The sequence below is a fragment of the Ranitomeya variabilis genome, chromosome 1 (genome assembly GCF_051348905.1).
Source record: "Ranitomeya variabilis isolate aRanVar5 chromosome 1, aRanVar5.hap1, whole genome shotgun sequence".
Classification (NCBI taxonomy): Eukaryota; Metazoa; Chordata; class Amphibia; order Anura; family Dendrobatidae; genus Ranitomeya; species Ranitomeya variabilis.
In genome coordinates, this window is record NC_135232.1 from 127,013,118 (window position 1) to 127,157,296 (window position 144,179).

Genomic DNA, 144,179 nt, shown 5'->3' on the forward strand with positions numbered 1-144,179 from the left:
TTCTTGAATCTCCAATTAAAGTATCCCCATCAGTTAACAACAGGATGACCCAGCTATATATAATACACCAAGCATATTTAACCCCAGTACGGCTTTTTAAAATGGGTCGTTTCCAAACATCAGAATGTTTGTGATGTCATTCACCAGATGCAGATTTCATTCACATGATATGGGGCTGTCCTGTCATTTCTCGTTATTGGAGGGATGTGACTTCCTTGTTGACGTCGCTACTATCAACCCCTGTTCCCCTTGACCCACTAACTTGTATATTCGGTGTGGGAGGAGGAGAATTGGGATCACCACACTGGGATTCTCTTGCGGGAAACTCTCTTTATGGCACGGAAAATATTGGTGCTGCGGTGGATGGGAGGCTCACAACCCTCCCTGAGATCTTGGATTGACCTGGTAAACTCGATCATTCCATATGAACGCACACAATATCAAAACAGGGGGTGTCCGGGAAAATTTGAAAAAATTTGGGGTAGATGGAATTCTTCCCATCTTACTCTGTAGTTACAACATGACTGCTTTTGGTACTGGGTAGAGATATCACATGGGCGGCAGATACGAGGTAACGCGGCGTATTAGTAGTTAGAGTAGAGATAGGTATAATTCCCGATTGACTTCTTTATTTGTTACAAATAATTTGGTATCCTTACTTCATAGCTTCATAAGAATGTTTGCTATAATTAAGACAATATTCTATTATAGGTTTGCCAAATGCATAATTTAGTTGTATTGATCATTACGTTCAAATGTTTGAAAGCAAATATGAATGTAACGTAATTTCATTTTGTTCTTAATAAACGAATTAAAAAAAAAGAATGGTAAAAGAAGGCTTTTGCCACTTCTTGAGTAAAGTAAAATATAGTTATCACTAAAATCCTTAAATCACATGTGCCCACATATTTCCAAATAGAACCTATTTATTGTAGCAAAGGTAATTCCTTTTCCAACTCACATCACCACTATCTTATTAATCAGAATTAGGGAAGAGCAAACACTGAACATGAACATTTTACTGTATGTCGGGTTTCCTGTTCTGGTTCGCCAGTCTAATAAACTGTAATTAGACTGCGGGTACTTCCAGAGCCATAGCAGCCATGCAGAGTATTGTCATGGTTATGACTGGCCAACGAAGCCCATTACCTGGCCTGTATAAAGGTCGTATCATGACTTCTGCCACAACTATGCTCTTGTTAGTGTAGGGATAGGATGCATCTGGAGTGAAGGACAGACTCTGACTGAGCACTCTGCAAAAACAAAGCTATGTGTACTTTGCAAACCCTATATGTGCTATTTCTGTGGTAAAAGCCACTGTGTGTACTTTGCAAACCTGTCTGTGAGAGTACTTTGCTAAAAGTCCCTGTGTGTACCCTGCACCCCCTTGCCTGTGTGAGCACTACTATAGGCTGCTTTGAGTACTCTGCACCCCCCAGCTGTGGGAGTACTGTTCTTCAAGCCACTGTGTGTACTCTTCACCCCCACACCTGTTGGAGTACTGTCCCTGAAGTCGCTGTGTGTACTCTGCACCCCCACCTGTGAGAGTACTGTCCTTGAAGTCGCTGTATGTACTCTGTACCCCCCACCTGTTGGAGTACTGTCCTTGAAGCCGCTGTGTGTACTCTGCATCCCTTGCCTGTTGGAGTATAGTTCTTGAAGTCACTGTGTGCACTCTGCACCTCCATCTGTGGAAGTACTATACTTGAAGCCACTGTGTGTGTACTCTCCTCCCCCCTGCCTGTGGGAGTACTGTCCTAGAAGCTGCTGTGCATACTCTGCACCTCCCTGTCTGTGGGAGTATTGTCCTAGTAACCGCTGTGTGTACTCTGCACCCCCAATTGTAGGAGTATGTCCTTGAAACCGCTGTGTGTACTCTGCACACCCCATTTATGGGAGTGCTGTCTCAGAAATAAATAATTTGCATCAGTTTTCTCATTGCTATTAGTAGGCCCCCAAAAAAACCTTTTTCAGGCTTGATGTGTGATTTCTATTACTTTTGCAAAGCAATATATCACATCAGCAGTCTCATTGCCATTTTTATAGTATTTTTTGTAAATCAATATATTGGATCAGCTTTCTTGTTGCTATTTCTAGTCCACAAAAATACTTTTTCAGGCCTGGTGTGTGTTGTGTAGTACTTTGGCAAATTTACATATCGCATCAGCTGTGTTGTTGCCATTTCTAGATACTCCAAAATCCTTTTTCAGGCCTTGCGTCTGTTTTCTAGTAGTCTTGCAAATCAATATATTGCATCAGCCATGTTGTTGCAATTTCTAGGTCCCAAAACTAATTTTTCAGAGCTGTTGTGTGGTATTTATTAGTCTTGGAAATAAATAATTGTCATTAGACCGCTGTGTTTTTTCATGTACTGTTGAAAATAAATAAATCTAAACTTCTGCCATCTCTTTGCGAGCAGTGTTTACAACATCAACTACCAAAAATTTGGAGAGCATCAAATAAGGGATGTGGACCTGGCGGTGCTGGTGTGGCTGCTGATGGAGGTAGTGGACCCATAGAAGTGCTTTGACAGCGTGAAACAGCCATTGTGCTGCACTACCTCCCTGCCTGCTATCTTATTTGTATTCCTAACGGATTAAAGAATACAAATGTTGCAGTATTTGGTGAGTACCATTTTCTATTTGCTATCTGAATGCTACTGAAATTTGTAAGCTGCTAATGTAGGGGTACTGTGCCCCATGCCCTGTGAGTGAAATTCTTAACTGGACTAGAAGAAGCCTCAGTCTCTGTGAGTGCACTGTTAACATTTTTACGTTATTCATTTAATTTCTATTTTTCAAATGATTTCTATGGTGACAGAATCCTTAGCCCTAACTATGACCATTTTACAACCATTTTAAAGCACCTAAGTTCAGGTCCCCATCAACTTTGGGTTTTGGTCCAGTGTAAAGTTCAGACCTGAACCAAATTTTTTACTGTATGTTCATCGAACCTGGTGCACCCAAACCTCCATGGGTTTGCTCATCTCTAATCAGAATGCTATCTGTATAACACCTAGTTTGATTGAAGGTTTGCTAGGTATAAATATATGGTGGGGGATCTTTGTCGTTTTTGTACCTTTCCAAATGCAATGATGGACAGGCTTGAACATTCAGCTTCTCTAACTTTACTGTGCAGCTACTTTTGAGGTATATAGCTCTTCTGTTCTAATAAGTGGGGTTCTGGATTAACAAATCTACTTTACAGCTGTTATGATCCTTAGTGGCGGAGGATCACAGAACTGACTAGCTAAGTTACTGAACATAGAACGAGCTCTAGGGAGGTGGTAACTGGACTGACCGCAATCCTGATCCTAACCAATCACACTAAAGGTAGCCGGTGAACGTGCCTGAATTCCTAGACGTCTCGACGCACCCTGAGAAACTAGCTACCCCTAGAGAGAAAGAAAGTAAGACCTCACTTGCCTCAGAGAAATAACCCCAGAGATATAGAAAGCCCCCAACAAATAATAACGGTGAGGTAAGGGGAAAATACAAACGTAGAAATGAAACAGATTTAGCAAATGAGGCCCGCTAATACTAGATAGCAGAAGACAGATAGGAAACTGTGCGGTCAGTAGAAAACCCTATACAAAATATCCACGCTGAGAATTCAAGAACCCCCACACCAACTAACGGTGTGAGGGGAGAAACTCAGCCCCCTAGAGCTACCAGCAAGCGAGGAAATCACATATTAGCAAGCTGGACCAGGACAGATAATAAACCAAGAAACATATTGAACACTGATGATCAAAAAATGAACAAACAGAAACTTAGCTTCTCTTGGAGAGACTGATAAGGAAGGTAGGCAGGAGAGATCAAAATAGCACTGAATACATTGACAGCAGGCAACAACTGAAAGTCCAGGTGAGCTAAATAGGAAACCAACCAGCAGATAACGAGACAGCTGATCCCAGCCACAGACCTGCAGAATGACAAAAAGAGCCACCAGAGGGAGCCCAAAGATAGCACTCACACAGTACCACTTGTGACCACAAGAGGGAGCCCAAAAACAGAGTTCACAACAGTACCTTCCCCTTGAGGAGGGGTCACCGAACCCTCATCAAAACCCCCAGGGCGATCAGGATGAGCAACATGGAAGGCATGAACCAAATCGGCCGCATGAACATCAGAGGCGACAACCCAGGAATTATCCTCCTGACCATAGCCCTTCCACTTAACCAAATACTGAAGCCTCCATCTAGAAATACGAGAATCCAAGATCTTCACCACGTACTCCAACTCGCCCTCAACCAGCACCGGAGCAGGGGGCTCAACAGAAGGAACCACAGGCACCACATACCTCCGCAACAAAGACCTATGGAACACATTATGAATGGCAAACGACGCTGGGAGGTCCAAACGAAATGACACAGGGTTAAGGATTTCCAAAATCTTATAAGGACCGATGAAGCGAGGCTTGAACTTAGGAGAGGAGACCTTCATAGGAACATACCGAGAAGACAGCCATACCAAATCCCCAACACGAAGTCGGGGACCCACACCGCGACAGCGGTTGGCAAAGCGCTGAGCCTTCTCCTGTGACAACTTCAAATTGTCCACCACATGGTTCGAAATCTGCTGCAACCTATCCTCCACAGAATCCACCCCAGGACAGTCAGACGGCTCCACCTGACCCGAGGAAAAACGAGGATGAAAGCCAGAATTACAAAAAAAAGGCGAAACCAAAGTAGCAGAACTAGCCCGATTATTAAGGGCAAACTCAGCCAATGGTAAAAAAGTAACCCAATCATCCTGATCAGAAACAAAACATCTTAAATAAGTTTCCAAGGTCTGATTAGTTCGCTCGGTTTGGCCATTCGTCTGAGGATGGAAGGCAGACGAAAAAGACAAATCAATGCCCATCTTAGCACAAAAGATCCGCCAAAATCTGGACACAAACTGGGATCCTCTGTCAGACACAATATTTTCAGGGATGCCGTGCAAGCGAACCACATTCTGAAAAAATAGAGGAACCAAATCGGAGGAGGAAGGCAACTTAGGCAAGGGCACCAAATGGACCATCTTAGAAAAACGATCACACACCACCCAGATGACAGACATTCTCTGAGAGACAGGGAGATCTGAAATAAAATCCATGGAAATGTGCGTCCAAGGCCTTTTCGGGACAGGCAAAGGCAAAAGTAAACCGCTGGCACGAGAACAGCAAGGCTTAGCCTGAGCACAAATCCCACAATACTGCACAAAGGAACGCACATCCCGCGACAAGGAAGGCCACCAGAAGGACCTAGCCACCAAATCTCTGGTACCAAAAATCCCAGGATGACGCGCCAACACCGAAGAATGAACCTCGGAAACAACTCTGCTGGTCCATCTATCCGGAACAAACAGTCTCTCTGGTGGACAACGGTCAGGTCTATCCGCCTGAAATTCCTGCAGCACTCGTTGCAAATCTGGGGAAATGGCAGACAAAATCACTCCCTCTCTGAGGATACCAGCCGGCTCTGAAACTCCCAGAGAGTCAGGCACAAAACTCCTAGAAAGAGCATCAGCCTTCACGTTCTTCGAACCAGGCAGGTACGAGACCACGAAATCGAAACGGGAGAAAAACAACGACCAACGAGCCTGTCTAGGATTCAGCCGCTTGGCAGACTCGAGATAAATCAGAGTTTTGTGATCAGTCAAGACCACCACACGATGCTTAGCTCCCTCGAGCCAATGTCGCCACTCCTCAAATGCCCACTTCACAGACAACAACTCCCGATTACCAACATCATAATTCCGCTCGGCAGACGAAAACTTTCTTGAAAAGAAAGCACAAGGCTTCATCACAGAGCAATCAGAGCTTCTCTGCAACAAAACAGCCCCTGCTCCAATCTCAGAAGCATCAACCTCGACCTGAAAAGGAAGAGAGATATCAGGCTGACATAAAACTGGAGCCGAAGAAAACCGGCGCTTCAGCTCCTGAAAGGCTTCCACGGCCGCAGGAGACCAATTAGTCACATCAGAACCCTTCTTGGTCAAATCCGTCAAGGGTTTAACCACGCCAGAAAAATTAGCAATGAAGCGACGGTAAAAATTAGCAAAACCCAAGAACTTCTGAAGACTCTTAACAGATGTAGGCCGAGTCCAGTCATGAATAGCCTGGACCTTGACTGGGTCCATCTCAATAGTAGAAGGAGAAAAAATAAAACCCAAAAAGGAAACCTTCTGTACTCCGAAGAGACATTTTGAGCCCTTCACAAATAAGGCATTAGCACGCAGGACCTGAAACACCATCCTGACCTGCTTCACATGGGACTCCCAATCCTCAGAAAAGACCAAAATGTCATCCAGATACACAATCATAAATTTATCCAGATATTCTTGGAAGATGTCATGCATGAAGGACTGGAACACAGAAGGAGCATTAGAGAGTCCAAAAGGCATCACCAAGTACTCAAAATGGCCTTTGGGCGTATTAAATGCTGTTTTCCATTCATCCCCCTGCTTAATACGCACAATGTTATACGCACCACGAAGATCTATCTTGGTGAACCAACTGGACCCCTTAATCCGAGCAAACAGATCAGACAATAATGGCAAAGGATACTGAAATTTGACCGTGATTTTATTTAGAAGATGATAATCTATACAAGGTCTCAGAGAACCATCCTTCTTGGCCACAAAAAAGAATCCTGCACCAAGAGGGGATGAGGATGGCCGAATATGTCCCTTCTCCAAAGACTCCTTTATATAACTCCGCATAGCGGCATGTTCTGGTACAGACAAATTAAAAAGTCGTCCCTTAGGGAACTTACTACCAGGAATCAAATTTATAGCACAATCACAATCCCTATGAGGAGGTAGGACACCGGATCTGGGCTCATCAAATACATCCTGGTAGTCCGACAAAAACTCAGGGACCTCAGAAGGAGTGGAAGAAGCAATTGACACCAAAGGAGCATCGCCATGAATCCCCTGGCAACCCCAACTTGACACAGACATAGCTTTCCAATCCAGAACTGGATTATGGGCCTGCAGCCATGGCAGACCCAAAACTACAACATCATGCAAATTATGCAGCACAAGAAAGTGAATCACCTCCTGATGTACAGGAGTCATGCACATGGTCACTTGAGTCCAATACTGAGGCCTATTCTCAGCCAATGGTGTAGCATCAATTCCCCTCAGTGGAATAGGGAATTTTAAAGGCTCCAGGACCAAACCACAGCGCCTGGCAAACGACAAATCTATCAGATTCAGGGCAGCACCTGAATCCACAAAAGCCATAACCGAGTAGGATGACAAAGAACAAATTAAAGTAACAGACAAAATGAATTTAGGCTGTATAGTACCAACGGTGACAGGTTTAGCGATTTTTTTTAAGCACTTAGAGCATGCTGAGAAAACATGAGTAGATTCACCACAGTAAAAGCACAACCCATTTTGACGTCTATGACTTTGCCGCTCAATTCTGGTCAGAATTCTGTCACATTGCATAGACTCAGGTCTCTGTTCAGAAAACACCGCCAGATGGTGCGCAGGTTTGCGCTCCCGCAAATGCCGATCAATCTATCAATCTGAATGGCCAAAGCCATTGAGTCATTCAGACTAACAGGCGTGGGGAACCCCACCATAACATTCTTAATGGCTTCAGAAAGACCTTCTCTGAAATTTGCAGCCAGGGCACACTCATTCCATTGAGTAAGCACCGACCATTTCCTAAATTTTTGACAATACACCTCTGCTTCATCCTGTCCCTGACAGAGGGGCAGCAAAGCTTTTTCTGCCTGGTTCTCAAGATTAGGTTCCTGATAAAGCAGTCCAAGCGCCAGAAAAAACGCATCCACATTCAGCAATGCAGGATCTCCTGGCGCCAGGGAGAAAGCCCAATCTTGAGGGTCGCCACGTAACAAGGAGATAACAATTTTAACTTGCTGAGCGGAATCACCAGAGGAACGAGGTCTCAAGGAAAGAAATAATTTACAATTATTCTTAAAATTCAGAAACCTAGATCTATCTCCAGAAAACAACTCAGGAATAGGTATTTTTGGCTCTGACATAGGACTGTGAACAACAAAATCCTGAATGCTTTGCACCCTTGCAGCAAGATGATCCACACTAGAAGTCAGACTCTGAATATCCATGTCTGCAGCTGAACTCAAAGCCACCCAGAGATTAAGGGGATGAGAGAAGCTGGACAGACTGCAGCAAAGGGAGGAGAAAAAAAAATTGCACTCAGGACTTCTCTTATCCCACTTCTGCGATGCATTAAACACTTTTTGGCCTGCTGTACTGTTATGATCCTTAGTGGCGGAGGATCACAGAACTGACTAGCTAAGTTACTGAACATAGAACGAGCTCTAGGGAGGTGGTAACTGGACTGACCACAATCCTGATCCAAACCGATCACACTAAAGGTAGCCGGTGAACGTGCCTGAATTCCTAGACGTCTCGACGCAGCCTGAGAAACTAGCTACCCCTAGAGAGAAAGAAAGTAAGACCTCACTTGCCTCATAGAAATAACCCCAAAGATATAGAAAGCCCCCAACAAATAATAACGGTGAGGTAAGGGGAAAATACAAACGTAGAAATGAAACAGATTAAGCAAATGAGGCCCGCTAATACTAGATAGCAGAAGACAGATAGGAAACTGTGCGGTCAGTAGAAAACCCTATACAAAATATCCACGCTGAGAATTCAAGAACCCCCACACCAACTAACGGTGTGAGGGGAGAAACTCAGCCCCCTAGAGCTACCAGCAAGCGAGGAAATCACATATTAGCAAGCTGGACCAGGACAGATAATAAACCAAGAAACATATTGAACACTGATGATCAAAAAATGAACAAACAGAAACTTAGCTTCTCTTGGAGAGACTGATAACGAAGGTAGGCAGGAGAGATCAAAATAGCACTGAATACATTGACAGCAGGCAACAACTGAAAGTCCAGGTGAGCTAAATAGGAAACCAACCAGCCGATAACGAGACAGTTGATCCCAGCCACAGACCTGCAGAATGACAAAAAGAGCCACCAGAGGGAGCCCAAAGATAGCACTCACACAGTACCACTTGTGACCACAAGAGGGAGCCCAAAAACAGAGTTAACAACATACAGCAAACCAGATATATCTGTAACATATATTTTGTCAGAGGTACCATGAAAGTCTATTCTGTTATATTCGACTTCATTAATTATCTACCAGAATACTAGTTGGAAGCACTACTTGCAAATTCAGTTACTTTGATGGTCTATTGGAAGATATTATTTTACAATAGTCATGCCATAGCATCACTTAATAGGAATTGGATCGTTTACACTTATTTGATCAAACCTACGCTTCAAAACCAAGGCATATTTATGTTATAGCCCTCATGAATATGTTATATGGCCAATTACTTTCAATAAAAACATCTAATTAAGTTCCAACTAATTTTCAAATTGAAAGAGAACATTTTCTGCTCCTGTAATTACTAAGCAGTGCTCAGTCATTGCAAAAAAAGATCCATTGAGACTTGATTTCGTAGCTAATGATAATTCATTTGGATTGTCTTTAATTGCACAGCATATGAGGTGGAATTCAATGTGTTTATTTAAATGTAAATAAAGGTGTAGTGCTACTTATCTGTATCCTGGTGAGATGACAGACACATTATACCAAATATCACAGACTCAGATGGTTCATATTGTAAAGTGCTTTCTACTTATATATAATTGCAAGAAAAGTTAGTTTTTGATGGTTAGAGGACAGCAAACTCAAACACGTCTCTCATAGTAATGTGCAGCATGAAAAAAATCTATGCCCTGTCTTCAGTCAAATTTATCTATCTATCTCTACGTATATCTATTTATACATAAAAAATAATTTAGCATTAAAAAGAGAATAAATTCAGTATTTTTTATCTTTTTAGCATTTTTATTTATTCAGTTTTTTTACATGAAGCCAAAAGCTAATTCAAAAGATAAGGGAAAAATGAAGCGATGACTTCTAGTTCTCACTCTTTTTCAATCCAATGATTCAGCAATTTAACCCATTCACCACCCACGCATATTTTCACCTTTGTGACTAGGCCAAATTTTACAATTCTGACCAGTGTCAATTTCTGTGGTAATAACTCTGGAAAGCTTCAACAGATCCCACTGATTGTAAGATTGTTTTTTCGTGACATACTGTACTTCAGAATAGTGGTAAAATATGATATGACTTTTATTTGTGAAAAAAATGGAATTATTACAATGTGGAAGGAAAAATGAACATTTTAATTTTTTTCACAAAAATTTAACTTTAGACCCATTTTTTTATTTCACAAGGGTAACGAAAGAACATGGAGCCCAAAATTAGTTTTTCTTCTAAATACATCGATACCCCAAATGTGGGGGAAAACTACTGTTTTAGCGCACAGCAGGAATTGGAAGCGAAGGAGCACCATTTGACTTTTTGAATGCAAGATTGGCTGGAATTGAGAGCAGACGCCATGTAGCGTTTGAAGAGTCCTTGATGTACTAAAACAGCGGAAACACCCGCACAAGTGACCCCATTTTGGAAGCTAGACCCCTCAAGGACTGTATCTAGATGTGTGCTAAGTACCTTGAGCCCCAAGGTGATTCACAGAAGTTTATAATGTAGAGCCTCGAAAATAAAAAGTCCGATTCTTCCCACAAAAATGTTCTTTTAGCCCCAAATTTTGCATATTCAAAAGGGTAACAGGAGGATATGCACCATACAATTTGTTGAGGAATACTACTGTTTGGGTGCACGGCAGGGCTTGGAAGGGAAGGAGCACTATTTGACTTTTTGAATGCAAAATTTGATGGAATCCTTAGCAGATACAATGTCACATTTGGAGACCCCCTTATGTGCATAAACAGTGGAAACCCCCCACAATTGACCCCATTTTGTAAACTAGACACCCCAAGGAACTTATATAGAAGTTTATAACATAGAGCCGTAAAAATAAAAAATCATATTTTTTTCAAAAATTATCTTTTAGCCCCATTTTTTTATTTTCACAATGGTAACAGGAGAAATTGCACCATACAACTTGTTGTGCAATTTCTTCTGAGCATGCTGATACCACATATGGAGCGGACTACTGTTTGGGCACATGGCACAGTTCAGAAGGAAAAGAGCGCCATTTAACTTTTTGAACATAACATGTGCTGGAATTGTTAGTAGATGCCATATCAGGTTTGGAGAGCCCCTGTAGTCCCTAAACAGTGTAAGCCCCCTACAAGTGATGCATTTTGGAAACTAGACCCCTCAAGAAATTTATCTAGATATGTTGTGATCACCATGAACCCTTATAACGTTGAATTATGACAATGAAAAAACATGTATTTAGATGCATGGTGAGCACCTTGAACTCCCAGGTGCTTCACAAAGGTTTATAACATTGAGCCATGAAAATAATAAAATCACATTTTCCTCACAAAAATGTTATTTTAGCTCGAAATTTTGCATTTCCATAAGGAAAACAGGAGAAATTGCTTTATATAATTAGTAGTGCAATTTCTCCTGAGTACGACGATACCCCATATGAGGGAGAAAACTACTGTTTAGGCGCACAGCAGAGCTCAGAAGGGATGCAGCGTCATTTAACTTTTTGAATGTAAAATTTCCTGGAATCATTAGCGGACAACATATCCCATTTAGAGAGCCCCTGATGTGCCTAAACAGTGAAAAAACCCTCAAGGAATGTATTTAGATGTGTGGTGAGCACATTGATCTCCCAGGTGCTTCACAGAAGTTTATAAGGTTGAGCCGTGAAAATGAAAGAATCACATTTTCGCAACAAAAATTTTATTTTGGTCCCAAATTTTGCATTTTCATAAGGGGAACAGGAAAAATGGCACCATACTATTTGTTGTGCAATTTCTCCTGAGTATGCCGATACCCCATATGTGGGGGAATACTACTTTTGAGGCACAGTGCAAAGCTCAGAAGGGATGAGGCACCATACCGGAGTTCAGGTTTTGCTATAATGGTTTGAGGGTGCCATGTCACATTCACAGAGCCCCTGAGGTGCCAGAACAAGAGACACCCCTAAATGTGAGCTCGTTTTGCAAACTACACTCCTCAATAAATTCATCTAGTGGTACAGTGATCATATGTGCCTCACAGAATTTTATACCATTGAGCGGTGAAGAAAGAATAAGTTACATTTTTAATATTAGCCAATTTTTTTTTTTAAGTCAGACATGCTGGGTGGGGTGGAGTTGTGGCCAAGCTTGCCCTACAAATTTATGCCAGGAATGTACACCTGTCTCCCAATGGAGTACAATTCTTCTGGGGGTGCACGGCATCTGAAAGAGGCTCCAAAACCACCAACAGGTACGCTTCTTATTGAATTTGGTCTTTCTTACTTCAGCAGATCCTTCCTCGAGAATTGCATACAAAAACGCCAGCCCTGATGAAAAAGGGCGCCAATGTCCTTCATGTTTTGCTACAATTCTTGGACTGCTATAAAAAATAAAGTATTCTCACCTAAAGAAAATAAAAGTCTCATATAGACAGCGCTACATATAATATACAGGTCCTTCTCAAAAAATTAGCATATAGTGTTAAATTTCATTATTTACCATAATGTAATGATTACAATTAAACTTTCATATATTATAGATTCATTATCCACCAACTGAAATTTGTCAGGTCTTTTATTGTTTTAATACTGATGATTTTGGCATACAACTCCTGATAACCCAAAAAACCTGTCTCAATAAATTAGCATATCAAGAAAAGGTTCTCTAAACGACCTATTACCCTAATCTTCTGAATCAACTAATTAACTCTAAACACATGCAAAAGATACCTGAGGCTTTTAAAAACTCCCTGCCTGGTTCATTACTCAAAACCCCCATCATGGGTAAGACTAGCGACCTGACAGATGTCAAGAAGGCCATCATTGACACCCTCAAGCAAGAGGGTAAGACCCAGAAAGAAATTTCTCAACAAATAGGCTGTTCCCAGAGTGCTGTATCAAGGCACCTCAATGGTAAGTCTGTTGGAAGGAAACAATGTGGCAGAAAACGCTGTACAACGAGAAGAGGTGACAGGACCCTGAGGAAGATTGTGGAGAAGGACCGATTCCAGACCTTGGGGAACCTGAGGAAGCAGTGGACTGAGTCTGGTGTGGCTACAGGTGCCGCATTCCCCAGGTAAAGCCACTTTTGAACCATAAACAGCGGCAGAAGCGCCTGACCTGGGCTACAGAGAAGCAGCACTGGACTGTTGCTAAGTGGTCCCAAGTACTTTTTTCTGATGAAAGCAAATTTTGCATGTCATTCGGAAATCAAGGTGCCAGAGTCTGGAGGAAGACTGGGGAGAAGGAAATGCCAAAATGCCTGAAGTCCAGTGTCAAGTACCCACAGTCAGTGATGGTGTGGGGTGCCATGTCAGCTGCTGGTGTTGGTCCACTGTGTTTCATCAAGGGCAGGGTCAATGCAGCTAGCTATCAGGAGATTTTGGAGCACTTCATGCTTCCATCGGCTGAAATGCTTTATGGAGATGAAGATTTCATTTTTCAGCACGACCTGGCACCTGCTCACAGTGCCAAAACCACTGGTAAATGGTTTACTGACCATGGTATTACTGTGCTCAATTGGCCTGCCAACTCTCCTGACCTGAACCCCATAGAGAATATGTGGGATATTGTGAAGAGAAAGTTGAGAGACGCAAGACCCAACACTCTGGATGAGCTTAAGGCCGCTATTGAAGCATCCTGGGCCTCCATAACATCTCAGCAGTGTCACAGGCTGATTGCCTCCATGCCACGCCGCATTGAAGCAGTCATTTCTGCCAAAGGATTCCCGACCAAGTATTGAGTGCATAACTGAACATTATTATTTGATGTTTTTTTTGTTTGTTATTAAAAAACACTTTTATTTGATTGGACGGGTGAAATATGCTAATTTATTGAGACAGGTTTTTTGGGTTATCAGGAGTTGTATGCCAAAATCATCAGTATTAAAACAATAAAAGACCTGACAAATTTCAGTTGGTGGATAATGAATCTATAATATATGAAAGTTTAATTGTAATCATTACATTATGGTAAATAATGAAATTTAACACTATATGCTAATTTTTTGAGAAGGACCTGTATGAATGTTAGAATACATCAACCAACAGCAACAGCTTCATTGTTGAGAATGATTTTCAGAAAAGTGATTAAATAAGGAAAAACTGTTTACAAGAGAATAATTATAAGAAAAGGCAATTAAAGGGTATAATATTGGCTGTAATTTCAAAGCATTTTAAAATGGGAATTCAACATTTCTCCCAGGCACCCAGATGGGTAGTATAACATCTAATGTATATGCAGAAAAAAATGTGCTTTGCACATCAGCTTAAAAAACAAATATTGCCTTCCAGACAGGAATGCTAGAAACATTTGTAAGCTAAAATCTTTTTACGTGAGGTGCATATTTCTAAGCTACAAGTAAAAGAAATAAGAAAACAATTTTTTTTGAGGATCTGAAACCAGAAAATATCTTATGGACCATTAATTACAATGTTCAAAATTATATATATACATATATATATATATATATATATATATATATATATATATATATATATATATATATATATATATATATATATATATATATATATATATATATATACACAGTACAGACCAAAAGTTTGGACACAACTTCTCATTTAAAGATTTTTCAGTATTTTCATGACTATGAAAATTGTACATTCACACTGAAGGCATCAAAACTATGAATTAACACATGTGGAATTATATACTTAACAAAAAAGTGTGAAACAATTGAAAATATGTCTTATATTCTAGGTTCTTCAAAATAGCCACCTTTTGCTTTGATGACTGCTTTGCACACTCTTGGCATTCTCTTGATGAGCTTCAAGAGGTAGTCACCAGGAATGGTCTTCCAACAATCTTGAAGGAGTTCTCAGAGATACTTAGCACTTGTTGGCCCTTTTGCCTTCACTATGCGGTCCAGCTCACCCCAAACATCTCGATTGGGTTCAGGTCTGGTGACTGTGGAGGTCAGGTCATCTGGCGTAGCACCCCATCACTCTCCATCTTGGTCAAATAGCCCTTACAAAGCCTGGAGGTGTGTCTGGGGTCATTGTCCTGTTGAAAAATAAATGATGGTCCAACTAAACACAAATCGGATGGAATATCATGCCGCTCCAAGATGCTGTGGTAGCCATGCTGGTTCAGTATGCCTTCAATTTTGAATAAATCCCCAACAGTGTCACCAGCAAAGCACCTCCACACCATCACACCTCCTCCTCAATGCTTCACGGTGGGAACAAGGCATGTAGAGTCCATCCATTCACCTTTTCTGCGTCGCAGAAAGACACGGTGGTTGGAACCAAAGATCTCACATTTGGACTCATCAGACCAAAGCACAGTTTTCCACTGGTCTAATGTCCTTTCCTTGTGTTCCTTAGCCCAAACAAGTCTCTTCTGCTTGTTGCCTGCCCTTAGCAGTGGTTTCCTAGCAGATATTTTACCATGAAGGCCTGCTGCACAAAGTCTCCTCTTAACAGTTGTTGTAGAGATGTGTCTGCAGCTAGAACTCTGTGTGGCATTGACCTGGTCTCTAATCTGAGCTACTGTTAACCTGCAAATTCTGAGGCTGGTGACTCAGATAAACTTATCCTCAGAAGCAGAGGTGACTCTTGGTCTTCCTTTCCTGGGGCAGTCCTCATGTGAGCCAGTTTCTTTGTAGCGCTTGATGGTTTTTGCCACTGCTCTTGGGGACACTTTCAAAGTTTTCTCAATTTTTCGGACTGACCTTCATTTCTTAAAGTAATGATGGCCACTCGTTTTTCTTTACTTAGCTGCTTTTTTCTTGCCATAATACAAATTCTAACAGTCTATTCAGTAGAACTATCAGCTGTGTATCCACCAGACTTCTGCACAACACAACTGATGGTGCCAACCCCATTTATAAGGCAAGAAATCCCACTTATTAAACCTGACAGGGCACACTTGCGAATTGAAAACCATTCCCGGTGACTACCTCTTGAAGCTCATCAAGTGAATGCCAAGAGTGTGCAAAGCAGTCATCAAAGCAAAAGGTGGCTACTTTGAAGAACCTAGAATACAAGATATAATTTCAGTTGTTTCACACTTTTTTGTTAAGTATATAATTCCACATGTGTTAATTCATAGTTTTGATGCCTTCAGTGTGAATGTTCAATTTTCATAGTCATGAAAAATCTTTAAATGAGGTGTGTCCAAACTTTTGGTCTGTACTCTGTATATATATACACATATATATATATATATATATATATATATATATATATATATATATATATATATATATATATATATATATATATATATTAGACTATTCCATACTTGTCATATGATACAAAAGAAAACAACAGTGCTGCTGGTAATGAAAGCCAGACTTTGATACAGTAAATTACAGTCACTGATGTGAATAATCTAAGATTCCAGTGCAGTAAGCAGCATTAGATAAATCTTCCATGTAAAAGGATTTCCCAAGATGGCTATTTGAAGATATTCTGTGATGACTAATAAGCAAAATGAATCCATCGGTATAGAATACTCATCAATGTAGCGGCGGTAATTTGGCTTTTGAAAATATATCCAATGACAATAGTTTAACGTTTTAAATGTTCAAGCCATATCTTAGGAATCATTGTATGTGTTTCTATTTATTCTGTATTATTAAGATATCAATGCATTAAAGTATTAGATATTAAATACAGCAGTTCTTATTAGAAACAAAGTATAACGGATTTGACTTAAGGTATGTTCCCACGGTCAGGAATGGCTATTTGATCAGGATTTGACGCAGGTGAAATCTGCACCAAATATGCATGTGAGGTCACCTGCGTTTTTGATACATTTTTTCCGCATGTGTTTTTTATGTTTTTTTTCATTGCTTGCGTTTTTTTGTAACTTGAAATAAAGCTAATTGAAACTTGGCTTCTGGGAAGGAAAAAAAAGTGATTTCCTGTTTGCAGATATATTGGGGTATGTTCCTATGGTCAATAGACTGTGTACATCCGCAGCATCCAACCCGCAGTGGCCAGATGTTACAGCATAGTTGATGGGATTTCAAGAAATCCCATGCCTACTATGCGTGCACCGACGCTGACGGATCACTTGCGGAGACGGACTATTTATGTAGTAGAGACCCATTCACTATCATTAGATGCAGTAAAACCGTATTATCTTCCTAATCACATGCGTATTAAGTGTGGGAACTCAGCTTACTACACATGTGAACTAATTTACATAATGATGAATCTTGTGACACAGCTGGACGTACACGACACAGGAAGTGGAGGAAAGCACGGAGGCCCCCTGTTTAATAAATAAACAATAGATCAAGGGAATAGCCGTCCAAAAAGTGCCTTTAGGAAAAATAGTATATATAAGATTGATAAACGTGAGGCATAATTATGTGTCAATAGATCAACTTTTATTGCGACCAATCATACAGAACCAAAAATGACGTTTCAGCCGTCTGGCCTTTGTCAAAGTTATTATTTTAATCATGTAGCAGGGTTTGTACCGCTGTGGGACTGGTGTCATAATAAAAGTTGATCTCTTGACACTTATGCCTCAGGTTTGTCAATCTTATGTTTAATAAATAAATAATAATTTTTTGTAAAAAAACGGTGTGGGGTCTCCCTGTATTTGTTAACCAGCCAGAGTAAAGTGACTACTGGGACTGATATTTCAGGCTGGTAAGGATCCAATATCCATGAACCTTACCAGCCTGATAATACTAGGCCACAGCAGTCTGCTTACTTTGGATGGTTAGCAAAAATAGTGGGATCCCCTCCAATAAAAAACAGTGTGGGGTCCCCCTATAATTGTTAACCAGCCAAGGTAAAAGACAGCTGTGGCCCTCTATTCTCAGGCTGGCAAGGCCCATGGATTTTGGCCCTCACGAGCCTAAACATAGCAGCCATCCCACAATTGGAACATCCAAAGATGTGCCAATTGTGGCACTTTACCCGGATCTTCCCACTTGCCCTGTAGCGGTGGCAAGCGGGGTAATATTTGTGAGGTTGATGTCACCTTTGTATTGTCTGGTGACATAAGAAACCTATCCATTACTAATCCTATAGTTATAGGGTAAATAAAGACATGGACTGAATAAAGTCCTTTAATTAAAATAAAGACACAGACTCCTTTAATATTCTAAATCAAACCATGCTTACTGCAACGCCTAATTCCCAGAAGCCCTCGATCTCCTGTAAAAAAAAGTAAAATAAAAAAGCAACAATATACCATACCTGTCCACTTAGAAGATAATCCATAATGTCCCACGACGAGTTCAGCTCTGCTACATCTGGATGCCTTTGGCTGAACAGTGGCATTATGCCACCATCCAGCCTGACATCTAGACACAGGGGACCTTATAGATGACCACCGGAGATAACTTGGTCTCCGACGGTCACCTGCACTGCAGTTCTCACGATCAGCTGAACTTGGCAAGTGACCGGAGATAACCCCGGTGGTCACATGCACGGCGGTTCCTGCGGTCAGCTCAGCTCATCGCGAGAACTGCAGTGGATGTGAAGTTCTGGTTGTGTCACAAGGTAAGACATTATTTAAATTAGTTCTCATGCATAGTAAGCTATGTTTTCGCACTTAATACACATGTGGCTATAAAGATAATGCGGTTTTACCGCATGTAACGATAGTCTATGGGTAATTTATGCTGCAAAGACTGAGCATCTCCACAACATTAATTGACATGCTGCAGTCTGGAAAGACGTGCCCCATATCCGTTTACACTTGGATGCCGCGGGCATCTCTGAATGCATAGTGGTGACGGGATTTCTTGAGATCCCATCCACTATGCTATAACATCTGGCCACTGTGGATTGGACGCAGCATTTACTGACCGTGGGAACATACCCTTAAGCATTGCCAAAGGTAATCAGTTTCCAAAATAATTCTAAATGTCTGTGCTGATAAATTTCCATCATCATAGTGACCTAGACAATAAAAAAAGATAATATTCTAGATTCCTGCATCCCTCACTAGAGAAAACCTTGGAACTTAATATATACTGTTATACATCCTCCTTAAAGGGAATGTCTAAATTTAGTATATATTGTTTAATAATTAAAACTATATCTAATAATAATTTAATAATTAAAACTAAATTTTTTTCTATTCTCTATACATGGTTATGGGAATAGCCATCTTCTTGCAGCTGTTTACAGCATTTGGAGATATAACCCAAAGATTAATTTAATCTCTTCACCCAGAAGCCTGTTTTCACCTTCCTGACCTGGCCAATTTTTTCTATTCTGATCACTTTCATTTTATGGCATCATAACTCTGGAATGCTAAAATGGTTCCCACTGATTCCGAGACTGTTTTTTTGATAAATATTGTACTTCATTATAGTGGTAAAATTTCTTTGATATGACTTATGTTTATTTGTGGAAAAATCAAAGTATTGTTGATCATTTTAAAAATTTTGCAATTTTCAAACTTTGGTTGCCATTGAAGTAAACATGAATGCGGCCAAGTATAGAGATATCCTGGATGAAAACCTCTTCCAGAGTGCTCTGGACCTCAGACTTGGCCGAAGGTTCACCTTCCAACAAGACAATGACCCTAAGCACATAGCTAAAATAACAAAGGAGTGGCTTCAGAACGACTCTGTGACCATTCTTGACTAGCCTAGCCAGAGCCCTGACCTAAACCCAATTGAGCATCTCTGGAGAGACCTGAAAATGGCTGTCCACCAACATTCACCATCCATCCTGATTGAACTGGAGAGGATCTGCAAGGAAAAATGGTAGAGGATTCCCAAATCCAGGTGTGAAAACTTGCTGCATCATTGCCAACTTTCAACTTCCTCCAAAGGTTTTCTACGGGGTTGAGATCTGGAGACTGGCTAGGCCACTCCAGGACCTTCATATGCTTCTTACGAAGCTACTCCTTCATTGCCCTGGTGGTGTGTTTGGGATCATTATCATGCTGAAAGGCCCATCCACATTTCATCTTCAATGCCCTTGCTGATGGAAGGAGGTTTGCACTCAAAATCTCATGACACATGGCCCCATTCATTCTTTCATGTACATGGATCAGTCCTCCTGGTCACTTAGCAGAGAAACAGACCCAGGGCATGATGTTGCCACCCCCATGCTTAACAGTAGGTATGGTGTTCTTTGGTTGCAACGAAGCATTCTGTCTCCTCCAAACATGATGAGTTTTTATTCTATCAAACAGTTCTACCTTGGTTTCATCAGACCATATGACATTCCCCCAATACTCTTCTGGATAATCCAAATGCTCTCTAGCCAACTTCAGATGGGCCCAGACCAGTACTGGCTTAAGCAGGGGACCACATCTGGCACTGCTTGATCTGAGTCCCTGGCAGTGTAGTGTGTTACTGATGATAGCTTTTGTTACAGTGGTCCCAGTTCTATGCAGGTCATTTACTAGGTCCCCCAATGTGGTTATGGGATTTTTGCTCACCGTTCTTGTGATCATTTTGACCCCACGGGGTGAGATCTTGCATGGAGCCCCAGATCGAGGGAGATTATCAGTGGTCTTGTATGTCTTCAATTTTCTTATCATTGCTCCAACAGTTGATTTCATCACACGAAGATGCTTGCCTATTGCAGTTTCAGTCTTCCCAGCCTGATGCAGGGCTACAATTTTTGTTTCTGGTGTCTTTCAACAGCTGTTTGGTCTTCACCAGTTTGGAGTGTGACTGTTTGAGGTTGTGGACAGGTGTCTTTTATACTGATAACAAGTTCAAACAGGTGCCATTACTACAGTTAATGAATGGAGGACAGAGGAGTCTCTTAAAGAAGAAGTTACAGGTCTGTGAGGGCCAGAAAACTTGCATGTTTTTTTACTTTGCTAAATAAATCTTGCCAAATCAGAAAAGTTGATTTTCTGGATTTGTTTTCTCATTTTGATTATCATTGTTGTGGTCTACCTATGAAGTCAATTACAGACCTCGCTCATCTTTTTAAATGGGAGAAGTTGCAGAATTGGTGGCTGACTAAACACCTTTTTTCCCATATATATATATATATATATATATATATATATATATATATATATATATATATATATATATATATATATATATATATATATACACTCACTGGCCACTTTATTAGGTACACCATGCTAGTAACGGGTTGGACCCCTTTTGCCTTCAGAACTGCCTCAATTCTTCGTGGCATAGATTCAACAAGGTGCTGGAAGCATTCCTCAGAGATTTTGGTCCATATTGACATGATGGCATCACACAGTTGCCGCAGATTTGTCGGCTGCACATCCCTGATGCGAATCTCCCGTTCCACCACATCCCAAAGATTTCATGTTGTTTACGCCAAATTCTGACCCTACCATCCGAATGTCGCAGCAGAAATCGAGACTCATCAGACCAAGCAACGTTTTTCCAATCTTCTACTGTCCAATTTCGATGAGCTTGTGCAAATTGTAGCCTCAGTTTCCTGTTCTTAGCTGAAAGGAGTGGTACCCGGTGTGGTCTTCTGCTGCTGTAGCCCATCTGCCTCAAAGTTCGACGCACTGTGCGTTCAGAGATGCTCTTAGGCCTACCTTGGTTGTAACGGGTGGCGATTTGAGTCACTGTTGCCTTTCTATCAGCTCGAACCAATCTGCCCATTCTCCTCTGACCTCTGGCATCAACAAGGCATTTCCGCCCACAGAACTGCCGCTCACTGGATTTTTTTTCTTTTTCGGACCATTCTCTGTAAACCCTAGAGATGGTTGTGCGTGAAAATCCCAGTAGATCAGCAGTTTCTGAAATACTCAGACCAGCCCTTCTGGCACCAACAACCATGCCACGTTCAAAGGCACTCAAATCACCTTTCTTCCCCATACTGATGCTCGGTTTGAACTGCAGGAGATTGTCTTGACCATGTCTACATGCCTAAATGCACTGAGTTGCCGCCATGTGATTGGCTGATTAGAAATTAAGTGTTAACAAGAAGTTGGACAGGTGTACCTAATAAAGTGGCCAGTGAGTGTATATATATATATATATATATATATATATATATATATATATATATATATATACAGCTCTGGCAAAAGTTAATATACCACCACATTAAAACCCTCTCATGGGCAGCCCAATCTCCCGACCTGAATCCCATTGAAAACCTCTGGAATGTAATCAAGAGGATGATGGATACAGGCCATCAAACAAAGAAGAACTGATTAAATATTTGTGCCAGAAGCAGTGTGAAAGACTGGTGGAAAGCATGCCAAGACGCATGAAAGCTGTGATTAAAAATCATGGTTATTCCACAAAATATTGATTTCTGAACTCTTCCTGAGTTAAAACATTAGTATTGTTGTTTCTAAATGATTATGAACTTGTTTTCTTTTTGCATTATTTGAGATCTGAAAGCACTGTTTTTTGTTTTGTTTTTTTGACTCTTTCTCCTTTTCAGAAAAAAAATAAAAAATGTATTGCTTGGATATTTGGAGACATAGTAACCTAGTAACATAGTTTTTAGGTTTGAAGGAAGACTTTAAGTTGATCTAATTCAACCCATAGCCTAACCTAACATGCCCTAACATGTTGATCCGGAGGAAGGAAAGAAAACCCATGTGGCAAAGAGTAAGCTCGACATTGGGGAAAAAATTACTTCCCGACTCCACATACGGCAATCAGACTAGTTCCCTGGATCAATGCCCTATTAAGGAATCTAGTGTAAATATTCTGTTACATTATACTTTTCAAGAAAGGCATCCAGTCCCCTCTTAAACTTTAGTAATGAATCACTCATTACAACATCATACGGCAGAGAGTTCCATAGTCTCACTGCTCTTACAGTAAAGAATCCGTCTGCTATTGTGATTAAACCTTCTTTCCTCCAGATGTAGAGGATGCCCCCTTGTCCCCGTCTCAGGTCTATGAGTAAAAAGATCATTAGAAAGGTCTTCGTACTGTCCGCTCATGTCTTATACATTGTAATAAGATCACCCCTTAGCCTTCTTTTTCCAAACAAAATAGCCCCAAGTCCTCTAATAACTAGAGATGAGCCACCTCCCTAGTGTTAGGGTTCGGTTCGTCGAACAGGGTCGTGTTCGACAAACTGTTCGTCGAACGTTCAACGAACACCGTCGAACCCCATTGAAACCAATGGCAGGCAAACACAAACATATACAAACACATGGAAAACACATAGAAAACACCTTAAAAGGTGTCCAAAAGCTGACAAACTGCTCAGAAGACACAACAAACACATGGAAAAGTCACAACTACATATAGTCATGCGAAAAGAAAAGAATTGGAGGAGTAAAAGGAGGAGACACAGATATAGGCATGTCATGCCCTTCTAAAATCAAGAAAGGCTGGAGTAAAAATGTAAACTCACTCTACCAACACCCAGACGTCTTGACAAAAAAATAAAAAAAGAAATATCTTTAGGTAGAATGGCGGCGGGTCCATTCAGAACACTTTCCTTAGAAGACGTAGTGGTACCCCCATTGGGAGTTGTGCCAAAAAATGAACCCAATACATTCAGACTAATCCACCATTTGTCATATCCAAGGGGCAGGTCAGTAAACGACAACATCGACGTGGAACCAAGTACAGTACTATGTACTGTACCTCCTTTGACTAGGCAATCAGGTGGGTCAAGAAGTTGGTAAGGTGCACCGTAATGGCCAAAACAGACATTGAGGGGGCGTTCCGGTTACTACCTGGGCCTCCGAATAGTGTCCTCCCATTGGGCTGCTTCTGTAAAGGAGCATACTACATAGATCGCTGTTTGCCCATGGGGTGCTCCATATCCTGCTCACTATTTGAGGCGTTTAGTTCCTTCCCCGAATGTGTCGTCATGGACGTTTGTAAGGCGGCACATATTATCCATTACTTGGATGACTTCTTATGCCTGGGGCCAAAAGATTCGCCACAGTGTGAAAACACGCGGTAGTCCACCTGTGAGAAGGAGAGAGCTGGAGGGAGAGTGGACACCCCAGAGCCAAGGGGTTAGATTGAGAAAGAAAGAAGGCGGTGTAGCTTGCTTCATGGTTGGGGTACGCTGCTGAGTAGCACTAAATTCTACTAGGCCCAAAAGGATTTCCCGGGCTAGATGCCGTTACACAATAGTAGTTAGGTAAACAGGTGGTGTAGCTTGCTTCATGGGTGAAGTACGCTGCTAAGTAGCACCAAATTCTACTAGGCCCAAAAGGATTTCCTGGGCCAGATGCCGTTATAAATAGTATTTAGGTAAACAGGCAGTGTAGCTTGCTTTATGGGTGGGGTACGCTGCTGAGTAGCACTAAATTCTACTAGGCCCAAAAGGATTTCCTGGGCCAGATGCCGTTAAAAATAGTACTTAGGTAAACAGGTAGTAAGTGGCTGGGCTACTCTTCTGACTAGCAGACACTGAAGCTTTGGAGCATACCTCTGAATCCCAGGCCATAGTATGAGTAAACAACTCTGCAGATGACCCCACCCACCTGGAATTGACCATGGCAACGTCATGTAAAACTCAGCAAGGGAACTAAATAAAAGAGTCTCCATTTTTTCAAAAAATGTGGCCACAGACACCACTTAAGTGGCATCAATTTCTACAGTTTTTTAAAACGGTTGGGGAGGTGATTTTCAAAAATCATCAAGCTTTTAGTTCCCCAAGATGACACAGGGGTAGAAAAGTCCTTGCGGATCCAGGATTTGTTCATCTTGATGAACGTTAATCTGTCTACATTGTCACTGGACAGCCGCGTGCGCTTATCTGTCAGCACACCACCAGCAGTGCTGAACACACGTTCAGAGAGAACGCTGGCTGCGGGGCAAAACAAGATTTCCAAGGTGTGAGTGGCAAGCTCAGGCCATTATTTAAGATTGGAAGCCCAAAATGAGCAAGGGTCCAGTTCCACAGTCATGGCATCGATGTTAACTTGGAGATACTCTTGTACCATCCTCTCTAGGCGTTGGCTGTGCGTCAGACTTCTTGTCTCCTGTGGCCTTGCAAAGGATGGTCTAAAAAAATCTTGAAACGATTGGAAAAAATTGCTGTTACCACCAGATACGATGTTACTGTTATGATTAGAGTGATGACTTGATAGTCCCACGGTTGGCAAGTTAGAACTCAGAGATTGACTACGTGCACCACTGGTGTTTTGTGGAAAAGCAGATGTTAGATTCTGTAACAGTCTCTGCTGATACTCCTGCATGCGTGAATCCCTTTCTATGGCAGGAATTATTTCGCCAAATTTGCTTTTGTACCGGGGATCTAAGAGTGTGGCAACCCAGTAGTCGACATTACTTCGGATTCTGACAATCCGAGGGTTATGTTGCAGGTAGTGCAGCAAGAAGGCACTCATGTGTCTTGCGCATCCAGGAGGACCAAGTCCTTGTTGTCTTGGTGGTGGCGAGGTGAGAATCATGCTTCCTTCGTCTGCCCTCTCCCCACAACCTTACACAACAGAAATTTGATCAAGGTCTCCCTCATCTGATGAGTCTTCCATGCCCAGTGCCAGTTCGTCCTCCACTTATTCCTCGCCTCCTGCACCTTCCTCAACAGTTTGGCTGCTACCATGCGCCCTCGGTAATCCCTCTCCCCCAGCCTCCAATGCCAGCCGTCTTGGTGCTGCCAACCTTCTTGACCTTGGAGATATGATCCCTTCCGCATACGACTCCTCCTGTTCCTCCTCCTCCTCTTGTTCCACCACCTGACTCCGAACACTGTGTAAGGTGTGCTCCAGCATGTAAATCACCGGAATGGTCATGCTGATAATGGCATCGTCAGCACTAAACATCTTCGTTGCTATTTCAAAACTGTGCAGAAGGGTGCATAGGTCCCTGATCTGAGAACACTCCTGCAGTGTGATTTGCCCCACCTCTTGAGCTCGTTGGCCCAGTCTATACCTCATACCGTATTGCACCAGGGCTCGTCGGACAGTGCAGACACTGCTCCTAGGCCCAAAACTATTAACTGGATTAGATTCAGTAAAAATTGAGATACACAGGCGGTATAATTTGTTTCACAGGCTGGCTACTCTGCTGACATGCAGACACTGCTCCTAGGCCCTAAACTATTAACTGGATTAGATGCAGTGAGAATACAGATACGCAGGCGGTGTGATTATTTTCACATGTGGGCTACTCTGCTGACGTGCAGACACTGCTCCTAGGCCCAAAACTGTTAACTGGATTAGATGCAGTGAAAATAGAGATACGCAGGCAGTGTAGTTAGTTTCACAGGCAGGCTACTCTGCTGACGTGCAGGCTACTCTGCTGACGTGCAGACACTGCTCCTAGGCCCAAAACTATTAACTGGTTTAGATGCAGTGAAAATTGAGATACACAGGCGGTGTAGTTAGTTTCACAGGTGGGCTACTCTGCTGACATGCAGACACTGCTCCTAGGCCCAAAACAATTAACTGGATTAGATGCAGTGAAAATTGAGATACACAGGCGGCATAGTTTGTTTCACAGGCGGGCTACTCTGCTGACGTGCAGATCCTGCTCCTAGGCCCAAAACTGTTAACTGGATTAGATGCAGTGAAAATAGAGATACACAGGCGGTGTAGTTAGTTTCACAGCCGGGCTACTCTGCTGACGTGCAAACACTGATACTAAGCCCAAAACCCCAAAACGATTTACTGGGTTAGATGCAGTAAAAATTGAGATACACAGGCGGAGTAGCTAGCTTCACAGGCGGGCTAATCTGCTGACGTGCAGACATTTCTACCAAGCCCTAAACCCCAAAATGATTTACTGGGTTAGATGCAGTAAAAATTGAGATACACAGGCGGTGTAGCTAGCTTCACAGGCGGGTTACTCTGCTGACGTGCAGACACTTCTACCAAGCCCAAAACCCCAAAACGATTTACTGGGTTAGATGCAGTAAAAATTGAGATACACAGGCGGTGTAGCTAGCTTTACAGGCGGGCTACTCCGCTGACGTGCAGACACTGCTACTAAGCCCAAAACCCCAAAACGATTTACTGGGTTAAATGCAGTAAAAATTGAGATACACAGGAGGTGTAGCTAGCTTCACAGGCGGGCTACTCAGATGACTATCAGACAATGCTACTAGCCCAAAAGGATTGGCTGAGCTAGATTACACCAAATGCTGTGACTAACACTTGCACAGCACTGGCTCAGACATGCCTGGCAAACAGTGCTATGAACTGCTGTAACCTACCCTGAAAAGGGCTGATATTACAACTAGTCTCGACTCCTCCTGACTCCCTAAACCTATCTCTCTGATAATTCGCACCAAAAAACACTCTTAGTCTGTATAGCGCCCACAGCAGCAGTGGTGCCGTCTAACACTAAGCTGCAGCAGTGAGGAAATGGTGGCAACGGGGTAAATGGCTGGTTCTTATAGGGCAAGGACATGTGACATACACAGCTAATGACACATGCCCTTGCTTGTGTGCATCACATGCACATTGCTGTGTGTGTGCACTGCTGATAGGCTGAGAGACTGCACCGCCCCTCTGTAAATGCGGGAAAGAAAAAAAAATGAAGATCGGCGTTATCTCAGCACAGATCTATCCCCCGCCCCCCCACCCGCCCACTATGCACTGAAACAGTCCATTAACAAAGATAAACAGTTGTAATGTGCAAATCAAGCTAGGCTTTTGGTGAACGAACAGTTATCAAACAGAAACTCGAACAAGCAAATTGTTTGGGTTCGTCGAACGACTCGAACACTGCCCAAAACAGCTTGAATTTGAAATTGGCGAACAGTTTGACTCGAACACCGCTCATCTCTACTAATAACCTTGGTCTCTCTTCTCTGCACCCGCTCCAGTTCAGCTATGTCTTTCTTATACACCGGAGACCAGAACTGTGCACAGTATTCTAAGTGTGGTCGAACTAGTGACTTGTATAGAGGTAAAATTATGTTCTCTCTCCTGAGCATCTATGCCTCTTTTAATGCATCCCATTATTTTATTTGCCTTTGCAGCAGCTGTCTGACACTGGCCACTAAATGTGAGTTTGTTGTCCACCCATATCCCCAGGTCTTTTTCATGGACAGTTTTGCCCAGTGTTTTACAATTAAGCACATAATTATACATCGTATTTCTTCTGCCCAAGTGCATGACCTTACATTTGCCCCCATTAAAGCTCATTTGCCATTTATCAGCCCAAGCTTCTAGTTTACATAAATCCTCCTGTAATATTTAATTGTCCTCCTCTGTATTGATTACTCTGCAGAGTTTAGTGTTGTCTGCAAAAATTGAAATTCCACTTTGTATGCCCCCTGCAAGGTCATTAATAAATATGTTAAAAAGAAGCAGGCCCAATACTGACCCCTGTGATACCCCACTGTTAATTGTGACCCAGTCCGAGTGTGCTCCATTAATAACCATCCTTTGTTTCTTATCCCTTCTGACATGTTGTCAGAAGATTATAGAATAAATGAACAATTTACATTTTACTCCAAAATATACCTATACAGAGAAAAATCAGACAAACTGAACATTCTGCAGTGGTCTCTTAATTTTTGCTAGAGTTCTCTCTTTCTCTCTCTCTCTCTCTCTCTCTCTCTCTCTATATATATATATATATATATATAAAGTACAATAGAAAGAAAAAAATGAGCGGCACAGTCCACTCTATTGGAAAAACGGACAATCACTTCTGTGGGGAAACCCAGATCGGGAACCCCTTAATGCAAAAACTAGTGCGACCACGGTGCTCCTCATAGGAAAACAGAGTCTATGTGAAAATGCTGAGAATGAGATGAAGCAGAGAGGGCACTCACCGGTCTTCTTTTAAAAACACTTCTTTATTAGAAACTAGACATCCAGAGTAAAGGCAGCGGCCGGGGGAGAGAGAGGGAGCAGGGGTGGACGACGGCCGTTTCACGCTTGTCCTGCGCTTCTACGGGTCGATTAGTGTTCAGGACCGGCAGCAGTATATAGTGTGCCAGACTGGACACCTCCCACCGCTCAATCCCTCCCACCAACCGGAAACTACACCAAGCACTTTATAAAAAACTTAAAAAGACAATTTAAAAACAAATAGTATCGGAGTACAAGCATTTACAGGAAGTGCATTACAACAAGGCATTAGTATATTACACAGTAGAATTTCGAAACCGCCGCGCTCAGCGGCGAACCAATCCTATTAGTTTTATAGAGCAGACACTCCTACGCCACCTATAGAAAAATGGACATATCGACCCTGTCGTTAAAGCCAAGCGGACCCATGGCGCCACTGCGCAGGATCCACCTGGCCTCACACCTCAGGAGCAGATTGTCCAGATCGCCACCTTGAATGGGCAAAACCACCTTCTCAATACCAGCAAAGGTAAGGCACTCAGTCCTACCTCCATGTTTCTCCCTCATATGATTGATCAATCGCGGGACTCCCTTCCCGGACACCACAGACTTACAATGCTCCCGAAATCGAATATACATCGGCCGAATGGTTTTGCCGATGTAAAAGTACCTACAAGGGCAAAACACAATATATACCACATGATCGGTCTTACATGTGATAAAATCTTTAACCACATGCCTTATGGATCCTATCTGAAGGCATCGATCTAAGAGATGTTGCTGACAACATGGACAGTGGCCGCACCTGAAATTCCCTTTGAGAGATCCTCCTAATAGCCAATTATTACTCGGCTTAACCACCCGATTTTTTACTATTTTGTCTCGCAATCTGACACTCCTCCTGTTCGCTATAAGGGGGCCTCTGGCAGCTATTTCAATTAAATCCTTATCTCTCTCTAACAGGTGCCAATTCTTTTTGACTGCCAATCTAATTTGTTGGTCCATGTTACTGAATTTGAAACAAAAGTTGAATCTCCTGTTAATCTCCTTTTTATGTATTTGGTGTGGGGGCAGCTTTTTATCAGTCTTTGTTGCTGCTCTCTCATTTTTAACTCTCGCTAGGGCTGGTGATAAAACACTCTCCGGGTATCCTCTGTTCCTGAATCTTACTCTCGTTTCCTCTACTTGACGAGTATAACCTTCTTCCGTATTATTTACTCTACTAGTCCTCAGAAATTGGCTATATGGCACTGCTCGTTTTGTGTGTGGGGGGTGATAACTGTTGTAATGCATAAGTGTGTTCACTGCCACCGGTTTACGGAAAAGGGAAGTACATACCCTGCCATCTGTGACTTCTACTAAAACGTCTAGAAACTCCAACCGTTCACCCCCAAAGACCGAAGTGAAGGTCATGTTGAGATCATTTATACCATTTAGATATGCCACGAAATTATCAAATGTTCCCTTAGGGCCATCCCAAATTATTACAATATCATCGACATATCTCCGGAAATATTTGATATGCCGTAGGAATGTATTGTCATTGGAGTATACATATTTTTCCTCCAGAAAACCAAGGAACAAATTCGCGAAGGTGCATGCTACCGGGGTCCCCATCGCCGTGCCCTCCTGCTGTAAATACCAATTACCAAGAAAAGTGAAAACGTTGTGGGTCAAAATAAATTTTAGTCCTTCACAAACAAAATTAATGAAATTATCACTTTTATCAGTTGTTTTCAAAATAGCGTTAATGGTATTAACCCCAGCTATTTGGGGGATCCTGGTATATAGGCTTTCGACATCAATTGATGCCAAAGCAAAACCATCCTGCCAATCAAATTCTCGCAAACTATCCAAAAACGAATTGGTATCTTTGAGATACGACGGAATATTATTCAGCATGGGGCGTAACAACCAATCCAAGTACTGGGATAGTGGCTCCGTGAGCGAACCTATCCCAGATACTATGGGGCGTCCCGGGGGATTTGTCATGGATTTGTGCACTTTGGCGCAGGACAAGCGCGAAACGGCCGTCGTCCACCCCTGCTCCCTCTCTCTCCCCCGGCCGCTGCCTTTACTCTGGATGTCTAGTTTCTAATAAAGAAGTGTTTTTAAAAGAAGACCGGTGAGTGCCCTCTCTGCTTCATCTCATTCTCAGCATTTTCACATAGACTCTGTTTTCCTATGAGGAGCACCGTGGTCGCACTAGTTTTTGCATTAAGGGGTTCCCGATCTGGGTTTCCCCACAGAAGTGATTGTCCGTTTTTCCAATAGAGTGGACTGTGCCGCTCATTTTTTTGATAATTTCGTGGCATATCTAAATGGTATAAATGATCTCAACATGACCTTCACTTCGGTCTTTGGGGGTGAACGGTTGGAGTTTCTAGACGTTTTAGTAGAAGTCACAGATGGCAGGGTATGTACTTCCCTTTTCCGTAAACCGGTGGCAGTGAACACACTTATGCATTACAACAGTTATCACCCCCCACACACAAAACGAGCAGTGCCATATAGCCAATTTCTGAGGACTAGTAGAGTAAATAATACGGAAGAAGGTTTTACTCGTCAAGTAGAGGAAACGAGAGTAAGATTCAGGAACAGAGGATACCCGGAGAGTGTTTTATCACCAGCCCTAGCGAGAGTTAAAAATGAGAGAGCAGCAACAAAGACTGATAAAAAGCTGCCCCCACACCAAATACATAAAAAGGAGATTAACAGGAGATTCAACTTTTGTTTCAAATTCAGTAACATGGACCAACAAATTAGATTGGCAGTCAAAAAGAATTGGCACCTGTTAGAGAGAGATAAGGATTTAATTGAAATAGCTGCCAGAGGCCCCCTTATAGCGAACAGGAGGAGTGTCAGATTGCGAGACAAAATAGTAAAAAATCGGGTGGTTAAGCCGAGTAATAATTGGCTATTAGGAGGATCTCTCAAAGGGAATTTCAGGTGCGGCCACTGTCCATGTTGTCAGCAACATCTCTTAGATCGATGCCTTCAGATAGGATCCATAAGGCATGTGGTTAAAGATTTTATCACATGTAAGACCGATCATGTGGTATATATTGTGTTTTGCCCTTGTAGGTACTTTTACATCGGCAAAACCATTCGGCCGATGTATATTCGATTTCGGGAGCATTGTAAGTCTGTGGTGTCCGGGAAGGGAGTCCCGCGATTGATCAATCATATGAGGGAGAAACATGGAGGTAGGATTGAGTGCCTTACCTTTGCTGGTATTGAGAAGGTGGTTTTGCCCATTCAAGGTGGCGATCTGGACAATCTGCTCCTGAGGTGTGAGGCCAGGTGGATCCTGCGCAGTGGCGCCATGGGTCCGCTTGGCTTTAACGACAGGGTCGATATGTCCATTTTTCTATAGGTGGCGTAGGAGTGTCTGCTCTATAAAACTAATAGGATTGGTTCGCCGCTGAGCGCGGCGGTTTCGAAATTCTACTGTGTAATATACTAATGCCTTGTTGTAATGCACTTCCTGTAAATGCTTGTACTCCGATACTATTTGTTTTTAAATTGTCTTTTTAAGTTTTTTATAAAGTGCTTGGTGTAGTTTCCGGTTGGTGGGAGGGATTGAGCGGTGGGAGGTGTCCAGTCTGGCACACTATATACTGCTGCCGGTCCTGAACACTAATCGACCCGTAGAAGCGCAGGACAAGCGCGAAACGGCCGTCGTCCACCCCTGCTCCCTCTCTCTCCCCCGGCCGCTGCCTTTACTCTGGATGTCTAGTTTCTAATAAAGAAGTGTTTTTAAAAGAAGACCGGTGAGTGCCCTCTCTGCTTCATCTCATTCTCAGCATTTTCATATATATATATATACCCACTTAGGATGTAAAATATGGTCATAACTAAGCATGCCTTAAATGCTCATCAAAGAAATCCCGAACAATCCATAGTGCTAAATAACATTCAGAAGGAAATTCAATAATTAACTAGCTAAATGTAAGGCAAAGTAACAAATTAGAACCAGAAAATGCCGTGGTTGTAAAAATGACCTGAGGGGATGATGCTGATGTAAATATCATGCAGGTGTAACAGCTACCCCTGATGAGATGAGGCACCTTCTGGTTTCAGAAAACACTTGATTTTTTAGAATAGAACAACATAAATACTTGCGAAAATGTATAAAATTCTTGTTCTGAATGTTGATCCATTTGAACGATACTTGTGAGGAGGAAAGGAAATTTGCTTGTCTCAGTCAGATTGATTTACACTATATGGTTGTACCTAAATCATTTGCTTTCAGTCCATTTCTTTCCAATTCCTAGGTTGGATTTTATAGATATGTCTTTTATCAGTTGTAATATGTAACTTAGGAGTACTGTGACACCCACTTATAAGAATGTAGGGTTAAGTAATACATTTATTTACAGGAATCACTCAAAAGCATAAAAAAGTAATAGGTAAAAATTCTAAATGCACTCTATTTTATATACATCACATTAAAAAGGCATACACATATAAAAGGCAGGACAGAAAAATCTTGAATTTGTTAAACAGTGTAAGTATACCATTGTGTAATACTTATCTGCATTGCCAAACACTCGCAGGAGATTTCTGTTACAGCAATATATAATCTGAAAACTGACAGTCCGAAATGCTTCGCTTTATTCTGTACCATGTCAAGTAAATCCTCTTTACTCAGAGATATCAGTTCAAAAAGCCTGTTAGCCATTTAATGGCAATTTAATGACATGCGTTTTCTTCTACTTTTAAATTTAGTATATTAAACATGAAAAAAAAAAAATTCTTTGATGATTTGACACAAGAAAAGATCATATGTTACACTTCTAGAATGTTTTCTTTAGAGAAATGTAAAGATTAAGCATCATTAGTAGTGTTGAGCATTCCGATACCGCAAGTATCGGGTATCGGCCGATACTTGCGGGTATCGGAATTCCGATACCGAGATCCGATACTTTTGTGGTATCGGGTATCGGTATCGAAACAACATTAATGTGTAAAATAAAGAATTAAAATAAAAAATATTGCTATACTCACCTCTCCGACGCAGCCTGGACCTCACCGAGGGAACCGGCAGCGTTGTTTGCTTAAAATTCGCGCTTTAACTTCCTTACGCGAAGTCCCGGCTTGTGATTGGTCGCGCGCCGCCCATGTGACCGCGACGCAACCAATCACAGCAAGCCGTGACGTAATTTCAGGTCCTTCAGGATTTTAAAATTACGTTCCGGCGTTGTGATTGGTTGCGTCGCAGTCACATGGGCGACGCGACCAATCACAAGCCGTGACGTCACGGGAGGCTGGACACGCGCGCATTTTAAAATGCGCGCGTCTCCTGCCTCCCGTGACGTCACGGCTTGTGATTGGTCGCGTCGCCCATGTGACCGCGACGCAACCAATCACAGCAAGCCGTGACGTAATTTCAGGTCCTTCAGGATTTTAAAATTACGTTCCGGCGTTGTGATTGGTCGCGTCGCAGTCACATGGGCGACGCGACCAATCACAAGCCGTGACATCACGGGAGGCTGGACACACGCGCATTTTAAAATGCGCGCGTGTCCAGCCTCCCGTGACGTCACGGCTTGTGATTGGTCGCGTCGCCCATGTGACTGCGACGCGACCAATCACAACGCCGGAACGTAATTTTAAAATCCTGAAGGACCTGAAATTACGTCACGGCTTGCTGTGATTGGTTGCGTCGCGGTCACATGGGCGGCGCGCGCCCAATCACAAGCCGGGACTTCGCGTAAGGAAGTTAAAGCGCGAATTTTAAGCAAACAACGCTGCCGGTTCCCTCGGTAAGGTGCAGGCTGCGTCGGAGAGGTGAGTATAGCAATATTTTTTATTTTAATTCTTTATTTTACACATTAATATGGTTCCCAGGGCCTGAAGGAGAGTTTCCTCTCCTTCAGACCCTGGGAACCATCAGGAATACCGTCCGATACATGAGTCCCATTGACTTGTATTGGTATCGGGTATCGGTATCGGATTAGATCCGATACTTTGCCGGTATCGGCCGATACTTTCCGATACTTTCAAGTATCGGACGGTATCGCTCAACACTAATCATTAGCAATATAGCATACTGACATTAAAATTCCTATAGAATGTGGCAAAAATGAGCTCTTGAATTTCCTAAACAGCTTAGTTCTTTTGTTTTAAACTTTAACAGACACATTTATAGTCATCTTGTTAGGTTTCTGAAAAAAATACTTATTATTAGTAACAAACTCTGGATATTCATTAAATGCCGGATAGATGCTGTTGTGTCAAGAGTAGTGATGAGCACGAACAGTACTGTATTTGGGCTTTGTGTTACTACGCGAGTAATTAGCTATTTGCCTCAGTATATTCGATTGACTCACTCAGCATGTTTGGCGCCTTATTTGCAGGCAATGACTATGCTGGGCTTGACTGCCAATCACAGTAATTCCTGCATCATGTCTGGCGTGCCATTACTGTGATTGGCTGCACAAATACCGGGTGTTCAGTGGCAAACACCTCTTCTGATCGGTGGTGAAATCATCACCGCTGGTCAGAGAACCGTGGTTCCCACGCTGTTAAAAAACAGTGTGAGTACACAGCTGTGATCAGAGGTATAAAGTTCAACTTCGGTCAATGATGTCAGCTGATGGGACTACAGCTCCCATCAGCCGACACGTGTTGTCGCTAATAACAGTGAGAGCAGAAGCGGCTGATGGGAGTATTCATCAGCCAACTCCTGCGGTGTAAATAAATAACTAAAAACTCAATGTGGGTTCCCCTGTATTTTTGATAACCAGTCAGGCAATACTCACAGCTGGGGCTGCAACCCTCAGCAGTCAGCATCAGCAAGTCTGGTAATCAAGAGTAGAGGGGTTCCACACGTCGTATTTTTAAACTATTTAAATAAATAATTTTAAAAAACGGCATTGGATCCCTCCCATTTTGACAACCAGCCTGGCTAAAACAGACAGCTCGGGACTAGCATTCTCACGCTGGTAAGGGGCCATGAATATTGGCCCCCCAGCCTAAAAATAGCAGCCTGCAGCTGCCCAGAAAAGGTGCATCTATTAGATGCGCAAATTCAGGCACTTTACCAAGCTTTTCCCACTTGCCCTGTAGAGGTGGCAAGTGGGGTTCATATTTGTGGGCTTGATGTCACATTTGTATTGTCAGATGACATCAAGCCCATGGATTAGTAATGGAGAGGCATCTATAAGACACCTATCCATTACTAATCCTTTAGTTATATGGTAAATAAAAACATAGCCTTTATTAGAAATAAAGCAAAACACAGTTTTCCATTTTTATTTAAAAATAACAAACACAGTTATACTCACCTAACACCTAATTTGGCTGAATACCTCGACTCCTGCAATAAAGCAAAAAATAAAAAACAACCATATCCCTCACTGGTCCGTAGTTCTGTCCTACGCCGTAATCCATGTCTGAGGAATAAGCAGTTTTCAACTGAACAATGCCAAGATGCTACCATCCATGCTGAGAACCACAGGTGAATGAGCTGTTGTGAGCGCAGCATCAGTGACTAGCGGTGACATCATCGAGCTTACCTCTGGTCACTGAGGCTGCGTTCCCAGCAGGGCTGAACTGCTGTGACTTCAGCACCGTGGGAAAAATCAGTGATGAGGTCATCGCTGTTCAGAACTAGAGATGAATGAATATTTCAATGTTCAGTTGGATTACGAACAACCAAATTTGCAATATTCGCCGATTAATTTGTTGAGTATTCACTGAGCATAACCGAATGCCTTTCATGTCAATGGGAGGCAAAAACAAACGCATGCACAACACCTTATAGTGGCCCCAAATATTGCCAAAACACATCAAATGAGGGATAGACATCAGGAAAATGGCCTCAATTAAATCACAGTACAAATTGTAGCATGGCACTACAGCAATCAGCCAGGCATGAGGTATCAGGGTTTGGGACAGCATTTACAGCTTTCAACTGAACATCACAGTAAGATGAGATGGGTGAGGGATCGAAACCAGGGAACTGAAACCACATGCAACATCTATACCTGCCTTCATGCTGAGCCACACTCAGGTGGCACAAATATCGGTTTCGTAGACTACCATTGTCTGAAAGGAGGTGGGGGCCTGATGGTCTCGGAGGCCTACTGCTACAGGAGACCCAACCAGGAGTATTCACATTTGCCAAAATTATTGGTAGACTATACCAAAGTGGCATCAATTTCACCACAGTAGAAATAGTATAATAGGGACAACAGGTCTTCCACTATGCCCAATCCCGCAGATGCACACCCAACTAGGAGTGTTCACATTTAAACAAATGAGGGCCTTACACCACAGAAGTGGCATCAATTTCACCACAGTAGAGATAGTATAATAGGAACCAACAGGTCTTCCACTGCGCCCAGAAAATACCAAAGTGACATCAATTTCACCACAGTAGAAGTAGTATAATAGGGACCAACAGATCTTCCACTACGCCTAATCCAGCAGATGAACATCCAACCGGGAGTGTTCATATTTAAACAAATGAGGGCCTTACACCACAGAAGTGGCATCAATTTCACAACAGTAGAAATAGTATAATAGGGACCAACAGGTCTTCCACTATACTCCGTGCAGCAGATGGACACCAAACCAGGAGTGTTCATATTTCCAAAAATTATTGGCAGACATCACCAAAGTGACATCAATTTCACCACCGTATAGACAGAATAATAGGGACCGACAGGTCTTCCACTATGCCCAATCCAGCAGATGCACACCGAACCTGGAGCTTTCAAATTTAAAAAAATGAGGGCCTGACAACACCAAAATGGAATAACTGTCACAAGAATAGAAATAGTATAATTGGGACAGACACATCTTCCTCTTCAGCTAACCCAGCCGATGTAGACCAACCATGACTGTTCACATTTCCACAAATTTGTGTTAACATCAGCAGTAGCAGCCACAGCAGGCACAGAAGCCACACTAAAGATATCACAGAGTGCAGTTATGTGACATTAATGCATCACACTAAAAAATGCAATATCACCTAGTCTGTACAGCCTGCAATTGGGGTGCAATAGTCCTTGGAGATCCATGACTTGTTCATCTTGATGAAAGGTAGGTGGTCTACACTTTCAAGAAACAGCTGACTGTTCTTATCCATCAGAACACCACCAGAAGCGCTAAAGACACATTGTGAGAGAACGCTGGCTGCTGGGCACGATAAAACCTCCAAGGCATGTGAGGCGAGCTCAGGCCACTCATCCATTTTGGAAGACCAAAATGTGAAAAGGTGAAAAGGTCCAAACCATCCCTGATGGTATTGATATTCAGTTCTAGATACTCCTGCACCATCGTCTCCATTCGCTCTCCACGTGTAAGACTTGGTCTAAAAAAAGTGTCAAAGGACTCACACCACTGCTGCTGCTGCTAATGTTTTGGCGATGACAAATTGACGTGATGGAGGTTGGAATTCTACAGCTGTGATGCGAAGTGTGTGATTCACTGCTGTCTTAGGGAAAAGCTCTCTGAAGGTTGTGTAAAAGTGTGTTTCAATACTCCAGCATTCGCAGGTCCCTTTCCAGGGTGAGAACCATCTTGCAAAATTTGGTTTTATAACATGGATCTAATAAAGTGGCAACCCAGTAGTCAGTAGTATTCCTAATCATAACTATAAGGGAATCATGTGCAGCAAAAAGGCACTCATATGTCGGGCTCTACCATGAGGACCACGCCCATGCTGTGTTGATGGCTGGGTAACAATGAGGCTTGTTTCTTCCATCCCCTCCCGCCAACCACTAACAGAGAGGGGAGGATTATCCTCTTCATCTGACAGTTACTTGCCCATCACCTCTTCATTCACCTCTTTGTTCTTTGGATCTTGCACCTTCGATAACAGTTTGTTATCACCAGTCCCACTTGATCGCAGTAATCCACCCTCCCGTGGCACCCGCCTGTGTGACGACAGTCTTGGACTTAGAGACAATGTTATCCCTTCCTCATCCTCCTCTGTTTCCTCCTCTTCTTCTGGGGCCACCACCTCCTCCCGCAGGCTATTCAAAGTCTGCTCCAGCATATATATGACCAGAATAGTGATGCTGATAACGGCGGCGGCAGCGCTCACCATCTTAATAGCCATTTTGAAACTGTGCAGAAGGGTGCAGAGGTCCTTAATCTCTGCCCACTCTATAAACATGATATGTGCCACTTCCAAACTGCTTTGGCACAGGCTATATGACATGACATACTGCTTCAGGGCTCGTTGGTGCTGCCACAGTCGCTGCAACATGTGCAGAGTGGAATTCCACTGTGTCGGCACATCGTATATCAACCTGTTAACTGGCATGGACAAAGACCTCTGTATCAATGCAAGTCGATGACTTGAGGGATGTGAACTGCGGAAATGAGCTCACAACTTGCGTGCTTTCTGCAGCACCTCACACAGGCCAGGATAGCGGCGGAGAAAATGCTGTACCACCAGATTACGAACGTGAGCCATGCAAGGCACTTGTGTAAGCTTGTCTTGCCACCATCATGTTTGCACCATTGTCAGACACGGCCTTCCCTGGATGCAGGTTCAGTGGAGACAGCCATTGATCAAACTCAGCTTGGAGAGCTGTCCACAACTTTTCAGCTGTATGAAAGCGATCTACAAGGTTTATCAATATTAGTACTGCCTGATTGTGGTGAGCCCTGGCTGCGCAGTATGGAGATTGAAGAGACTTGCTCTGCACTGTTAAATTGTATGTCTAATTAAGGCAGAGGTTGATGGCGCAGGTGGAAGCCCTAGAAGTCATAGAGGAGGAGGCAGAAGAGGTAGAGGAAGTATTAAATGTAGAGGTCTGTCCTACAAGCCTTGGGAATTTCAAGACTTGTGGAGCAGCGACAGAGATTCAGTCAAGGAAAGGGTGATGTCTGTGACATGCTGGCATAGCGCAGGCACAGCTTTCTTAGAAATGTATTGGTGATTGAGCAATTGGAACTGGGGGACTGCAACAGCTATCAGCTCTTGGAAACCATCTGTGTCTACCAGGCGGAAAGGCAGCATTTTTGTTTGGAGTTTAACCTCTTAAAGTACCTTCACACTAAACGATATCACTAGCGATCCGTGACGTTGCAGCGTCCTGGATAGCGATATCATTGTGTTTGACACGCAGCAGCGATCTGGATCCTGCTGTGATATCGCTGGTCATTGCTGAAAGTTCAGAACTTTATTTGGTCATCAGATCGGCGTATATCGTCGTATTTGACACCAAAAGCAACGATGCCAGCGATGTTTTACAATGGTAACCAGGGTAAATATCGGGTTACTAAGCGCAGGGCCGCGCTTAGTAACCCGATGTTTACCCTGGTTACCAGTTTAAAATGTAAAAAAAACCAAACAGTACATACTCACCTTCACGTCCCCTGCCGTCCGCTTCCCGCACTGACTGAGTGCCGGCCCTAACAGCAGAGCGGTGATGTCACCGCTCTGCTGTTAGGGCCGGCACTCAGTCTGTGCAGGGAAGCGGATGGCAGGGGACGCGAATGTGAGTATGTACTGTTTGTTTTTTTTACATTTTACACTGGTAACCAGGGTAAACATCGGGTTACTAAGCACGGCCCTGCGCTTAGCAACCCGATGTTTACCCTGGTTACCCGGGGACCTCGGCATCGTTGGTCGCTGGAGAGCTGTCTGTGTGACAGCTCTCCAGCGACCAAACAGCGACGCTGCAGCGATCGGCATCCTTGTCTGTATCGCTGCAGCGTCGCTTAGTGTGAAGGTACCTTTAGCTGCGTAGGAGGAAACAATCTTTTACATGACCACAACTGCGGAATGGTGGGCTGGCTGCAGTGCTGACAGAAGGTGGAGTATGGTGAACCAGACAAACTGCTGGACCATGAGAGAGGTGGAGGCGGAGATGTTATGGTGGATTGAGAATGTTGTGGTGTGCTCGCTCTCTGAGATCGGTCAAAAGTAGCAGGCATGTCTGCTTCCTTCACAGCTGATGCGATGCAGATGTGATTGATGGGCAGCTGACAATGGTTAAAGTCCACTGGTCTGCAATTTTGCACAGTAACGCATGTTGATTGCTCATGTGAAGGTTCATACATGCAGTAGTCAAATTATTGCACCTCTAATCAGTTTTTTTTGCAAAGTTGGCAGATTACGTGAGTTGGTTCATTCATTGCAGTGTCAAAAAAGGCCCAGGCTAGGCAACCCTTGCCACCCCTGCAAGCTGTAGACCCGCGGACGCTGCTGGTAACACCCACAGTTGTGCTTGAAGTTGCATTGCTCTTTGTGGCTGTATCACTGTGTCTGCGATGTTTAGCGCAACGTAACCTCCTCGTCTTCCTCCTCAGATGATGTACTCAGCTGTGTGCCTCTATGTTCATGCCAACTGGGATCTTACACCTCATCATCATCCTCTGTATTATCACATTACTCTCCCTTCGAGTCACCCTCCTCCTCTTCCTGCCATGACAGCACAGTACAGTCCATGTGAGCCTCAGATATCTGAGTCTCATCAGTATCATCTCCCCCCAGGGGTTAACATCTGATGATGAGGGTCAGGATGCTGGTCAGACCCTACATCGTCCTGCCCCAGATCCAAGCTAAAAAAAAAATTGGGCATCGGTGCAGATTTCCTACTCTTGACTCTGTGAAGCTTTTGAGAACACTTCTGAGGAATATGGCATAGAATGTTTGGACAGCTCTTCAGAATCACCCATATGTGGTTCTGTACAGTCATTTATATGGTTAGAGAGTTGGGACTAGGGAGAAGCAAGGGAAATTGGGAGCCACCTCTTGGACTATACTGGGTGTGCTGTTGAGGTGGAGAAAGAGGAGGAGAGGCCACTTGAAGCTATGCTTGCCATCCACTCAAGCACATGCTCTTTCTGGGCCTCATCAACATGGCGTACCGCTGTGCATTTGCCAAAGAAAAGTATCCCTTCCAGTAACAGAACTTGTCAGATCTCTTTGCATAGGACGTGACATTGTTGGTTCACTAGTGCTTTCACTAACCTTATCACTTACCCCACGTACACCTTGAACACCAAGCCTAATTCCCTTTTCCCAGGCATGTTGCTCAGATACTGTGGTAAGAGCACAGTATTTACAACAAAAAAATTAGATTTTAATCTCTGCACCACCTCTGCAAACAGCTGAATTTTGGCAACAGTAAATTCCAAGGTGAAATATGGTATACTGTATCGCGTTCGTCACAGAAGAAAGAATTGTTTGAGTGTGGATGAGACCTGTATGACAAAGAAGATATGCTATAAACAATATGAAAGTCAGATGTGCCCTACTGTATGACGTTTGGAACACAAGAATTTTTTGGTGGCCTCTGGATAAGGCCACTATAATACACTAAATGCTACAAACTATTTTAAAATCAGTAGAAACAAAAACCTCAATAACATATTGTAATAATTACAATAGGGCCTAAAAATAGCCCATTCCAAAACAAAAGAAACAGCAAAGCAAACCAACTCCAATATATATATATATATATATATATATATATATATATATATATATATATATATATATATATATATATATATATATAAAAAAACCCGACGCACGTTTCGCGTGTCTATAACACCGCTTTCTCAAGGGGAAGAAAGCGGTGTTATAGACACGCGAAACGTGCGTCGGGGTATTTTGGGGCATCCACGCCCGGGTTTGGAACCTCACTGCCTTTGGTAAGTATTTTGTTACTCTCTGGCCGATATACTGATAGAGTGATCTTAGAATCCTGGCTGGCTTTATTTTTTTTTTTTTTTGCTTACCTTCTATGTGCAATATATTACTGCACTTGCACCTTATCTAATGCAATTTTTTAACAGAGTGGGCAGGGGTAATCAGCAGGGTTCCTTCTTTTCTGTCTCAATTTCCTGCAGACACTTGTTTTTTGATGTAATGGATTTAGTATGTTAATTTTTTTGAAGTACAAATAAATTTACTATTTTTATACCTAATGACTCCTATTTTCTCCATGTGATATATTTTAAAGTCAGGTGCCCTATTGTATGACACTAGGAACAGAAACATTTCCAGGTGGTCTTTGGATCAGGCCTCTATAACACATTAGATGCTACAAACTATTTTAAAGTCAGGTTCCCTACTGTATGACACTAGGAACAGAATATATTTTGGGTGGCCTCTGGATCAGGCCTCTATAACACACTATATGCTATAAAATATTTTATATTCAGCTCCCGTACTATGTGACACTAGGAACAGAAATGTTTTTTGTGGCCTTTGGATCAGGCCTCTATAACATACTAGATGCTACAAACAATTTTAAAGTCAGGTCACCTACTGTATGACACTAGAAACAAAAGAATTTTTGGGTGGCCTCTGGATCAGGCCTCTATAACACACTAGATGCTACAAACTATTTTAAAGTCAGGTCCCCTACTGTATGACATTAGTATGCTGGCAAATCAAGCACAGTGATACTGTTGTTTTTAAACCATTTTTATTGGTACTTTTGACAGTATGGACAGGTGCCAAGTCCTGCTGGAGAATGAAATTTCCATCTCCATCACTGTGTCAAGCCACTCATGACCAATAGACCATGCTACAAGTGTCTTTCCTGGGCCAAGGAGAAAAAGAACTGGACTGTTGCTCAGTGGTCCAAGGTGTTGTTTTCACATGTATAAGAACCTGAGAAGTGGACCCTCTGGGTCACGGCTTCAGAGCCCCCGAGGGCGAGCGGACCAGATAGTGCCACCCCCTATACAGGGAGTGTTTGGGACAGGCCCAAGGAGGGTGAAGCCGCAACTGCCAGAGCCAAAGGGGTGACTGACGGCTGGACCAAAGATGGTACTGAGGACAGGAGTGAGACGGGACCACAGAGGAGACCAGAACGGAGAAGGCAGCAGACGGGCAGGGACGGCAAGACACTGTACTGACCGGTATAGTGGAGACACACGATAGACAAGGAACAGGAACACAGGACTGGCAGGAATGGCAGGAACATGGGACTGGCAGAGATGGCAGGAACACAAGACTGGCAGAGACGGCAGGAACACAGGACTGGCGGAGATGGCAGGAACACAGGAATGGCAGGGATGGCAGGAACACAGAACTGGCAGGAACACAGGACTGGCAGGGATGGAAGGAACACAGGACTTGGCAGAGATGGCAGGAACACAGGACTGGCGGAGACGGCAGGAACACAGGACTGGCAGGGATGGCAGAAAAATGACAATAAGTAACGAGCCTAATCTGAGTCAAAGCGAGAGGAGCAGAGACTGGAGCCAAAGAACCTAAGGAGACACCAGCAAGAAGGCGGCGAAAGCAATAGACACAAAGGCGTCTTACCTGGAGAGATGCAGGGAAGAAGTACCCGACAAGCGCCGCCATATTGGGGGCAGAGCCACTGGGTCACGACCTCCCAGAAGCCCCAGCAGTGAGAGGAGCACGTCTGCGCATGCACGGACAGTACCAGAGAATCCGGACGGAAAGGAGCAAGGAGGAGCATCAGGAGCGCCTGAGCAGACATAGGGGGCAATTGTGGGAGAGAGGCGACGCTGCTAGGGTCCCGGAAGAACTCCAGGCCTACCCGTCATACGGGTGCGTCCTAGCCATATCATCTGGGGGACGGAGAAGAACATCAGAATAGTTGTGAGGAAGAACATCAGAGAAAGAACATCAGAGAAAGAACATCAGATACAGACACAACAGTTGTGAGGACTATCCCGTGGTGCTCAGCAGGAAAGTACTACAACACACAGGCGCTAGAAGGTAGGCACTGATTTCCACATGCAAAGGGAACTCTGAATGTGCCTTCGGACCGGCCGGTCTCAGCCAGCCCTGTTAGCAGTTCTCCGGATTGTGGATCCCGAAGCCTTCAGTAAAGAGGTAAAGAGACTGCAACCCTGTGTCCTCGTTATTTACTGCGCCTTGCACCACGCACCAAACCACCACCATCTTTCATTGGACGCCCCTTAGCAGGGTCACAGACCGGGTCTATCCACCGTGACAGCCCCAGGACCGAGATAGAGGAGGCCCGGTACCGAGTACCCCACGGCCCTACGTCTGGGGGCGCTTAAACTTGGCGTCACGAACAGGATCTACTTAAGCCTGAAGAATCAGGTCATGTGTGCCTTGGAACTGTGTTGAATTGTGCTTGAACTGTGACTTATTGCAAAGACTGTGTATTGCCACTTGCCGCCAAAAGTTCCCGCCAAAATTGCCGCCATTACCGCGCCAGGAGGAGCACAAAGGAAGAAGGGCGTATCATGGGAGGAGACTACCACAGCGGCGCCAGAAGTAGCAGCCGCCCCCTCCGACTACTGTTGCATGAAGACGACCTGCCCCGAAGCAGAAGAGAACCGCCCCCTAATTTGCAACGGCGGGAACGAGAGGAAGAAGCCTCGCCCTCAGAAAATGGAGGAACAACGTGCATATGCCGCCGAAGATCTGGGAGCCAGGATGGCGATCAGCAAGTCCCTGAATGACGTCTAAGTGAACCGGGCCTATCCTCACCAACCGGAGACGGACCCAGACCCGCCGCAGCTGGAGGACCCAGACTTCCCAGAGCCGCGAGCGGCGGGGCCGAACCAGCCAGGGAATGAGGAAGAGAATGACTGCGAGGACTCTTCACAGCCAGGATATGAGGAAGAGAATGACTGCGAGAACTCTTCACAGCCAAGGATATGAGGAAGAGTATTACTGGGAGGACTCTTCACAGCCAGCGAATGCAGATAGCGCTCGAATGCAGAGTGAGAGTGAATTGACCCAGAAAGATGCCCGCCAGAGTCACATGGGCCTGCATACCTCATCCATGGGAGCAGTCCACCCTCTGACGCACACCCACCGAAGCTCTGACAGAAGCAGATCAGGAAATCGCAAACGGATGTTTGAAGACGATGAGGAAGATGAGGACAGGAGTCCCAAGAGAATTAAATTATTGGAGGATGAGCGCTTTACAGTGGAAGTCTTTGACTTTGAATTTGAAGTAACACCATATGAAAATGAAGAATCAGGAGGAGAGGAAACAAACCAGAACAACATTTCTCACGAAGAGGAGGAGGAAGATGTTGTACCTCGTGAAGTAACACCATACGAAGATGAAGAATCAGGAGAAGAGGAAACAAACCAGAACAACATTTCTTACGAAGAGGAGGAGGAAGATGTTGTACCTCGTGAAGTAACACCATACGAGGATGAAGAATCAGGAGGAGAGGAAACAAACCAGAACAACATTTCTCACGAAGAGAAGGAGGAAGATGTTGTACCTCATGACGTAACACCATACGAAGATGAAGAATCAGGAGGAGAGGAAACAAACCAGAACAACATTTCTTATGAAGAGGAGGAGGAAGATGTACCTCGACAAAGTATGCCTGTGCAGGAGCCGTGGCAGGAAGCAAATAGGTCATTATATGAAGATGGGAGGCGCTGGACGCGAACCGAGACTCCCATCGGACCAGACCGCACCATGACTGCCCCTGGAGCGGAGGAGATATTTCCCAGAAGGAGTGAGCGGCTTAAAACTAAACCGAAACCCTGCTATATATTTAAGAAGTTGTTTCCTGCATTTTACTTTAGGATTGAAGATTCTGTAACACCCAGACGATTAAGGAAAATAAGGATCACAAATTGTCATTTGCACTTAGTAGAACACCCGGCTGGGTAATAGAAAGTATTTAAAGTGTGTTATTTAAAATATTAACGATGTTTTTGTTTGTAACGTTCAAGAGTCCTCACCTCCCATAAAGGGAAGCACTGTTATATTTACTTGCTCTTGCATTCCAAAATTTTGTATGTCTTTTGCTGACATGTATTGTTATTTTCTTCCCCGTCCGGGAGTACTGGATTTAACCGGGGGGGAGTGCAGCGCCCCATAGTCCTGGTCGTTGCAGTACTGACGCTCCGCCACTAAGGGGAGTGATGGTACGTCTGATGGCACTTAAGGAGTTCACCTGACCAGGTATCACAGTCACACATTAAACTTCACACTCTGGCCACCAGGGGGAGCAAAGGGTTCTATGCATTAGGCCACTCCTCACAATCTGGTAAAACTGGGGGCTGGATAGGAAGTTAGTGAGAAGCTGACTGGGTTGGATCCAGGCAACATCCTGTGGCAGAGGGTGTTGCAGGGGAAGATTCAGGGGGGTCTCTGTCAGGGGTGGGATCCTGGCAGTGACCTAGCGAACAGGACAGATCGTTACAGAGCCGCGCCTGCACTTGAATGCAGTGGCATCTTAACAAAGGATACGAAGAGAGGTTTATTGTGGAGAAGTGAGAAACAAGATAGCAGCAAAAAGGAGATAAAGCCAGTAGGAGTCGTGCCTTAAGATCGTGGCAACATCCTACTGAGGCGCGTAGCCGGTGGGCGGAACGCCGAGGAAGTATTAGCTCCAAGCATTTACTTCAAACAGCGGCAGGACAGTTGATTACAGGTTGGCTGTCTCACCTAAATCACCTAAGCGGACATAGGGGGCAATTGTGGGAGAGGGGCGACGCTAGGGTCCCGGAAGAACTCCAGGCCTACCCGTCATACGGGTGCGTCCTAGCCATATCATCTGGGGGACAGAGAAGAACATCAGAATAGTTGTGAGGAAGAACATCAGAGAAAGAACATCAGAGAAAGAACATCAGATACAGACACAACAGTTGTGAGGACTATCCCGTGGTGCTCAGCAGGGAAGTACTACAACACACAGGCGCTAGAAGGTAGGCACTGATTTCCACCTGCAAAGGGAACTCTGGAAGTGCCTTCGGACCGGCCGGTCTCAGCTAGCCCTGTTAGCAGTACTCCGGATAGTAGATCCCGAAGCCTTCAGTAAAGAGGTAAAGAGACTGCAACCCTGTGTCCTCGTTATTTACTGCGCCTTGCACCACGCACCAAACCACCACCATCTTTCATTGGACGCCCCTTAGCAGGGTCACGGATCGGGTCTAGCCACCGTGACAGCCCCAGGACCGAGATAGAGGAGGCCCGGTACCGGGTACCCCGTGGCCCTGCGTCTGGGGGCGCTTCAACTTGGCGTCACGAACAGGATATACTTAAGCCTGAAGAATCGGGTCATGTGTGCCTTGGAACTGTGTTGAATTGTGCTTGAACTGTGACTTATTGCAAAGACTGTGTATTGCCACTTTCCGCCAAAAGTTCCCGCCCAATTCGCCGCCATTACCGCGCCAGGAGGAGCACAAAGGAAGAAGGGCGTATCATGGGAGGAGACTACCACAGCGGCGCCAGAAGTAGCGGCCGCCCCCTCCGACTACTGTTGCATGAAGACGACCTGCCCTGAAGCAGAGGAGAACCGCCCCCTAATTTGCAACAGCGGGAACGAGAGAAAGAAGCCTCGGTCGCCCTCAGAAAATGGAGGAACAACGTGCATATGCCGACGAAGATCCGGGAGCCAGGATGGCGATCAGCGAGTCCCTGAACGACGGCGAAGTGATCCGGGCCTATCCTCACCAACTGGAGATGGACCCAAACCCGCCGCAGCTGGAGGACCCGGACTTCCCGGAGCCGCGAGCGGCGGGGCCGAACCAGCCAGGGAATGAGGAAGAGAATGACTGTGAGGACTCTTCACAGCCAGGATATGAGGAAGAGAATGACTGCGAGAACTCTTCATAGCCAGGATATGAGGAAGAGTATTACTGGGAGGACTCTTCACAGCCAGCGAATGCAGATAGCGCTCGAATGCAGAGCGAGATTGAATTGACCCAGAAAGATGCCCGCCAGAGTCTCATGGGCCTGCATACCTCATCCGTGGGAGCCGTCCACCCTCCGACGCACACCCACCGAAGCTCTGACAGAAGCACATCAGGAAATCGCAAACGGATGTTTGAAGATGATGAGGAAGATGAGGACAGGAGTCCCAAGAGAATTAAATTATTGGAGGATGAGAGCTTTACAGCGGAAGTCTTTGACTTTGAAGTAACACCATATGAATATGAAGAATCAGGAGGAGAGGAAACAAACCAGAACAACATTTCTTACGAAGAGGAGGAGGAAGATGTTGTACCTCGTGAAGTAACACCATACGAAGATGAAGAATCAGGAGGAGAGGAAACAAACCAGAACAACATTTCTTACGAAGAGGAGGAAGATGTTGTACCTCGACAAAGTACGCCTGCGCAGGAGCCGTGGCAGGAAGCAAATAGGTCATTATATGAAGATGGGAGGCGCTGGACGCGAACCGAGACACCCATCGGACCAGACTGCACCATGACCGCCCCTGGAGCGGAGGAGATATTTCCCAGAAGTAATGAGCGGCTTAAAACTAAACCGAAACCCTGCAATATATTTAAGAAGTTGTTTCCTGCATTTTACTTTAGGTGAGAAGTTTCTGTAACACCCAGACGATTAAGGAAAATAAGGATCACAAATTGTCATTTGCACTTAGTAGAACACCCGGCTGGGTAATAGAAGTTATTTAAAGTGTGTTATTTAAAATATTTAACTATGTTTTTGTTTGTAACGTTCAAGAGTCCTCACCTCCCATAAAGGGAAGCACTGTTATATTTACTTGTTCTTGCATTCCAAAATTTTGTATGTCTTTTGCTGACATGTATTGTTGTTTTCTTCCCAGTCCGGGAGTACTGGATTTAACCGGGGGGAGTTGCAGCACTGACGCTCCGCCACTAAGGGGAGTGATGGTACGTCTGATGGCACTTAAGGAGTTCACCTGACCAGGTATCACAGTCACACATTACACTTCACACTCTGGCCACCAGGGGGAGCAAAGGGTTCTATGTATTAGGCCACTCCTCACAATCTGGTAAAACTGGAGGCTGGATAGGAAGTTAGTGAGAAGCTGACTGGGTTGGATCCAGGCAACATCCTGTGGCAGAGGGTGTTGCAGGGGAAGATTCAGGGGGGTCTCTGTCAGGGGTGGGATCCTGGCAGTGACCTAGCGAACAGGACAGATCGTTATGGAGCCGCGCCTGCACTTGAATGCGGCGGCATCTTAACAAAGGATATGAAGAGAGGTTTATTGTGGAGAAGTGAGAAACGAGATCGCAGCAAAAAGGAGATAAAGCCAGTAGGAGTCGTGCCTTAAGATCGTGGCAACATCCTACTGAGGCGCGTAGCCGGTGGGCGGAACGCCGAGGAAGTATTAGCTCCAAGCATTTACTTCAAACAGCGGCAGGACAGTTGATTACAGGTTGGCTGTCTCACCTAAATCACCTAAGCGGACATAGGGGGCAATTGTGGGAGAGGGGCGACGCTAGGGTCCCGGAAGAACTCCAGGCCTACCCGTCATACGGGTGCGTCCTAGCCATATCATCTGGGGGACGGAGAAGAACATCAGAATAGTTGTGAGGAAGAACATCAGAGAAAGAACATCAGAGAAAGAACATCAGATACAGACACAACAGTTGTGAGGACTATCGCGTGGTGCTCAGCAGGAAAGTACTACAACACACAGGCGCTAGAAGGTAGGCACTGATTTCCACCTGCAAAGGGAACTCTGAATGTGCCTTCGGACCGGCCGGTCTCAGCCAGCCCTGTTAGCAGTTCTCCGGATTGTGGATCCCGAAGCCTTCAGTAAAGAGGTAAAGAGACTGCAACCCTGTGTCCTCGTTATTTACTGCGCCTTGCACCACGCACCAAACCACCACCATCTTTCATTGGACGCCCCTTAGCAGGGTCACAGACCGGGTCTATCCACCGTGACAGCCCCAGGACCGAGATAGAGGAGGCCCGGTACCGAGTACCCCACGGCCCTACGTCTGGGGGCGCTTAAACTTGGCGTCACGAACAGGATCTACTTAAGCCTGAAGAATCAGGTCATGTGTGCCTTGGAACTGTGTTGAATTGTGCTTGAACTGTGACTTATTGCAAAGACTGTGTATTGCCACTTGCCGCCAAAAGTTCCCGCCAAAATTGCCGCCATTACCGCGCCAGGAGGAGCACAAAGGAAGAAGGGCGTATCATGGGAGGAGACTACCACAGCGGCGCCAGAAGTAGCAGCCGCCCCCTCCGACTACTGTTGCATGAAGACGACCTGCCCCGAAGCAGAAGAGAACCGCCCCCTAATTTGCAACGGCGGGAACGAGAGGAAGAAGCCTCGCCCTCAGAAAATGGAGGAACAACGTGCATATGCCGCCGAAGATCTGGGAGCCAGTATGGCGATCAGCAAGTCCCTGAATGACGTCTAAGTGAACCGGGCCTATCCTCACCAACCGGAGACGGACCCAGACCCGCCGCAGCTGGAGGACCCAGACTTCCCAGAGCCGCGAGCGGCGGGGCCGAACCAGCCAGGGAATGAGGAAGAGAATGACTGCGAGGACTCTTCACAGCCAGGATATGAGGAAGAGAATGACTGCGAGAACTCTTCACAGCCAGGATATGAGGAAGAGTATTACTGGGAGGACTCTTCACAGCCAGAGAATGCAGATAGCGCTCGAATGCAGAGTGAGAGTGAATTGACCCAGAAAGATGCCCGCCAGAGTCACATGGGCCTGCATACCTCATCCATGGGAGCAGTCCACCCTCTGACGCACACCCACCGAAGCTCTGACAGAAGCAGATCAGGAAATCGCAAACGGATGTTTGAAGACGATGAGGAAGATGAGGACAGGAGTCCCAAGAGAATTAAATTATTGGAGGATGAGCGCTTTACAGTGGAAGTCTTTGACTTTGAATTTGAAGTAACACCATATGAAAATGAAGAATCAGGAGGAGAGGAAACAAACCAGAACAACATTTCTCACGAAGAGGAGGAGGAAGATGTTGTACCTCGTGAAGTAACACCATACGAAGATGAAGAATCAGGAGAAGAGGAAACAAACCAGAACAACATTTCTTACGAAGAGGAGGAGGAAGATGTTGTACCTCGTGAAGTAACACCATACGAGGATGAAGAATCAGGAGGAGAGGAAACAAACCAGAACAACATTTCTCACGAAGAGAAGGAGGAAGATGTACCTCGTGAAGTAACACCATACGAAGATGAAGAATCAGGAGGAGAGGAAACAAACCAGAACAACATTTCTCACGAAGAGGAGGAGGAAGATGTTGTACCTCATGACGTAACACCATACGAAGATGAAGAATCAGGATGAGAGGAAACAAACCAGAACAACATTTCTTATGAAGAGGAGGAGGAAGATGTACCTCGACAAAGTATGCCTGTGCAGGAGCCGTGGCAGGAAGCAAATAGGTCATTATATGAAGATGGGAGGCGCTGGACGCGAACCGAGACTCCCATCGGACCAGACCGCACCATGACTGCCCCTGGAGCGGAGGAGATATTTCCCAGAAGGACTGAGCGGCTTAAAACTAAACCGAAACCCTGCTATATATTTAAGAAGTTGTTTCCTGCATTTTACTTTAGGATTGAAGATTCTGTAACACCCAGACGATTAAGGAAAATAAGGATCACAAATTGTCATTTGCACTTAGTAGAACACCCGGCTGGGTAATAGAAAGTATTTAAAGTGTGTTATTTAAAATATTAACGATGTTTTTGTTTGTAACGTTCAAGAGTCCTCACCTCCCATAAAGGGAAGCACTGTTATATTTACTTGCTCTTGCATTCCAAAATTTTGTATGTCTTTTGCTGACATGTATTGTTATTTTCTTCCCCGTCCGGGAGTACTGGATTTAACCGGGGGGGAGTGCAGCGCCCCATAGTCCTGGTCATTGCAGTACTGACGCTCCGCCACTAAGGGGAGTGATGGTACGTCTGATGGCACTTAAGGAGTTCACCTGACCAGGTATCACAGTCACACATTAAACTTCACACTCTGGCCACCAGGGGGAGCAAAGGGTTCTATGCATTAGGCCACTCCTCACAATCTGGTAAAACTGGGGGCTGGATAGGAAGTTAGTGAGAAGCTGACTGGGTTGGATCCAGGCAACATCCTGTGGCAGAGGGTGTTGCAGGGGAAGATTCAGGGGGGTCTCTGTCAGGGGTGGGATCCTGGCAGTGACCTAGCGAACAGGACAGATCGTTACAGAGCCGCGCCTGCACTTGAATGCAGTGGCATCTTAACAAAGGATACGAAGAGAGGTTTATTGTGGAGAAGTGAGAAACAAGATAGCAGCAAAAAGGAGATAAAGCCAGTAGGAGTCGTGCCTTAAGATCGTGGCAACATCCTACTGAGGCGCGTAGCCGGTGGGCGGAACGCCGAGGAAGTATTAGCTCCAAGCATTTACTTCAAACAGCGGCAGGACAGTTGATTACAGGTTGGCTGTCTCACCTAAATCACCTAAGCGGACATAGGGGGCAATTGTGGGAGAGGGGCGACGCTAGGGTCCCGGAAGAACTCCAGGCCTACCCGTCATACGGGTGCGTCCTAGCCATATCATCTGGGGGACAGAGAAGAACATCAGAATAGTTGTGAGGAAGAACATCAGAGAAAGAACATCAGAGAAAGAACATCAGATACAGACACAACAGTTGTGAGGACTATCCCGTGGTGCTCAGCAGGGAAGTACTACAACACACAGGCGCTAGAAGGTAGGCACTGATTTCCACCTGCAAAGGGAACTCTGGAAGTGCCTTCGGACCGGCCGGTCTCAGCTAGCCCTGTTAGCAGTACTCCGGATAGTAGATCCCGAAGCCTTCAGTAAAGAGGTAAAGAGACTGCAACCCTGTGTCCTCGTTATTTACTGCGCCTTGCACCACACACCAAACCACCACCATCTTTCATTGGACGCCCCTTAGCAGGGTCACGGATCGGGTCTAGCCACCGTGACAGCCCCAGGACCGAGATAGAGGAGGCCCGGTACCGGGTACCCCGTGGCCCTGCGTCTGGGGGCGCTTCAACTTGGCGTCACGAACAGGATATACTTAAGCCTGAAGAATCGGGTCATGTGTGCCTTGGAACTGTGTTGAATTGTGCTTGAACTGTGACTTATTGCAAAGACTGTGTATTGCCACTTTCCGCCAAAAGTTCCCGCCCAATTCGCCGCCATTACCGCGCCAGGAGGAGCACAAAGGAAGAAGGGCGTATCATGGGAGAAGACTACCACAGCGGCGCCAGAAGTAGCGGCCGCCCCCTCCGACTACTGTTGCATGAAGACGACCTGCCCTGAAGCAGAGGAGAACCGCCCCCTAATTTGCAACAGCGGGAACGAGAGAAAGAAGCCTCGGTCGCCCTCAGAAAATGGAGGAACAACGTGCATATGCCGACGAAGATCCGGGAGCCAGGATGGCGATCAGCGAGTCCCTGAACGACGGCGAAGTGATCCGGGCCTATCCTCACCAACTGGAGATGGACCCAAACCCGCCGCAGCTGGAGGACCCGGACTTCCCGGAGCCGCGAGCGGCGGGGCCGAACCAGCCAGGGAATGAGGAAGAGAATGACTGTGAGGACTCTTCACAGCCAGGATATGAGGAAGAGAATGACTGCGAGAACTCTTCATAGCCAGGATATGAGGAAGAGTATTACTGGGAGGACTCTTCACAGCCAGCGAATGCAGATAGCGCTCGAATGCAGAGCGAGATTGAATTGACCCAGAAAGATGCCCGCCAGAGTCTCATGGGCCTGCATACCTCATCCGTGGGAGCCGTCCACCCTCCGACGCACACCCACCGAAGCTCTGACAGAAGCACATCAGGAAATCGCAAACGGATGTTTGAAGATGATGAGGAAGATGAGGACAGGAGTCCCAAGAGAATTAAATTATTGGAGGATGAGAGCTTTACAGCGGAAGTCTTTGACTTTGAAGTAACACCATATGAATATGAAGAATCAGGAGGAGAGGAAACAAACCAGAACAACATTTCTTACGAAGAGGAGGAGGAAGATGTTGTACCTCGTGAAGTAACACCATACGAAGATGAAGAATCAGGAGGAGAGGAAACAAACCAGAACAACATTTCTTACGAAGAGGAGGAAGATGTTGTACCTCGACAAAGTACGCCTGCGCAGGAGCCGTGGCAGGAAGCAAATAGGTCATTATATGAAGATGGGAGGCGCTGGACGCGAACCGAGACACCCATCGGACCAGACTGCACCATGACCGCCCCTGGAGCGGAGGAGATATTTCCCAGAAGTAATGAGCGGCTTAAAACTAAACCGAAACCCTGCAATATATTTAAGAAGTTGTTTCCTGCATTTTACTTTAGGTGAGAAGTTTCTGTAACACCCAGACGATTAAGGAAAATAAGGATCACAAATTGTCATTTGCACTTAGTAGAACACCCGGCTGGGTAATAGAAGTTATTTAAAGTGTGTTATTTAAAATATTTAACTATGTTTTTGTTTGTAACGTTCAAGAGTCCTCACCTCCCATAAAGGGAAGCACTGTTATATTTACTTGTTCTTGCATTCCAAAATTTTGTATGTCTTTTGCTGACATGTATTGTTGTTTTCTTCCCAGTCCGGGAGTACTGGATTTAACCGGGGGGAGTTGCAGCACTGACGCTCCGCCACTAAGGGGAGTGATGGTACGTCTGATGGCACTTAAGGAGTTCACCTGACCAGGTATCACAGTCACACATTACACTTCACACTCTGGCCACCAGGGGGAGCAAAGGGTTCTATGTATTAGGCCACTCCTCACAATCTGGTAAAACTGGAGGCTGGATAGGAAGTTAGTGAGAAGCTGACTGGGTTGGATCCAGGCAACATCCTGTGGCAGAGGGTGTTGCAGGGGAAGATTCAGGGGGGTCTCTGTCAGGGGTGGGATCCTGGCAGTGACCTAGCGAACAGGACAGATCGTTATGGAGCCGCGCCTGCACTTGAATGCGGCGGCATCTTAACAAAGGATATGAAGAGAGGTTTATTGTGGAGAAGTGAGAAACGAGATCGCAGCAAAAAGGAGATAAAGCCAGTAGGAGTCGTGCCTTAAGATCGTGGCAACATCCTACTGAGGCGCGTAGCCGGTGGGCGGAACGCCGAGGAAGTATTAGCTCCAAGCATTTACTTCAAACAGCGGCAGGACAGTTGATTACAGGTTGGCTGTCTCACCTAAATCACCTAAGCGGACATAGGGGGCAATTGTGGGAGAGGGGCGACGCTAGGGTCCCGGAAGAACTCCAGGCCTACCCGTCATACGGGTGCGTCCTAGCCATATCATCTGGGGGACGGAGAAGAACATCAGAATAGTTGTGAGGAAGAACATCAGAGAAAGATCATCAGAGAAAGAACATCAGATACAGACACAACAGTTGTGAGGACTATCCCGTGGTGCTCAGCAGGAAAGTACTACAACACACAGGCGCTAGAAGGTAGGCACTGATTTCAACCTGCAAAGGGAACTCTGAATGTGCCTTCGGACCGGCCGGTCTCAGCCAGCCCTGTTAGCAGTTCTCCGGATTGTGGATCCCGAAGCCTTCAGTAAAGAGGTAAAGAGACTGCAACCCTGTGTCCTCGTTATTTACTGCGCCTTGCACCACGCACCAAACCACCACCATCTTTCATTGGACGCCCCTTAGCAGGGTCACAGACCGGGTCTATCCACCGTGACAGCCCCAGGACCGAGATAGAGGAGGCCCGGTACCGAGTACCCCACGGCCCTACGTCTGGGGGCGCTTAAACTTGGCGTCACGAACAGGATCTACTTAAGCCTGAAGAATCAGGTCATGTGTGCCTTGGAACTGTGTTGAATTGTGCTTGAACTGTGACTTATTGCAAAGACTGTGTATTGCCACTTGCCGCCAAAAGTTGCCGCCAAAAGTTCCCGCCAAAATTGCCGCCATTACCGCGCCAGGAGGAGCACAAAGGAAGAAGGGCGTATCATGGGAGGAGACTACCACAGCGGCGCCAGAAGTAGCAGCCGCCCCCTCCGACTACTGTTGCATGAAGACGACCTGCCCCGAAGCAGAAGAGAACCGCCCCCTAATTTGCAACGGCGGGAACGAGAGGAAGAAGCCTCGCCCTCAGAAAATGGAGGAACAACGTGCATATGCCGCCGAAGATCTGGGAGCCAGGATGGCGATCAGCAAGTCCCTGAATGACGTCTAAGTGAACCGGGCCTATCCTCACCAACCGGAGACGGACCCAGACCTGCCGCAGCTGGAGGACCCAGACTTCCCAGAGCCGCGAGCGGCGGGGCCGAACCAGCCAGGGAATGAGGAAGAGAATGACTGCGAGGACTCTTCACAGCCAGGATATGAGGAAGAGAATGACTGCGAGAACTCTTCACAGCCAGGATATGAGGAAGAGTATTACTGGGAGGACTCTTCACAGCCAGCGAATGCAGATAGCGCTCGAATGCAGAGTGAGAGTGAATTGACCCAGAAAGATGCCAGCCAGAGTCACATGGGCCTGCATACCTCATCCATGGGAGCAGTCCACCCTCTGACGCACACCCACCGAAGCTCTGACAGAAGCAGATCAGGAAATCGCAAACGGATGTTTGAAGACGATGAGGAAGATGAGGACAGGAGTCCCAAGAGAATTAAATTATTGGAGGATGAGCGCTTTACAGTGGAAGTCTTTGACTTTGAATTTGAAGTAACACCATATGAAAATGAAGAATCAGGAGGAGAGGAAACAAACCAGAACAACATTTCTCACGAAGAGGAGGAGGAAGATGTTGTACCTCGTGAAGTAACACCATACGAGGATGAAGAATCAGGAGGAGAGGAAACAAACCAGAACAACATTTCTTACGAAGAGGAGGAGGAAGATGTTGTACCTCGTGAAGTAACACCATACAAAGATGAAGAATCAGGAGGAGAGGAAACAAACCAGAACAACATTTCTCACGAAGAGGAGGAGGAAGATGTTGTACCTCATGACGTAACACCATACGAAGATGAAGAATCAGGAGGAGAGGAAACAAACCAGAACAACATTTCTTATGAAGAGGAGGAGGAAGATGTACCTCGACAAAGTATGCCTGTGCAGGAGCCGTGGCAGGAAGCAAATAGGTCATTATATGAAGATGGGAGGCGCTGGACGCGAACCGAGACTCCCATCGGACCATACCGCACCATGACTGCCCCTGGAGCGGAGGAGATATTTCCCAGAAGGAGTGAGCGGCTTAAAACTAAACCGAAACCCTGCTATATATTTAAGAAGTTGTTTCCTGCATTTTACTTTAGGTGAGAAGATTCTGTAACACCCAGACAATTAAGGAAAATAAGGATCACAAATTGTCATTTGCACTTAGTAGAACACCCGGCTGGGTAATAGAAGTTACTTAAAGTGTGTTATTTAAAATATTTAACTATGTTTTTGTTTGTAACGTTCAAGAGTCCTCACCTCCCATAAAGGGAAGCACTGTTATATTTACTTGTTCTTCCATTCCAAAATTTTGTATGTCTTTTGCTGACATGTATTGTTGTTTTCTTCCCAGTCCGGGAGTACTGGATTTAACCGGGGGCAAATGTAAAAAGAAAAAAGGTAGACCTGACAAAATGGGAGTCACCACCATATATATAAAAAGTAAGATAACAACCTTTATTCAACACTTATGCAAAAGACAGCACATTTAAAAACATTTAAAAAGGGATCACACATATCCCTGTACCAGATAGCCTATAATAAGGCCTAAGCACCGCACCCCCTAATGCAGGGTTAAATACTCATGCCCAATATAGTGAACAAAGAACGACCCTATATACTAGCACAGTTGCTAACAGATCAGCTGTCCCCCGGTCCAAATAGTGGCTGACGGTGCCTGTCTAATAACAAAAGTATCAGCACCCCATAATGGCATGAAACCTGGAAAAAAGCAATAATAGGCACAATCAAAGAAGTTTTTGAGCTATATAAAAATGCTGTGACCCTACCAGGACAAAATACCCACCAAAGCGGAGGAGACCAGTGGCTCAGAGTGTAAGAGCAAGCAATGACCCGTAGACGCTGGTCCTAAGCACAATAGCATAAAAGGGCATGTGTACCCTAGCACAGGTGAGTGCGGGCAGCAGACACCCAACGCGTGTCGCCACACAGCGGTGGCTTCGTCAGGGGTAGTGTCTGATTGTGCTGCCTTCTGCTTAAATAAAGACGCTGCAAACACCTTCCGAGTGGCAGCTGTGTGGGCGGGCGGACCGCATGGATAAGCTAGAACAGATTTCATACCTGCCGGGCCCGGCATATATTTGCTGCGCATGCGCCGGCGTCCTAGAGCGGAAGTGTGCACTCCGCTCATGGTTGCCGTGGCAGCGCATAAACAAAGGAATACAGCGCTTGCGCGGAGTGGAAGTAAGGGGTTGCCATAGCAGCGCTTAAACAAGAACGCGATTGCGCACTGATGACTGTAGGCTTGCTGGAGCTGCAAATGAAACGTAGCAGCGCATACAAAAGGAAATACAGCGCTTGCGCAGAGTGGAAGTAAGGGGTTACCATAGCAGCGCTTAAACAAAGACGCGATCGCGCACAGGTGACTGTCAGCTTGCTAGAGCTGCACATGCAACGTGGTGAGCAGCGCTCACACAAAAATGCAGAGACAGGAGGGGGAAGGAGGAGGGAGGAGGGGAAAAGGGAAGGGTGAAGACATACAAGAAGAATTCAACATGCTAATGAGAACAATGAGCAAAAGCTGCTCCGAGCTGCAGTATGTTATGCTGTGGCCCAAGTGAATACATGGAGGAACTGAATCACTAGCAAGGGACAGTAAAAAACCCTGTCCTACATTACTAGGTAGCTTATGCCTAACTACTGCTACTCCTAGTGATACTAGTATTAAAGCCAAACTCTATAGAGTGGGTAATCTATGGCTTTACAAAAGAAAAGCGTGAGCCCTGTCCTAAGTTTGAAAGGAGTATACAGCCACCAAGGGCATTTATGCTCACAGCACACAATATAGTGGAGTATAGTATAAATTAGCCTTAAAAATAACATCCAAAACGCCAAATGTTGTCCCTGTCCTATAGTTGAGAGGAATTTACTGACTCCTGGGGCATTGATGCTCTAAGCACCCAATATAATGGAGTGTGGTATACGCTAGCCATAGAGATCGCACATCTCCGAATAAATAAAGAAAAAAATTTCAAAAAGAAAAAAATATACAAAAAAATACAAAAAATAAATAAAAAAATAAATAAAATAAAAAAAAAAATAAATAAATAAAAATAAAAATAAAAATAAAATGTACCACTTAACATAGGCTGTTAATCAAACGTCCGTAGATACAAGGCATAATGAAAAAACCAAAGCTGTACATACAGCTAATAGTCCATCCTATTGTTTGTAAAAGCCAGTGAACAAAAGGTCTTCATTGATTCCAAAAGGGACGACACAATTTAAGTCAAAAATCCACTTGGATTCACGTTTTAAAAGTTCAAGGGAAACATTTCCACCTCTCATATTCATATTTATTGCTTCAAGTCCTAGAACCTTCGTGCCAGCCCACTGCGAGTGATGTTCAGCCAGATAATGTGTTGCCACTGACGTAAGGGTTTTCCCCTTGGTCTTGTCTCTTTGCGCTGTGGTTACATTGGATAGATGTTGTTGTATACGCCTCCTGAGCTCCTGTGTAGTTTGGCCCACATAGATTTTTGGGCATGGGCAGACCAGCGCATAAACCAGGTTCCGGGACCTACAATTAAAGTAAGTCTTGGTAGGGGTCTGTGAAGACAAAAAAGGCACCATAATTTTCTCGTTACAACTGGTAAGGGGGCAAATGCTACAGTTACCACATGGGAAAGTACCCCTGAGCCTGACCCCTCTGCCCAGTCTGGTGACTGGTCGCTGGAAATGGCTATGGCTCAACTGGTCCCTAAGGCTCCTGGCCCTCCTGGCCACCAAACTAGGTTGGGGGGCGATATGGGGAATAAGTTTGGACTCACTTTGCAAAATACCCCAATATTTGGATAGAATCCCTCGTAGATCTTGCCACTGATTATTAAAGGCCGTGATTATACCAAGCGGTCTATCATTGGCCCTGTTTCTACCTTGTAATAGACTGTCCCTATCGCTATTGTTGGCCTCCGAAAAAGCCCGGGAAATGACCCGTTTAGGATAGCCCCTTTCACGGAACCGTGTGGTAAGCTCACGGGAATGCCTAGCGAACTCCCCCTGTTCACTGCAGTTCCTCCTGACTCTTAAAAATTGTCCCTTAGGGATACCGGTTTTTAGATGTGTGGGGTGGAAGCTGTCAAAATGGAGGAGGCTATTTGTAGCCGTGGGCTTCCGATAAAGGGTTGTCCGGATTTGCCCACCTCTCACCTGTAATTTCAAATCCAGGAAGTCAATCTCCGTTTGAGAATAGTTAGATGTAAGACGGATATTCCAAGGATTGTCATTAAGGGTATTCACAAAGTCCTCACAGAGTTCCTGTGTACCTGTCCAGACGAAAACAACGTCATCAATATAACGGAACCACTTCATGACATGTTCTGCAAAGTGTTCCGAACAGTAGACCCTTGTGACTTCCCACCAACCCAAGGCGAGGTTGGCATATGCAGGGGCACAGCGTGCCCCCATAGCGGTGCCCCTTACTTGCCTGTAGTAGACACGATCAAAGGTGAAGTAGTTTTGGTCCAGGACAAACAATAATAGGTCCAAGATGAATGAGTCATGTCCTCTGTCTCCCGTGGTCCTCAGGTCCAGAAAATATGATACAGCTCCAACGCCCCAGTCATGTCCAATACAGGTGTACAACGACTCAACATCAAGTGTGACAAGCCATGCCCCTGGTGGAATCTCGAGATCCCGAAGTTGTAGGATGAGGGATGTAGAGTCCTTAACATAGGACTTAAGAGACAAAACTAAAGGCTGAAGGAAAAAATCAATATAAACACACGGCTTTTCAAGTAAACCACCTATCCCAGACACAATTGGCCTACCCGGAGGGGCCTGAATGGATTTGTGTACCTTGGGAAGCATGTAAAAGGTGGGAATCCTGGGATATTGGTTGGTTAAAAAATCCCTTTCACGTTTGTTAATAATACCGCGTGCGTGCGCAGCCTCCAGTAGACGATTCAGTTTGGCCTGAAAAACACAAGTAGGGTCTGAGGGCAATACTTGATAGCATACTGTGTTGCCCAACTGGCGCCTAGCTTCTTGAACATAAAGATCAACTGGCCAGATGACCAGGTTACCCCCCTTATCCGCTTCACGGATAACGAAGTCCCGGTTAGAACCCAACCTAGCCAAAATATCCTGGTCCCGTTGGCTAATGTTCCTCCCCTTGGTAGTATCCAACCTAAGGTCATGTACCTCTCTGCAAACGGCATTGAAGAAACTCTGTACCGCAGGGAACAGAGTAAACGGGGGAGTGGCCTGTGAAGGTAACCTTCCAGTGAATTTTCTTCTGGGCTGGCACTCCTCACCCTCATCCAGGAGGTCCAGAAGATCCCTCAAAACTAGTCTATCCGCCATAGGCAATTCATCCAGAACTGAGGGGCGATGATATAACAATTTAAAAGTAAGCTGTCTGCAGAATAGATAAACATCTTTGATGAAAGTAAATTTATCAAGTCCACTGGTAGGGCAAAATGAAAGCCCTTTTTCCAGTAATATTTTTTCTCGTTCTGAGAGAACATAATCAGACAAATTGATAATTTGTAACTTACCAGTGGAACATGGCGGATCTAATATTGGCGTTTCCTTGTCTGCCGCGTTTCCCTCTTGTGTCTGGGTGACCATACTCTGCGGTTCCGGGCACGTCTCTGTTGGAATGTGTCTCCTCCTCCGACCCCTCCTCCTGCGCCTTCGGCGTCGCTCGGTTCGGATGATAAAAAACCATCACTGGAGGGTATATCCGACACACTGGCTGTGTTACTAACCCCCTGATCCGGCCCATAATTAAACCTCTTGTTTCCCTTGTGTGACCATTTGTATGCACGGCCACTCCTAAAGTCCATCTGATCCCTTTTAAATTTTTGTCTCTTTTTAGTGGTTATCTCCTTTTCAAAACTGTCCAGGGTACTCTTGAGTTGCCCCTGAAACGGTTCTACCAACACTTTCTGGTCAAATCCATTCAATTTAACCTCAGATGACCGTATTTTGTCCTTTAAGGACCTCAGGACCCCCTGATCATGTTCTATTAGCATGTCTAAAATAATATACGAACATTTGGACAGACCCATCTCCCACGTTGTTTGAAAGCCAGCATCAGCCTCCCAGGCGGGAAAAATTTGTACCCTTAGACCCCTGGGAATAATCCCCACACGCTTATATTCTTCCAAAGTTTTCAAATTCCACCAGGTCTTTGTATAAGCCTTGTGAAAGTTAACCAATTCCCTAGTCACCTGTTGGAAGTCATCTGCGCCAGACACGCTAGCGGTGATATCACCAGTGTCCTCTGAGAATAAATTCAAAGCCTGGCTACTCCATGCAGCCTCTCTAGCCGCCAAATCCATGTTGTTACAATAAATATAAGAAATAATAATACCCAGTAGCAATATACCCAAGTCGCTATAGCTGAACCGTGTGCCAACACCCAGAAAATGCGGGTAAAAACCGCATATATACACAGTGTACCAAACAAAGCAGCGGGGGCACCACGATCAGTGGGACTCAACCCAGGTCTAAGACAACTGAGACAAATGTAAAAAGAAAAAAGGTAGACCTGACAAAATGGGAGTCACCACCATATATATAAAAAGTAAGATAACAACCTTTATTCAACACTTATGCAAAAGACAGCACATTTAAAAACATTTAAAAAGGGATCACACATATCCCTGTACCAGATAGCCTATAATAAGGCCTAAGCACCGCACCCCCTAATGCAGGGTTAAATACTCATGCCCAATATAGTGAACAAAGAACGACCCTATATACTAGCACAGTTGCTAACAGATCAGCTGTCCCCCGGTCCAAATAGTGGCTGACGGTGCCTGTCTAATAACAAAAGTATCAGCACCCCATAATGGCATGAAACCTGGAAAAAAGCAATAATAGGCACAATCAAAGAAGTTTTTGAGCTATATAAAAATGCTGTGACCCTACCAGGACAAAATACCCACCAAAGCGGAGGAGACCAGTGGCTCAGAGTGTAAGAGCAAGCAATGACCCGTAGACGCTGGTCCTAAGCACAATAGCATAAAAGGGCATGTGTACCCTAGCACAGGTGAGTGCGGGCAGCAGACACCCAACGCGTGTCGCCACACAGCGGTGGCTTCGTCAGGGGTAGTGTCTGATTGTGCTGCCTTCTGCTTAAATAAAGACGCTGCAAACACCTTCCGAGTGGCAGCTGTGTGGGCGGGCGGACCGCATGGATAAGCTAGAACAGATTTCATACCTGCCGGGCCCGGCATATATTTGCTGCGCATGCGCCGGCGTCCTAGAGCGGAAGTGTGCACTCCGCTCATGGTTGCCGTGGCAGCGCATAAACAAAGGAATACAGCGCTTGCGCGGAGTGGAAGTAAGGGGTTGCCATAGCAGCGCTTAAACAAGAACGCGATTGCGCACTGATGACTGTAGGCTTGCTGGAGCTGCAAATGAAACGTAGCAGCGCATACAAAAGGAAATACAGCGCTTGCGCAGAGTGGAAGTAAGGGGTTACCATAGCAGCGCTTAAACAAAGACGCGATCGCGCACAGGTGACTGTCAGCTTGCTAGAGCTGCACATGCAACGTGGTGAGCAGCGCTCACACAAAAATGCAGAGACAGGAGGGGGAAGGAGGAGGGAGGAGGGGAAAAGGGAAGGGTGAAGACATACAAGAAGAATTCAACATGCTAATGAGAACAATGAGCAAAAGCTGCTCCGAGCTGCAGTATGTTATGCTGTGGCCCAAGTGAATACATGGAGGAACTGAATCACTAGCAAGGGACAGTAAAAAACCCTGTCCTACATTACTAGGTAGCTTATGCCTAACTACTGCTACTCCTAGTGATACTAGTATTAAAGCCAAACTCTATAGAGTGGGTAATCTATGGCTTTACAAAAGAAAAGCGTGAGCCCTGTCCTAAGTTTGAAAGGAGTATACAGCCACCAAGGGCATTTATGCTCACAGCACACAATATAGTGGAGTATAGTATAAATTAGCCTTAAAAATAACATCCAAAACGCCAAATGTTGTCCCTGTCCTATAGTTGAGAGGAATTTACTGACTCCTGGGGCATTGATGCTCTAAGCACCCAATATAATGGAGTGTGGTATACGCTAGCCATAGAGATCGCACATCTCCGAATAAATAAAGAAAAAAATTTCAAAAAGAAAAAAATATACAAAAAAATACAAAAAATAAATAAAAAAATAAATAAAATAAAAAAAAAAAAATAAAAATAAAAATAAAAATAAAAATAAAATGTACCACTTAACATAGGCTGTTAATCAAACGTCCGTAGATACAAGGCATAATGAAAAAACCAAAGCTGTACATACAGCTAATAGTCCATCCTATTGTTTGTAAAAGCCAGTGAACAAAAGGTCTTCATTGATTCCAAAAGGGACGACACAATTTAAGTCAAAAATCCACTTGGATTCACGTTTTAAAAGTTCAAGGGAAACATTTCCACCTCTCATATTCATATTTATTGCTTCAAGTCCTAGAACCTTCGTGCCAGCCCACTGCGAGTGATGTTCAGCCAGATAATGTGTTGCCACTGACGTAAGGGTTTTCCCCTTGGTCTTGTCTCTTTGCGCTGTGGTTACATTGGATAGATGTTGTTGTATACGCCTCCTGAGCTCCTGTGTAGTTTGGCCCACATAGATTTTTGGGCATGGGCAGACCAGCGCATAAACCAGGTTCCGGGACCTACAATTAAAGTAAGTCTTGGTAGGGGTCTGTGAAGACAAAAAAGGCACCATAATTTTCTCGTTACAACTGGTAAGGGGGCAAATGCTACAGTTACCACATGGGAAAGTACCCCTGAGCCTGACCCCTCTGCCCAGTCTGGTGACTGGTCGCTGGAAATGGCTATGGCTCAACTGGTCCCTAAGGCTCCTGGCCCTCCTGGCCACCAAACTAGGTTGGGGGGCGATATGGGGAATAAGTTTGGACTCACTTTGCAAAATACCCCAATATTTGGATAGAATCCCTCGTAGATCTTGCCACTGATTATTAAAGGCCGTGATTATACCAAGCGGTCTATCATTGGCCCTGTTTCTACCTTGTAATAGACTGTCCCTATCGCTATTGTTGGCCTCCGAAAAAGCCCGGGAAATGACCCGTTTAGGATAGCCCCTTTCACGGAACCACACCTCCCCCTGTTCACTGCAGTTCCTCCTGACTCTTAAAAATTGTCCCTTAGGGATACCGGTTTTTAGATGTGTGGGGTGGAAGCTGTCAAAATGGAGGAGGCTATTTGTAGCCGTGGGCTTCCGATAAAGGGTTGTCCGGATTTGCCCACCTCTCACCTGTAATTTCAAATCCAGGAAGTCAATCTCCGTTTGAGAATAGTTAGATGTAAGACGGATATTCCAAGGATTGTCATTAAGGGTATTCACAAAGTCCTCACAGAGTTCCTGTGTACCTGTCCAGACGAAAACAACGTCATCAATATAACGGAACCACTTCATGACATGTTCTGCAAAGTGTTCCGAACAGTAGACCCTTGTGACTTCCCACCAACCCAAGGCGAGGTTGGCATATGCAGGGGCACAGCGTGCCCCCATAGCGGTGCCCCTTACTTGCCTGTAGTAGACACGATCAAAGGTGAAGTAGTTTTGGTCCAGGACAAACAATAATAGGTCCAAGATGAATGAGTCATGTCCTCTGTCTCCCGTGGTCCTCAGGTCCAGAAAATATGATACAGCTCCAACGCCCCAGTCATGTCCAATACAGGTGTACAACGACTCAACATCAAGTGTGACAAGCCATGCCCCTGGTGGAATCTCGAGATCCCGAAGTTGTAGGATGAGGGATGTAGAGTCCTTAACATAGGACTTAAGAGACAAAACTAAAGGCTGAAGGGTTTTTTACTGTCCCTTGCTAGTGATTCAGTTCCTCCATGTATTCACTTGGGCCACAGCATAACATACTGCAGCTCGGAGCAGCTTTTGCTCATTGTTCTCATTAGCATGTTGAATTCTTCTTGTATGTCTTCACCCTTCCCTTTTCCCCTCCTCCCTCCTCCTTCCCCCTCCTGTCTCTGCATTTTTGTGTGAGCGCTGCTCACCACGTTGCATGTGCAGCTCTAGCAAGCTGACAGTCACCTGTGCGCGATCGCGTCTTTGTTTAAGCGCTGCTATGGTAACCCCTTACTTCCACTCTGCGCAAGCGCTGTATTTCCTTTTGTATGCGCTGCTACGTTTCATTTGCAGCTCCAGCAAGCCTACAGTCATCAGTGCGCAATCGCGTTCTTGTTTAAGCGCTGCTATGGCAACCCCTTACTTCCACTCCGCGCAAGCGCTGTATTCCTTTGTTTATGCGCTGCCACGGCAACCATGAGCGGAGTGCACACTTCCGCTCTAGGACGCCGGCGCATGCGCAGCAAATATATGCCGGGCCCGGCAGGTATGAAATCTGTTCTAGCTTATCCATGCGGTCCGCCCGCCCACACAGCTGCCACTCGGAAGGTGTTTGCAGCGTCTTTATTTAAGCAGAAGGCAGCACAATCAGACACTACCCCTGACGAAGCCACCGCTGTGTGGCGACACGCGTTGGGTGTCTGCTGCCCGCACTCACCTGTGCTAGGGTACACATGCCCTTTTATGCTATTGTGCTTAGGACCAGCGTCTACGGGTCATTGCTTGCTCTTACACTCTGAGCCACTGGTCTCCTCCGCTTTGGTGGGTATTTTGTCCTGGTAGGGTCACAGCATTTTTATATAGCTCAAAAACTTCTTTGATTGTGCCTATTATTGCTTTTTTCCAGGTTTCATGCCATTATGGGGTGCTGATACTTTTGTTATTAGACAGGCACCGTCAGCCACTATTTGGACCGGGGGACAGCTGATCTGTTAGCAACTGTGCTAGTATATAGGGTCGTTCTTTGTTCACTATATTGGGCATGAGTATTTAACCCTGCATTAGGGGGTGCGGTGCTTAGGCCTTATTATAGGCTATCTGGTACAGGGATATGTGTGATCCCTTTTTAAATGTTTTTAAATGTGCTGTCTTTTGCATAAGTGTTGAATAAAGGTTGTTATCTTACTTTTTATATATATGGTGGTGACTCCCATTTTGTCAGGTCTACCTTTTTTCTTTTTACATTTGTCTCAGTTGTCTTAGACCTGGGTTGAGTCCCACTGATCGTGGTGCCCCCGCTGCTTTGTTTGGGATTTAACCGGGGGGGGGAGTGCAGTGCCCCAGAGTCCTGGTCGTTGCAGTACTGATGCTCTGCCACTAAGGGGAGTGATGGTACGTCTGATGGCACTTAAGGAGTTCACCTGACCAGGTATCACAGTCACACATTACACTTCACACTCTGGCCACCAGGGGGAGCAAAGGGTTCTATGTATTAGGCCACTCCTCACAATCTGGTAAAACTGGGGGCTGGATAGGAAAATAGTGAGAAGCTGACTGGGTTGGATCCAGGCAACATCCTGTGGCAGAGGGTGTTGCAGGGGAAGATTCAGGGGGGTCTCTGTCAGGGGTGGGATCCTGGCAGTGACCTAGCGAACAGGACAGATCGTTACGGAGCCGCGCCTGCACTTGAATGCGGCGGCATCTTAACAAAGGATATGAAGAGAGGTTTATTGTGGAGAAGTGAGAAACGAGATCGCAGCAAAAAGGAGATAAAGCCAGTAGGAGTCGTGCCTTAAGATCGTGGCAACATCCTACTGAGGCGCGTAGCCGGTGGGCGGAACGCCGAGGAAGTATTAGCTCGAAGCATTTACTTCAAACAGCGGCAGGACAGTTGATTACAGGTTGGCTGTCTCACCTAAATCACCTAAGCAGACATAGGGGGCAATTGTGGGAGAGGGGCGACGCTAGGGTCCTGGAAGAACTCCAGGCCTACCCGTCATACGGGTGCGTCCTAGCCATATCATCTGGGGGACGGAGAAGAACATCAGAATAGTTGTGAGGAAGAACATCAGAGAAAGAACATCAGATACAGACACAACGGTTGTGAGGACTATCCCGTGGTGCTCAGCAGGGAAGTACTACAACACACAGGCGCTAGAAGGTAGGTACTGTTTTCCACCTGCAAAGGGAACTCTGGATGTGCCTTCAGACTGGCCGGTCTCAGCCAGCCCTGTTAGCAGTTCTCCGGATTGTGGATCCCGAAGCCTTCAGTAAAGAGGTAAAGAGACTGCAACCCAGTGTTCTCGTTATTTACTGCGCCTTGCACCACGCACCAAACCACCAACATCTTTCATTGGACGCCCCTTTGCAGGGTCACAGACCGGGTCTATCCACCGTGACAGCCCCAGGACCGAGATAGAGGAGGCCCGGTACCGAGTACCCCACGGCCCTACGTCTGGGGCGCTTCAACTTGGCGTCACGAACAGGATCTACTTAAGCCTGAAGAATCAGGTCATGTGTGCCTTGGAACTGTGTTGAATTGTGCTTGAACTGTGACTTATTGCAAAGACTGTGTATTGCCACGTCCCGGCAAAAGTTCCCGCCAAAATTGCCGCCATTACCGCGCCAGGAGGAGCACAAAGGAAGAAGGGCGTATCATGGGAGGAGACTACCACAGTGGCACCAGAAGTAGTGGCCGCCCCCTCCGACTACTGTTGCAAGAAGACGACCTGCCCCGAAGCAGAAGAGAACCGCCCCCTAATTTGCAACGAGAGGAAGAAGAAGCCTCGCCCTCAGAAAATGGAGGAACAATGTGCATATGCCGTCGAAGATTCGGGAGCCAGGTTGGCGATCAGCGAGTCCCTGAATGACGGCGAAGTGATCCGGGCCTATCCTCACCAACCGGAGACGGACCCAGACCCGCCGCAGCTGGAGGACCCGGACTTCCCGGAGCCGCGAGCGGCGGGGCCGAACCAGCCAGGGAATGAGAAAGAGAATGACTGCGAGAACTCTTCACAGCCAGGATATGAGGAAGAGTATTACTGGGAGGACTCTTCACAGCCAGCGAATGCAGATAGCGCTCGAATGCAGAGTGAGAGTGAATTGACCCAGAAAGATGCCCGCCAGAGTCTCATGGGCCTGAATACCTCATCCGTGGGAGCTGTCCACCCTCCGACGCACACCCACCGAAGCTCTGACATAAGCAGATCAGGAAATCGCAAACGGATGTTTGAAGACGATGAGGAAGATGAGGACAGGAGTCCCAAGAGAATTAAATTATTGGAGGATGAGAGCTTTACAGCGGAAGTCTTTGACTTTGAATTTGAAGTAACACCATATGAATATGAAGAATCAGGAGGAGAGGAAACAAACCAGAACAACATTTCTTACGAAGAGGAGGAAGATGTTGTACCTCGTGAAGTAACACCATACGAAGATGAAGAATCAGGAGGAGAGGAAACAAACCGGAACAATATTTCTTACGAAGAGGAGGAGGAAGATGTTGTACCTCGTGAAGTAACACCATACGAAGATGAAGAGTCAGGAGGAGAGGAAACAAACCAGAACATTTCTTACGAAGAGGAGGAGGAAGATGTTGTACATCGTGAAGTAACACCATACGAAGATGAAGAATCAGGAGGAGAGGAAACAAACCAGAACAACATTTCTTACGAAGAGGAAGAAGAAGATGTTGTACCTCGTGAAGTAACACCATACGAAGATGAAGAATCAGGAGGAGAGGAAACAAACCAGAACAACATTTCTCACGAAGAGGAGGAAGATGTTGTACCTCGTGAAGTAACACCATACGAAGATGAAGAATCAGGAGGAGAGGAAACAAACCAGAACAACATTTCTTATGAAGAGGAGGAGGAAGATGTTGTACCTCGACAAAGTATGCCTGCGCAGGAGCCGTGGCAGGAAGCAAATAGGTCATTATATGAAGATGGGAGGCGCTGGACGCGAACCGAGACTCCCATCGGACCAGACCGCACCATGACTCCCCCTGGAGCGGAGGAGATATTTCCCAGGAGTGAGCGGCTTAAAACTAAACCGAAACCCTGCTATATATTTAAGAAGTTGTTTCCTGCATTTTACTTTAGGCGAGAAGTTTCTGTAACACCCAGACGATAAAGGAAAATAAGGATCACAAATTGTCATTTGCACTTAGTAGAACACCCGGTTGGGTAATAGAAATTATTTAAAGTGTGTTATTTAAAATGTTTAACTGTTTTTGTTTGTAAAGTTCAAGAGTCCTCACCTCCCATAAAGGGAAGCACTGTTATATTTACTTGCTCTTGCATTCCAAAATTTTGTATGTCTTTTGCTGACATGTATTGTTGTTTTCTTCCCAGTCCGGGAGTACTGGATTTAACTGGGGGGGGAGTGCAGCGCCCCAGAGTCCTGGTCGTTGCAGTACTGACGCTCCGCCACTAAGGGGAGTGATGGTACGTCTGATGGCACTTAAGGAGTTCACCTGACCAGGTATCACAGTCACACATTACACTTCACACTCTGGCCACCAGGGGGAGCAAAGGGTTCTATGTATTAGGCCACTCCTCACAATCTGGTAAAACTGGGGGCTAGATAGGAAGTTAGTGAGAAGCTGACTGGGTTGGATCCAGGCAACATCCTGTGGCAGAGGGTGTTGCAGGGGAAGATTCAGGGGGGTCTCTGTCAGGGGTGGGATCCTGGCAGTGACCTAGCGAACAGGACAGATCGTTACAGAGCTGCGCCTGCACTTGAATGCAGTGGCATCTTAACAAAGGATTTGAAGAGAGGTTTATTGTGGAGAAGTGAGAAACAAGATTGCAGCAAAAAGGAGATAAAGCCAGTAGGAGTCGTGCCTTAAGATCGAGGCAACATCCTACTGAGGCGTGTAGCCGGTGGCCGTAACACCGAGGAAGTATTAGCTCCAAGCATTTACTTCAAACAGCGGCAGGACAGTTATTTACAGGTTGGCTGTCTCACCTAAATCACCCAAGCAGACATAGGGGGCAATTGTGGGAGAAGGGCGACACTAGGGTCCTGGAAGAACTCCAGGCCTACCCGTCATAAGGGTGCGTCCTAGCCATATCATCTGTGGGACGGAGAAGAACATCAGAATAGTTGTGAGGAAGAACATCAGAGAAAGAACATCAGAGAAAGAACATCAGATACAGACACAACAGTTGTGAGGACTATCCCGTGGTGCTCAGCAGGGAAGTACTACAACACACAGGCGCTAGAAGGTAGGTACTGATTTCCACCTGCAAAGGGAACTCTGGATGTGCCTTCGGACCGGCCAGTCTCAGCCAGCCCTGTTAGCAGTACTCCGGATTGTGGATCCCGAAGCCTTTAGTAAAGAGGTAAAGAGACTGCAACCCTGTGTCCTCGTTATTTACTGTGCCTTGCACCATGCACCAAACCACCACCATCTTTCATTGGACGCCCATTAGCAGGGTGTTACGGTGCTGGTGGTTAGGAACAAATCCTGAATGCCTTGTACCCTTGCAGTGAGATGATCCAAACTAGAAGACAGACTTTGAATGCTCATATCTGCAGCTGAGTCCTGAACCACCCAGAGATTAAGGGGAGGAGAGAAGCAAAACACACTGCAGAGAAAAAAAAATGAACTCAGGACTTCTCTTATCCCTCTTTTGTGAGGCATTAACACTTTCGGGCCAGCTGTACTGTTATGGTGCTGGTGGTTAGGAACACTTGGAATGACCTGATAGGTAAACCAGAAATATAGGACAAGCTCTGGGGACGTGGGAACTTTACTGACCGCAAACCTGATCCTATCACACACACTATAGGCAGCCGTGGAGCGTACCTAACTCTCCCTAGACGCCTCTTCACAGCCTGAGCGCTAGCTACCCCTAGAGAGAAACAAAAGCCTCACTTGCCTCAGAGAAATTTCCCCAAAGTAAAGTCAGCCCCCCACAAATAATGACGGTGAGTTAAGAGGAAAATACAAACATAGGAATGAAAACAGGTTTTAGCAAAAGAGGCCCACTAGTACTAAATAGTATGAAGATAGCAAGGGAACTGTGCGGTCAGTATAAAATACTACAAAATATCCACGCAGAGAGTACAAAAGACCCTCACACCGACTCACGATGTGAGGGAGTAACTCTGCTCCCCAGAGCTTCCAGCTAGCAAGAAAATAGCATATAAGCAAGCTGGACTGAACTTATCATATACTGAGAAACATTTTCCAAAAGCAATGAGCAAAAATGAACTAGCATGAACTTAGCTTCTCCAGGAGGAGACAGGTCACACATGAAGTCCCAGAGAGAACTGAACCAATAATGAATACAATGACAGCTGGCAACAAGTAAAGATCTAGGTGGAGTTAAATAGGCAACCAGCACTGCAGAAAACGAGGCAGCTGGAGCCCAGCTAAAGACCAGCAGTATCACTCAAAGCCACCAGAGGGAGCCCACGAACAGAACTCAACAAAGTACCATTCACGACCACAGGAGGGAGCCCGAGAACGGAATTCACAACAGCAGGGTCACGGACCGGGTCTAGCCACCGTGACAGCCCAAGGACCGAGAAAGAGGATGCCCGGTACCGGGTACCCCGCGGCCCTGCGTCTGGGGGTGCTTCAACTTGGCGTCACGAACAGGATCTACTTAAGCCTGAAGAATCAGGTCATGTGTGCCTTGGAACTGTGTTGAATTGTGCTTGAACTGTGACTTATTGCAAAGACTGTGTATTGCCACTTTCCGCCAAAAGTTCCCGCCAAAATCGCCGCCATTACAGCACCAGGAGGAGCACAAAGGAAGAAGGGCGTATCATGGGAGGAGACTACCACAGCGGCGCCAGAAGTAGCGGCCGCCCCCTCCGACTACTGTTGCATGAAGACGACCTGCCCTGAAGCAGAGGAGAACCGCCCCCTAATTTGCAACGGCGGGAACGAGAGGAAGAAGAAGCCTCGGTCGCCCTCAGAAAATGGAGGAACGTGCATATGCCGCCCGAAGATCCGGGAGCCAGGATGGCGATCAGTGAGTTCCTGAACGACGGCGAAGTGATCCGGGCCTATCCTCACCAACCGGATACGGACCCAGACCCGCCGGAGCTGGAGGACCCGCACTTCCCGGAGCCGCGAGCGGCGGGGCCGAACCAGCCAGGGAATGAGGAAGAGAATGACTGTGAGGACTCTTCACAGCCAGGATATGAGGAAGAATATTACTGGGAGGACTCTTCACAGCCAGCAAATGCAGATAGCGCTCGAATGCAGAGTGAGAGTGAATTGACCCAGAAAGATGCCCGCCAGAGTCTCATAGGCCTGCATACCTCATCCGTGGGAGCCGTCCACCCTCCGACGCACACCCACCGAAGCTCTGACAGAAGCACATCAGGAAATCGCAAACGGATGTTTGAAGACGATGAGGAAGATGAGGACAGGAGTCCCAAAAGAATTATATTATTGGAGGATGAACGCTTTACAGCGGAAGTCTTTGACTTTGAATTTGAAGTAACATTATATGAATATGAAGAATCAGGAGGAGAGGAAACAAACCAGAACAACATTTCTTACGAAGAGGAGTAAGATGTTGTACTTCGACAAAGTACGCCTGCGCAGGAGCCATGGCAGGAAGCAAACAGGTCATTATATGAAGATGGGAGGTGCTGGACGCGAACCGTGACGCCCATCGGACCAGACTGCACCATGACCGCCCCTGGAGCGGAGGAGATATTTCCCAGAAGGAGTGAGCGGCTTAAAACTAAACCGGAACCCTGCTATATATTTAAGAAGTTGTTTCCTGCATTTTACTTTAGGCGAGAAGTTTCTGTAACACCCAGACGATAGAGGAAAATAAGGATCACAAATTGTCATTTGCACTTAGTAGAATACCCAGCTGGGTAATAGAAGTTATTTACAGTGTTTTATTTAAAATATTTAACTATGTTTTTGTTTGTAACGTTCAAGAGTCCTCACCTACCATAAAGGGAAGCACTGTTATATTTACTTGTTCTTGCATTCCAAAATTTTGTATGTCTTTTGCTGACATGTATTGTTTTCTTCCCAGTCCGGGAGTACTGGATTTAACCGGGGGGAGTGCAGCGCCCCAGAGTCCTGGTTGTTGCAGTACTGACGCTCCGCCACTAAGGGGAGCGATGGTATGTCTGATGGCACTTAAGGAGTTCACCTGACCAGGTATCACAGTCACACATTACACTTCACACTCTGGCCACCAGGGGGAGCAAAGGGTTCTATGTATTAGGCCACTCCTCACAATCTGGTAAAACTGGGGGCTGGATTGGAAGTTAGTGAGAAGCTGACTGGGTTGGATCCATGCAACATCCTGTGGCAGAGGGTGTTGCACGGGAAGATTCAGGGGGGTCTCTGTCAGGGGTGGGATCCTGGCAGTGACCTAGCGAACAGGACAGATCGTTACAGAGCCACGCCTGCACTTGAATGCGGTGGCATCTTAACAAAGGATATGAAGAGAGGTTTATTGTGGAGAAGTGAGAAACGAGATCGCAGCAAAAAGGAGATAAAGCCAGTAGGAGTCGTGCCTTAAGATCGTGGCAACATCCTACTGAGGCGCGTAGCCGGTGGCCGGAACGCCAAGGAAGTATTAGCTCCAAGCTTTTACTTCAAACAGCGGCAGGACAGTTGATTACAGGTTGGCTGTCTCACCTAAATCACCTAAGCAGACATAGGGGGCAATTGTGGGAGAGAGGCGATGCTAGGGTCCCGGAAGAACTCCAGGCCTACCCGTCATACAGGTGCGTCCTAGCCATATCATCTGGGGGACGGAGAACATCAGAATAGTTGTGAGGAAGAACATCAGAGAAAGATCATCAGAGAAAGAACATCAGATACAGACACAACAGTTGTGAGGACTATCCCGTGGTGCTCAGCAGGGAAGTACTACAACACACAGGCGCTAGAAGGTAGGCACTGATTTCCACCTGCAAAGGGAACTCTGGATTTGCTTTCGGACCGGCCGGTCTCAACCAGCCCTGTTAGCAGTTCTCCGGATTGTGGATCCCGAAGCCTTCAGTAAAGAGGTAAAGAGACTGCAACCCTGTGTCCTCGTTATTTACTGCGCCTTGCACCACGCACCAAGCCACCACCATCTTTCATTGGACACCCCTTAGCAGGGTCACGGACCGGGTCTAGCCACCGTGACAGCCCCAGGACCGAGATAGAGGAGGCCCGGTACCGAGTACCCCGTGGCCCTACGTCTGGGGGCGCTTCAACTTGGCGTCACGAACAGGATCTACTTAAGCCTGAAGAATCAGGTCATGTGTACCTTGGAACTGTGTTGAATTGTGCTTGAACTGTGACTTATTGCAAAGACTGTGTATTGCCACTTGCCGCCAAAAGTTCCCGACAAAATCGCCGCCATTACCGCGCCAGGAGGAGCACAATGGAAGAAGAAGGGCATATCATGGAAGGAGACTACCACAGCGGCGCCAGAAGTAGCGGCCGCCCCCTCCGACTATTGTTGCATGAAGATGACCTGCCCCGAAGCAGAGGAGAACCGCCCCCTAATTTGCAACGGCGGGAACGAGAGGAAGAAGAAGCCTCGCCCTCAGAAAATGGAGGAACAACGTGCATATGCCGCCGAAGATCTGGGAGCCAGGATGGTGATCAGCGAGTCCCTGAACGACGGCGAAGTGATCCGGGCCTATCCTCACCAACCGGAGACGGACCCAGACCTGCCGCAGCTGGAGGACCCGGACTTCCCGGAGCCGCGAGCGGCGGGGCCGAACCAGCCAGGGAATGAGGAAGAGAATGACTGTGAGGACTCTTCACAGCCAGGATATGAGGAAGAGAATGACTGCGAGAACTCTTCACAGCCAGGATATGAGGAAGAGTATTACTGGGAGGACTCTTCACAGCCAGCGAATGCAGATAGCGCTCGAATGCAGAGTGAGAGTGAATTGACCCAGAAAGATGCCCGCCAGAGTCTCATGGGCCTGCATACCTCATCCGTGGGAGCCGTCCACCCTCCGACGCACACCCACCGAAGCTCTGACATAAGCAGATCAGGAAATTGCAAATGGATGTTTGAAGACGATGAGGAAGATGAGGACAGGAGTCCCAAGAGAATTAAATTATTGGAGGATGAGAGCTTTACAGCGGAAGTCTTTGACTTTGAATTTGAAGTAACACCATATGAATATGAAGAATCAGGAGGAGAGGAAACAAACCGGAACAACATTTCTTACGAAGAGGAGGAGGAAGATGTTGTACCTCGTGAAGTAACACCATACGAAGATGAAGAATCAGGAGGAGAGGAAACAAACCAGAACAACATTTCTCACGAAGAGGAGGAGGAAGATGTTGTACCTCGTGAAGTAACACCATACGAAGATGAAGAATCAGGAGGAGAGGAAACAAACCAGAACAACATTTCTTACGAAGAGGAGGAGGGAGATGTTGTACCTCGACAAAGTACGCCTGCGCAGGAGCCGTGGCAGGAAGCAAATAGGTCATTATATGAAGATGGGAGGTGCTGGACGCGAACCGAGACACCCATCGGACCAGACCGCACCATGACCGCCCCTGGAGCGGAGGAGATATTTCCCAGAAGGAGTGAGCGGCTTAAAACTAAACCGAAACCCTGCTATATATTTAAGAAGTTGTTTCCTGCATTTTACTTTAGGTGAGAAGTTTCTGTAACACCCAGACAATAGAGGAAAATAAGGATCACAAATTGTCATTTGCACTTAGTAGAATACCCGGCTGGGTAATAGAAGTTATTTAAAGTGTGTTATTTAAAATATTTAACTATGTTTTTGTTTGTAACGTTCAAGAGTCCTCACCTCCCATAAAGGGAAGCACTGTTATATTTACTTGTTCTTGCATTCCAAAATTTTGTATGTCATTTGCTGACATGTATTGTTGTTTTCTTCCCAGTCCGGGAGTACTGGATTTAACCGGGGGGGAGTGCAGCGCCCCAGAGTCCTGGTCGTTGCAGTACTGACGCTCCGCAACTAAGGGGAGTGATGGTACGTCTGATGGCACTCAAGGAGTTCACCTGACCAGGTATCACAGTCACACATTACACTTCACACTCTGGCCACCAGGGGGAGAAAATGGTTCTATGTATTAGGCCACTCCTCACAATCTGGTAAAACTGGGGGCTGGATAGGAAGTTTGTGAGAAGCTGACTGGGTTGGATCCAGGCAACATCCTGTGGCAGAGGGTGTTGCAGGGGAAGATTCAGGGGGGTCTCTGTCAGGGGTGGGATCCTGGCAGTGACCTAGCGAACAGGACAGATCGTTACGGAGCCGCGCCTGCACTTGAATGCGGCAGCATCTTAAGAAAGGATACGAAGAGAGGTTTATTGTGGAGAAGTGAGAAACGAGATCGCAGCAAAAAGAGATAAAGCCAGTAGGAGTCATGCCTTAAGATCGTGGCAACATCCTACTGAGGCGCGTAGCTGGTGGCCGGAACGCCGAGGAAGTATTAGCTCCAAGCATATACTTCAAACAGCGGCAGGACAGTTGATTACAGGTTGGCTGTCTCACCTAAATCACCTAAGCAGACATAGGGGGCAATTGTGGGAGAGGGGTGACGCTAGGGTCCCAGAAGAACTCCAGGCCTACCCATCATACGGGTGCGTCCCAGCCATATCATCTGGGGGATGGAGAAGAACATCAGAATAGTTGTGAGGAAGAACATCAGAGAAAGAACATCAGATACAGACACAACAGTTGTGAGGACTATCTCGTGGTGCTCAGCAGGGAAGTACTATAACACACAGGCGCTAGAAGGTAGGCACTGATTTCCACCTGCAAAGGGAACTCTGGATGTGCCTTCGGACCGGCCGGTCTCAGCCAGCCCTGTTAGCAGTACTCTGGATTGTGGATCCCGAAGCCTTCAATAAAGAGGTAAAGAGACTGCAACCCTGTGTCCTCGTTATTTACTGCGCCTTGCACCACGCATTAAACCACCACCATCTTTCATTGGACGCCCCTTAGCAGGGTCACGGACCGAGTGTAGCCACCGTGACAACCCCAGGACCGAGATAGAGGAGGCCCGGTACCGAGTACCCCGCGGCCCTGCATCTGGGAGCGCTTCATAAACACTTGAAATAGATCACTCTGTCTGTAATGACTCTATGTAATATATGAGTTTGACTTTTTGTATTGAAGAACTGAAATAAATTAACTTGATGATATTCTTATTTTGTGAGAAGCACCTGTATATGGCAGTAGTCTTTTTGTATACAGTATATACGGTAATAAAAATGTCATGACTCCTAGGTATTACTGCTGCAGTGAGAGCTGCACACCGCAGAGCAGAGCAGAGTGGTGGGGAACTCACTGGGTAGAAAACAGGACCTCAACCATGTGACAGGGATGGAGGTGGTTGAGGGTGGAGCCAGACACCAGAGTGCAGAGGAGACGATATATACCGGAGAGAAGTTAAACACGCCAAGATCAAAGCCAGGAGATACCGAGGTAACCAAGGGGTGAGACGGAGGGATAGTCAGAAGTGGAGCCAAAGATCAGAAAACCAGCAGAACAAACAAGCAGAGTAAAGCACGGAGAGCAAAGCAAGCAAATGCAAACCGAGCACACACTCAAGGGGTCAGACACACAGACTAAACAAAAGTATAGCTGACAGGGAATCCTAGTCTGAAGTGTGCATAAATACCCCTCTCAGATCCAAAGAGAGGCCAGCAATATTAACCCTGAGAGAGCAGGACATGAACCATAGATGGTAGGAGTATGTAGGAGAAATACATTCGTACAGCATGTGGCACAATACTGTTGAGTACAGTATGTGCGAGAAATACTTTTGTATACATTATATAGGAGACATACTACTGTAGTTTTGCACTCAGTATATAAGAATAATAATTTTGTGCACAATATATAGGAGCAATAAGTTAGCATATAGTATATAGGAGTAATAATATTGTCTATGATGTATGGGAGAAATACTATTGTCTACAGTATGCAAGAGAAATGCTTTTGTATATAGTATAAAGGAACAATAATTTGGTGTACAATGTATGGGAGAAATACATTATACATAGTATATGTGAACAGTATATATAGGAGAAATAGTTTTCTATACAGTGTAGTAACATGAGCTAATACTTATTATGTGTCTGGCAAGTATGTGTCGGTCTATGTTTGTGTATTATTCGCATGTACATATCGGGATGCAGCGGTAGCACCGTATGCAGTGAAACGGCAGCGACCCAAGAAAGTTCAAAACAAACATTCAAATCAAACTACTAGAGGACAAAAAGGTGTGCTGTGTCTGACCCTGTTAGTGCATTAAACCAAGAGGAATATAAAATAAATAATATTCACTGCGCTACTGTTGTACCAATTGGTCTAGAAGGACAAAAAAGTACAGTGTACTTACTCTTGTGGTGGAGAAGGTTAGCAATTTCTCTTGGTGACGTGAGAGGATGTAATGTCCAAGAGTGCAAGCTAGTAAAATGATGCAGCAATTAGTGATATATTCACAGTAGGTTGTACTAATATGTGTCGATGTAGTATATTTGCTTGTTACTTACTCCGATGACAGGCAAGGATTGAAGAAAAAAAAAACTTGTATAGCACACAAGTCAACGTCAGATCAACTGCTTATTATCAGCAGATATATCAATCAGTAAGTACCATTAATTTATAGTTATTTTTTCCTGCAATACACTGTGGTCCCAATATATTCCCAGTACATCATATCTTTACATTTGTAGCCAGCCAATTTTAAGTCTCTTATCGAGATCCAGCATATATTCACATCAGCAGACAAGTTTTTTTTTCTTCAATCCTTGCCTGTCATCGGAGTAAGTAACAAGCAAATATACTAAACAAACACGTATATTAGTACAATCTACTGTGAATATATCACTAATTGCTGCATCATTTTACTAGTTTGCACTCTTGGACATTACATGCTCTCACGCCACTAAAAGAAATTGCTAACCTTCTCCACCACAAGAGTAAGTACACTCTACTTCTTTGTCCTTTTAGACCAATTGGTACAACAGTAGCGCGGTGAATATTATTTATTTATCAAAAGAAACATTCCTTTAATGTGTTACTTCACACAGTCCATTAGAATACATAGTACACGGCCTTAGTTTGCAGTCCCAAAACAGGCCGGACTTCCCTTTGTCCAGGTTCCCTGGGTGACCGCACACAGGGACCAAGTCTCTTTACTCACGCAGTGCACAGCACTGTATTTACCGGATCACAGCTGGGTAAACAAATGACAGCTCGAGACGCAGGGTGTCAGTCCCTTTGGTTCCCCTTGCCCGTGTGTTGCTTCACATAGGGAGTGCTCTGCAGATAACTGCTCTGTCTGCTTCTAAGACTAACACTGACACACCTCCCCTTTACCATTTGTATTCACAGCTACACCTGTGACTGCAATACACCCTCATGGCCTCACTACGCCTCCGTGCGCTTTCTGGAGAGCACAAACAGCACCCCCTAGCTGTAACAGGGGTCTCTGCCTCACAATATCCATGCTCTTTATTCCCCATTTGACCAAAACCCTTCTGCCCCCAGTTTTTATGGCCAGATTTAGAGGGTTTTCCAATTTTATAAGAAAATAAGGAAAAGGCTGTTTATGGTTAAAAATGTTAAAAAAGAAGCATAAACTTATTGTTCTTGCTAATGCTTCTGCTGCTCCACATCGGTCTATGTTTTGAGGGTTGCATCAGTGCCATCTTGTCTACAACCTGAGAGTGCGGCAGACAATTACTGGGCTTAGAAATCTTGTGCCAACTAGCTTTGCATCACTATGGGCCCAGTTATTGGCTATAGAGGTCACATGTTATGTGCATGACGTCACCACTGCAACCGTGTAAAGAAAAAACAGCAGATGGCAGCGTATAGTTCGCTTAGGAGTGGAAAGAACTTTAGCAGGTACGTTATTCTACTTTTGCTCTTTGAACCATTTCATGATCTTTATATTTTTCATGTTTGCTTTTTCCTCCCATTTTTCAAGAGCAATAACTTTTTTTATACTTCTGTCAACATAACCGTATGTGGGCTGTTTTATTAAGGACAAGTTACAGTTTTGAACGACACCATTCATTTTACCACAGAATGTACACAAAATAATTGAATATGAATTTAAAGTGGGATGAAATGGTGAAAAAACTGCAATTCCACCATTGTTTTTCTTATTTCCTTTTTATGCCTTGGATTTGTTTTTGCTGTTCACATTGCAGTAAAAATAGCCTGGTAATATGTTTCTACAGGACAGTACAAATACAGCAATACCAAACTTATAAGGATTTTTAAAATTTCAGACGTAAAAAAAACAATTCTAAACTTTAAAAAAATGTGTTGCTAGTTTCTGAGACTCGTAACTATTTATTTTTCAATCGAAGGACCTGTATTACATCCCGAGATTTGGGGGCCGAGATCTTAATCTGTGCATGTGTCGCCTTGGCAGCCATTTTCCCAGAGTCCACCACATAGTAAACCATATAAGTGCGGGGGCTCTGGGCTTTCACAAAATGTCGGCAGAACCCCCGCACCACCGAACATCGGCAGCTGCGTACATCCGAACACCCCCTCATCCCAGCATGCGACCTGCAGCAATGCTCCACTCTTGCCTCCTCCATCAGCAACTCTGGGACCCCGCTTCACCGCGGACACCACCCCTGGTAAGCAATAAGGCAAATGGATTATAAAATGCACCACCATTTTATTTAAAAAAGGTTATATTCCTATTTTTCTCCTCAAAATTTGGGACGCGTCTTATAACCTGGTGCATCTTATAATCCACAAAACATGGTGTATATATATATATATATATATATATATATATATATATATATATATATATATATATATATACACTCACCGGCCACTTTATTAGGTACACCATGCTAGTAACGGGTTGGACCCCCTTTTGCCTTCAGAACTGCCTCAATTCTTCGTGGCATAGATTCAACAAGGTGCTGGAAGCATTCCTCAGAGATTTTGGTCCATATTGACATGATGGCATCACACAGTTGCCGCAGATTTGTCGGCTGCACATCCCAAAGATGCTCCATACAAGGCAGGATGGATCCATGCTTTCATGTTGTTTACGCCAAGTTCTCACCCTACCATCCGAATGTCGCAGCAGAAATCGAGACTCATCAGACCAAGCAACATTTTTCCAATCTTCTACTGTCCAATTTCGATGAGCTTGTACAAATTGTAGCCTCAGTTTCCTGTTCTTAGCTGAAAGGAGTGGTACCCGGTGTGGTCTTCTGCTGCTGTAGCCCATCTGCCTCAAAGTTCGACGCACTGTGCGTTCAGAGATGCTCTTAGGCCTACCTTGGTTGTAACGGGTGGCGATTTGAGTCACTGTTGCCTTTCTATCAGCTCGAACCAGTCTGCCCATTCTCCTCTGACCTCTGGCATCAACAAGGCATTTCCGCCCACAGAACTGCCGCTCACTGGATTTTTTTTCTTTTTCGGACCATTCTCTGTAAACCCTAGAGATGGTTGTGCGTGAAAATCCCAGTAGATCAGCAGTTTCTGAAATACTCAGACCAGCCCTTCTGGCACCAACAACCATGCCACGTTCAAAGGCACTCAAATCACCTTTCTTCCCCATACTGATGCTTGGTTTGAACTGCAGGAGATTGTCTTGACCATGTCTACATGCCTAAATGCACTGAGTTGCCGCCATGTGATTGGCTGATTAGAAATTAAGTGTTAACAAGAAGTTGGACAGGTGTACCTAATAAAGTGGCCAGTGAGTGTATATATATATATATATATATATATATATATATATATATATATATATATATATATATATATATAGTACAGACCAAAAGTTTGGACACACCTTCTCATTTAAAGATTTTTCTGTAATTTCTTGACTATGAAAATTGTACATTCACACTGAAGGCATCAAAACTATGAATTAGCACATGTGGAATTATATACTTAACAAAACAGTGGGAAACAACCGAAATTATGTCTTATATTCTAGGTTCTTCAAAGTAGCCACCTTTTGCTTTGATCACTGCTTTGCCCACTCTTGGCATTCTCTTTATGAACTTCAAGAGGTAGTCACCGGGAATGGTCTTCCAACAATCTTGAAGGTGTTCCCAGAGATGTTTAGTACTTGTTGGCCCTTTTGCCTTCACTCTGCGGTCCAGCTCACCCCAAACCATCGCGATTGGGTTCAGGTCTGGTGACAGTGGAGGCCAGGTCATCTCTCTCCTTCTTGGTCAAATAGCCCTTACACAGCCTGGAGGTGTGTTTGGGGTCATTGTCCTGTTGAAAAATAAATGATGGTCCAACTAAACGCAAACCGGGTGGAATAGCATGCCGCTACAAGATGCTGTGGTAGCCATGCTGGTTCAGTATGCCTTCAATTTTGAATAAATCCCCAACAGTGTCACCAGCAAAGCACCCCCACACCATCTCACCTCCTCCTCCATGCTTCCAGGAACCAGGCATGTAGAGTCCATCCGTTCACCTTTTGTGCGTCGCACAAAGACACGGTGGTCGCAACCAAAGATCTCAAATTTGGACTCATCAGACCAAAGCAGATTTCCACTGGTCTAATGTCCATTCTTTGTGTTCTTTAGCCAAAACAAGTCTCTTCTGCTTGCTGCCTATCCTTAGCAGTGGTTTCATAACAGGTATTTTACCATGAAGGCCTGCTGCACAAAATCTCCTCTTAACAGTGTCTGCTGCTAGAACTCTGTGTGGCATTGACCTGGTCTCTAATCTGAGCTGCTGTTAACCTGCGATTTCTGAGGCTGGTGACTCGGATAAACATATCCTCAGAAGCAGAGGTGACTCTTGGTCTTCCTTTCCTGGGGCGATCTTCATGTGAGCCAATTTCTTTGTAGCGCTTGATGGTTTTTGCCACTGCACTTGGGGACACTTTCATAGTTTTTCCAATTTTTCGGACAGACTGACCTTCACTTCTTAAAGTAATGGTGGCCACTCGTTTTTCTTTACTTAGCTGCTTTTTTTCTTGCCATAATACAAATTCTAACAGTCTATTCAGTAGGACTATCAGCTGTGTATCCACCAGACTTCTGCACAACACAACTGATGGTCCCAACCCCATTTATAAGGCAAGAAATCCCACTTACTAATCCTGACAGGGCACACCTGTGAATTGAAAACCATTCCTGGTGACTACCTCTTGAAGCTCATCAAGAGAATGCCAAGAGTGTGCAAAGCAGTCATCAAAGCAAAAGGTGGCTACTTTGAAGAACCTAGACTATAAGACATAATTTCAGCTGTTTCACACTTTTATGTTAAGTATATAATTCCACATGTTAATTCATGGTTTTGATGCCTTTAGTGTGAATGTACAATTTTCATAGTCATGAAAATACAGAAAAATCTTTAAATGAGAAGGTGTGTCCAAACGTTTGGTCTGTACTGTATAGTGCAAAAGTGAAGCAGTGCAATAATAAAAACACATGAATGCTTCTGAATAAGCCGCCCATATACTTAAGAGGGGGCATGAATACACTGGCACCCTAGTTTCCTTGTTGTGCTCCTAGCATGTCTCTCGTCCTGACAAGTACAGTACTCAATGAGGTCTATCCCACGAGTAATGGCCCTATACAGACCCTCCCATCATGACTGAAATGGGGATCTTCAGCAGACCCCTGGCTGTGACAGAGATTGAGGATGGTATTTAACAGGTTAACAGTTGCAGGTGGAGTTTGTCTCCACCTGTGACTGTTGGATGCAGACCCTGGCATTAACGTGCAGCCATTATCTGCCTGGGTATACATACACATGATCCCGACTTGTGCTGTGCAGGTATGGCACATGTTGTGAAGTTGTTAAAAGGAATACATCATCAATTTTGCACTGCAGTAATCTGAGGTAACCAAAAAATGGTGAGAAAAAACAGCTTATATTACTAACTGGATTGCATATAGTATTCTTGATAAAATCACTGTTCTTATCCTTCACGTTTTATCTTCATTGAGTACTCTTTATGTGTCTAGTCCACCTGTAACTGATTAAAGCGAATCTATTACTAAGTTTTTGACCCCTATTCTGAAAGAAGCAAAATATAGAGACTGAGATCCAGATTCCGGGGATGTGTCATTTACAGGGCTCAGCTATAGTTTAAGTGAAATCACAGTTTTTTTCAGCAGGAGGTTCTCAAAAGTGGATTAGTAAAGCTGCTGCCAGGTAGTCCATCTCCACCCCCACCACTGAGAGCTTTCTGCGTACACTGTGCCTAGGCAGAAAGCTGCCAATCAGGGGTGGGGTTATACAGAGCTCACCATTCAGAGAATTGATAGATTTGCAGCAGAGAAAACAACACACAGCCCATAAAGTGACACATCGTCTGAATCGGGGTCTCTGCCCCTACATCATACTGCTCTCAGTTGGGGTAGCAAACACCTTGTGACATATTATTTTAAACTGTGTTTTCCAGTTTTAGGCAAATACAATTCTGCAAAATCCTAAAATATTTTATTTTAAAATTCACTGTCTGATACTTTTAGCAAATATTGCACATTGCCAAATATGAGGTTAATTTGTGCTGCGGATGTGTTTAGCTCACAAAGGATAGCATACGCTTGATACAACTGTATCCACTTCCCAGCTGAGTGCAGAGCTTGGTATATTATTCAATATTTGACCGAGTTGTTTTTGTAACACTGTTTTATCATCTGAGGAACAACAAACCTACTTTATTTACACCGCAGGAAACCACAATCTGAGCATCACTGGTATTTCTTAGGTCAAGAATATCTACATTCAAGGACAAGAAAAATTACCAACTAAAAAAAGAGAGGAATTCTTACTAAAGGAAACTGTAATTGATTCTCAAGAGAATATGAAATCAAGGTCAACAAAATGTCATAGCAAATAAGGAAAGTGAGTAGATTGTATGCTACATGAAAAGTTAAAAGTTTTTGGAATGGAATTCTGCTTATGTTGATAGATAATATTGCGGATTAAATATATTTTCAATACTCCTATATCCAAAACTGGTTTTACACAAATTCGGGGCCTGGACAAAAGTTTAAAGTGGGGCCCCAAATGCAAACATATTGCACCATCACACAGAAATATATTGGTTGTATTTACATGCGCTGAGTTCAGTCAGCTAAGTGAGCCTGATCAATAATATTGAAGGCGTTCGACGCTTGGTTTCCGACCTCTTTACACTGGCTGAGGAAGAATGATTTGGACAGAATATTTACTAATAGATCAATCTGTCCACATGTAGTATCATGTTATCAGCAGCTCATCTGCAGTTTTCACCTGGCGATGTGCTTCTGAGAGCAATGATTTTGGTTCTGATATAAACAATTCAATCACTCAATTAATAGGCAGCATTTTGTTTAGTATAATGCACCCCATAGTCCTCCACATGGTATAATGTACCCCATAGTCCTCCATATTGTATAATGTACCCCATAGTCCTCCATATTGTATAATGCACAAACCATAGTACTCCATATAGTATAATGTCTCCCATAGTCCTCCATATAGTATAATATAGGCCCATAGTCCTCCATATAATATAATAAACTCCCGATAGTCCTCCAAATAGTATAATATGCTCCCCATAGTCCTCCATATAGTGTAATACGCTCCCCATAGTCCTCCATATAGTTTAATGCACAACCCAGAGTCCTCCATACAGTATAATGCACCCCATAGTCCTCCATAAAGTATAATACACAGCCCATATCCTCCATATAGCATTGTGCACTCCCCATAGTCCTCAGTATAGTATAATGCATCCCATAGTCCTCCTTATTGTAAAATGTAGCTCCCATAGTCCTCCATATATGACAATGCACTCCTCATAGTACAATGCACCCCATAGTCCTTCATATAGTAGAATGCATTCCCTTGGTCCTCAATATAGTATAATGCAGGTCCTATGTAGTACATATAGTATAATGCACTTCCCATAGTCCTCGATAGGGTATAATACAGCCACCCCCATATAGTATAATGCAGCCCCCCTTCTAGAGAATAAAGCAGCCACTCCATAGACCAATTATACTGGCAAAAATTAAGAGGCCACAACATCAAAACCCTTTCATGGGCAGTCCAATCTCCAGACCTGAACCCCATTGAAAACCTCCAGAATGTAATTAAGGATAGTCACAAGCCATCAAACAAAGAAGAACTGCTTAAATTTTTGCGCCAGAAGCAGTGTGAAAGACTGGTGGAAAGCATGCCGAGACGCACAAAAGCTGTGATTAAAAATCATGGTTATTAAAAAAAAATTGATTTCTGAACTCTTCCTGAGTTTAAACATTAGTATTGTTGTTTCTAAATGATTATGAACTTGTTTTCTTTGCATTATTTGAGGTCTGAAAGCACTGGATTTTTTTTATTTTGACTCTCTCCTCTTCAGAAAAAAAATACAAAATTTATTGCTTGGAAATTCGGAGACATGTTGTCAGCAGTTTATAGAATAAAATAACAATTTATATTTTACTCAAAAATGTACCTATAAATAGAAAAGTCAGACAAACTGAACATTTTGCAGTGGTCTCTTAATTTTTGCCAGAGCTGAATATGAATTACGCCCAATGGTATTAGCAAATGTGGAATATTTGTCCTGATTAATTACTGCTTTGATAGCTCATGGCTGTTATTCATTTGTTTGTCTTTTTCAATCACCTTTTATAGATTGTTTAACATTTTGTGGATTACAAATTACAAATTAAAGTTTGTCTGGAATGGCTTTTCTGGTCTCTGTGTTCTATTGCACCAATGTTGGCGCTGGGTTTCACAATTAATATGCAACTGGGTTGCATCTAGCGACCCCATAGAGTAAAATGAAGCCACTTCATTGAGTATAGTGCAGCCCCCTTTCTAGAGTATAATGCAGCCACTCCATAGACTAATTATATATGAATTACGCCCAATGGGTTTCAGACACTTTATAGCACATGATGTTTTGGCTTGCTCCTACCTATTAGCAAATGTGGAATATTTGTTAGTTTTTTTCAATCACCTTTTATAGATTGTTTAACATTTTGTGGATTACAAATTACAAATTAAAGTTTGTATGGAGTGGCTTTTTTCTTCTGTGTGATCTATTGCACCAATTTTGGTGCTGGGTTTCACAAGTAATATGCAACTGGGTTGCAGCTAGCAACCCCACAGTGTACAATGCAGCCACTCCATTGAGTATAATGCAGCCCCTCCATAGAGTATAATGCAGACACCCCATAGAGTATAATGTAGCCACCCCATAGAGAATAATGCAGCCACTCCATTGAGTATAATGCAGCCCCACTCATAGAGTATAATGTAGCTACCCCATAAAGTATAATGCTGACACCCCTTAGAGTATAATGCAGCCCCCATATAGTATAATGCAGCCTCCTCAGAGCATAATGGAGCCCCCATAGAGTATAATTCAGCCCTCCTCCTAGAGTATAATGCAGACCCCCATAGAGTATAATGCAACCAACTCATAGAGTATAATGCAGCCCCCTATACAATATAATTCAGCCCTCCATAGAGTATAATTCAGCTCCCATAGTCCTCCAGTATTATGGCCACCTCGTACTCACTGATAATAAAAAATACAACACTCGCCTCTCCTCGTTTCCCCTCTGCTTCAGTCTCTGCAGCTCATCTCAGCATCTCCACTGCCCAGCACAGCATGGCGCGTGATGAAGTGACGTCATCTTGCCCACTGTGTCAGAGGCAGAGGGGGAATGATGGGAAAGGGAGTGTCACCTGAAGCTGTCTCCTCCACCTTTGCTATCAACTGTATTGGCATGTATGATGCTGATACAGTTGAATGTGAGATGAAGGGGGGACGATACTGGCGATGTGCTCCTCTGACTCATGGGCCAATAGCAGAAATATATATACGGCACTCTTTTAAGTGGACAACGCATCTTTACACATAGCTCCTGGGATTGATAGGCCACAAAACGGCCCCCACAAACCAGTATAACTGGCTTAACCTATAATTGATTCCAGCGCTCTATTGATGGGTTAAAACAATATACCCAGTTCCCGTTTGCAATAGTACACTGATGAAGGTCTTGCAAGACCGAAATGATTGTTGTTGTATGTATCTCACCATACATTAAACTGTTTTCATCACATCCATCTGAGTGTGCCAAGTATAACTATACACCTCCCCGAGACGAAGGCAATACCACTGTGGTACCCGAACTCCTGGGGTGCCACATAACCACCAAGCATTGTGCCTCCACTCTCAAGTGTAACCAAGATCTAAGCCTCAACATTGATGTAAAACAGCAAAGTACTTACCATCATTGCTGTGTAACTACCATCTTGTTCCATCTTCCATTGTGTTGCCATCAAGTGCATGCTCTCAATGAGATATTATTACTATTACTCTGAACAGCCTCAAATTGAATAAAGCTCAGTTTCATTTTAAACTAGCCGAGAATGTGTCTGTCACTGCACCATCTTTGAACAGGAAGCTGGGTTAGGAGTCAAGGAGCATTAGAAGTACCAAGACAGCAATTACACCCAGTCTAACATCATGCATCTCTCTCACTCTGAAGATGCTCAACAAAGTACAGTATAATGCAAACAAAAGAGTTTTCTAGCTTGATTATGGGCAGAGTTATTCAGCTTTTTATCTATACCTCAACTTTGGAATATAATTAAAAAGTGACTTGTGACAATGATTATTGGTATGTGTTATTGGAGCACTGTTATTGGTCACCTGACAACGCTAAAAAGGCAACCACAAACAGGCTTTTCGCTGGCTACTCCAACTACCAGGTCCCTGAGGAGCCCTACCCTCCATGCTTTCACCCCTGTACAGGAATGTGGACTTATACATCGAGTAGCTGCTGGTCAGAGATGCAGGCTCAAAGAAAGAATGGTCAGAACCAGGAGTTACATAATTATATAGGTTGAAGAAAACATAGGTCAATTAAGTTCAACCTTTCTCTAAAGTTGAGTATGAGTAGGGACAAAAGCATCCAGCAGGAAAACTGTCAATAACTGAGCTGAGGTCAGAATCAGGAATAAACAATAAAAAAACAGTACAAGAGAGCATTAGAAGTAGTCAAACTAGAATGCGTAATGTCTGAAATATATACTTTCACATAACCAGGGCCTTTTAAGCCCTTGAATAAATCATATGGAGGAACTCAAATACATAATTTTTAACAAGTTTATTTCAAAATTGCAAAGTAAGATATGGAAAATGCACTAAAGTAATTTTGCAGAAAATAGCAAAACAAAGTAAGCTACGCTGGGTTACGCATTCTAAGGTTAAATAGCTATCAGCCCCTTCCAAGCTAAATAAAAGGGAACAAACACTAACAGAAGGTAATTCCTGAGCTCTCAGCCTGGATGGTACTACATTTCCCAGAAAACACAGGACTAGTATTGTCTCCCTGTGTCAATGAAAGAGCAACAATGTCCAATGACAAAACCAGAAACAGCATGAAAAGGCACTGACACAGATGTCACATTATCGGAGTAAAAATGTGCTTTTGACCTGATAACATAAGTCTGAGGCATTATTTCTAAATATTTTTTAAACTAAAACATTTCTTGAAAACTAGATTTCATTCAACATAAGCAAAACAGAAGTGTGACATGTATTCTTAAACCGGTAGGCTAATAAGACCATAAAAAAGACAAAGGTCAAAAGATAATAAGTAATTCATGAACAGTACTCATAATTAATTTCTGCAGTCCAAAAACCCCAGAAGACTCAAAGCTTTTTATATCAATTCATATTTTATTGATTTTGAAATGTGAAGCTGAAGTTCACGGTCTAATCTGTGTTTTCTATGGGTAAGATGAACGGTCATCATTACCGAATAATTATTATAATAGTGATACATTGCAAGTGTCTAATTTTAATTTGTTATAAATTATTTGGAATTTTTTTTTTTTTAATAAAACCACCAAGTGGTTAGTTATTTATGTTTGATTATTAAAGGGAATCTGACATCAAACAATCACCTTTTAACCTGACTCCATACTCCTGCAGCTAAACTATACATTTTGTTGTTTTGTCATAGTTATAAAAAAAAAATTGTCCTCATGTTTGTAAAGCTGTTACTCTGAGTCACTCATGTGGTAGAGCATTCAAGCCGAGTTACCGAGTTGTTACACATCTGTTCTGGGTATCCCAGGCTATGTTTCCTTCCCCTGGGTCCATTTATCTCTGCTGTGCTCCACCATATCGCAAGACCCACTTGACTGAAGACTGAATCTTGGGATTGGGACTATATTTGGTGCGCTCCATCAGCTGTGCTTTTTGCGTTTATGATTGCATTCATCCCTGCAAGGTTCCACTACATCTGTCTAGCTCACAATGAAATTTATATGTGTGTGTCCTTGCTATCCATGTGCCTTCCTGTTTGCTGCATCAATGCCTGAGGCTCTTTTGCTCACCCAGACCTAAGGCTTATAGATCCATTAAAAATTTAGGAGCTTAATCATGAGTCATCTTTTGAAAATATCCATTCCCTATTATTGACGTGTTGACGTGAGTGAAGTTGTCTTTATAACGCAGGGCATGTTCTTGTGCAGTCTGGGTTCAGAAAGCCTTTGTCATGCACAGTGATCTGAGATGTATATAATAGCCCGGTTCACTATGTATTGATTTAGGCCTTCGCCGGAATTTTTTGGAGAGTCTGAAAACTATACATTTTTGGAAAGGTTATAGTATAAGCAATACGAAAAACAATGTTTCCATTTGCCCCGAGTCCCACGTGACCGCCATATTGGATTTTACAAAATGGCTGACGTAAAACCAATTTTCGTTAATATCTCAGCTTATAAATAACATAAAAATAAAATTTGACAGCTAAACATACATTTTAGGGCTAAGAAATGCAATATTACTAGTTGCAGATGTGTTTTAGATATTTACTACAGCAGTTTTTTATAATTAATTAGTATTGACATAATAATACATAATGACAGAAATCACATGTTTTTTTTTTTCTTTTATTACAGGAGTTGAACATGACAGACAAACCACAAGCTACTGAAGTCACTTGTGAAGGTGAGGCACCTATCAACTGGAAGCTATGTATGCTCTGTCAGTCTTCCAATGGCAATGAGAAGTTGGTGCAAAATCCTCGGATACAGTCTTACCAGCGCGTTTTGGACATAGTAGCAGAGAGGGCAAGTTTACAAGATGGCAACTATGTTGATATCCATCGACGGATTAGCAACAGGAAAGACACAATCGCTACACATCAGGCAGTCTACCATCGAAGTTGTTACACAAATGCAATTAACAACGACCAAATACAACGAGCCCGGGACCGTTATGCACATGCATTAGCTACTGGTAGCCACATTACCAAGAAACGAGGATTAAAAAGAGGACGTGCTGAAATGGACGAATCAGGTTCATTAACATCTGACTCTTCATCACCATTCACGAGGTCACATACATGGCCACTGGATAAGGAAAAATGTTTCTTTTGTCAGAACGATGAGAATGAGAAGCTTTATAATGTGAGGACAGTCAACGCAGGGAAATCGTTGAAACAAGCTATTGAAACATCAGATAATTTAACACTGAAAACAAGACTGAACACATGCATTGCACCAGGGGATGCACATTCTATTGACATCCGGTACCACAAAAGCTGTTGGACAAAGCATGTTTTTCATGGACAACGAGAACGTAGTACCAACAGAACAGACCACAAAGAACCCTTATTACAACGTGCAAGTCTGCTAGAGTTGCTAAACCTAGTGGATATTCAAACACAGAACCAATCATATCTATCTATACAAGATATCGAAACCACTTATTTGAATATGCTTGGTATAGAAGGCGTGGAAAATCACAAACCTACATTCACTAGAAAGTGGCTCAAAGAAATTATAATGAATGCCTTGCCACATCTGAAATCCTGTCTTTCAAAAAACAGAAGGGAATCAGCAGTTCTTTATTCACCAGAAGCCTGTGAGGAAATCATGGTTAATTCTGCAATGGAATGTCGTAGTGATGATGCAGACAACATGCAGACAATCTACAAAGCAGCACAGTTAATTAGGAAAAGCATTGCTAATTTTACAACGGAAGTCAATGATAAAAACACCATAACGGTCACTAGTGACATACACGACGTTCCAGCAGAATTATATTCCGCTATCCGTTGGATCATAACAGGGCCGATTAACAGCCTTGAAACTCAAAGAAGGACCAAAATTGTTGACCGAGCAGCACTCACTATGAGTCAGAACATCATGTATGAATTCAAATCAAAACGCCAGGTCAACTACAAGCCAAAAACCGAATCATCAGTATTCAGACAACCCAACGCACGAGAAAACCCACAGGTCCTGGGGCTAGCTCTGACTGTTCATCACACCACTCGCGATAAGAAATTAATGAATCTTCTTAGTTCACATGGGTTTTGTGTTCCCTATGGCCGTACCCTACGAATGGAAACTGCTTTGGCTAATGCTGTTGTAGAAAACACCCGAGAGTTAAAAGGTCTTTACGTGCCACCATTCTTGAAGAAGGGTACCTTTGTGTTCTTTGCAGTTGATAACACAGACTTTGCAGAGGATACCCCTGATGGGAAAGGAACCACACATGGAACTATTACTGCTGTATATCAGCAAGTAGATGCTGTTGGAGAACCAGTTGCACCACCCTTGAAGATAACAGATGCCCACACTTTATCTGTCACTCCATACCATGTACATATGTTGCACTGTGACAAGCCAAAAGTACAACATACCCAAAGATCAGAACACTTTGTCACAAACAAGGAAATATCAGGTTCTTCCCAACTTTCACAATTTGGATGGATTGTTGCTACTGCTGTATCCAGAATGCAGCAACTAGAGAAAGCATCGAGCAAAATTCCTGGATGGTCAGGATACAACTCACTGTTGTCCGAAAGCAAGCGATTTACCAACGTTGGAGCCTTACCACTGCTACCAGAGCTAGCACACGAGTGGTCAACCTTGCTGACTGTGATCATGCAAGCAAGTGAACTGAGGAAGTTGACTGTTGGTGAAGATCATCCCACTGTTATTTCATTTGATATGGCTCTGTATGAGAAGGTTGTCCAACTTCTAGATGCAAGACCTGATCTGAAACGCACCGTTGTTCCACGACTGGGAGAGCTACATGTTGTAATGGCTGAATGAAATCATATAAAAACAAAACACCAACAGAACAAAATATTTAAATGGCTAAAGTTTATTAGAAAAATGCCAAACAGAAAACATAAAAAACAAAGTAAAATAGGGATATGACAAGTGAACCATAGGCAGATGGCACCACAGAGAAGCAGAGCCCAGTCAGGTTAAACAGAAGGTGCTATTGTTGCTAAGAGACTACCAAGATGATCTACATAACCACAGAAAGTGCAAAATAAGTAAGGAGGGCTGTAAACCACCCCTAAAACTGAGAGCAACAAGGAACCAGTACGGTCTAAAGTAAGAAGCATATGTTACCTGAGAGGGCGCTGAAAAACTGCGGTGCCACCTGTCCCCTACGCGCGTTTCGGCGCTATGAGCCTTCTTCCGGGGGATGGCATCCAAAGTGTTATAGACTCCTTATAAAGGAGAACTTGCCCAATGAAATTGATTCCAGCTGATGTAGTGCACCGCATGTAGCGGCGCATGTGAACGCCGACCTGACCGGAAGTGGGCGCCGGCGAGGACGTCACCAGGCGAGTCATCCCCCCGCGAGGCCACGCCCACCGGAAAGTGAGCGGAGTCCAGCGAGCAGGAGAAACCACATGGGAAAGACGCCGTCACAAGCGTCCACCAACCAGGGGTAAGCGCACATGCGCACAGCGGTGAAGAACAGAAGAAACTAGCCGGATGACTAAGAAGTATTGGGCAGTGATAATAATGCTTATATGTATAATTCACAAAAATTGTGCGGTGATAATAATGCATATATGTACAATATACAGAAAGTTGGATGCATGAATTAATAGTGAGTGAATAAATAACATAGTGCTCTTAATAAATTATGTAAAAAGAGATATATATAAATACAATAAAATACATGCGCCCAATATACAATAACGTTCACTAGAATGCTTATATGGCAATCAAACAAGTGGCAAAGGTGATAGAATATATACATATAAAAATATATAAATCCATATATATATACATAAATATATAGAACATGATAAATACATCTAAAGTGCAGGGCAATGGTGAAAATGTGTAGAATAATAATCCAGCATATGTCCATAAGAGTAAATAATAGGGATTAGCTCCTCCAAAGCTGGATAAGGGCAAGTAATCACACCAAAAAACTATAAGAAACAAAGGGGAGAAAAACTGTTAAAAACACAATAAAGATGCCATTAAAAAACATATAAAAACATAATACAGCAAGGGATTCAGGGAGTTTTCAAAAATGGAACAAAACTTAACACTTCATTTAACCCTTGTGGTTGTAAAGAACGGAGTTTCCAGATCCAGAATGATTCCCTCTGGGACAGAAGGCGACTAGCATTACCCCCACGAGGACCCAGAACGATACGGTCAATGCCCACCACCCGAAGGCCAGAAGCGTCACAAAGATGAAATTTCTTAAAATGACGTGGGATCGTTTTCAGAACATCAATATTATCTTCTTCAGCAGCAGCCTGGATATCACGGACATGCTCTCTGGTTCTCACCTTAAGGGCTCGTGTGGTAAGGCCCACGTATATCTTACCACACGGGCAAGAGGCATGGTACACCACCATTGTGGTTGTACACGTAATAGTCTGTGTGATTTTAAACAGACGGCCATCAGAGGATAGAAAGTCTTGGGCTGACAATATGTTTGGGCATGCCACACACCTACCGCATGGACTGCATCCCCAAGTATTTACCCGGGTGGGGAAGCCTGGAAAAATGGGAGGTGGAGGGGAAGGTACCAAATAGCTCCTCACAAGATGATCCCCCAGGTTCTGTGACCTACGTGCCGTAATGGAAGGTTTATTTGGTAAATACTGTTTAAGAACAGGATCCACCAAAAGGATCGGCCAATATTTGGAAATTGCATCCCGCATTTTTTTCCACTGAGAGTGGTACTGTGTGACTAATCTCACCTGTGTATCTGCTTTATTGGTTCTTGAAGAATAGAGGAGTTGATGTCTGCCAGTATTATGGGCACGATTATATGCTCTCTTGAGGCACCTCTTACTATATCCCCTTTCCTGGAAGCGGTTCATCATTTCACTAGCCCTCACTTCAAAGTCCTCATTGCTGGTACAAATCCTTTTGATTCTGAGGAACTGGCCTACAGGAACAGAGTTGATCACATGAGGGGGGTGGGAAGACGCGGCATGCAACACAGAGTTAACCGCAGTGTCTTTACGAAAGGCATCGGCACACAAAACACCTCCAGCATCTCTCCTCACGGTGACGTCCAAAAAATCAATAGAAATGGGATCAAACTTATAAGTCAAACGGATGTTCAAATCGTTAGAGTTCAGACAGGAGAAAAAAGACTGCAACTCCAATGGGGTACCTCGCCAGATCATGAAAAGGTGTTTTGTGTGCCGATGCCTTTCGTAAAGACACTGCGGTTAACTCTGTGTTGCATGCCGCGTCTTCCCACCCCCCTCATGTGATCAACTCTGTTCCTGTAGGCCAGTTCCTCAGAATCAAAAGGATTTGTACCAGCAATGAGGACTTTGAAGTGAGGGCTAGTGAAATGATGAACCGCTTCCAGGAAAGGGGATATAGTAAGAGGTGCCTCAAGAGAGCATATAATCGTGCCCGTAATACTGGCAGACATCAACTCCTCTATTCTTCAAGAACCAATAAAGCAGATACACAGGTGAGATTAGTCACACAGTACCACTCTCAGTGGAAAAAAATGCGGGATGCAATTTCCAATTATTGGCCGATCCTTTTGGTGGATCCTGTTCTTAAACAGTATTTACCAAATAAACCTTCCATTACGGCACGTAGGTCACAGAACCTGGGGGATCATCTTGTGAGGAGCTATTTGGTACCTTCCCCTCCACCTCCCATTTTTCCAGGCTTCCCCACCCGGGTAAATACTTGGGGATGCAGTCCATGCGGTAGGTGTGTGGCATGCCCAAACATATTGTCAGCCCAAGACTTTCTATCCTCTGATGGCCGTCTGTTTAAAATCACACAGACTATTATGTGTACAACCACAATGGTGGTGTACCATGCCTCTTGCCCGTGTGGTAAGATATACGTGGGCCTTACCACACGAGCCCTTAAGGTGAGAACCAGAGAGCATGTCTGTGATATCCAGGCTGCTGCTGAAGAAGATAATATTGATGTTCTGAAAACGATCCCACGTCATTTTAAGAAATTTCATCTTTGTGACGCTTCTGGCCTTCGGGTGGTGGGCATTGACCGTATCGTTCTGGGTCCTCGTGGGGGTAATGCTAGTCGCCTTCTGTCCCAGAGGGAATCATTCTGGATCTGGAAACTCCGTTCTTTACAACCACAAGGGTTAAATGAAGTGTTAAGTTTTGTTCCATTTTTGAAAACTCCCTGAATCCCTTGCTGTATTATGTTTTTATATGTTTTTTAATGGCATCTTTATTGTGTTTTTAACAGTTTTTCTCCCCTTTGTTTCTTATAGTTTTTTGGTGTGATTACTTGCCCTTATCCAGCTTTGGAGGAGCTAATCCCTATTATTTACTCTTATGGACATATGCTGGATTATTATTCTACACATTTTCACCATTGCCCTGCACTTTAGATGTATTTATCATGTTCTATATATTTATGTATATATATATGGATTTATATATTTTTATATGTATATATTCTATCACCTTTGCCACTTGTTTGATTGCCATATAAGCATTCTAGTGAACGTTATTGTATATTGGGCGCATGTATTTTATTGTATTTATATATATCTCTTTTTACATAATTTATTAAGAGCACTATGTTATTTATTCACTCACTATTAATTCATGCATCCAACTTTCTGTATATTGTACATATATGCATTATTATCACCGCACAATTTTTGTGAATTATACATATAAGCATTATTATCACTGCACAATACTTCTTAGTCATCCGGCTAGTTTCTTCTGTTCTTCACCGCTGTGCGCATGTGCGCTTACCCCTGGTTGGTGGACGCTTGTGACGGCGTCTTTCCCATGTGGTTTCTCCTGCTCGCTGGACTCCGCTCACTTTCCGGTGGGCGTGGCCTCGCGGGGGGATGACTCGCCTGGTGACGTCCTCGCCGGCGCCCACTTCCGGTCAGGTCGGTGTTCACATGCGCCGCTACATGCGGTGCACTACATCAGCTGGAATCAATTTCATTGGGCAAGTTCTCCTTTATAAGGAGTCTATAACACTTTGGATGCCATCCCCCGGAAGAAGGCTCATAGCGCCGAAACGCGCGTAGGGGACAGGTGGCACCGCAGTTTTTCAGCGCCCTCTCAGGTAACATATGCTTCTTACTTTAGACCGTACTGGTTCCTTGTTGCTCTCAGTTTTAGGGGTGGTTTACAGCCCTCCTTACTTATTTTGCACTTTCTGTGGTTATGTAGATCATCTTGGTAGTCTCTTAGCAACAATAGCACCTTCTGTTTAACCTGACTGGGCTCTGCTTCTCTGTGGTGCCATCTGCCTATGGTTCACTTGTCATATCCCTATTTTACTTTGTTTTTTATGTTTTCTGTTTGGCATTTTTCTAATAAACTTTAGCCATTTAAATATTTTGTTCTGTTGGTGTTTTGTTTTTATATGATTTCATTCTTACTTCTGGCACCTTCTGTTACTTATTTCTGCACCACCCCTTGGTGTATCTGTGGTGCAGGCCTAGTAAATTTTGATTCATATTAATACTGTGTATTTTTCACAGATTTTTTTCGCTTGGCTCTATGGATTATAAATCTAGGGATATAGCCTGGCAATCACAAGTTGCGCAGGTCTTTGACAATGGTTCCATGGGTACATCTTCAGGGGAACAAGGGAATGTTACAATTCTTCAAACCCAAATTAAAAAACTCTTACATAAACGGACAAAAATTTGGTGGAATAGGGCGTTTTTGGAAAACTACATCAGGAAGGGGTTAATACCACGCGGTCTACGTATCCAGGTGTTCCCCTCTTTTCCAGTGTCTGATGATTCTTTTACTTCTAAGTGGGAGGATGTTTGCTCTAAGGCTTCAATCCAATTTATGGAATTATTGGTAGATTTTAATAAAAAATCCGTCTTGCTACTGGAAACAGAAATAGATGGCCTTTTTGCAGAGTTTAAAAGATTGGCCACTCCTGAGTGTATTACGGCCTTTAATGCCAGTCTGGAAAAAAATTCTGTGGACTGGGAAACCCAGATCAGAACTACACAAGCAAAAAAAGTTCTCCGTGACAGCACTGATTTTCAGCGTAAAACAGTGTATAGGTGGAGGAAAATAGCATCTTTTGGTAGGAATGAAAGATCAAACTCTGTGTCATCAGTGTCATCCTCTGGGGAAACATCAGATTCCTCACAAAGGTCAATGCAGACCCGTTTTGGCAAGTCGGGCAAACGCAAATGGGAACAGAAACCTAATAGCAACAAGCGTGGTCCTGAATGCCAGAATGGGCAGAAGGACACACCTAAGGTAATTAACCTGTCCAAGCATACCTTTAGCCCAGATGAGATTGGTCTACTCACCAAAGGTCTTACTTTTTCCCCTAGTAGGCGTTTTGAACCTTTTACAGCTCTTAAGGATCTACATATGTTCGCCAGATCTCTCATTTTTAAAAAATGGCATCACAGTGAGGAGATTCAGCAGGCCTTTCCACTACCAGAGGAACAGGCGGCCTTGAGGATCCTGGAGGAGCTGGCTCAGGAACACGTTGGTCCTAACCTGGGTAGGTTGCCGCCATCCTTACGTCCTAGATCCACGAAATTCCCGCCCTTGTCACTTTGCCCTAATGTAGACATTTTTGTCAGACTTGTGTCTCATGAGTTTGATAAAATACCAAATTCTATTTACTGTGATAATCTTTCAAGGGCAGAAAAATTGGGTCTTGACCGCCTTAAAAAATTAGATGATGTAGTTTTCAAACCGGCAGACAAGGGCGGGAATGTGGTGGTATGGCCTAGAAAGATGTATCTTGCAGAGGCGTCACGGATGCTTAAGGATACCTCATGTTACAAAAAACTAACGTTCAACCCCCTGATCTCTTATAAGGGGGAATTGCTTAAAATTCTGCAGAGGGCCGTTGATTTTGGCATCATATCCACTCAAGTACGGGATATCCTACTGGTTAAGGACCCACGTGTCCCTACACTATACCTCCTACCGAAAGTGCACAAGGACGTCGGCAACCCTCCAGGTAGGCCAATTATATCTGGGGTGGGTGGACTTACGGAGGGCATCGGCAGATATATCGACTCCTTCCTCAAACCCCTGGTGGAGACTACCCCTTCGTATCTGAAGGACACTTCAGAGTTCTTGAAGAAAATAGACTCCGTGCACATTCATGATGACATGTTGCTTGTCACTTGTGACGTTGAGTCGTTATACACAAGTATTCGCCACCAAGATGGTTTGAGGGCGGTTAGACACTTTCTTTCAATGACCAGCTTCTCCCCCGGTGACAATGATTTTTTGATAGAGTTGTTACAATTTCTTTTGACTAAAAATTTTTTTCTTTTCAATGGGTCCTTCTACCTACAGCTCCAGGGAACCGCGATGGGCGCGGCTTGTGCGCCGGCCTATGCTAATCTGTTCCTGGGGCTGTGGGAGAGGGACCTGTTCTCGTCCGATCATGACTCATCAATGGAGCGGGTCATTTTTTGGTCCCGCTACATTGATGATATTTTCATGATCTGGCGAGGTACCCCATTGGAGTTGCAGTCTTTTTTCTCCTGTCTGAACTCTAACGATTTGAACATCCGTTTGACTTATAAGTTTGATCCCATTTCTATTGATTTTTTGGACGTCACCGTGAGGAGAGATGCTGGAGGTGTTTTGTGTGCCGATGCCTTTCGTAAAGACACTGCGGTTAACTCTGTGTTGCATGCCGCGTCTTCCCACCCCCCTCATGTGATCAACTCTGTTCCTGTAGGCCAGTTCCTCAGAATCAAAAGGATTTGTACCAGCAATGAGGACTTTGAAGTGAGGGCTAGTGAAATGATGAACCGCTTCCAGGAAAGGGGATATAGTAAGAGGTGCCTCAAGAGAGCATATAATCGTGCCCGTAATACTGGCAGACATCAACTCCTCTATTCTTCAAGAACCAATAAAGCAGATACACAGGTGAGATTAGTCACACAGTACCACTCTCAGTGGAAAAAAATGCGGGATGCAATTTCCAAATATTGGCCGATCCTTTTGGTGGATCCTGTTCTTAAACAGTATTTACCAAATAAACCTTCCATTACGGCACGTAGGTCACAGAACCTGGGGGATCATCTTGTGAGGAGCTATTTGGTACCTTCCCCTCCACCTCCCATTTTTCCAGGCTTCCCCACCCGGGTAAATACTTGGGGATGCAGTCCATGCGGTAGGTGTGTGGCATGCCCAAACATATTGTCAGCCCAAGACTTTCTATCCTCTGATGGCCGTCTGTTTAAAATCACACAGACTATTACGTGTACAACCACAATGGTGGTGTACCATGCCTCTTGCCCGTGTGGTAAGATATACGTGGGCCTTACCACACGAGCCCTTAAGGTGAGAACCAGAGAGCATGTCTGTGATATCCAGGCTGCTGCTGAAGAAGATAATATTGATGTTCTGAAAACGATCCCACGTCATTTTAAGAAATTTAATCTTTGTGACGCTTCTGGCCTTCGGGTGGTGGGCATTGACCGTATCGTTCTGGGTCCTCGTGGGGGTAATGCTAGTCGCCTTCTGTCCCAGAGGGAATCATTCTGGATCTGGAAACTCCGTTCTTTACAACCACAAGGGTTAAATGAAGTGTTAAGTTTTGTTCCATTTTTGAAAACTCCCTGAATCCCTTGCTGTATTATGTTTTTATATGTTTTTTAATGGCATCTTTATTGTGTTTTTAACAGTTTTTCTCCCCTTTGTTTCTTATAGTTTTTTGGTGTGATTACTTGCCCTTATCCAGCTTTGGAGGAGCTAATCCCTATTATTTACTCTTATGGACATATGCTGGATTATTATTCTACACATTTTCACCATTGCCCTGCACTTTAGATGTATTTATCATGTTCTATATATTTATGTATATATATATGGATTTATATATTTTTATATGTATATATTCTATCACCTTTGCCACTTGTTTGATTGCCATATAAGCATTCTAGTGAACGTTATTGTATATTGGGCGCATGTATTTTATTGTATTTATATATATCTCTTTTTACATAATTTATTAAGAGCACTATGTTATTTATTCACTCACTATTAATTCATGCATCCAACTTTCTGTATATTGTACATATATGCATTATTATCACCGCACAATTTTTGTGAATTATACATATAAGCATTATTATCACTGCACAATACTTCTTAGTCATCCGGCTAGTTTCTTCTGTTCTTCACCGCTGTGCGCATGTGCGCTTACCCCTGGTTGGTGGACGCTTGTGACGGCGTCTTTCCCATGTGGTTTCTCCTGCTCGCTGGACTCCGCTCACTTTCCGGTGGGCGTGGCCTCGCGGGGGGATGACTCGCCTGGTGACGTCCTCGCCGGCGCCCACTTCCGGTCAGGTCGGCGTTCACATGCGCCGCTACATGCGGTGCACTACATCAGCTGGAATCAATTTCATTGGGCAAGTTCTCCTTTATAAGGAGTCTATAACACTTTGGATGCCATCCCCCGGAAGAAGGCTCATAGCGCCGAAACGCGCGTAGGGGACAGGTGGCACCGCAGTTTTTCAGCGCCCTCTCAGGTAACATATGCTTCTTACTTTAGACCGTACTGGTTCCTTGTTGCTCTCAGTTTTAGGGGTGGTTTACAGCCCTCCTTACTTATTTTGCACTTTCTGTGGTTATGTAGATCATCTTGGTAGTCTCTTAGCAACAATAGCACCTTCTGTTTAACCTGACTGGGCTCTGCTTCTCTGTGGTGCCATCTGCCTATGGTTCACTTGTCATATCCCTATTTTACTTTGTTTTTTATGTTTTCTGTTTGGCATTTTTCTAATAAACTTTAGCCATTTAAATATTTTGTTCTGTTGGTGTTTTGTTTTTATATGATTTCATTCTTACTTCTGGCACCTTCTGTTACTTATTTCTGCACCACCCCTTGGTGTATCTGTGGTGCAGGCCTAGTAAATTTTGATTCATGTTGTAATGGCTGCCCTGCACGCTCTGGGTACCTCTACGGAGAACTCGGGTATTGATGATGCATGGATAGAAGGTGATGTGTATGGGTCTGCAACAACAAGGCAAATACTGAAATGTACCCATTACAAGCGTGCTCTTCGTGCTCACACATATACATATGTTGCTCTGTATGAACTGTTGCTGGACGAGTTCTTCATTGATAATCCAGAACTAAAACAGGTGTGTTTGATGGCAACAGAGGGAATTGAAGCTGCCTGTTCTGAGGAAAACAAGAACACAAAAAGTAAGTCAGTGAAACAAGCAAGCACTTCCCTACTAGAGGCCTTGACCACTGCTGACATAATCACAGTCTTTCAAACATGGGTGAAACAGAGATCCAAAAATGCAATGTTCAAGTCAATGATGAACTACCTACAGCGAGTGGAAACAATCCTTTTATTTGTTGCTGCAACCAGGAATGCAGACCTTGAGCTTCATCTTCAAGCTGGAGAGCAGCTCAGCAAGCTCTTCTTTGCATTTGACCGGATGAAATACAAGCGATTGTGGCCAAGGTATATCACGGACATGCATGACCTTAAAATAAATCACCCTCAAACATGGGAAGAAATGAAAGCGGGTAACATTTCAGTCACGAAAAGTGCTATCCCATTTGTATCCATTGGGGCGGACCATGCATGCGAGCATCTGAACAAGCTGATGAAAATCCATGCTGGCATAGTCGGCATCTCGAACAATGCCAATGCTCGTCAGAGATTCTTCATGGCCACACCTGAACTCTCCCGAGTTGTCAAAGAATATACCAGACAGTTTGATTTAGAACGTGACAAAACCAGAGAGTATCACGATCTTGGGCCAAGTGCAGTCAAGAAGTGTCATCATGTTATTGACAAGATTAAGGAAGCAATTTTGAAACATGGCAACCCATTTGCTGTTGTAGGTGACAAGTTGCACAATGTAATCACCCATGCCTACATCCCTGATGAGTACGTAAAAATGATCCTGAATGCAGATGAGACAGGTCAAAAGCTGTATGAAGACTATGTGTTGGCGCGAATCAATGGGGATGTTAGCCTATGGGCACCAGTAAAGAAGGAGAACAACAGGATGTTCATGTCGGCAAACAAGAAAACCACAGTAAAACTCCGAGACAAGACTGTTGATCTTAAGGAGACCAAGGACTTGTATGGAAGAATGATGGTTTTGGCAAGGTCCAACAGAGACATAAACCAGAAAGTGGCCATTGGGAACTATGAATTCACTCTGACCCCAAGAGCCTTTTTTGCTCCAGATGGTACAATGTTACCATGCCATGACAAATCAAAACTGATCAGTCTCCTTAACAAGTTGGTTATAGTAGAAACTCCACAGAAAGATCTGCAGCCAGAAGATAGGATGGACACAAGATCAGATGCTCCAAGTCGCAAGATAGCCCTGGTAGATGGAATGGTTCTTCTGCAAAAGATGGCCAAGAAACCGGCAACACTAGTGACAGTCAAAGATCTCAGTTACTGCTTCAATGACAGGCTTATGTCTCTCACAGAAAATTACGATGAAATAATCCTTGTGTTTGATACGTATAGGGAAAATTCTCTCAAGGATGCTACCAGGGATAAAAGAAGAAAAGGAAAGGCACCAATTCAGTACCAGGTCAGAGATGAAACAAACATTAATCATATTCCAATGAACAGGTTCCTTTCACATGACAAGACAAAGGCTGACCTGACCAACTATCTTGCTGCAAAGACTCTAGAGTTCAACAGTTCATCACAAAAACTGGTCATCACTTGTTCTTCAGGGTGTACCAGGAGCAACAAAAACTTAGTTTTCGACGACAACAATCACGAAGAAGCAGACACACTGTTGATCTACCAAGCTGTCTTGGCAACACAACGAAACCCACCGGATGCAAGGATGGTTTTCTTCTCCCCTGATACCGATGTACTGGTGTTGGTCATAGCTAACTATGACCTCATGCTGAAGAATACATCGATTTCAATGGTCTCTGGGATGATCGAGATAGAGCCAATAAGGCGAGTCATAGGGGCAGACAGAGCAAAGGCTTTGACAGCCTTCCATGCATTCACTGGTGCTGACACAACTGGAAGGTTCTCTCGAATTGGCAAAGCAATCTGGCTGCAAGCTTACATGAACGCAACACCAGATGTAATCAGTTCTCTGCAGATGCTTTCGACTGAAAAAGAAGTGAGCGAAACTATGTTGTCAACTCTTGCTACCTTCGTATGTTTTGCTTACTCTCCAAAAGGCATTTTTATTAAGAATATTCCCGAACTGCGATGGCATCTATTTTGCAAGCATATGGCAGAAAGTGACAGGTTACCTCCTACACTCGGAGCTCTAAAACAACATGTCCTCAGAGTCCATATCCAAGCCAGAGTGTGGGGACAAGCTAACATTGCTTTGCAGGATTCTCAGCTGGATCCCGAGAAGAATGGCTATCACAAAGGGTTGGATGGACAGTTGAAACCAACCATGACAGATGTTCTTCCAGCTCCAAAAGCAATAATCGAGATGATTAGTTGTCAATGCAAACATGACTGTTCTTCTTCAAGGTGTTCGTGACGAAAAAATAACTTATCCTGTACCGATCTTTGTCAGTGTGACAGCGAGTGTATGAATGACGAGGACACTCAGACCAAATATGAAACTGATGATGACAGTGATGGTGGCGATATGTAAAGACACTCTGGTTGTTCAAAAGTTAAAAACATTAACTCTCTGCTTTTCGAGTTCAAAAATTTGTTCAAATATAAACCGATACAATTTGTAGTCGTATATAGAGTATTTATTTGGATACCACTGCATTTCTTAGTACTCAAAATGTATGTTTAGCTGTCAAAATTTAAGTTTTACGTTACTTACAAGCTGAGATATTAACGAAAATCGATGTAAATCAGCCATTTTGTAAAATCCAAGATGGCGGCCACTTAGGACTCGGGGCAAATGGAAACATTGTTTTTCTTATTGCTTATACCATAGCCTTTCCAAAAATGTACATATTTGAAACTCTCCAGAAAATTCCGGCGAAATTACATAGTGAACCGGACTATAACTTAGCATCACAAAGCTTACTCTCCTTGATTTCAAAGACATCTGCGCCAATGTCGCCAGCTGTGGAGGGATCAATCGAAGGAAATGCGTGTTTCCAGTACATGACTTGATCACTCGACCAGGATGCATAGTTTAACTACCAACACTAGTGTTATTACAATGTAATTATCTGTAGAGCAAGGGGTCAGGTTTATAGACTATTTTCTACTATCACGTTCCCTTTAAATATGACGCACACTCTGTCATGATCACTTACACAGTTACCTCAGTGACATAAAATTTCTAAATTACATTTCCTAAATGACTTTAATATGCTGAACAATGTTTATGGTGCTAATCTTGACACTGAAGTGCAATTTTGAAACAAAGCAAGCATTCTTGATTAAACAGATAACGTAAATTTATCCTGGGCTTTGACCTCGCTCATGCCCATGGCCTGCTTTAGCTATGTGAGACCTGTGCTATCGCATATGGTGCTAGCTGTCATACTACAGTGGGGGCGTCTTAACTCTCCTCCTGTGCTCCTGCTGTCTCCTGTCGATCTGCATCAGATATTACACATAATACATACAGTTAGGTCCAGAAATATTTGGACAGTGACTGAATCTTCATGATTTGGGGTCTGCATTAGAGATGAGCGAGCAGTAAAATGCTCAGGTACTCGTTGTTAAAACCGAGCAATTCCTGATACTAGAAATCTCGTTTCGAGTAACAAATATAATGGGAAAGCAGAACTTTTTTTCTGGCAGACACTACAAAGAGGCCTTTGGGCAGTGAAAATGTTGAAGTTGATGTAAAAGTGCTGAATGGAAGGAGAACAGCATAGGGAAGACCCATAGAAACATCTCTGACTCCTAGATTGCTGCTAAGAACAATGGTGTCACCGTTTTACTCCACTTAAAGGACTGATAACACATTCCAAACTGAAGAGAAATTTAATTTTGCAGGAAAAAAATGTTAAATGTTTTTCCTGCATAATGACATGTATAAAGGGCAAAATTTAAATGGGTTGTCCACTACTAGGAAAAATGTTCGGCCCTGATAAAATAATAAAGCCTATACTCACATCCAGTGCCGGGGATGTGATGTGTGGTGTTATGACACGTGATGCCAATGCCAAATCAGCTGGCGTCAATGTCTCCGCCTTTGGACAAACTAAACATGAAGAGGAAGACAGTTTTGCAGCTCATACAAGACTTCCTCTTCTTGTTCAGTTTGTCCGAAGGTGGAGACAGTGACGCCAGCACTGAATGGGAGCCGGGCATCATATGTCATTCTACCACATCACAGACCCGGCACCACGAGTGCCGACACCGATGGAATGGAGTTGGCATGGGACTTGAGCTAAGGCTTTATTAGTTTATCAGGGCAGAACATTAATTTAAGAAGGGGACAACCTGTTAAAAAAAGATTTAAAAAAATTATAATTTTAGAAATCCAAATTTTTTTTTTTATTTAAAAAAAATATAGACATTTCAGTTTAAATTATAAAGGAAGCAAGAACTGCAAAAAATTAGGGACTCGGATATACCCTGTATTAGTCATTAAGGAGGGCCTCATACACATTCTGTTCAAATTGCAAATCCTTTCAAATGTTACAAGCAGGGTAATCCATACACCTTGTCTCATTCAAATATTCTGAACTAAGTGTAGTTGTATTACACCTACACTCATAAAGGCTTTGCACAAAGTGCAAAGCCATGAAAAAATTATAAGTAGATTCATCCATAGACTGTAGAAGGCAACAATTGATGGGCCTCAATCAAATAAAGACCATTAAAAATACTTAATGTGCTGCTATTATCCGTGGTGTGTAAAAGTCTGGCCCAAGTCATGATTTGTTCATTGTTAACAGAGTGAGCCTGTCAGCACTTTCTGTTGAGAGACAAGTGTCTGTTATGACCCCATTGTGGCACTAAAAATCTGCTCAGACAAGACTTGGAGAGTCATAGAGAGACAGCTCATGCCAGGTGTCCAGCTTTGAGATCCAATAGCTGAAGGTCACATAGGAATTAAGGAGTAAACTGGTTTGGTTAGCCACGAATTGCTTGACCATCCATTAAAACTTTTCCCTCCTAGAGCAAAAATACCCAGTTATGAGGGCATAAATGCTGGGAGGGTTTCAGGAAATTGGCCTACGCCTTTGACAGTGTACCTCTGCCTCTGCTGTACCTGGTGTGTCTGTCCCTCACCTCTTCTCCTTGGCTGGGCAAGAAAGCTTGCCCTCTGCTGCTAGCATTGTCAGAAAGGAATTTTTTCAACATATTTTCTACAATGGCCTTCTGGTATAGCACCATTTTAGAAGACCTCTCCGCCTCAGGATGAAGAGATGCAAAGTTCTTGTAGAGTGGGTCTTGCACGGTGAACAGAAAGTACACTTTTTTGGCCAAGATAAATTTTACGCAAGAGTCAAGGGAAAGGCAGGGCACATAAAGTCAGCCATGTTTGCCAAGGTCTCTACACTGGTAGGACAATCTTTGTTTTTTTTTAGAAAGAGATGAAATTTCACACAAACCAAGTTCTCCAGTATATGTGACAATACTTAATTTTTGCACAAAAAGGAAAAAAAATGCATGAACCGCACCTCCAAAAATCATAAATTGATCTAAAGCCGCTAGGCAAAAATGTATATAACTGAATATGAGGTTTTCAGTTTAACATTCTGATCAGACTGTATGAAGCCCACTGCCACATCACGGCAAACCTCGTAGTGGGTCCTACCGCCCTAACGGAGCGGAGCCGTGTGGCAACCATCGCCACAGCGGCAATGCACCAGCAAGGCGGATGGCCTGTTGCCCCACAGTGCCCATGCTGCAAGACTGAGCCCCCATGACTCCAGACCGCGCCGCTCCACCAGCACAAAGTCACAGCAACAATGGCCGCCACACAGCACCAGCACCAAAATGAAAGGAGCACTGAAACTCACCTTCCTCCAGCTCTTCAGTGAGAACCAAAATGGGCTAGAACCCTTATGCTATGTGCACACGTTGCGGATTTTCTACGGATCCGCAGCGTTTTTTGCGGTGCAGAAACGCTGCAGATCTGCAATTGATTTACAGTACAATGTAAATCAATTAGAAAACAAAAAAGATGTGCACATGTTGTGGAAAATTCCTAAGGCTAATTCGCAACATGTGCACATAGCCTTACTTTGCAGTCTCCTGCCAATTAAAATCACCTGTGCCAAATGGGAGGAGTGCTGGTCCAAGAAAGACTAGAACATGTGTGGATGAGCAATATAATAGCAATACATTTTTGAACAAGTTTTTTGAGGGTTATAGATGACTGAAATGTACACAAGAACACATAATACTCTATGGATGAGCAATATAATACTTATATATATATATATATATATATATATATATATATATATATATATATATAGTTTTAACCAATTTTTTGAGGCTATATAGCAATGAAATGTACCCAAAAACAAGTTATACTGTGTGGATGAGCAATATAATAGCAATACATTTTTTAACAAGTTTTTTTAGGGTTATATAGTAAAAAAAGGTACAAAGACACTTAAAATACTCAATAATCGCACAGAAATGGTTTTAAAAATCAAATAACACTTATGACAAAAATAATATTGCAAAGTGCCCATGACCATAACTGTGCAGATAAGAAATGGAGAGATCTCACCCATATCGTGTAGAGATCAATACTATAGGACCTCTCTGGAGGAAGAGGATGGGAATACTTGGTACCTACTATCCCCTGTCATGCCCCATGTGCGTAGCTCCTGCCTTAACAAGGGCAGTACCCAAGTGTTATGAGTGTGTCATGGCCCCTTGGGAGATCTGGGGTTAGGCGATCTTTACATACTGTGAATCACAGATCTTCCATTTAGCCTGTGTGTTTGTTCTTCATATTAAATGGACTTTGTTATCTTTGGCAATGAAGAGGTAAGCAACTCTTTCTATTCTGGTTAGAGACATGCAGCTCCATCTCACAGCTGCTACTGACCTGCTTGTTTTCTCTCTCTATAAAACCTGGCCAGACCTTCTCATCCCTGCCTGTGAAAGTTTTGCTTCTCATCTTGCTTAAGTTGGAGTTCATAGTTGCTTCTGGAGATTATTGTCTGCTGTTTTGGGGTGTATGATTTCTCCATTATCATATTCCCAATTGGTTTGTACCTTCTTATCCTCCCCTTTATTCCTCTCTACCCTTGTTGTGTGTTTTTATACGTTAGTTGATTTTTGTTATCCCTGTTTGTCTTACATGTATATACACTATCATATCTGTCCCAGGCCTCCTGGGGAGGGGGAGGAGACAGCTTAGGAAATTAAAAAGAGCATAGTAAGGTCAGCGAGTCGGCCCCTCTACCTTTAAGAGTACCCCTGGGACAGGGATAGTTAGGGACCCAGCTCCAGGGACAGTTTGAGGCCCCACTTCCTTACCGAAGACCATCACAGCATGACATTTTCCCAGGCCCCACATTTTTTGATTCTGACATGGATCTTGTTGCTAGCCTTGCAAGACAGCTGCAGGGTTTGTTTTGTTGACTATCAGATCTATGGTCCTAGGTTTCTTAACACCAGACAGGTGGACTGGAACCTAAAGTGGCACTCCTGGATTGGTTTTTGGGGTCAGGTCAAATTTGTCATGTACCAGGCAGCCTGTAAGTTCTATTTTAAGCTGGTTTAGCGGTCAACTGGGAGTGATGTACAGAGGGTGGGGATTGTTGTCTCCCTCTAGTACGCCCGGACATGCCCCCAGATGATGGCTCACTGTGGCACCTTTAACACCTCTTCGACCTGGATGGAGGTGTCTCTAGTGGACACACACCGGGTGATGTGCACTGCGTCACCTCTTTCAGCGTCTTCATCGACTAGATTGGTCCTGTGTCACCACTTGGGGGATTCTCACTAACTGGCTGGCGTTATCGGCATTGACTTCATCCACATCCACAGATGCACTCTCCGAGCAATACAGCTATGTCACTCTATCTGGAGTAGCCTATTGGCGAGATACTTATATACCTCTTTGAGTTTTAAATGCTACTGCACACTTCAAGTTATTTTTCTTTATGTATATATCCACCCCTGTTACATTTTCACCTGATGAGGCCCATGCAAAAGGGCTGAAACTAGTAAAGAAGTCTGGAGTTCACTATTACTAGGACAAAACTTGGTTACTGTCCATGTTAGGGCAGGAGCTCTGCACATGGGGTGCGACAGGGTACGATAAGGACCAAGTATTCCCATCCTCTTCCTACAAAGTGGTCCTACAGAATTGATCTCTACAAGATAAGGTTGAGATCTCTTCATTTCTTATCTGCACATTTATCATCTTGGGCATTTTGCAATATCATGTTTGTCATAAATGTTATTTGATTTTTAAACATTTTGTTGTAAATATTGAGTATTTTAATCATTTTAGAAAAAGATAAGTTTTAAAGATTTTCCATTCTGAATACTTACTATTTCCTAAGGGAATATGGATAACAGTATCTCGAGTTACCACATTGTACTTTAGCAACGAAATTTACCCAAGAAGGTGTAAAACCCTATGGATGATCAATATAATATTCTATGGATGAGCAATACAATGATGATACATTTTTTAGTTTTTAGAGGGTTAGACATCACAAAAATGCACCCAAGGAGACATAATATCATATAGATGAGTTTTTTAGGAGTTATACACCGACGGAATGCACCAAAGTACATGTAATACAGTACGGATGGGCAATACATTACTGATACATTTTTGAACAAGTTTTTTGAGTGTTAGTGTTAGGGTTGGCAGATCTTACTAAATATAAATTGAGACGAAGTGCGATCACAACCCAGGGTCCACCGTGCAGAGATGGAAAACTGCACTAGTTAGCTCGCACTGAAATAAACGTCAGTCAGTGTATAGCACACGAGGCTGTGTCAATCGCACAAAGCAACAGAAAAGATGCTCTGCAGTAGAGCTGTGTTACTCGCACACAGTAACAGAGCAGGTATGGCGCTAAACACGAACCCTGTTAACTTCACAGAAGAATGCTACCCTCACTGGGGGGGAAGGGAACAGGTAGTAGACACAAACACAGTGTGTGCATTTACTCAAACTCCTCTCCGAAGGTGCCAGAATTCTAAAGGCTATAAGACTGCCTTGAGTACAATTGGACTAATCCACACTACCATTAAGTTCCACACACTCACAAAACATAAATGATCTTAGCGCACTGCCGGGCGCACCAAAGATCCTTTCATAGACTGTGCCAGTCAGACAGCACCTTGCTCGCGGGTCAATCCGGAGCCGGCACAGGACCGGAGCAGCTAACAACTGACCACCAATGAGAGGTCTTTCACCTCACGAGCATGCTCAGTAGAGCAGATCCTGGACTTAGTCTCAAGAATGACTGCTGGACGCTGTCTATTGTTAGTTACCATAGCTGAACCAGGAGAGGCAGTGGTAACAGTGCGCACAGCCTGAGTCTGAGCAAGACGCTGAGACCGATGTCTTTGCTGCGCAGCATCTACTGCGGTTAAGACCAAATGGGAGACCACAGGAGTAGAAAAGGCTTGGGATTCATCCTGTGCAGAGGGAGAATCCAGCCGCCTAACAGTTATATACCACCAAAATGCACCCAAGAAGACATAATTAGAAATTGACGGATATCTGGCTGTTCGAGTCTGGCGGTTTTGGCCAAACAGTTACAAAAAGTTCAGGTTCGGGTTCAGTGGTGATTTTACCACCGATCAGAAAGTGTTTGCCACGCTCTCACACACATGACAGCGTGACAAGCACCCAGCATTCAGGATGGGGGGTACTGAACCCAAAGAATAACAAAAAATTCTTGATGAAGTTCGTGTTCTGTGTCCGTTCCCGAACAGTAGGTGTTCGGTACGGGCGCTGAACTTTTTTTGTTCGGGTTCGCCCACCTCTAGACATAATACTTTATGGATGAGCAATATAATACCAATAAAATTATGAAGAATTTTTTGAGAGTTACATAACACTGAAATGTACCAAGAACTTGCAAAACTGTATGGATTAGCAATATAATACCCATACAATTTTGAACAAGTTTTTGAGAGTTATATAACAACAAAATGTACTCCAGAAAACAGAATAGTGTATTGGTGAGAAATTTAACCCAGCAAAATTTTTTAACACTTTTTGGGAGTGTTACTTATCACAGAAATGTACCCAAAACCACAAAATGCTCTATGGCTTTTAAGCCATCAATATATGACAAAAATGTATCCAAGACCACAGAATAGTGTATGAGTAAGAAATGTAACCCAGCAACATTTTTGAATGCTTTTTTGGAGTGTAATATATCCAAGAAATGTACCCCTGACCACAGAATACTGTATTGGTAAGAAATGTAATCAAGAACAAATATTAAATGCATTTTTGGACTTTTATATACCACCAAAATGTGATAGAAAGCATGTAATACTATATGGATGAGTAATCTAATCCAGAAATATTTGTCCATGCTTTTTGGGAGTTGTACATAGCACCATAATGCAACAATAACCATGTCAAACTGTATGGATGACTTATTGAGTCCATAAAAAATGAAAAAAGTTAATATTTTGAAAGTGTAGTTGATTTTTTTATACATTCATAAAGGCTTTGCAGAAAGTACAAAGTTAAGCTAAAATTATAAGGAGGGTCATCCATAGACCCCTGAAAAGCAACAACTGGTGGGCCTCATTCAAATATTGAAAACCCTCTCGGATAAGATGCTAGTGGCAGGGCAGCACAAACCTTCAAGGCATAGAGGAAAAGTTAATTCCAGGCGTCTAACTTTGAGACCCAATAGTTGAAAGTTGCAGAGAAAGTATGCAGTACGTTGGCTTAGTCTGCCAGGTATTGCTTGATTATTTTTAAAAACTTTTCCTTCCTTGTCAAAAATACCCGGTCATCAGGCCCTGGATGCTGGGATGGTGTCATGAAATCCATGCTGAGCAGATGAGATGAGGCTGGGCCGGATAGAATCTCTCTGTGTTGTGTCTTCCTCCATTCCCACCTGGTCTGCATGCAATGATTCATGTTTAATTATGAGCAGCAAATGTTTAAGTAAGCACAGAAGCAGGATTGTTGCGCTGACTGGCATCATCGCCACTCACCGTTGTGGAATCCTGAAAGTCTTGGAGAACCAAACAAATGTCAGACATCCATGCCCACTCCTCACTTGGTATGTGCGGAGGCTGACCAGAACACTGACAGGCATGTTAGAGCTGGTACTCAACCACTGGCCTTTGCTGCTCACAAAGCCTTGTCAGCATGTGAGCTGATGGCAGATGTAGCCGACTTGTGGAAATGGACTCTGACACAGCGTACCTTAACCAGAAGCTCTGGCATATCGGGGTAGGTTTTCAGAAAGCACTGAACTACTAAAGTTGAGCACATGTGCCAAGCATGGTATTTGTGTGAGCTTGCTAAGCTTGCTAAGCTTCACAGCCAACACCAAGTTATGCCCATTATCACACATGACCATACCTGGTTGGAGGTTCAGCGGCAAAAAACACAGATCTGTCTGGTCTGCCACGATGTGTGGTTTGTCTCCTAGACAAATTAGCTTCTACAGAGCCTGTTGCCGCTTTGCTGAAGGAATGATGCAGAGCTTACAATTTCCGGCTGATGTGGATGAAATATTCTGAAATCGCACATCAGAGATGTAGGATGAGGATGAGGATGAGAAGGAGGGGGAGCAGGAACTGCTGTAGGAGGTTGAGGAAACCCTGACAGAAGTAGAGTCAGCAATTCTTGGAGTCAGGAGCACATATGCCATGCCAGGATGTGACTTGCCCCAGCCTCCGCAATGTTCACTCAGTGTGCCATCAGGAAAATGTAATGCCCCTGGCCACAAGTTCTGTTCTTAGTGGTCAGGCCCCTGCTGATCTTGGTATTGCACAGTTTGCAAATGGCCATTTTCTTATTCTCAGAATTCTCTTTAAAAAAGTCCCTGACTGGAAAACACCTAACTCTATGATGGAGAAATTCAAGAGTATCAGTGCTCAGATGCCTACCTTCTCCTTCTGGTCACCCCACTGCCTCTTCCTGTCTGTTTTGGTGCTGCCGATCCCTGCCCCTCAGCGTTTCTAGCCTCGCTCTGCATGCCAGCTTTCCAGGTTGGGGTCTTCCTCATTCCTAGGTTGGGGACTTCATTATCATCTCAAAGTAGCCGATCCCCACCTAAACAGCATGTCCTCCTGTCCCTCTTGGAGCATGCTGGTTGAGTAGCCACAATTAAGAAATGTTGTTGTAGAGAGCTCTTCGGAGTGTCCTCGTGTGGGATCACTAGTCAACTATGACTCAACATTGAGATGAAAGGAGGATGAGAGTGAGGATTAAGTGTTCTAGAATGTAGGCTGGTGTGACTGGACCGTGTGGAAGACTGGGTAGTGCTGCCAAGCTTGCTGGAAGCATTATCTGCTATCCATCTGACCACCTGTTCACACTGCTCTGGCTTCAGAAGTGGTGTACTGTGCCTTCCTGCAAAGTGAAACAGAAACCTATGCATGTTTTTGTGCTCCAGCAACAGGCATAGTTGTACCTGCCCCATGTCCTCTGTGTGCACCATCAACAGCAATTCCACTTCTCTGTCCCTTACCGCACGCCTTATGTATTTTGTAATTGCTATGTCTCTTGAAACCAAGTGTTATGGACTGACCTGGTTTGGAGTAGTGATATTGCAATCACTGGGGGAAGAACCAGCAGGTAGCATAGTCTGGGATAGCAAAGGAGTTGGTACACAGGAACAGCAATGTAGTTTGAAGGAGTAAGCAGGAATCGTAGTCAAGGAAGTCAGAGGTCGTTGCCAGGAGCAGCATTGTCGTTTGAAGGAATAGCAGATGGAAGGAAGTTTGACAAAGAAATGAGAGCAAGGCCAGGTTTAATTAAGGTGTGCCATCAGGATGAGCCAATCAGTAACTCAGGGTGGTAACCATCAGGAATCTCAGGGTGGACACATCAGCAATTACATAGGTACAAGTATTTGGAATAGCTCAGAAGGAAGAGCTGCCGTCTGGTGCACAGGAGCTGCTAGGTTCGAACCCTGACACCAAGTTTATTTTTTAACAAAAGAAAAAAATGGTCACCTGCAGCAGTCTAATTGTTTTTTGGCAGTTTAATACCACTGCAATATAAAAGAAATAATGCAAAAATGTATGGATGACATTCAAATTTAAATTCAAAAAAATGTTTCTACGCTTTTTTTTGGAATGTTATAAGTCATAGAAATGTACCACAAAGCAAGTAATACTATATGGGTAACACATTTAACACAGGAAAATTTTGAAAAGCTTTTTCTTGTATCATGTATCACAGAAATGTACCCCAGACTGCATAATACTATATGGTTGAGAAATTTAAGCCTGCAAATTTTTTTAAATATTTTTTCTGTATGACAAATCACAGAACTGTACCACAGACCACGAAACAGTGTATGAGTGAGAACAGTAATCCAGCAAATTTTTTAACGATTTTTGAAGTGTTAGATATCACAGAAATGTACCATAGACCACATAATAGTGTATGGGTGGGAATCGTAATCCAGCCTATTTTTTATGCTTTTTTGTAGTGTTATATAATATCACAGAAATGTACCTCATGTTAGGGCTAGCAGAACGCACCTAATGAATGTATATATTTTATTAGGATAGATGTATTCGCAGCCCGGGGTCCACCGTGCAGGAGAACCTGCTGCTAGCAAATAGCGGAACTAAATGGCGGTGTTAGCTAACTCTGTTACTTCACAGAGCAGCCGTGAACTCAAAGCACTGCGCCCTGTTAGACTCCACAGAGGCACAGACTAACTGTCTAAAAAAGAACAGTCAGTGGTCTTGCATGCACACGAAACTCCTCGCCGGAGGTGCCAGCATTCTAGGGGCTTATTTCAGCCAGGTCCCTGAATACCCAAGCATACAAACTCCTCGCCAGAGGTGCCAGCATTCTAGGGGCTTATTTCAGCTGGGTCCCTGAACACACTCATACAAGACCACACTGGCGCAAAGTACATAAATAAAGAGCAATACTAGCGAATGGCCGTGCGGCCATGCGAGCCTTAAATAGTTGCAGCACGAACAGGACCTTCCTGAAAGGACCAATGAGAGGCTGCCACAGAGCGTGAGCACCTACAGGACCTTAGCTGCAGTGTCTGATCATGTGACCCTCGATCTCCACTGAGAGATCTTACTCTGGGCATGCTCAGAACGAGAAAAGCAGGACTTAGTCCCAGAAGCGTCTGCTCGCCGCTGCCCAGCACTGACTTCAATGGCAGAAGCAGGAAAAGCAGCAGAAGCAGGAAAAGCAGCAGTAACTCTCTGCACAGAGTCAGACTAAGTGAGATGCTGGGACCGACATCTCCGCTGAGCAGACTCCACTGCGGCAGGAGAAGAATGGGAGACCGCAGCGGAGATGGCCCGAGATTCCCCCTGTGCAGAGACAGGAACTCGAATAGGGTATGGATGATGAATGTAATCCAGCTAACTTTTTACAGTTTGTGGTAGTGTTATATATAACAAAAATGTGCCACAGAATACTTAATATAGTGTAAGCATGAGAACTGTAATCCAGACTATTTTTTAATGCTTTTTTCAGTGTTATAGATGACAGAAATGTACCTCAGACCATGGAATGGTGTATGGGTGAGAATCGTAATCCAGCCTATTTTTTAATGCTTTTTTTGTAGTGTTGTATAATATCACAGAAATGTACCCCAGACCACGATAAACTGTATGAGTGACTGATTTAATGCTGCAAATTTTTAAACACATTGTTTGGAGTGATACTCTGTGGATAAAAATATATTTTATTCACCCCCTAAAAAAATGCAGCTTCTATTTAGCCACTCTCCCAGCCCGTGTTTCTCTCTCCCTCCCTAAATTAAATGCCAAATGTACGTGATACAAAAAGCAAATTAAACGATTAGCCTTTAGAAGGGCTGTTAGTGTGATGCTCAGCTTCAGCACTAGTATCAACACTACAGGCCTCAAATTCATTTTACTGTGCACACACAGGCCTAGACTAGCACTCTCTCTCTCCAATACGCAGTTTCACAGAGCTGTGCAATGGCATCAGTGTGCCAGGCCAGGCGGCGCCTGTTCATTTTTAACCCATGATGATGTCACATGGCCAGCCAATCACAGAAATACCACAACCAAGATGGCTGTGGCATTACAGTCACGTGCAGCCAAACTCTGTATCCTTATTGGTTATGTAACATGAGCCAAAATTAGGGGTGGGGTTTCAAGGTTTACATAGCACATCACCTAATATTCACAGGAGTAACAAGTACATCCAAGTAACATGTTATTCGAGTGATAACTGAGTATCACCGAGCATGTTTGCTCATCCATAGTCTGCATGCCACTATTTTTTATTTAAAAAGAAACAACTGAGATGCAACTGAAGTGTAGACTTTCAGATTTAATTGAAGGCATTGATCAAAAATATCCTGTGAAACATTTAAGAATTGCAAACATTTTTCTACAACGCTTCCTCATTATAGGGGCTCAAAAGTAATTGGACAAATTAACTTTACAATAAATAAGATTTTCATTTTTAACACTTTGTAGAGAATCCTTTGCAGGCAATGACTGCTTGATGTCTGGAAGCCATGGACGTCACCAAACGCTGGGTCTCCTTTGTGATGCTTTGCAAGGTCATTGCAGTACATTACACTTCTTTGCCTTAAAAAACTTCTGGGTTGTGTTTGCATTATGATTTGGGATATTGTCCATCTGTACTGTGAAGCGCTGTCCAATTTTCTTTGCTACATTTGGTTGAATTTAAGTAGAAAGTATAACCCTGTGCACTTCAGAATTCTTCAGTCACATCATAATAAACACTAGTGACCCTCTGGCATTCGAAGCCATGCATGTCCATGCCATCACATTGTCTCCATCATGTTTTACAGAGGATGTGGTGGGATTTAAATCATGAACTGTTCCAAGCTTTCCCCATAATTTTCCTTCTCATCATTCAGGCGCAGGTTGATCTTAGTTTCTCTTGTCCAAAAACTGCTTTTCCGAAACTATTCTTGCTTCTTCAGATGTTTTTTGGCAAAAACAAATTTGGCCTTTCTATTTTTAAGGCTGATTAATGATTTGCACCTTGTGGTTAACCTTCTGTATTTCCTGTCAAGAAGTCTTCTCCTGATACATACTGAAACACCTATTTCCTAGAGAGTGGTGTTCACTTGGGTATATGTTGTGAAGGGGTTTGCCATGGAAAGGATTCTGCTATCATCAACAGCTTCCAAATGCAAATGCCCCACATGGAATTAGCTCCAAACCTTTTATATGCTTATTTGATGATGTATTAATGAGGGAGTAACCCATGCAGTCCTTTAAATTACTTTTAAGATTATAGTCCAATTTCTTTTTGTCCCAGCTACATATTAAAAGCTGTAATTTCTTAATCCTTACTCAGAATAGGATGTGAATACCCTCATAATAAAGCTGAAAGCCTACACTTTAAGCGCATGTTTTTTATATAACTGAAGAATTTTTTTATATATTAAACATTAAACAAAAATTCGTAAAAAGTCTCAAATGTCCACCAGGTGGTCTAATTATATTGCGCATTAATTCAATAGTGTAATGGGAACACCACTGTGACATGGTCTGAGGAAAGCCTGGAGGGGAGTGACTAGATGAGTACCTGACTCTTCACTAGAGCCCCTGATGTTGGAGTTAGGCTTGGCTCCCAATGGACACCAGGTTCTACACCAGGACAGACCTCAGACGCACGGCAGCTGAACCCCACGGGACAGGTAGCTGGAGCGGCCTGGTACGGGAGTACAGCTGATACAGGTAGGCATGGCAGGAATACAGAAACCCCAGCTGCTGGCTGGTATACAGATAGGAACAGGCAGGTGCAGGCTGGTATACAGAAAAGCGCTGGCAGGTGCAGGCTGGTACAACTGAAATACAGGCTGACAGGTACTGGACAGGTAGACTAACTGGCGGGTACAGCGGACCTGACAACAAGAAAACATGCAGGAAACTAACTTTTCACATTGCTCAGGCACCTCAATTCAGATGGAGCGGCCTTAAATAATAAGTGTATCCCATACACTGGCTGGGGACACTTTAGCACGTCACCTTTAAGAAAGAGGGAGCACACACATTTGCACCCTAAGCACAGTACCCAGGGATCTGTGCATCATGCGCAGACTCTGGGCAGCAGCCAGAGAAAGAGGAAGTGCAGGACGAAGGTTATGACAATGAATGAGCCAGCGTACCTGTTGGGGGAGGAGGGAAGCATGCAGGAACGCCGGTGCTACAAATAACAGACAATTTATCACATTATATAGTCTGCTTTTTACAACTGTACTGTATGTGGCATGGTTACCTTCCTACATATGGAATTCATCACATTTAATTATTGAACTTAATCAAATAGTTCTTCTTTCAGAATTTTCTTCTTTTACATTAGATGTTAGGAATACCTGCTGTGGATGCAATTGTCCTCCTCCGGCTTCCAGTCTGCTCCACCGGTCTGTCCATGCTGGGGGCAGAGCTACCATGCACTTGGGTGGTGCAACTACACACGATGGTGCCTCTTGTGTGGAAGTGGTCAGTGATGTGGAAACAAAAGATGCCATGCTTCCCACTTGTTTTACGGCCCAGGAGACATAAGACGCTGAGTTTCCCACTTGCCAGGAAATGCAGGATGCTGCCTTTCCTGGTGTTAGCCAATGGTGGAAATGTGTACATCCTGCTGTTTAGGTGAGCATGGAGTGGCTCCAAGGACATAACTGGGAGGAATACATCACTTGATTGTTATCTTTAGATTTCGGATGGCTAGTTGAGACCTGCCACTAATCTAGTCCAGTGCTGTTTATTCAGTTCCCTTGCATAGTGGAATGGTGAGTGCTTCCTGGTTGGGTTCCAGTTGCTTCTCAGCTGCTAATAATGGTGTTTACTGGTTATTTTTCATTAGCTATTTTCCTGTGATTTCCCTTTTGTTTTCATTTGGGTTTTATACTTATAGCGTTGGATTTACTCTTGTTACCTGACTCTACATAGTCTGCTAAACCCGATGCCAGCTATCCTGAGACAGCAGTGTAGGAAGGGCTCTGTTAAACACCCCTCTCTTTGGCAATGAAAGATAACCTGACCCTTAACAGAAGTTAACTCATTTTACTCCAACACTAGACATGATTTAGGGATAGAAGCCACAAAGTATTATTTCAATTAGGATGACTCAATTCCAGATAACCAAACAAAATTTCTTCTATAAAGTATTGGATGTTTTTTATTAGAACACAATGTGTTATTTCAGGGTGTGTCCTTTCAGCAGCTAAGGGGCTGTGCGATGGTGATTAGTTTCACCCCAATTTATGCAAATCTATTCATGAAATTTAATTTAAATCCATAGTCACAGGGGAGAGCTTCCCTATAATCCAGTATTTAAACTGTAACATCAGTTATGTAATTTACTTATTATTGTATAATTGTAACCTTCAATATGTGGGAAGGACGATACAATCAGTGCCTAATAGAGTGAACAAACATAGACACAATATACGTAAAGGAAATATAAATCATTCCTTATCCAAAACATTATTTATTGGAACATCAAAAATATCCAATCAGTTTAAAACTAACAATAATAGAGCAGATACCCAATAGTACTATCAATCATTACCAAAAACTTATTAATAGGGAATCCTATGGGATCTTTACATTATCTACTATAACACCTGATGGTGTAATTGAATGCATTGAGAACACAAAATAATGAAGGGCTTATGAAAGATAAATATGAGGAACTCCATCCATTAGTAACCCTTATTAATACTGTAAGTAGGATACGCTTGATAGGTGATAGTTTTGGAGTAATAACACTATGATCATACTCAATAAAAGTAAACCTGTTCAGGACTAGTGACTTTTTAGATTATATGGGATTGTATTTTAATAATCTTTTTCATATATACTTTATGCTATATATTCAATCTATTACATCATTGTGTGACCTGTATAAAGGTCATGGGCAGTGCCTTGTTATGTTATACCTGGTGAAGGAGTCTGATCGCCTCTGAAGCGCGAAGTTCATTATTTTATATTTACCTTCCTTGGATCCTTACCTCCTTGGCAGCACTCATTCAGCCCATCCCTTTTACTTGATACATCACTTCTGGACAGTGGTCCATGGGTCGATTCAATTGTTCCCCTGTGGTCCAGCCTGAGCCTGTGCATATACTTTTTACTTAGCTGTGGCCAGTAATTTCTAAATATAATAAAACTAGCTAAAACAAGTATGGACTCAACAGAAGAAAATGCAATTTTTCTAAACGAATCATCCAATATCTGTTATTATTTTTTGGCTAAATATTTATACAACAGAGACCATATTTGACAAGAACAAGAAAACAACTTTGAGAGATAAGGAAGATGCCAGAGCACCTCCATAAGTACACAAAAAGCAGAGTTTAGAATGGAATTTGATAGCTCTGTGACTAAAGCAGAAGTGTTTGTGTTTCAAGTAGAAGACATACAGTTAGGTCCATATATATTTGGACAGAGACAACATTTTTCTAATTTTGGTTATAGACATTACCACAATGATTTTTAAACAAAACAATTCAGATGCAGTTGAAGTTCAGACTTTCAGCTTTCATTTGAGGGTATCCACATTAAAATGGGATGAAGGGTTTAGGAGTTTCAGCTCCTTAACATGTGCCACCCTGTATTTAAAAGGGACCAAAAGTAATTGGACAGATTAAATAATTTTATATAAAATGTTCATTTCTAGTACTTGGTTTAAAACCCTTTGTTGGCAATGACTGCCTGAAGTCTTGAACTCATGGACATCACCAGACGCTGTGTTTCCTCCTTTTTGATGCTCTGCCAGGCCTTCACTGCAGTGGTTTTCAGTTGCTGTTTGTTTGTGGGCCTTTCTGTCTGAAGTTTAGTCTTTAACAAGTGAAATGCATGCTCAATTGGGTTGAGATCAGGTGACTGACTTGGCCATTCAAGAATATTCCACTTCTTTGCTTTAATAAACTCCTGGGTTGCTTTGGCTTTATGTTTTGGGTCATTGTCCATCTGTAGTATGAAATGACGACCAATCAGTTTGGCTGCATTTGGCTGGATCTGAGCACACAGTATGGCTCTGAATACCTCTGAATTCATACGGCTGCTTCTGTCCTGTGTCACATCATCAATAAACACTAGTGACCCAGTGCCACTGGCAGCCATGCATGCCCAAGCCATCACACTGCCGTGTTTTACAGATGATGTGGTATGCTTTGGATCATGAGCTGTACCACGCCTTCGCCATACTTTTCTCTTTCCATTATTCTGGTAGAGGTTGATCTTGGTTTCATCTGTCCAAAGAATGTTCTTCCAGAACTGTGCTGGCTTTTTTAGATGTTTTTTAGCAAAGTCCAGTCTAGCCTTTTTATTCTTGATGCTTATGAGTGGCTTGCACCGTGCAGTGAACCATCTGTATTTACTTCTCTTTATGGTAGATTTGGATATTGATATACCTACCTCCTGGAGAGTGTTGTTCACTTGGTTGGCTGTTGTGAAGGGGTTTCTCTTCACCATGGAGATTATTCTGCGATCATCCACCACTGTTGTCTTCCGTGGGCGCCCAGGTCTTTTTGCATTGATGAGTGCACCAGTGCTTTCTTTCTTTCTACGGATGTTCCAAACTGTAGATTTTGCCACTCCTAATATTGTAGCAATTTCTCGGATGGGTTTTTTCTGTTTTCGCAGCTTAAGGATGGCTTGTTTCACCTGCATGGAGAGCTCCTTTGACCACATGTTTACTTCACAGCAAAAGCTTCCAAATGCAAGCACCACACCTCAAATCAACTCCAGGCCTTTTATCTGCTTAATTGAGAATGACATAACGAAAGGGATTGCCCACACCTGTCCATGAAATAGCCTTGGAGTCAATTGTCCAATTACTTTTGGTCCCTTTAAAAACAGGGTGGCACATGTTAAGGAGCTGAAACTCCTAAACCCTTCATCCAATTTTAATGTGGATATCCTCAAATGAAAGCTGAAAGTCTGAACTTCAACTGCATCTGAATTGCTTTGTTTAAAATTCATTGGGGTAATGTATATAACCAAAATTAGAAAAATGTTGTCTCTGTCCAAATATATATGGACATAACTGTATAATAATACCACTTATACGAGTACAGAAATAATCAGAATAGGAATCACACAGAACGTCAGTGGTGAGGTTTCCTCATACATAGTACCACGTGCTACAGTACTATTCATACACTCATGGGCATAAGACTAAAGATATAGAAAAATAGAAATATAATGAAAAAAAATGCCAAGCCTGTGGTCATATAAAGATGTTACATTTTCGTCTTTCATTTACAATTTTCTGATATTTTCGGTAATCACATTGCAGAACACAGTGTATTCAGCTTCGTTTTGTGGCTCTGAATCAATGACGTAAAACCTTTTTCATAAGCCCAATAAACCTTACAAATCGGTCATTAGATCCCATTGGGAAGCGAGGAGCATCGTTCTGCTTCGCTTTATCCGAGCAATTTTTTGTTGTAAACTGACCGTTGAGTATAGAACACAAAAAGCTAAAATGTACAATGTCATTTTGCCATTTGGGATACTCTTCACAGTTTAAGCCATAAATGAAGAGGGCACAGTAAAACAATGGTAATATAGTTGCTTGGCACTAAATTCGAAGATTAGATTCTGGCAAGGTCAGATTAGATAGACTTTGGTTTCAGCCTCAACAATGTAGCTTTTATTATTTAATTTATCATTTTTTATTTTTTCCTGTGAACATTTTTTGCACTTTCTGTGTTGTGCTATTTACTGCTATAATGTCACTTACTAAACTGTAAATTGTATCTTTTCAACCAACAACACTTCGGAGATTCACAAATTATAAATGAGCTTGTGCTAATGAAAAGAACAGTTGACTTGCCATCAAATTCATTAAATATGTGACGGGTTTATCATCTCAAATAGGCTTATAATTCACTGTAACAAGATGTTATTTTAGGAAAACCAATAATGCTCACTAAAAAAATACTAAGTGCATCAAATATGTAATTTTAATAGGAAGAGTTAGTGGAATAAGTTTAAATATTTCACTACTTGTTAAATATTCTAATGTAAAGCGCATGAATTTTAATAGACTGACTCGATGGCAATGCCCAGGCTAATTTACAAGATTTACACCAATTACTAATCTCAAGAGCTAGAAAACACTCGCTTACGTATATCTGGAGCATTGGGGGAAGGTAGAGAAAGATTTAGCAGGACTGTAAAATGAAGTATCTGGCACATTTAATTTTAGCTGAATGGGAAATTAAAGTGCTCTATCGACCTTGGTACTTATAAACATAAATTATTATTCATTTAACTCACAGTCAAACATATGAATTCAGAGTAGATACAGAATTTATTGTATCTGCTGAGCAGCATGGCCAAAGTGAGTTAAAGGGGTGGTCCGAAGGCAAAACATTTTGCTCCTAACACTCTATTTGATGCCACACCCTAAGCTATTTTCTAACATACTTTAAAAAATATTCTATCTGTGCCCTAATGACATGCACTGGGATGTTCAAACGAATTATCATCAGGCAGGAATTGGGAGAAAAAATACAAAAGCAGTTAGATAATGTAGTTAGGGAACAGTAGGGAAGTTTTAAAGCAATTATATTAGAAAATAGCTTAGATTATGGGACTAAATAGATGAGGAGTCAAGCAAAAAATGTTCTGCATTTGGACAACCCCTTTAACTCTTTAATATACTAAGTTCAAACACTTGCATGAACTTAAAGAGGTATTCTTACTGATTATTTTAAAATCTGCAGCATATTCATTATTCCATGTAAAGATCAGAGATATAGAGAGCCCACAGTGCACTTAGGGTAGTTACACACGGTCAGTAAACGCTGTAGGTTGGACACTGCGTACATCCGCAGGGTCCAACCCGCAGCGTCCAGATGTTACAGCATAGTGGATGGGATTTCAAGAAATCTCATGCCCACAATGCGTGCACCGACACCCGCGGCTCACCTGCAGAGACGGACGTGTGACGCATCTTTCCAGACTGCAGCATGTCAATTTATCTTGCGCACCCCCACAGAAATGCACTTTAATGATGGGTTCACATGCAGCATTTATCTCTTTTAAAACTTTAAGGTCCAGTTTATTTTAAGCTTTCAGTGGCGGGTATTATTTCCATTATTTTCATGGTACTTTCCAAACACCATTACTTTCATCTTTTCATTAAAAAAAATCTACATCAAGGCTTGTTTACTCCAGGATTAATTATTTTACTTCCTTCTATCAATTTGTCTTAGATGAAAATGTAAAAACATAGTTGTGTGGTTTTTTTAGGCCTCAATGCCATGTCTGCGTTTAAACACGTACAGTTGTGCTCAAAAGTGTACATACCCCGGCAGAATTTTTGCATTCTTGGCCTTTTTTCAGAGAATATGAATGACAACACCAAAACTTTTTCTCCACTCATGATTAGTGACTGGGTAAAGCCATTTATTGTCAAACTACTGTGTTTTCTCTTTTTAAATCATATTGACAACCCAAAACATCCAAATGGCCCTGATCAAAAATTCATATACTCCATTTTTAAATACCGTGTATTGCCCCCTCTAACATCAATGACAGTTTGAAGTCATTTGTGGTAGTTGCGGATGAGGTTCTTTATTTTCTCAGATAGTAAAACTGCCCACTCTTTTTGGCAAAAAAACTCCAGTTCCTGTAAATTCCTGGGCTATCTAGCATGAACTGCGTGCTTGAGTTCTCCCCAGAGTGGCTCAATGATATTGAGGTCAGGAGACTGAGATGGCTACTCCAGAATATTCACATTGTTCTGCTGTAGCCAATTTCAGGTCGATTTGGCCTTTTGTTTTTGAACGTTGTCATGTTGGAACGTTCAAGAACGTCCCAAACGCAGCTTCCTGGCTGGTGACATCAAATTTGCCTCCAGTATGTGCTGATAACGTGCTGCATTCATCTTTCCTTCAACTTTGACGAAGTTTGCTGTGCCTTTGTAGATCACAAATCCCTAAAACATCAACGATCCACCTCTGTGCTTTACAGTAGGAATGTTGTTCTTTTCGTCATAAGCCTTGTTGACCTCTCTTCAAATGTAATGTTTATGTTGTAGCCAAAATGTTTAATTTTGGTCTCATCACTCCAAATTACCTTGTTCCAGATGTTTTGAGACTTGTCTCTGTGCTCTTTTACATATTGTAGGCGAGATACTTTGTGGCATTTGTGCAGCAATGGCTTTCTTCTGGAGACTCGACCTTGCAGCCCATTTTTCTTCACGTGTCTCCTTATTGTGCATCTTGAAACAGCCACACCGCTAGTTTTCAGAGAGTCCTGTATTTCAGCTGATGTTATTTGTGAATTATTCTGTGCACTGTTTTTCCACTCATGGTTAGTGGTTGAGTGAAGCCATTTATTGTCAAACTACTGTGTTTTCTCTTTTTAAATCATAATCACAACCCAAAACATCCAAATGACTCTGATCAAGAGTTCACATACCTTGGTGATTTTGACCTGATAACATGCACATAAGTTGACACAAATGGGTTTGAATGGCTACTAAATGTAACATTCTCACCTGTGACCTGTTTGATTGTAATCAGTGTGTGTTTATAAAAGCTGAGTGAGCTTCTGGGATCCAGACAGACTCTTGTATCTTTCATCGAGCCCCTGACATTTCTGGAATGTGAGTCATGGAGAGAGCTACCGATGGAAAAAAATGCTACCAGTGTTGTGCATCAGTGTGTCACCAGTGGGAATGACTTCTTACAATACATAAGACAGAAGATATTTAAGTTGGGAAAAACAAAATCATAAATTATGGATTCTGTCAAAATTCCTTTCTCACTGGTTCTAACCAGCTTACTGTACTTTCAAACACAAATGTTTAACACACAGATACCTCTATATCAGAGCCAGCGACCTGTGTTATTGCTTTTATGAATAACACTTATAAATCTAAAACTAAAATACAAAATAATAAAAAAATATAAATAAGTAGATTCAATTATCTAAAATAATAATCAAAGTATAAATATTTACCATAACAAAACGAATAAAGGTACCTTCACACGAAGCGACGCTGCAGCGATAGCGACAACGATGCCGATCGCTGCAGCGTCGCTGTTTGATCGCTGGAGAGCTGTCACACAGACCGCACTCCAGCGACCAACGATGCCGAGGTCCCCGGGTAACCAGGGTAAACATCGGGTTGCTAAGCGCAGGGCCGCGCTTAGTAACCCGATGTTTACCCTGGTTACCAGCGTAAAAGTAAAAAAAACAAACAGTACATACTCACCTGCGCGTCCCCCGGCGTCTGCTTCCTGACACTGACTGAGCTCCGGCCCTAACAGCACAGCGGTGACGTCACCGCTGTGCTTTCACTTTCACTTTAGGGCCGGCGCTCAGTAAGTGTCAGGAAGCGGACGCTGGGGGACGCGCAGGTGAGCATGTACTGTTTGTTTTTTTTTACTTTTACGCTGGTAACCAGGGTAAACATCGGGTTACTAAGCGCGGCCCTGCGCTTGGTAACCCAATGTTTACCCTGGTTACCAGTGTAAAACATCGCTGGTATCGTTGCTTTTGCTTTCAAACACAACGATACACGGCGATCGGACGACCAAATAAAGTTCTGGACTTTATTCAGCGACCAGCGACATCACAGCAGGATCCTGATCGCTGCTGCGTGTCAAACGAAACGATATCGCTAGCGAGGACGCTGCAATGTCACGGATCGCTAGCGATATCGTTACAAAGTCGTTTCGTGTGAAGGTACCTTAAGATACATCATAAGTGCAAAATAGACATGTGAATGAGGCTTGACTTTGTTTACTGAGTAAACAATGCAGTGTTAACTTTTGGCAGTATTTATCAAGTTCAATTAATTCTGGCATAATTTGTGCCCAAAAACTTTCTTAAACCCATTAAGCCCCAAGGGTAGTTTGCACATTATTGACCGGGCCAATTTTTACAATTCTGACCACTGTCAGTTTATGAGGCTATAACTCTGGAACGCTTCAACGGATCCTGATGATTATGACAACGTTTTCTCGTGACATATTGTACTTCATGATAGTGGTAACATTTCTTTGATATTACCTGCGTTTATTTATGAAAAAATGGAAATTAGGCGAAAATTTCGCAATTTTCCAACTTTTAATTTTTATGCCCTTAAATCACAGAGATATGTCACACAAAATACTTAATAAGTAACATTTCGCACATGCTTACTTTACATCAGCACAATTTTGGAACCAACATTTTTTTTGTTAGGGAGTTGTTAGGGAGTTAAGGGTTAAAATTAACCAGCAATTTCTCATTTTTACAACACCATTTTTTGTTAGGGACCACATCACATTTGAAGTCATTTTGAGGGGTCTATATGATAGAAAATAACCAATTGTGACACCATTCTAAAACTGCAACCCTCAAGGTGCTCAAAACCACATTCAAGAAGTGTTTTAACCCTTCAGGTGTTTCACAGGAATTTTTGGAATGTTTAAAAAAATGAACATTTAACTTTTTTCACAAAAACATTATTTCAGCTCTAATTTGTTTTATTTTACCAAGGGTAACAGGAGAAAATGGACCCCAAAAGATGTTGTACAATTTGTCCTGAGTACGCCGTTACCCCATATGTGGGGGTAAACCACTGTTTGGGCGCATGGCAGAGCTCAGAAGGGAAGAAGCGCCGTTTGACTTTTCAATGCAAAATTGACTGGAATTGAGATAGGACGCCATGTTGCATTTGGAGAGCCCCTGATGTGCCTAAACATTGAAACCCCCCATAAGTGACACCATTTTAGAAAGTAGACCCCCTAAAGGAACTTATCTAGATGTGTGGTGAGCACTTTGACCCACCAAGTGCTTCACAGAGGTTTATAATGCAGAGCCGTAAAAATAAAAAATCATATTTTTTCACAAAAATGATTTTTTTTGCCCCACATTTTTTATTTTCCCAAAGGTAAGAGAAGAAATTGGACCCCAAAAGTTGTTGGACAATTTCTCCTGAGTACGCTGATACCCCATATGTGGGGGTAAACCACTGTTTGGGCGCATGGCAGAGCTCAGAAGGGAAGGAGCGCCGTTTGACTTTTCAATGCAAAATTGACTGGAATTGAGATGGGACACCATGTCGCGTTTGGAGAGCCCCTGGTGTGCCTAAACATTGAAACCCCCCACAAGTGACACCATTTTTTAAAGTAGACCCCCAAAAGAACTTATCTCGATGTGTTGTGAGAGCTTTGAACCCCCAAGTGTTTCACTACAGTTTATAACGCAGAGCCGTGAAAATAAAAAATCATTTTTTTCCACAAAAATGTTTTTTAGCCCTCCAAATTTTTATTTTCCCAAGGATAACAAGAGAAATTGGACCGCAAAAGTTGTTGTCCAATTTGTCCTGAGTACGCTGTATTGGGGTAAACCCGTTTGGGCACACAGGAGAGCTCAGAAGGCAAGGAGCACTGTTTTACTTTTTCAACGCAGAATTGGCTGGAATTGAGATCAGACGCCATGTCGCGTTTGGAGAGCCCTTGATGTGCCTAAACAGTGGAAACCCCCAATTCTAACTGAAACCCTAACCCAAAAACACCCCTAACCCTAGTCCCAACTCTAACCATAACCTTAACCACACCCCTAACCTGAACATGCCTCTAACCTTAATCCCAACCACACCCCCAACCCTGTCATGATTCCCCAATGGCATGGGAACATCAGAAACACAAAAATAACAGACTAGCTCTCGGGTGATGGAAACTCAAGCTAACCGTGACCTAAATCTACCACACAACTAACAGTAGCCAGGGAGCATTCCTACGGCTGCCTAAATGCCACGCGCCAGCCGGAGAACTAACTACGCATGGAAGAGGAAGGAACAAACCTGGCTTACCTCTAGAGAAATTCCCCAAAGATGATAGTAGCCCCCACATATATTAACGGTGAGTTCAGAGGAAAAGACATACACAGTATGAAGGTAGATTTAGCAAAGCGAGGTCCACTTACTAGATAGAGGAAGGATACAAAAGAGGACTTCACGGTCAGCTGAAAAACCCTTTCAAAAACCCATCCTGAAATTACTTTAAGACTCCTGTGTCAACTCATGACACAGGAGTGGCAATTTCAGTCCACAAGAGCTTCCAGTAACAGGAAATGACAAAATTGTAAACTGGACAAGAAATACAAAACAATAAGGACAAGAGTCCACTTAGCTGATCAGCAGACTAGTAGCAGGAACATGCAACTGAATGACTCAGGTTACAATGATGACCGGCAAGGAAGTGACTGGAGAGCAAGGCTAAATAGGGAACTCCCAAAACTGATGGAAGCAGGTGAGCCGAAGCAGAAAAGCACACACAAGTCTCCAGTACCACCAGCCACCACCAGGGGAGCCCAAAAAGCGGATCACAACATAACCCCAACACACCCCTAACCCCAACACACCCCTAACCCTAATCCCAACCCTAACCACACCCCTAACTCCAACACACCCCTAAACCTAATCCCAACCGGAACCCTAACCACACCCCTAACCCTGACACACCCCTAACTCTAATCCCAACCGTAAATATAATCCAAACCCTAACCCTAACTTTAGCCCCAACCCTAACCCTATCCCCAACCCTAACTCTAACACTCACCCTAGAAGTAGCCCCAACCCTAACCCTAACCATAGCCCTAAAACTAACCCTAGCCCCAACCCTAACCCTAGCCCCAACCCTAGCCCCAACCCTAATCCCAACCCTAACCCTAGCCCCAACCCTAACTCTAATCCTAGCCCCAACCCTAACCCTAGCCTTAGCCCCAACCCTAACCCTAGCCCTAGCCCCAACCCTAACTCTAACCCTAGCCCCAACCCTAACCCTAGCCCCAACCTTAACCCTAGTCCCAACCCTAACCCTAGCCCTAACCCTAGACCCAATCCTAACCCTAATGGAAAAATGGAAATACTTTTTTTAATTTTATTATTTTTCCCTAACTAAGGCGGTGTTGAAGGGGGGTTTGATTTACATTTATGGTGGGTTTTTTTTGTGGATTTTTATGATTGGCAGCTGTCACACACTAAAAGATGCATTTTATTGCAAAACATAGTTTTTGCGTCTCCACATTTTGAGAGCTATAATTTTTCCATATTTTGGTCCACAGAGTCATGTGAGGTGTTGTTTTTTGCTGGACGACTTAACGTTTTTATTGGTACCATTTTCGGGCATGTGACATTTTTTGATCGCTTTTTACTCTGATTTTTGTAAGACAGAATGACCAAAAACCAGCTATTCATGAATTTCTTTTGGGGGGGGCATTGATACCGTTCCACGTTTGGCAAAATTGATAAAGCAGTTTTATTCTTCTGGTCAGAACGATTACAGCGATACATCATTTATATCATTTTTTATGTTTTGGCGCTTTTATACAATAAAAACTATTTTATAGAAAAAATAATTATTTTTGCATCGCTTTATTCTGAGGACTATAACTTTGTATTTTTTAGCTGATGATGCTGTATGGTGGCTCGTTTTTGTGTGACAAGATGACATTTTCAGCGGTACCATGGTTATTTATATCCGAATTTTTGATGGCGTGTTATTCCACTTTTGGGAGGTGGAGCCGCATATTCATCACTGTAATGAGCAGTACCACGTGACCGCTCACACAGGACAAGCTGCCGGCACTGAGGAGGCATCACGGGAGCTGAGTATTTCTTCTGCAAGCGGGCGGGCGCATGAGGGGTGGTAGGCAGGAGGTGACCCCAAACTTTATTTTTAGCAAAAAAAAACTTGATCTTTCATCCCTTCTCTCTCTTGCTTTCAGCCGAGCAGGACAGAAGGGATGAATGCCAGCTTCAGCACCACACGCAGGGGACAGCGTTTAACTGTAGTGCTGTTTCTCCTGCGGCGGTACGTGCACAAGGAGGAGAGTGCACACTGTTCTCCGTGTGCACGTGTGCAGGACGCTTTGCGGACCGTGCTGCCGGAGAAAAGTGGACATGTCTCCGTGTTTTGCAAACAGACACACGATCCGTGAAAACACGCTGACATGTGAAGAGACACATTTATTTTACGTGAGTCAGTGTCTCCGGTACGTGAGGAAACTGTCACATGTACCGGAGCCACTGACGTGTGAAACCGGCCTAATGCTGCATTTGGACAAGGAGGCTCTTTTAGTTATGCTCCTTGCACACACTGAAATAAACACTTATAAAATGTGCCCCCCTCATACCATGAAACCGTCCCGGAGGTGGGACTTTCCTTGGGCATAAACATGAATAAATCAGAAGACACTGCGGGGCGGGATCCCGGGCAGCGCGGCCGCACAGGTGCAGTCAGCCTGACATCAAATGATGTCAGAAGACGGGCAGCGCTAACTGCGCATGCCCAAGGGATAACATAACAGCACAGGCTCCGGGACAGATTCAAACAATGCTGAGGAGGCGGCGCCAAGGGGGTATGAATGACGGCTGTGCTGCATCTGATTAGGAAGGAAAGTCCCACCTCCGGGACGGTTTCACCATATGAGGGGGCACATTTTATAAGTGTTTATTTCAGCTTGTGCAAGGAGCATAACTAAAAGAGCCACGTTGTCCAAATGCAGCATTAGTCCTGCACAAGGTGGCTCTTTTAGTTACAAATGCCTGGGGGGGTGACAGGTTCCCTTTAACTTTACAACATTGCCCCAGGGGGGCATCATGTTATAGGGTCAGATCACTGATCTGACACTTTGCAGTGCACTGTGACAGATCAGTGATCTGACGTGCACTGCTGGAGGCTTGCAGGCATCTGCTTTGAGCAGGCGCTTGCAAGCCACCTCCCTGCAGGACCTGGAAGCAGCCCTGCATCCATATTGGATCCAGGGCCTGCAGGGAGGAGGCGGTAGGAGACCCTCGGAGCAACGCGATCACATCGCGTTGCTCCGAGGGTCTCAGGGAAGCACGCAGGGAGCCCCCTCCCTGCACGATGCCTCCCGCCGAGACACTGCGATCATCAGCTGGGGTTAATGTGCCAGGAGCAGTCCGTGACCACTCCTGGCAAATAGTGCCGGATGTCTGCTGTGATAGTCAGCTGACACCCGGCCGCGATCGGCCATGCTCCCTCTGTGAGCGCGGCCGATCCACTATGACGTACTATCCCGTCACTGGGAATTAAGTCCCAGGTCACCTCGACGGGATAGTATGTCACTTGGGATTAAGGGATTAATGACTTGGACTATATGTATTATTTATTTTAGAAACATATTACAATTTAGCCAACTAGGGGAATTGCCAAACTGAAAGGGTATGGTTAATGCAGGTACATAGCACCAAAAAAGGCACCAGAGCTGTAATGCACATTTTTTTCACAAAGAAAGTCAACTAAAAGGTGGTGTAAACTTAGATTAGGCAGTCTTCAAATTAGACAGATTTATCAATCAGCAACAAACACTTTGATAAATGTGGTGCATTTTAAGACTGTCTAATCTTTCCTTATTTAAGAAATAGTCTTGCTAAATATCCCCCAATGTGTTAACTTTATTGCACAGGATGATTTTGAAGCGTTTCTGAGGGAAGTTATTCTGGATTATCTCAATGAGAATAACTGTTTGGGCTCATTTCCACTTGCGAGAAAAACGGACGAGTGCAATCCGATAAAAAATCGGATTGCACTCGGACCAATGTTATTCAATAGGTGACATCTCATTTGTGATTTTTTTCTCAGCCGAAATCGGACTGAGAAACAAATCGCAGCATGCTGCGAGTTGCTGCGAGTCTCGGACGAGACTCCCCAATGCAAGTCAATGGGTGCGAGAAAAGAAACACACAGAATATGGACCATCCGTATTCCGTCCATTTTTTTATGGATACCTTAACATTCTGTGGCATAGAACACTGTAAATGGTCCTGTAAATGACTGTATAAAAATAGTTGCAGAGAAAAAAAAAGCATTGCATACGGATGTCATACGGATGTAAAACGGATGGTGCGATTAAAAAAATCGCATTGAACTGGCATGACAATCGCATACTTTTCATCCCTTTTTTTTGGTCCAGATTACGGACCGTTTTTTTCTGTGGAAATGAGCCTTTTAACTCCATATCAGCATGGGTTTATGAGGAATCGTTCCTGTCAAACCAATCTAATCAGTTTCTATGAAGAGGTAAGATATACACTGGACCAAGGTGAGTCATTAGACGTGGTACACTATAGACCAAAAGTTTGGACACACCTTCTCATTTAAAGATTTTTCTGTATTTTCATGACTATGAAAATTGTACATTCACACTGAAGGCATCAAAACTATGAATTAGCACATGTGGAATTATATATTTAGCAAAAAAGTGTGAAACAACTGAAATTATGTCTTATATTCTAGGTTCTTCAAAGTAGCTACCTTTTGCTTTGATGACTGCTTTGCACACTCTTGGTATTATCTTGATGACCTTCGAGAGGTAGTCACCGGGAATAGTCTTCCAACAATCTTGAAGGAGTTCCCAGAGATGCTTAGCACTTGTTGGCCCTTTTGCCTTAACTCTGCGGTCCAGCTCACCTCAAACCATCTCGATTGGGTTCAGGTCTGGTGACTGTGGAGGCCAGGTCATCTGGCGTAGCACCCCATCACTCTCCTTCTTGGTCAAATAGCCCTTACACAGCCTGGAGGTGTGTTTGGGGTCATTGTCCTGTTGAAAAATAAATGATGGTCCAACTAAACGCAAACCGGATGGAATAGCATGCCGCTGCAAGATGCTGTGGTAGCCATGCTAGTTCAGTATGCCTTCAATTTTGAATAAATCTCCAACAGTGTCACCAGCAAAGCACCCCCACACCATCACACCTCCTCCTCCATGCTTCATGGTGGGAACCAGGCATGTAGAGTCCATCCGTTCACCTTTTCTGCGTTGCACAAAGACACAGTGGTTGGAACCAAAGATCTCAAATTTGGACTCATCAGACCAAAGCACAGATTTCCACTGGTCTAATGTCCATTCCTTGTGTTCTTTAGTCCAAACAAGTCTCTTCTGCTTGTTGCCTGTCCTTAGCAGTGGTTCCGTAGCAGCTATTGTACCATGAAGGCCTGCTGCACAAAATCTCCTCTTAACAGTTGTTGTAGAGATGTGTCTGCTGCTAGAACTCTGTGTGGCATTGACCTGGGCTCTAATCTGAGCTGCTGATAACCTGCGATTTCTGAGGCTGGTGACTCGGATAAACTTATCCTCAGAAGCAGAGGTGACTCTTGGTCTACCTTTCCTGGGGCGGTCCTCATGTGAGCCAGTTTCTTTGTAGCGCTTGATGGTTTTTGCCATTGCACTTGGGGACACATTCAAAGTTTTCCCAATTTTTTGGACTGACTGACCTTCATTTCTTAAAGTAATGATGGCCACTTGTTTTTCTTTGCATAGCTGCTTTTTTCTTGCCATAATACAAATTCTAAGAGTCTATTCAGTAGGACTATCAGCTATGTATCCACCAGACTTCTGCACAACACAACTGATAGTCCCAACCCCATTTATAAGGCAAGAAATCCCACTTATTAAACCTGACAGGGCACACCTGTGAAGTGAAAACCATTTCCGGTGACTACCTCTTGAAGCTCATCAAGAGAATGCCAAGAGTGTGCAAAGCAGTCATCAATGCAAAAGGTGGCTACTTTGAAGAACCTGGAATATAAGACATAATTTCAGTTATTTCCCACTTTTTTGTTAAGTATATAATTCCACATGTGTTAATTCATAGTTTTGATGCCTTCAGTGTGAATGTACAATTTTCATAGTCATGAAAATACAGAAAAATCTTTAAATGAGGTGTGTCCAAACTTTTGGTCTGTACTGTATATCTTGATTTTCCAAAGCGTTTGATACCGTGCCACACAAGAGGTTTATACACAAAATGAGAATGCTGGGTCTGGGGGAAAATGTGTGTAAATGGGTAAGTAACTGGCTTAGTGATAGAAAGCAGAGGGTGGTTATAAATGGTATATTCTCTAGTTGGGCAGCTGTGACCAGTGGGGTGGCACACGGGTCTGTTTTGGGACCTATTCTCTTCAACATATTTATTAAAGACCTGGTAGAAGGTTTACACAATAAAATATCGATATTTACAGATGATACAAAACTATGTAAAGCAGTTAATATAAGAGAAGATAGAATTCTGCTACAGATGGATCTGGATAAGTTGGAAACTTGGGCCAAGAGGTGGCAGATGTGGTTTAACAATGATAAATGTAAGGTTATACACATGGGAAGAAGGAATCAATACCAGCATTACACACTGAACGGGAAACCACTGGGTAAATCTGACACAGAGAAGGACTTGGGGATCCTGGTTAATGATAAACTTACCTGGAGCAGCCTGTGCCAAAGCAAACAGGATCATGGCGTGCATTAAAAGAGGTCTGGATACACATGATGAGAGCATTATACTGCCTCTATACAAATTTCTGGTTATACCACACATGGAGTACTGTGTACAGTTTTGGGCACCGTGCTCAGGAAAGATATAATGAAACTAGAGCGAGTACAAAGGAGGGCAACAAAATTATTAAAGGGGATGGGGGAACTGCAATACCCAGAAAGATTAGGAAAGTTAGTATTATTTAGTCTAGAAAAAAGACGACTAAGAAGCGATCTAATAACCATGTATAAAGTACAGGTACAGGGTGGTCCATTTATATGGATACACCTAAATCCAACGGGAATGGTTTGTGACATCAACTTCCTGTTTGTGGCACATTAGTATATGGGAGGGAGAAAACTTTTCAAGATGGGTGGTGACCATGGCGGCCATTTTGAAGTCGGCCATTTTGGATCCAACTTTATTTTTTCCCATGGGAAGAGAGTCATGTGACACATCAAGCTTATTGAGAATTTCACAAGAAAAGCAATGATGTGCTTGGTTTTAACATAACTTTATTGTTTCATTAGTTATTTACAAGTTTGTGACCACTTATAACATGTGTTCAAAGTGCTGCACATTGTGTTGGATTGTCATTGTTTTAATAAACGTTAAAACCAGGCACACCATTGTTTTTCTTGTGAAATTCTCAATAAGTTTGAGGTTTCACATGACCCTCTTCCCATTAGAAAAAATAAAGTTGGATCCAACATGGCCGACTTCAAAATGGCCACCATGGTCACCACCCATCTTGAAAAGTTTTCTTTCTCCCATATACTAACGTGCCACAAACAGGAAGTTGATAACACCAACAATTCCCATTTTATTTAGGTGTATCCATATAAATGGCCCACCCTGTATATAAGGGAACAATAGAAATATCTCTCCGAGGATTGTTTATACCAAGGAAGGTGACGGTCACAAAGGGGCATTCTCTGCGTCTGGAGGAGAGAATGTTTTTATACCAACATAGAAGATGATTCTTTACTGTTAGGGCAGTGAGAATCTGGAATTCCTTGCCTGAGGAGGTTGTAATGGCGAACTCAGTCGAGGGGTTCAAGAGAGCCCTGGATGTCTACCTGGAGCATAACAATATTGTATTTTACAGTTATTAGGTTCTTTAGAAGGACGTAGATCTGGGGATTTATTCTGACGGAATATAGGCTGAAATGGATGGAGAAATGTCTTTTTTTGGCCTTGCTAACTATGTTACTATGTTACTTTAATATTTCAATTATCAAATGTTTATATTTTGGTACTTTACACAATAAAAGCACATATTGTGAAAAACAAACAGTTTTTTCATATACAAAGAGCAGTGCCCTATTCTATATCCATAGAAAGGCTTGTTTTTTGTTTTTTTTGGGGGGGGGTTTGTGTTTTTTTTTTGCAAAATTAGCTACAGTTTTTAACTGTATCATTATTTATTACATTTCTTGCAATCATTGTTTTGGAAAAAAGCATGAAGCCAAATCTGCAAATGTCTTTTGTCTTTTTTTAAACCATTGGCTATTACCAGAGATCTATATGAGTGGATTTTTCAATATTAAATTTTATGTAACTACTTGGGAACTTGAGCTTTGATTTGTGGTAGTTAGGTTTATACCAGGGGTGGTCAAGTCATTTTCCTGAGGGGCCACATGAGATACTGTGACTGTTGTGGAGGCCGAACCAGTTGGTTGTTAATCAGCCTATTGGTTCAGCCTTAATCATAGTGGCACTATGATTAAAAAACATTTGGTTCAAAACGCATAAGGTCACTCCTGTGTCCATACCTTTCCTTATTCGAAAACAATTTCAACATGATGTATCACATTTTTTATCCATGGACGTGATGCTGGATTTTCACTTTGTTTCCCCTGCTTGCTGTCAATACAGCACTTCGTTCCCCCTTCCAAGATTACATTCATTGAACATAGGTGAGCTGGACTTTTCTCTTTACAATTGCCCCTCTATAGACAGTATAAGCCCCCACATAGACCCTATATAGAGTATGAGCCCCCACATAGCCTCTCTATGTACAATATAAGCTTGCATATCCCCAATATACACAATGAGCCTCCACATAGCCCCTGTATACAGTATGAGCCCCACATAGTCTACTGTATAACGTTTGAGCCATACATATCTTCCTATACACAGTATGAGCCATATATAGTCTCCTATATGCAGCATGAGCTCCACATGAAGTGACGTCATCGCGTCTGCTGTTTCACACACTGTTTGTTGGAAGATAGAGCCAGCTGTGCCTCCCTCCATCAATATGTTTACTGCTATCATCATCCTAAGGATGAGCATAATGGTGACAAGGGGTGGCAGCAGATGGATGGTGGGGAAGGGTATGGTTCTCGCTCCAGGGGCTGGAGTTTGCCCAGGTCTGGCTTATACTTATACTGGTAGACTTTTTTAAGCACAAGTTTACCATAACCATTACCATCAGCATTCCACATGATGTGCAGACATTGGGAGATAGCTGCCATTGACAATCTCCTTTTAACTGTGCCATTTGAACTGCTCCTTTAAAGGAGTTGACTATTTGAGATCAGAGGATTTTCAGAACCTAGCAATGACAGCAGGAGCCTCGATGTCAGTCATAACCAGGCTCCTGCTTATAATCACAAGGACATCACTGCTGTACAATATAATGTTCGCAGTAGAATGAAGCTGAGGAACAAAAGTGCAAATAGGGTCTTATCCAGAATTAAAGGGTGCAGTGGAGGGTAGAGATTAGCTCACCTGGTGGAGTTGTTTAACACGCAAAAGTATTAGAGCTTTTGAGAAGATCAAATCTACAGTACGTGTTTAAAAACACCCTAGATAACCAAAAAAGATAAGAACAAGTGGTTCCTCTACGCTGCCGATGGAAACCAGGAATATTCCAAGAGATCAAATAAAAACTTGATACAGTTTCATTATCTACGCATTTCAAATGCATCCAATTTCTTCATCAGGATGCAAACCACAGTAGAAACATAGTATTGATGCAACAATACTATGCTCTTACTGTGGTTTTCATCCTGATTAGTGATGGACGAGTGTACTTGGCACTGCTTAACACTCAATCAAGCATCCGGGTGCTCGATCCGAGTAGCAAGCAGTAGAGAGTATCGTGTGGCACTTGGTGTTTGGATCCCCATAAGTGAATTATCTGAGTCAGGGAGAGACTGGAGAAGGAGAGAGAGAATTTTTCCATCCTCTGGAAAAATGCTCTAGTTTCCAATTCACTTTGCTACTCAAGTAGAGCATTTCCGAGCGTCCGACATGCTCGGTTCGAGTACTAAACACTAGAGCATGTCACTGCTCAATCAACACTAATCCTGATGAAGAAATTAGATGATTTTGAAAAGCATGGATAATAAAACTGCATCAGCTTTTTATTGAGTCTCCTGGAATATTCCTGGTTTCCATCAGCAGCGTAGAGGAACCACCTACTCTTATCTTTTTTGGTCACGTAATCTTGATGACAGAGACAAATAATATTATGGTCTTGAGGCTTTACTCATAATAAGACAAATAAATTGATAGAACATATGACATATAAAAAGTTTAATTTACACAATTCGCCTAGTGTATTAAAGTAAATTATATGTTTTTAAAAAGAAAATATATGTAATTGCCTCTAAGGTTAATTGAGAAAAAAAAAGAATGATCTGAAAGTAAATAGCAGTTAAAATTACATGTTGGTCTTTTTGTCATTGCCCAAGGTGTTTTCAAACTGTGACTGATGACAGATGATTAGTCACAGCTCAGGAAAATCTATAACAGAGTAATGGGGTTTTAGAAGATTGGAGGAGAGAGCAGTTTACTTCTTTCCTTTGTAGCATAGTAATATTGCTGATAATTACACTGCCCATAGCACTGTTTAAAAAAACTGCATAAGTATTACTTTTTTGAATGACTATCATGAAGGAATCACATATCCATGAAGGAGGAAACAAAATAGCATGAATTAACTTCATTTTAATGTGAACTATGCTCGCCAGCATTGTATCTATTTATGTCCTTTCAAGATAGGTGTTTCTGTTCAGTCTCCAATTAGTTATTATTTATTCAAAAACATGATAATCATTTAGGAATGGTGAAAAATTCAGCTATTTCATATTACGCCACCAAAAAAATGGAAAGTAAAGTTTTGCTTTAGTCAGATAAAAATATAAATTATATAGATTATCTTTCCTTATTTTGTCAATTTGCCAACAATCTAACACAATAAGCATCAAAGTGTGTAGACAAAAAATTTATATTTTCCCTGAATACAAAAGAGGTTCACACAGATGGATGAATTGAGGTTGACCAGATAGATAAATAGATATTCGGTTGTAGCCCAAAAACTAGATAATATTAAAATATAGAAAGCGGATGGCACTCAAAAACTGGAAATTATCAAAAGTCTAGTGAAACTTTAAAAAAGCCTTATGTGAAACAGGCAATATTATGGCTCCACAGAGACATTCCCAAGCCTGCGTTCTTTATTTTAATACAGACAGAGAGAAAGATAGATAGATAGATAGATAGATAGATAGATAGATAGATAATAGAGAGATAGATGATAGATAGATAGATAGATAGATAGATAGATAGATAGATAGATAGATAGATGGATAGATAGATAGATAGATAGTGACAAAATGCGTTCATTAAACAACTGCAGGGTGGGCCATGCATATGGATACACCTAAATAAAATGGGACTGGTTGATATCAACTTCCTGTTTGTGGCACATTAGTATATGGGAGGGGAAGAACTTTTCAAGATGGGTGGTGACCATGGCGACCATTTTGAAGTCGGCCATTTTGGATCAAACTTTATTTTTTCCAATGGGAAGAGGGTCATGTGACACATCAAACATATTGAAAATTTCACAAGAAAAACAATGGTGTGCTTGGTTTTAACATGACTTTATTCTTTCATGAGTTATTTACAAGCTTCTCTTTGTTTCCTGCGATTGACATGTCGAAGAGGTTAACATGTGAGGAGCGGATAGAAATTGTGTTGATGTCTGGTGAACGCAGTACCCGGATCATTGCAGCAGACTTCAATGCAAGACACCCTATGCAAGAAAGCTGTCACCATTCCCATGTTATTTAGGTGTATCCAAATAAATGACCCACCCAAAAAAGTTTGCCTCATCACTGAACATAATGTTCTGTGTAAACTGAGGGTCCTGTTCCAATTTTTGTTTTGCCCATTCTACAAATTCAGGGTGCTGATCTGGGTCATCCTCGTTCAGAGGCTGCAGCAGCTGGATTTTGTAAGGGTGCCATTTGTGAGTAGCTAATATCCGCCAAAGGGATGTTTGAATGATGCCAGATTGGTGCTCTGAATTTGCAGAATGGGCAAAACAAAAAATTGGAACAGGACCCTCAGTTTACACAGAACATTATGTACAGTGATGAGGCGGGTGGGCCATTTATATGGAGACACATAAATAACATGGGAATGGTGACGGTTTTCTTGCATAGGGTGTCTTGCATTGAAATCTGCTATAATGACCCGGGTACTCTGTTCACCAGACATCAACACAATTTCTATCAGCTCCTCGCGCGTTAACCTCTGCAACATGTTAATGGCTGTAAACAAAGAGAAACTTGTAAATTACTCATGAAAAAAAAAAAAGTTACAATAAAACCAAGCATACCATTACATAGTTACATAGTTACATAGTTATTAAGGTTGAAGGAAGACTGTAAGTCCATCTAGTTCAACCCATAGCCTAACCTAACATGCCCTAACATGTTGATCCAGAGGAAGGCAAAAAAAACCCATGTGGCAAAGAGTAACTCCACCATGGGGAAAAAAATTCCTTCCCGACTCCACATACGGCAATCAGACTAGTTCCCTGGATCAACGCCTTATCAAGGAATCTAGTGTATATACCCTGTAACATTATACTTTTCCAGAAAGGCATCCAGTCCCCTCTTAAATTTAATTAATGAATCACTCATTACAACATCATACGGCAGAGAGTTCCATAGTCTCACTGCTCTTACAGTAAAGAATCCGCGTCTGTTATTATGCTTAAACCTTCTTTCCTCCAGACGTAGAGGATGCCCCCTTGTCCCTGTCTCAGGTCTATGATTAAAAAGATCATCAGAAAGGTCTTTGTACTGTCCCCTCATATATTTATACATTAAAATAAGATCACCCCTTAGTCTTTGTTTTTCCAAACTAAATAGCCCCAAGTGTAATAACCTATCTTGGTATGGCAGACCCCCCAGTCCTCTAATAACCTTGGTCGCTCTTCTCTGCACCCGCTCCAGTTCAGCTATGTCTTTCTTATACACCGGAGACCAGAACTGTGCACAGTATTCTAAGTGTGGTCGCACTAGTGACTTGTATAGAGGTAAAATTATGTTCTCCTCATGAG